Genomic DNA, 144,179 nt, shown 5'->3' on the forward strand with positions numbered 1-144,179 from the left:
CTCATTCCGAGATGTGTTTCACTTCCTCATCACCAGTGATGAAGTGTACACAAGATACCCCAATTTATACTGCCCCAGTTAGTACTACTCAAATCTAATTTCTTTAGTATTTTTAGTGAATATTTGAATACAGACCTCATAGATACTAAGGATGGCTATATATTATAGTTATAGCAATACTATGAATTAAAATGAAAGGGACCTTATATATAGAGTAATATTATGTTTATACACTTTTCAGAATTGATCTAAATGTGAAATACCTGTCACTGATTACAGCTGCCTCTTTTTTGTTCTTCCAGACTCTTAGATTGACCTAGATTTCAAAGGGTGGAACTGATTAAAAGAATATTTTATAGCATATACCAAAAGCTCAGAAACACTGGAAATTAAAAAACAAAATTCTGTTGAAATACAAGAAAAGAAGAGTAAGGCATTTCAAGTCTCTTACTTAAAATTCCTAGTTTTTGTGTTTTTTGATGTAGTTTATCATATTTAAAGTCTACAATACAGAAAAAAATCTGCTTTATACCAGAAATTTGCAAAACAAAGGGACAACTGTTTTTAACTCTGATGTACATACTTATGTGTGGGTTGACCTGCTGTTTCTTTTGCATTACTAGTAAATTAATGTGTTCAGGCTCAGTGATAAGCATCACTTGAGAGCAGACAGAGTAACAATTCTGTTAAAAGTATTAAAAGTGAGCAGTGACACACACACACACACAGGGAGCCTGCACAATACATACATGCACAGTACTGAAAACAAGAAACAGCCTCTGCAGCACATGTAGACACAGAGCAAGTATCCCTGTGATTTAAAACTTTAAATTTAGAATTTTAAATTAAAAAAAAAATTAATTTTAAACTGGAATTCTAAAATCAAATTGATGAGCGTATATTGGCGAGATTTTAAACAAAACTGACAGGCTGGTGTTTTAGATTTTTGGATTTTGTGCAGTGTGACAGCTACGTAGTGAAAACATACATCTGATGATGGCCAGTTACAGCCGAAACATATAGTGTAGAGGAAGAAAACACAAAGAACTACAACAAAATAAATCGTTGCATTCACGACGGCATTTGTATTATTACATATGGAAGTGTATAGTGCAACAGGATGCTTATATATAATATAGTTACTCAGAAGTATCTTCAAAGGACGTATAAAACTGTAAATAGCTTGCTTATTCTGATTCTGATACGAAATTCTCCCAGTATTCCTTGCTTCATTGATATAATAGCTGAGGATATTTCAGAATGATCTTCGAGGTACCAAGCTCACCAATTTAACACATGATACAAACTGCAGCAAGTTTTACAGACTTGAAAAAAAGGCAAAGCAGGTTAAAATTCACAGAACTGTAATGGTAAGATTATGTAACCGCTTGGTTTTAGGTGTAGACACCTAACACATTGCAGTACAGTACAGGTAGCAATGCTGCATTGTAAATGTAGACCTGTGTAGTAAGCAGCGATGGACTTATTCCATTGCCTTGAAACTTGTAATTTCACGAGAGGTGCTTCAGTAATATTTGATCACAGTTTTTTCCAATTTCTGAGGAATTATATTTTAACATTTCTAGTGTATAGCTTACAAAGGAGAGCTTGGAAGCAAGTTGGCATTCTATACTAATCCTTTCCATGCTGATTTCTTAAATAAAAATTTAATTACTCTTTTTGTGAACATGCTGATTAGCCTTCTGGTTCTATAAAAGAAAAAAAAAAAGTTTTCAATCAGTAGAGTGACTCTTAGCTCCTCAGGAAGGACTCTGCTGTTCTCAGTGGGTTGGTTTTGTACTTTTGTGGTAACTGATGATTCCCACTGTTGAAAAGTCACAGACTGAAGTGTTTTAGTTTATAATTTTTCAAGATGACAGCAAATATTTCATTAATTTAATATCTACTGTTAAATAAACATATTCCAAATCAGCAAGTGTCCCTAAATTTGAGACATTTTTGATGTTCAGATGGTTAATGTGAAGAAACTTTTAAGAAGCAAGCCATTACATCCAAGTCGTGAGGTCTGTCACAACTTAGATGTTTATAAAACCCACCTCCAGAAACTCACATTTTTTACAATTCCAACACCAAAATCCACAATAGATTTGACAACATCATAAACACCTGCATCTGTGTTCATATACTGAGACATGTCCACTTGTGCAATGTTCTTCAGTTCCACACTCTGCCTGTTCCACAGTTTAGGGTGGTAAGTGTCTGAATTTTGGAGACCATTGTAACTGTTCTTCCACAGCCAGTCAAGAAGGTACTCAGATTGGTGTCCATCTGGCCCTAAGAAAGTGATAGTATATGATTATGTTATACCAAGTCTGTTATTGTTTGATTCATTGATTCATAATTTGTGTGTGTGTGTGCATGTGTGCGTGCGCAGGCGTGCATGATTTAAGGATAATTGTATGTTGGGACAGATATGGGAAGGAAATGGTATTATCTAATATTTTGAAGTTCTAAACAAGCCTTCTGTGAACGGAGTTCATGGAGGTAGGCCTAGGCCCACTGGGGCTGTAGTACCAAGGGGGGGGGGGGAAAGCCTTCTACTGAGGCATCAGGAAAGTGGACTTGAAAGATGCTGAATCCAAAGCTCATAAATCAGAAGTGGGCATGTATGAAAAGAACCTCCATGTTGGAGAGCGTGAGAGTTTCATTGCACCAAAAGAGAAGTGTGTACACATATGATGTGTAGGTAATGTCTTTTATTCATGAAGATTAATTTGTCTGTAGTATTGTTTTCATATAATGGGTTCAAAAGAAGATAGTGAAAGTGAGAACTTGAGTGATTGTGATTGTGACCAGACAGTGGTGTACACAAAAATATTATAGAGGGATGTGACATCAGTAATCAACGAAAGGTGATAGAAACAATCCTTGATCGGGAAAGAGAGCATAATCATAAAGAGAAAAAGACCACCTACAAGAAATGAGGATTCTTTATGGGAGTAAAATCAAATAAGTCTCTTTTCAATAAGTATAATTATACCAAAGACTCTCTAATTCTTGTACATCAAAATATCAGAGGTCTTGGTGGCAAAATTGATGAATTGAAGTGTTCAGTAGTTAGAAATAATATAAATCCTCACTTAATATGCTTATCTGAGCATCTCATGTCTGACCAGAAATTATTATACAGTAATTTCCAGAACTATGTATTTGGAACAAAGTATGCCCGTACGACTTATCAGGGAAGAAGTGTTTGTATGTATATAAGATCAGATATAAAATTTACTGCTATAAATTTAGCACAGTTCTGTGATAAGAAGAACATAGGAATTTGTACACTTAAGATTTCTTTAACTAAAACTAACATGTCTATACTCTATATAGGTCACCTTGTGGGAATTTTGAGTACTTTGTAAATAAATTGTATAAAGTACTCAAATTACTCTGTGAACCTAAAATTCAATTTATTATATGTGGTAACTTTAACGTGAATTTTTTAGAAGAGTCAACATGTAAAACACAGCTATTAGTGCTGTTGCAATCATATAATACATTTCATACAGTACAGTTCCCAACTATAATAACTGACACCAAAAGCTCTGTTATTGGTAATATTTTTATAGATTAGGCAGGGATAAATTCATACAAAGTAATCTCTGTTGGTAGTGGACTATCTTACCACGATGATCAGTGTCTTGTACTAAAAAATATCAGTTTTCTGGAGAAGAAAAAAGTGCAGGGAATCACAAGAAGATTAGTAAATGGAGACTCAATTTCTTAATAAACTATCTAATGAAAAATGGGAAAATATATATAAACCTAATGATGTAAACGAAATAGTCAACTCATTTTTAAATAAGTATTTACTTGTCTATGAGTCATGCTTTCCAAAGCAAAATGTAACAAATAAACTCAAGGATAATGGCTGGATAACAGCTGGTATACGTACCTCCTGTAAATGGAAGGAATCTTTGTTCATCCTCTGTAGAAACAATTACAGCTATTTCTTTAAACCATACTATAAATCCTACTGCATTATATTAAGAAGAGTAATAAGAGAAGATGTGGTGTGCCTCAGAGATCGGGGTTGGGACCCTTACTCTTTAATATACATATAAATGATTTCCCCCTTGAAATAAGTAAAATATCGGAAGTTTTAAATAATTTTCCTGGGGAGTAAAGCTCGGCCAGTGCGTAAGGCTCAAAACCTTACTGCCATCTTTGAGCCGATTGTCTAGATAATGTGGGACCCTCAACGTCTCACAACCCTATGGACCTTCACAGCCTGGTACAGATGTGTAGATGTGAGAATAATAAAATGGATATTAAAGAATAGCATGGGAGTACATGGACTGGATTCATCTAGCTCAGAATGAGAACCAGAAATGAGCTCTTGTGAACCTGTAATGAACTTTTGTATGCCATGAAATGCTGTGAATTTCTTGACCAACTGAATAGCTGTTAGCTTCTCAAGATGGACTGCGCTTCATGGGGTTAGTGTAGGTTAAGTTATCCTTGTAACAGGCTGTGGAGGCCCGTATGGTTGTGAGACATCAAGGCTCCCACATTTTCTAGACAATTGGCTCACAGATGGTGGTGAGATTGTCAGCCTCACACACCCTTTATCCCCAGAAAGATTCCTGGTACTCATTTATGTCAGGGGCTGAGTCAACCCCAAGGTCATAGTGCAGCCAGAAGAATTAGGTCAATTGAAAAATCCATTAACCTCATCAGGAATTGAACCTTCGACCTTCTGGCTTGTAGTATAGTGCCTCAACCACTACCCCACTGCCTGCCGCAATAGGTGAGGAGTTTACAAACAAATTTGTCACCATTTATCGAAGAGATGGGAGGCCATTGCCAGATTCAGCCAACTTTTCATAACTTCGATTAAGAACTGAAAAATTTTGCTTGAATCCAGTATGCCCACATATGTCTCTTCAAAGCAAATAGCATAAATTTCGAATCAATGATAAGTTTCTGGATAACCTGGAACTCACCTGCATATGATAGGTTCTTTTTTCTTTTGGATTTTGTTCTTATCAAGATTAAACCATGTTGAAAAAATGAATTGTAACTACAGTTAAATTTGAGCTATCTGAGGTTCATGGTCTGGGTGTGGCCTAGCACTCCATTTTCTAATATCAGCATCTCTGACCTTATAACATGCACTTATGAGAACACTGTTAAATAAACAAGGAAACAAATAACAGCATCTGTAATAAGTAGCATAAGTGAATCCCATAAAGAACATAAATTTTCATACATATACAGAGTAACCCAAAAGTCAGTTAACCTAAAACATTCTTTTGTATTAATTTAATGGGAATGTTCAGATTTAAAGCTGCTAATCAAACTGTAGAACAGTATCACAGCATTATGAGTTTTGTGTTGAAGCTGGAGGATCTCATTTTTCTAAATTCAACAAGTAATAAAGAAATTTCTAATGTAGTTTTTAGTGTACATTTTACTAACCAGTTACCTGACTTTTAGGCCACCTTGTTCTGCACATTCATTTTCTGCATCTTCTTCAATTATTACTTATGCAGTTGTTACTTTGTCACTAATTGTCCATTTCTTTTTTATTCTCTTACTGCAAAACTCTCATAAAATTTATTCAAAACATAACATGAGATGGACGTGGGATTTGTTACAAAATTATGTTTGTTCACTGTGAATACCGACTAACACTTTGTTTTGGAATAGACATCTCCCTTTTGTGGGTAGCATTAAAGGGCTGCAATTACAATCTGTCTTGTCATACAATAACTTACATTTCTTGAAACTAAATGTTACATTTAGACAGTTTATATTTTTCACCAGCCTTTTTCAATGCATTGAATCTCTCTTTAGAAGGAGGAACTCGATGAATGAATGGGTAAAACAATGCACAGATGACTGGAATGTTTAGGATCACATTCTTTGTGTATCACAGATCACTTATAGCTAAGAAATTTAAATCTTAGCTTTTATTTTCTGTCATGCAGAACCATGGGACTTCATGGAACACACTGTGGAAATTCATGACTTACATGCTATAGTAAGTTTGTCTCCTTCTATTGCACTCTTTTGAGGTTGAATGTTTAGCGGGATGTCCAGTAGATCACAGTTCCTTTGATTTGTGGTGTGGTTGTAGCAAGTGTTGCAGCTAAGACAGGCAGAAATTTGAAATGAAATTCCTTCCACACAAACCTAAGATACCAATTTGTATTGTGTACCAAATATTACTAATGTGATCAAATCAAGCAGGATGATGTGGGTGCAGCATGTAGAGGACATGGTAGAATTGAAATATTGGTATAAAATTTCACTAGGGTCACCTGAGGGGAAGGGGGCACATGGGAAATCTAAATACAGTTGGTAAGATAATGTTAAGATGGGTCTTAATGATATACAATCTTGGGTATGGACAGGATTCATCTGGCTAAGGAATGGGGTCCATTGGTAGACTTTTATGAATGTGTTAATGAATATTCAGGTTACACAAAAGNGGGATCAGCAATGAACTGCTAGCACCTATAGCCTGATATTTTTCCTACTCTCACCTGCTATAGACTCTCTTTTCTGTTCCATCTCAGACATTATTATCTCATGACCTTTTTCTTCAAAAGAATTTTGCAGAAACCATACAATGAAATCGCCTTTGATTAAACTATATTTACACATACCGGCAGTGATCCCGCAACCATATGTATTTCAGTTTGAGAAACTGTGGCCAGGATGGGCTGCAGATTTCTAAATATGTTTGTTGGATATTCATATGACCTGTATAAATAATTAGAGGTTTATACTTAAGCACTGAATTATCAGATTAATTGTTAAGATGAGCATTAATTAAGTGCAGAAGTAGGACTGTAATAAATAAAGAATTGATTAGCCTGTTTGATTATCTTTTAATTTAGTGCAGAACTAGGACTGTAATAAGTAAAGAATTGATTAGCCTGTTTGATTATTTCTTTTTATGATAACTTTATTGCACCATATATAATATATCTGTATACCACTGATCTTTCAGAATCAAAAAGCAAAGCTTGACATGGGATATTTATGATCGTGATGTATTACATTCATAAATTATTAACTCAAGATTGGTCTTGCTCTCTGTTCCTCAGTTTGTATCTGTGTTGGAATATATAATTGTAATCTGGCTAGCAGAAGTATCATTCTTCCTGTGGGATATGGTCCCTTTCCTTATTATACCAGAATATATAGTAATTAAACATTCAAGAAGGCCGCGCCATAGCTCAAGTGGTTAGTCGCTGGCCCATGTTTGATCCTGGGTCTGGTTAAGTGGGATTTGTGGTGGACAAAGTGGTGCTGGGGCGGGTTTTCTCCAAGTACTTTGGTTTCCCCTGCCAATCTTCATTCCACCAAATTCTCCATTATCATAATCACCTGGGGCAGGTACAATAGGCCAATCAGTGGCCACCGTGCTGAGTGGACCCAGCTGGACTCCACCCCTCTAAGCGAAACATTAAAGAAGAAATAACACATATATACTGTATTCATTATTAATTAGTGTCTGGTCATCATGTATTTTCTTCCTAGTAAAAATGCAAAACAATTAAATTAAAACTTCTTGTGTCTGGTATGGGAACTATAATAATCTGTCATCACATATTGTTATACAACCTTATAGTCATCAGGCTAAGCATTCAACACTTTAATCAGTAACACATAGCATAATAGTCCATTAATACATTCACACACATGTTTTTGGCAAAGAAGGATGGATGTACGTGTATAATGATGGAAATGGACAAAAAATAGATGACTTCAGAAGAAATAAATATATCACACTATTGACCATAGAACTTAATTTTGAAGTTTACATTACATCTAAAGATAAGGTATCTATGAACTGCTTCCTGTACTAAAGATCATAATAATAATAATATACCCTCATCCACAGTGAAGTGTTTTTCATCACATTATTTCAGCACAGAAATCAGAAGAAATTAAAATATACATGTAATTAAATTAATTCTACAGATGTTTCATAGCATAGTTCAGAAGTTAATTTTTCTTCTATTTTACTAAATATTCACCATCTTGAACAAATTTTAAGATAAATGATTTATGTTTAAATAAGATATGTGTAAATAACACCATGTGTAATGTTTTGCTCAGTGTTCCTATTTTCAGAAACTCAAGTTTTGTTTTGAGCTTCATATAATGTACATCATATATGGGATTGATGTGAACAAAACTACATAAGCTCCAGAATTTTTATTGTAGATGCCAGTATGAAATTTGATAGAAGTTCGCAATGGTGTTATGTGTCATTAACCATTGACCTATATTATGTTCACTGTGTGTTGATGTGAGGCGTGTCCCATAGTCCTTAATCCTGCTGTGCCAGTGTAGTGAAGGTTGAGAAGATAGAGGTTTGTTTTCAGCCTTCATTAGCATGTGCCTCCAAATACCATGGGACAATTGTCTTTTCATCATGAGATCCTGTAATAACGGAGAAATAACATCTATGAGGAAAAATGGTTAAATTCTTAGGATAGAAGTATGTTTCTCCACAGACATTTCTATCTAACTGGCGCTCTACACAGTGCACTAATTCAAAAGATGGGCCTTCAATGACATGAAAGCTTCAGATCATGTAAAATGTTGATCATGTTCACTGGCTATTGTAGAAAAGTAATAAAATTTATGTTTCATATAAAGCAGGGAATATCATGACTAGCTAAGTAGTGAGTGTTAGGTTCTCATGTGGGTCAAACTGGCAACCTCTTTGATGCTCTTACTGAGAGTCCTTGCAGCCCAGTCCCTGATTTTCCCATGGCCAACCATGGTTTTTCAATGTCATAGAGGATAAAAAAACAACAATGGGAATGAGGGTTTGCATGAAATTAGTAATGATAATGGAGTAGTAAATTTTAGCACATCCAAAAATCTTATTGTCACAAGTACAATGTTCCCACATCGTAACATTCACAAATTTACTTGGACATCTCCTGATGGAAAGACACACAACTAATTTGACCTAATTTTGATAGAGTGGAAATGGCATTCAAGTATACCTGATATCTGATTGTTCAGGGCAGCAGATTGTGATACTGACCACTATCGGATGGTAGCAAAAGTTATGGAGAGATTGGCAGTGAGTAAAGAATCAATGCACAGAGTTCATATGGAGAGGTTCCATCACCAGAAATTAAACGAGGTAGAGGGTAAAGAGCAGTATTATGCTGAAATATCAAATAGGTTCACAGCTTTGGAAAACTTAGACACTGAGGTGGATATTATTAGAGCATGGGAAACTATTAGAGAGAATATAAAAATTTCAGCCAAAGCGAGTCTAGGTTATTATGAACTGAAGAAGCATAAGTCATGGATCAACAAAGTATGCTCAAAATTATTAGATCAAAGGAAACGAGCCAAAACCATTCAGTTCAGAACCTTTTGTCTTCTCCTCCGCTGTCTAAAAACATCAAAATTAGGATATACAAAACTATTAATTTTGCCTATGGTTTTATATGGGTATAAACCTGGTGTTTCACTTTAAGGGAGGAACATAGACCGAGGGTATTTGAGAACAGGGTACTGAGGAGAATATTTGGATCAAAGAAGGATGAAGTGACGGAAGGTTGGACGAAACTACATAATGAGGAGCTTCATAATTTGTACACTTCTCCAAGTATACTTATAATGATCAAGTCAAGGAGGATGAGATGGGCAGGGCATGTAGTACGGATGGGGGAGAAGGGGAATGCATATAGGATATTGGTGGGAAAGCCAGAAGGAAAGAGACCACTGGGAAGACCAAGGTGTAGGTGGGTGGACAATATTAAAATGGATCTTAAGAGACATTGGAAGGGATGGTATGGACTGCATTGATCTGGCTCAGGATAGGGACCATTGGAGGGCCCTTGTGAACACAGTAATGAGCCTTTGGGTTCCATAAAATGCTGGGAAATTCTTGAGTAACTGCACACTAGACGACTTCTCAAGAAGGGCTGAGCTCCAAGAATGAGAGTGAATGAGCTGAATTTTGGTTAGTTTGAGGCTCAAATGTATTTACAATACAGTATTTCTTTCATGATGAGTGTGAGCTGAACCTTCCTCCCAGCAGAAATTTAGTGGTGGTTACCTTCCTTGCCCTCCAATTAAAGCCTGTGCTTCTTAGAGAGTGGCGAGAAGAGAATTCTTCCCAGCCTGATTTCAGTTACTGCTATTACTTTGCAGTAACTGCCTTTTAAANTATTTGAAAGACTGAGAAATAAGTTGGAGAACAGTATGCAGATTGATAATGATGAAAACAATTTGGTGGGTCTAGGAAATCTATATTTAGCTTGCAGTTGGAATGACTATAGAACAAACACATACCTGTAAATTATATAATAAATATTGTTTCTAAGTAAACAAAAATATTATGATAATACGAATCTTTGATGTTGTGTGTGACAAATTCTGAATTTCTCCCAAGGAGGAAATAAATAAACGAATCTTAATGTTGTTGATGTGTTCTTGAAATCTTAGTAACAGCAAGGATCATTCAGAATTCAAAGAATGCATGTGGATATTCTGTGTATTCCGATGCTAGATGGTGTTCAGTAGCCAGGTTACATTCCAGCAGCATTACTTTCAGGGAAAGAGGTGGGCAGGAAAAGAAATTCTTCCCAACCTGATTTCAGTTACTGCTATTACTTTGCAGTAACTGCCTTTTAAAATTAGGAATTCCAGTTTTTAAAATGTCGTTCCATGCTGTTGAGTTCATCTTGCCAAGTATCTATGTCAGTCAGTGGACAAAACCTGGAATTACATTCGTGATGATGGACACTGTTTCATCATATACGCTATGATATTGATGTATTACGTTTATACGAATTAATTTCACATGGCACCGCGCCAGCCATGTATCAGGAACCTAATCTTTCAGGATGAAAAGCGGCTATTCATTGTGTCATAATAGCGCTGCATAAAAATGAATAAGCCCGCTTAGCAGCTCTTTTTAAAATCGCCAATCGAATGATAAAGTTGTTGAATTGTAAGGCATATGAATCTGAAAGTGACGCAGAATCTAAACTAAATTTTAAGGCTATTTAACGTTGCTGTTTCCACTACAAATATTTATTTAATATTCCATCAAGTGTGTTGGGAATGTGATCACGAGTAGTTAAGTGGACAAGGAATTGGAAATAAGTAGTTGCAGCCCACTTAAAGCACTCTCCTAGTATTCACCTGGAGAAACTGAGAAAAACAACAAAAACTTAAATCAGAATAATCCAACTCGCGGCTGAACAACGTACCAAGGACCTACCAAACACTAACATGAAGTTTCACCACGATGTTCGGTTGCTAGGCTGAAAATGGGTATATTTATGCGAGAATATGTATTAAGTTTGGTGTGTTCAGCAGACCTTTAATTACAGACGACATTGTTGTTACTGTTTTAACAACACTATGGGTAAGGCATGCAAACGCTCTATCGTCATCATAACTGTAATAAAGTGTCACTTTCTTTCGCCTTCCATTGTTCGATAAGATATATTCCTTGAAAGTCATTGCTACTGAGAGCGAGGCAATGAGGTCTGCATGTTGCAAGGTCCTCTAACCGCTGGAGGTACTTGCAAATGCGTATTTCATTCACTTGGGGTACTCGCGGGTTTATTTCGAAGCAACTGGGTACCTGAGAGAAACTCGATAACACCTCTGTAAACCAGAAATTGTTAAATGGTGTCAACTATTCTCACACTTCTTTGATGGAGTATCAAAATACATAACAATTTCGTCAGTAATAATTAATTTATTATATATAAAATTCTGTATAGTTTTCTCAAAGCGAACGACATATCTTAAATGGATTTTTGACTGGACTCCACTCCGTTTTTATATTGTCACTTGTCATTTTAGTAAGTGGAAGTAGTAAATATATGCTCTAGGGATCCAGAATTATATTTATGCTTGTACCTAAATCTTCACATACACATTGTTTGAGATTCTAATACAATATCTATAATAGGTCCATGCATAATATATTAAAAATGAATGAAGGGAGGTATTATTAATAAAATTATATCTTCATATTGTAGAGGACCACAGTTTGTCAGTTCTTCACTTGCTGTTGGTAGATTAAGTGTTCAGACTTTGGACAGACCTCATCCATAATCACTTCCCTTCATCGCCTCGAGTACACAGATGATACCAACTGCTTTGCCTGTTTTTATTTAAGAAGAGAGGAAGGGGAGATGTTCGAAACATAATCACGTGTTAAGCTCAAAGTTTCATGGTGACGACTGCTGCTTATTACTACCACATAGGTTTCAATCAAATTACTGTTAAATACAACCTCTTTATTATATCCGTCACAACACAACTAATATCAAGATCAGACTATTTTCGGCCCTGCTGTCTGATCTTGATATTAGTTGTGTTGTGACGGATGTAATAAAGAGGTTATATATTGTAACACAACAGGATGCATGAAATGAAAATTACTGTTAAATATCTATGGCTAATAAAACAAGTGTTAGCGAACGTGAGAACTTGATCTTTCAGATTTGAATTAAATTGTTATCAGGAACAATACACATTAGAAATGATGTGTCACTATAAGAATATTATTACCCGCAATTAAATCTCGGGGGATCAGCTGCGTCGATACAGAGCAAAAACTTATTGTTTCGGAGATTACACCACTTAATTCGGTCTTTGTGTAGATCGGAGATTTTAGGTTGTAATATTTTTTCTGCTTGAAAGAGCTAATCATAGATCCGTCTTATAGATTAACCTAAAGTTCGCAACGTTTCTTCGATAATTGTGAACCTTGACAAATTTCGTGCATACGCTTGTATTGACAAGGCCGACGCGAGAGCACAGGCAAACCTAGCGTCTTTCTGGGGCGTAGCCTTTTTAGAGGCGCCACATTTTACAGCATCTTCTTTGATTTTTGTTGAATGAGAATAACAACTGCTCTTTAGGTCATATCTTAACCACCAATTGGCAATCATCTAAATATGTTGTACAAGAGTCACGGCAACAATGTCTGTTTTCCTTACAGTGTCTGAAAATTTCTTGTTATTAATTGTAAATACCTTTTGAGAAATTTTAACTGATTTCTAACTGAAGAGGAATAATTCCTGTTACATTGAATTGCATTTATACTTTTAACCATCCTGGTCATAATATAGTATTTCATTTTTAGGACGATATGAAAGAAACATTCACAGATTTCGACACAAAAAATGGCACCATACTAAGTAAAATAATAAACAGAAAACTAATTGAAGTTATGCAACGTAATAGTAACATCGCACGCACTGATTTGAAGGAGGAGAATCCGGACGTTAAATAAACGGGACCTACAATATAAATAAATTAAATTAGATTCGAAATAACAGTTGACCGGTGTACACGTCTTTACAAGGTAAAAAATAAAGATATCAAGGATGAACTATAAAAATTCTTCAAGTGGATAAAAAATATCAGATTACAAAAAACGAAGGTTTCAGCACCTTGGTAGAATGCAAATAAAAGACTTAAAAATGCCTTTTAATATAAATTGAAAGGGAGAGATCTCGAGTGACCAAGAAAACGATGGAAGGTCATTGACCTAATCTATGAAACACATAAATGTATTCACACGATTAAATTATTGTTGAAGTCATATTATATCATATACAGTAGAGAAATGACGTTTTGGAACAAATTAATGGTTTTTGAACCGGTGCCATAATTTTTATAACATTAAAAGCAGACACGAAAATAGTTTATTTCGTCTGTCGCATTGCGATCCTAACGGGGGTACGAGGTAATGTTGTTTGAACGCATGACTGGAGCTCCTACCTTCTGCAAGAGTTTACCCACAGCTGAAATTTTGAATAAACAGAAGCAGCTACGGAGGTGAATGGCAGCTGATTCGACAGCTAACGTCACTCTGATTCAGGGAAAAATAAACATTTGTCGGTCAAATTTACGAGAGCTGCAAAATTACGCTCTTGCTGGCTACCATATTTCGCAATGTCTTATAAAAGTAAACCTACGTAATATATCAAACGGAAGCGAGAAGTTTTTCGTTTCGATGTAGTGTTTATATTCTGTGAAAGCTGAAAACATTGTATGAAGTGCAGTTAATATTTATCTCATGACCTGTGTAACAAAGTCTGGGAAGATTTTCTTTTGCAAAACAGAGCACTTATATAAGATTTGAGGCTTTCACGGCGGTGACTATGAAGAAAGCAGTCTTCTGGGATTTTGCACCGTGTACATATACACGGTGCAAAATCCCAGAAGACTGCTTTCTTCAGAGCACTTATAGTACGAGTATATACATATGTCTATAGACACTATACAAATTCAATAAAATCGTGTCTGGCAGTTCTAATCTGAAACTTTAGACAAACCACGCTTCTTATTCATATATTATGACGGCAATACATACACCTGCTTTAATTCACATATAATTTAACATCATATTTGAGTAAATTCTATCTGTATAAGCTTCCTGTTCATTTCAGGCGTGCTGAGCCACAAAACAATACGTCGATTGTGGTGTGTCATTAGTAGCCTCGATAGTTCTTGTGGGGGGAAGGAATGTCAGACTTAAAACTCCACTAGGAAATACCTTTCTTCGTTGCAATCGTTGAATAATGTACGTCTATATGTGTGTAACGGGTGGGCCATAAAATCGGGCACTCGCACTGCGACCTTCAATTTTCTATTGTGCTTCTCCTTTGGATTGACCCTTTATTAATCCTACACTTCACATGAAATGTAGGACTTTATATATGGGGGCATCATAAAAGTCACTTAGTTCCATGAAGAACTGACCCAGGTGACGAAATCTTAAGTAAGCTATGGCCTCACAATCACAAAGGATATGTGTGGCTGAGTGGACTTCTTGTAGGCACCTTTCACACGTTGGGTCATCTGTCAGTCCCAGTCTGAAAAGGTGTCTTTTAGGTGGCAGTGTCCAGTAAGTAATCCTACCGCCCATCTTAATTGATCTCTGTTTAATTTCAGCAGGTCCTTCGTTCTTCTGGTAGAGGGTCCTGATATAAAATCTTTTGCCTGTCTGAGTGCAATTGTGGATTCCCAGTATTTTTTTTTTCTATCTGTCCAGTCCCCGACAACTTTCTTCGCAACTCCAATTGAGATCAATATTAGGGTTAATTTCGCCGACCACACAACACGTTTTTATTATTGTCACACTACATGTTTCGACCTCAAAAGGTCATCCTCAGGTGGAAAACGAATATAATTGCGTGTGATTGTGCAACTGTGTTCGTACACCTGAGGATGACCTCTTGAGGTCGAAACATGTAATGTGACAATAATAAAAACGTGTTGTGTGGTCGGTGAAATTAACCCTAATATTGATTAAATACACAACAGGATGCAAGAAACAATTCCAATTGAGATGCCGCAAACTGGTTCAGGTCCTGTGAACGGCTGTTCAGGTCCTGTTCTTGCCAGCTGATCTGGGGTTTCATTCCCTGCAATACTCTCCTACTGAGATGCCGCAAGCTGGTTCAGGTCCTGTGAACGCCTGTTCAGGTCCTGTGAACGTCTGTTCGGGTCCTGTTCTTGCCAGCTGATCTGCGGTTTCATTCCCTACAATACTCTTCTACCGAGATGTCGCAAGCTGGTTAAGATCCTGTTCTTGCCAGTTGATCTGCCATTTAATTCCCAGCAACACCCTCATGACCTGGCACTCATATCAGCTGAACTGTGTTATGTCTGGCCAGTTGTGTAAGGGATTGGTGGCAATCCCAAACCAATTTTGAAGTGATTTTGTGTGTACCAAGTGCTTTGATTGCAGCTTGACGATCTGATAGAATATAGATATTCCTATTTTTATAGTTTCTATCTAAATTCTCAACTGCGCATACCTTAATGGCATACACTTCTGCCTGGAATACTGTTGTGTACTGACCAAGGCCGAAACTACGTTCCCGCCCTGTTCCATCTGTTTAATAAACATCTGATAATGTTTTAATCTGCCAGTCAAGACTGCTAACAGCTCCACTGATATGGTCGAAATCATAAATTTCTGAGAACAAATTTGCTTAATTAATGAAATGTGTATAATCATATACAAATAAACTCCCTCCACTCATTTCCTTCACTAATGGGACAGTGCTCATAAATCTGCTGTTGCTGTTATCTAAACACGCCTGAGTTAAATGTCTATTTACTATGACAGACCTCTAAAATTTACTCTTACTTCCAAATAATTCGTATATTTTTTTATTAAGGAATGACTTTCTCTGGAATTAGATAGCTTATATCAAAGACGATTCTTCTATCAACACTTTCAGTTTCCTGTTGATCCAGATGGGCATTTCTCAAGTTGCATATTTGACATTTCGAAAATATCACTGTCACTGTACCAATATTTAATACACATTATCTGAACATAAATCGAAATTTCATAACTTCAGTATCCTTGTGATTAAATGTAAAAGTAAAGGTATCCCTGTAACAGGACGTGAAGGCCCATAGGGTTCTGAGATGTTGAGGTTCCCACAATTGTTTAAAATATAACATCACTACAGTAAATAAAAACATGTTTTGGAAAGAAAGACTGAGGAAAACTACGAAAAGGTAACCTGACAAAAATTAAACCAGGTGGCTTTAGGCTGCATGTCTACAGCATTATCACTGCACCAGCTTACTTGATCAAGTAAAAAAGGAATAAATCATGAGGTACCTAGTATATAGTTTGTGGGGGGGGGGATTCAAGTCGTCACACAGAAACACGGTTTTAGAGCCTAGACGCTGACATCAGAAAGACATATTTTTTATCTTCTATTTACCGATACGCTATACACATCAGTGATTGGCTACTTTATGTAGAAATTGATAAGAGTATGCCACGTGTAGGTACTTTTTATATCTTGGTGCATCCAGTCTTTCCACAGTTATGATACGATTATACCGCAACAGGAACAGCTATTCGTAATTACATAAATTATATAAAGATTTCCATAGACCCGGAGTTAAGAATGAAAATAATTATATTTTCTCATAAAATATACAATTATATGAGTGTTATATTTAAAATAATACTGGTTTAATTAATATACTTACGTTCTATTCGACCGTGATCTTCTAATTGACGTACTCGATGAGGAGTTTTGTCGTATTATTATGAATTTTGACGCATGCGTACTCTGTGAAACCTAGTTGATGCTCTTTGAAGGCCGCATGTTGAGGCCAGATCACCACCCACAGTCCGCTGTGAGTGGTGTGCAGGAGTTACGTTTGTGTGTGTGTTATTAAAACGTCATGAGAAATAAACACAGGAATAGACGAAGTGTATTACCTACGAGCTGATAATTATACAGTTTGCTACTGTAAGCTATATTTATGTTACTAAATATTGTGAAGCAATAAGTTTTTGTGCTGGCTTCGAATCAGGTATTTCTCATCAGCTGATTCTCTGGCACTTGCCTGTCAGACCTTGACTCAGGACAATAGTTCAGACCAGCCAAGTCATCATGGACTGGTTTAGGAAGAGGAAGCGGAAAAGGTAGGTACTAGCTAAAAATAATACACTTGGATAATGCGAGGGGGTGTTTTATGATAACAATATGCGAGGAACCAAGCGGCAACCCAGATCCGAACATACACATCCTCAGAAAATATGACAGGAAAGTGCAGTTGTGATCTGAAGAAAGTTTTACGAAAGCATTTCTTTTATATCTCCTCAGATATTGCAGGATATTCGTGTTTATGGATGAGGGATTTATTCTTCATTAAAATGGACAAACTTTAGAAGTTCATAGTTTTATATTAGCTTTTTATTTTTTTATTATTATTACAAAGTGGGCCATGTGGCTTGTTCCCGTTTGGAATTAATCCAGAATTATGTGTCTTACGGATAGTTTATAGGACTCCTTAGACGGGGGATGAGCCCATCGCAAGAACGGTACCTACACAGTGCAACAAAAACACAGTAAAGACCCAGACATACATCCATGCCTCAAATGGAACCCGAACCCACGATCTTAGTGCATGAACAGCCAAAGTCGCTTCGTTCCCTAATGACACGGCACCTCTGATCCGACTTACAAGCCCGTTGACAAAACTAAAGCTTCGCAATTAAATTTTAATTTTAAATATTTTCAAATTCCATGCAGTAATTTTTAAGCAATTCATCCTATTCCGGGACAAAATTAGTAACAGAGACGATCTGGGCCTTCAGCCTTAAACCCAGACGCGGTGTCCAGACATTTTGCCACTAATCCAAAATATCTGACACAGCAGTTTAATAATCGCGAACTACATTAATACAAATCGAGGGCACGCGGTAGCGTAGTTGGCTGAGGCACTACAAGCCCTGAAGGTCGCGGGTTCAAGTCCCGATGAAGTCATTGGATTTTTTTCAATTGACCTAATCCTTCCAGTCGCACTATGGCCCTGGAGTTCACTCAGCCTCTAACAGAAATGAGTACCAGGAATTAATTAAATAATTTTCCTGGGAAGTAAAGCGCGGCCGGCGCGTAAGGCTGACAACCTTACCGCCATCTTTGAGCCGACTGTCTAGATAATGTGGGAACCGCAACGTTTCACAACCCTATGGGCCTTCACGGCCTGTTACAGGGATAGCTTTACTTTTTACATTAATACAAATAAGGTTTTGGAGGCTGGACTCTGTCTCAAAAAAAAAAACAGGATGACCGATAATATCCAGAAATTAATAATTTTACACTGATAAAAAACAAAATAAACTCCGTGATTTTAGTCCGCAAGCAACCTATACCGACCGAGCGACCGCCGCTTGTCGGCGAAGTTTAGTGCCAACTTTTGCGGATAGACGATGTCGCGTGGTCAGCGCAGTTAATTTCTGTTTTCTATACCGGAGTCGCTATTTCCTTGAAATAGCTCCTCAATTATCATCACGAGCCTGAGTGGATCCCGTTCCAGGCCCACTACTTCTCAGAAAATCTGGTAGAGCCGGGAATCGAACCCTGACCACTAGATCATAGAGGCAGTCAATTTTACACTAATACAATTTTTAATAGGGGATATGAAGACTGGTTTATGAACATCTGTAGTCTGTTTACGTCACTCCGTGACACGGTTCTCCTCTTTACACATCAATTGTTCACTTCAACATCAATGGACTCATTTCTGTTTCACAAGAATGCCGATACTTCAGGGTGGGTTCCGAAAGGTTGTTGACCAATGCGCTATTACGGTCTGTCGCTTTCTCCTATCTCTCACTTTGCTTGTTAGTCGTTGTACTAAGTTATCTTATTCTGATATGCCATGACAACACCAAGGTCATTCTTGTTTCACAGTCACGGCGTGAAGTTGGTAATGAAAGCGAATAGGCCAGTCCCGTACAAAATGCTCCCTCGGTTTGGATTCATCATTTCAGAATTTCAAATCTGCCCTGTCAAGAGGTTGAATTCGGGATCACTACATAACTTAACCACCGGTCACGGTAGCCAGGCGGTCTAAGGCATCAACTGTCTTCGCTCGCTTGGAAATCGGGATCGTGGGTTCGAATCCCAATCAGGGCATGGATGTTTAGTTTGTGTGTGTGCGTTTTTCTGTATTTGTGTACAGTTAGAGGCCTTGCAACGAGCTGATCACCCGCCCAAGGAGTCCTACCGAATATGTAAGATCTAGAAAAAACCGAAGTGAACGGAGAAGTTCATGGAGGTAGTCCTAGGCCCACTGGGGCTGTAGTGCCAAGGAAAAAAAAATAACATAACCGGTTTTGAGATTTAATTATAAATAATTCAGTCTGTGCTTGAAAATATGTTTACTGCTACAATTCAACTCAGTACAGGAATATACCGATTTCACACGGCGCTCTTATGTTCCCCGAAAAGGCGACGTAACGCGAAAGCATGTAAATCGGAGTTCTCTTCCCTCATGCTCAGTATTAAAATGTGGATTAGGCTGTACATTCCTGAGAGGATATTTTTCAGTCGTAGACTGTATCATTGTGAACTTCTTGGTTATTTAGAAGTTGACTAACATTCAAAAGTTCATAGGAAAGCCATTTAAATTTATAATTATAAAACCGCCTCTGTGGTCGAGTGGTCAGAGTCCTGGCTAAAGATCCAGAGGTCCCTTTTTCGATTCTCGGCGCTACCAGATTTTCTGAGAAATAGTGGCTCTGGAACGGGGTTCACTCAGCCTCGTGAGGATAATTGAGGAGCTCCCTGAATCCCAACATTTGCTTGGAGCGACTTTGAAAGCCATGAAGCACCTACGTCAGATTTGTCTGCCTCTGACCCCAGAATCGAATTCTGGAAGTCCCAAATACGAAACAAGAATATTAGCCATTCAACCATGAAGTTCGTTGAACTATATATATATATATATATCACGTGACTATAGACGGGGTTCTAATTGGTAAATCGATTTATTGACCGCTTACAAACTCACGACTCGTGATTACACTTTGCAGATCACTGACTCATACAGACTAGTATTCTCAGTCTATTACAGTCTCCATTAGCCGTTTCCTGGTAACGAATTTTAACACAGGAGCTACAACAGCCTCATTGAATTACGCACTCCAAATAATTTAAAAATAATTTGGCAGTATAACGGACACTAACCAAATTGGTTCTAAATTTTAACAAAGTTTTTTTAAACCACACTTGTAAACAGACTAATTATAATAATTTATAAATATTTTAATATATTCATGCATATCACTGTAGTTGTTAAAGAATCAGATTGTATATTCATGGCATTATGATGATACTGTATCTATGTATTGATGTTGACCAATGACATTGTAATAGTAGTTTCCGCTTGCATTGATATATCCTCTGAAGATGGCCTCTCAGACCGCAACATGTCAAGGATGAAAGATTAAAAAGGAGAGAAAGGAAAAACATTTTATCAGTCACACTGGATGGGTTGATAACCATTTATAACGTATGTAATGCCATGTAATGATAGAATTGGATCCGAAGCATTACATTTCAGCAGGTCATTCGTGAAGTATAATGAATTAAACCAAGGCGTATCCAAGGCGTATATAGGAGCCTGAATTAACTTATACAAGACACTTGTTTTCAAATTTTCTGAGACCAACTCCATAGATCACAGCACTCAACGAAAAGCTGATAGTCGCTTGGTTGTTTAAGAATTTTCCCGCCTTGTATGAAAGCCACAATTTCATTACCGTGTTCACAATATTTCGCTACTGGGCCCTCATCAGAGTCAGTTAATCAAGTCAGTTGCCTCACACATATTGCCCAGATATTCAGTTAAATATTGTCCACCTATCTACGTCTCTATATCCCAAGTAGACTCTTCCTTTCAGATTTCCCCATTAAAATTGGTTTCATCTCCCTAATAAACTGAAAGAAAAGTTCGAGTTTTGCGAAAATTTATGCTTGACAGCTTTCAAATATACTAGTGAAAATTACGTACAAAAGTAATTAATTAAGCATTACGCCATGAAGGCGCTTGGGGGAGTGAATGTATAGAGCCACATTTTTTTGACCTCGGCACTAGTTTGAGGTGAGTGGTCAGCTTCACGCTCCGACCCTCGGGGAAAGAACCCCCGGTACCCATTGGATATGAGATTGGGTGGGCCCCAGAGCCGGTCTGGATGAATTGGAGAAGAGAATATATTTTATCCTACCGGGAATCGAACTCCGACCCCTCGGTTGTCAACCTTGTAGCCAGTCGCTATACCGACTGCGCTATCCCAGCTCCCTACACATAGAAGTAGGACATAAAGTTTTATAATCGTTAATTTATAATATATCTGGTACTCTCCGTAAGTTCTGTAGATGGAAACATTTATATAATAATAAAGTAGGCATCAGAAATTCTTTTCTAGGCTCGTTGTTTATTCTCGCAATGGCTTTTAGCAAAATCTATAAAAAAGTTTATTTTATTTTCTGCAAAACGAGTTTCCAAAATGTTACATCACGTTGGTTATCCGGCATCATGAAATATCTTCACTTTGCTCAAGTTGAAACTTCTGAATAGTAACACGAAATGTCTTAGTTCAATAATTACGCTGCTCTTCAGTATCACGTGACCTAAATTTGTATGAATCCGGTTTAAAGAGTAACATTGTCTCCACACAATAATTTAATATGGATTCATTTCACCATCGCACTTCTTATGTGTCAAGAAATGTTTTATTAAATAACCATTAATTGATACATATTAAATTGGAATATACAATTAAAGCGTTCTGTACCTTAAGAGAATATGTTATAACACTATTTTGATGTGTCGCAATTTAACTGTTGCTCTCATCTTAATAAGAGTGTTGTCCAGTGTAACAAGTACGAGGTAATTTATTTTACTGCCTTTATATGTCTTGGCTCATATGGGTGATCTTCAGAGCATACATTAAGATGAAATGCTTTAAAATTACTTGCAAATCATCATCATCATCATCATCATCATCATCAGTAATCTGTCAAGACGACAGGTCCACAGTCTCTTCCAAAACAATTCCTCCACTTAATGCGATCTAGAGCTTTCTCCTTCAAATGACAGTATCCTCTTCTGTCCCCAAGGTCATCCAGCATCTTCTTACGTCTTCTTCTTCGTCTTCTTGTCACTTCTATCCGCCCCTCTATCTTTCCTTCGATAGCTTCTTTTAGAAGGCAGTTTCTGCGTAAAACATGACCAATCCAATTAGCCTTCCGTTTTCTTATTTCATGTAGGATATTCCTCTGCTCACTGACTCTAATTAACACTTCTTCATTTCTCACATAATCGGTCCAACTGATCTTCTCCATTCTTCTCCAACACCACATTTCGAAACTTTCCAGATGTTTCTCATCTACTGCCCTAAGTGTCCATGTTTCAGCCCCATACAGAGCTATGCTCCAAGTTAAATCATAACATATGATAATTTTGTCTAATGTTACACAATTACGTGTAGTTATAAAATATGAAATATGGCTTCTGTTGTTACACGTTATTTCAATTGTATTGTAGTATATACCAATGTTACTTATGGCTGCCAGTAGTTATACTGTTGTTTTTGGTGCATGTAGTCGCTATGTTCCATGCGTTGACTTGTGGCTGTACACGTGAATCTTCATGTTTGTAGATAGCACACAGGAAGATGAAATATGCGGAGATGAACTGTAGTAAGCATTCAGATGGTTTTATCAGGTCGTAAATTGTTCGTGAATGAAATCTTAATTTGTTCTTGTTCAAAAAATTTGAACATCTGCACATTTTCGAAGCTTTTATTAGATACCTATGGACATATTACGATTTAATGCTGCTCTTGGATGGGAGGAGTATTGATTTATTAATTGGAATATTCCTGAAATACAGTTTGTCTACCTTAATTACAAGAAACTAAAATTCAATGCAAAGGACCTGTGACATGAATTGTGGTGACAATCTCGTCAGGAATATTGCAAAACCTCCAGAGACATGTGTACTTACTTACTTATGGAGCTAAGCCCTTCTTGATGAGAAGCCAAATCTGCAGCTACTCAATAATTACCCAGCATTTTACGGAACCCGAAGGTCCATTACCGTGTTCACAAGAGCCCTCCACTGATCCCTATCCTGAGCCACATCAATCCAGTCCATACCATCCCATTCTGTCTCTCTAAGATCCATTTTAATATGTTCCACCCACCTACGCCTTGGTCTTCACTGTGGTCTCTTTCCTTCTGGGTTTCCCACAAATATACTATATGCATTCCTCTTCTTCCCATTCGTGCTACATGCGCTGCCCACCTCGTCCTTGATTTGATCATTTTATTATACTTGGAGAAGAGTACAAGATATGAAGCTCCTCATTATGCAGTTTTCTCCAACCTCCTGTCACTTCATCTTTCTTCGGTCCAAATATTCTTCTCAACACCCTGTTCTCAAACACCGTCAGTCTATGTTCCTCCCTTAATGTCAGAGACCAAGTTTCACACCCGTACAATTCTCTTTTCCCCCCTTCTCTTAAACTGTCTCTCTGAGTTTCATGCCTGCCTAGTCACAGCTTTGATGCGGGCTACAGACCTTTGACAGTCCAGTGAGTGTTTAATTCAGCGGAAATTGTGCAGATGTTTAAAGGAAACATCGAACAAATTATGAATCAAAGAAAACCTTCAGTTCTGTGACGCCATTAATAGATACGTAAATTAGAAAAGCGAAAAATATGTCCAGCGGTCTTAATTGAGCTGTCAGAGATAGTACTGTACAACCATGCTAAGACATGAATCTCGTCCACTTTTAAAGAAAACCCTGTGTTTAAATTATAATTTAACAGAACTGATTAAAAGGTTGTATCTGTAACTGTAGTTTACTGTAAGAAACTGTTATATGTACAGGGAACAACACCATGGTTCAAGTCCAAAACCTGGGCAATAGTACGTATTACGTTTAGCGGTGTTCAAGAATGCTCTCCGATATCGGTGTCCCAGGTGGAATTCGAACCCCCAACCGTGCGAGTCAAGTATAAAAGTACTGCTCTTAAACGATGATATTCACCATGGCAGACCAGCTTAATACTGATTCTTCTCCGTTAACTTTCCTGTTTTTAAATAATTTGTTTTTGTTAAGTCAAGAATGTCGGCGAAGAGTAATTCTGGGACATATTATTCAGTTCGAAAACTCTTACCTTTCTCACTGTTTTCCGAAACGATGACGATTAAAGTACACAAAACAACAGTTTTTACCATTCGCTTTGCTCTAAATTTGTTCGCAGAATTACTGGGTTTTTGGACTTTTTCCGTCGTCCGGAATTCTAGGAAATAGATAACACGACGTTTCGGAAACTGGATCTGTTTCCGTCTTCAGGTGAGGTAATGCGCTTCTTCTCTCTTTGTGAAAGTTAAGAAAAAGAACAAAATTACTGACAGACGAATTCAGAGCATACGAAATGTGAGTGAATCTGGCGTGGTTTCTCTACAGTGAGTATTATTTTGGAAAGATTTCGCAATCAACAGGGCCGCGCGCCTGTCTGTCTACAATGCCGACCTGTCGTCCAAGCGAATAAACAGTTCCACTCTCCGATTCGTTAATATTTACTACTTTTACCCCTCACTGAAATTATTGACAAATGCTAATTCAGTCTTAGCCCATATACTATACACTGTTTACTACACATAGTATGGTTTATGCTTCCACGAGGTTAAAATAACACCAGTGTATTTTTTAATATTTTATATATGTATTAGTGTCATGTAATCGAGGGTCTATGCATCTCCGTCTCTGTAGAGAGGAATCTTCGGAGAGTTAGTTAATTAAACCTCGCAGATTCGAGACAAGTCTATGTGAGATAGGCGCAAATCATTTGGCTGACGGAGATTCATGAAGTCGAGTTTGAGTTATGACCGGAACCTCAGATACTCGTACTAAACGCGAGCCAGAAGATGTAGCGGAATATCTGAATGTGGGTTGAACATTAGTCTTTTAAGAAAGCAGACTGCTTTTACCGGTTCTCACGGTCTCTTTGCTTGCAGATTCTTATATATTTTTTTCTTCTACCCTGAAGATGGAGGCGATACGTTCCTCCGAAACGTCGGTTAACACCACATATACACGGTGCCAAATCCCAGAAGACTGCTTTCTTCATAGTCACCGCCGTGAAAGCCTCAAATCTTACATTAGTCTTTTAACTTGTAAGTGAAGAACTAGGCAAAACAATTATGGTTAGGCTGTCTATAGAAATGGGTAAATTGAGATGCATCATCTTAGGAACTACAAAGAGAGTTTTGATGAAATAGTAGGTATACACTACAATTTATTAGATGATTCTAATTATAGCTGCAGTAGCGTAGTTGGTTGAGGCACTATGATACAGGCCGGAAGGTCGCGGCTTCAAGTCCCGATGAGGTCACTTTTTTTTTTCAATTGACCTAATCCTTCCAGCCGCATTATGGCCCTGGGGTTGACTCAGCGTCTAACAGAAATGAGTACCAGGAATTAATTAAATAATTTTCCTGGGGAGTAAAGCGCGGCTGGCGCGTAAGGCTGACAACCTTACAGCCATCTTTGAGCCGATTGTCTATATAATGTGGGAGCCTCAACGTCTCACAACCCTATGGGCCTTCATGGCCTGTTACAGGGATAGCTTTACTTTTTTTATCGATACAATATAACTCTTACTTTACATGAAACTAAGATCATTGGTAAACGAATTTCTTCTCGAAGAAAATAAATGAGCGCAAAGTATGAAATATAAATCCTAATAGATCTACATTTTTCTACAAACTTATGGTCTGTATTTGGCAAAATAGAGACAACGGTAATTTGTTTGATTGAAATATCCCGCGTTTAACGTATTTCTTTGAAACGACACATTTATATTCCCGACACAAGAACGTGAAGTTAACATGAGAAATAAGATTTCAAAACGTGAATTTTCAAAATACTTTTTTTTTTCCAGATGTAGTAGACCTGTATCTTTCCGCTCTTGTTTAGAATGTGCGATGTAGGTCGTTGATGAAACAGAATTTGATTGCACACATTTAAATATAGAGCGGAAACAAATATTTCATTTTATCTTTCATGTTACTGTCTGAACTTTTGACTATTAGGGCACTTGCTCTTTATATAAAAAGGTTTTAACAGTGCGAACATTTAGGCATTCTTGTAACATAATGATCCAAGAAACATTTTTAGAGTCTTAATTTAAGTTCGTTGTGTAACCGTCCAAACCTTTCAATACTCTTTAATGGACGCATGTTCCTTTTCAGCCATTTCAATAGAGTGACTGATTTATTAGGGAGACCCACCCATTAAGAAGTTGACATGATTTTCGCATTTAGACAGGAACAACTTATTCTGTTACCTGGACCTTGGATGACCGTTAGAGGGTCGAGGCAATTATGAAAAGGATATGTTTGTTGTCTGCCCTAAACTAAGACATAAGTGCTTTCACATGTAGGGTCCCGGGTTCAAAATCTCTGGATCTCTTCATTCTCAAAGTTAGTAATGTGATTGTCTTGTACTGATGGTATCATGATTTGGCAGTTAAAATCAGCCATTAGAGAGAATTCTTGTCTGGGAGAAAGGCCGTCGGTTCAAATCCTATACGGTAAGAAGTGACGCTCCCGGAGATAGAGTGGGCAGAAGCATTTGGTGTTCAGAATTCATCAGAGACAGACGTATCCGACTTGGCACTTAGAATTCACCAGAGGCAGACGTCATTTACCTGCTCTCTCTAAGTTTATCTAAATTTAACAGTATTTATTTAGCTCGATTAATCTTTGGCACATTACTCCCTACTCGCCAATAAAGTTATAGTTTGATTCTGAAATAAACAGTATTTGTGATTAAGCAGGAAATAGAGTATTTATTTGTATCAGTGGACTAGTTTTAAATGTGCAGTCTCCGCGTTGCCCCAGTTATTACCGTGGCACAACCCTGAGAAGAGTCAAAAGTGTTCTACCGAAGCGGGCAAACAAATAAATAAACATAAAGATAGATAGGCAACGGTCACGAGAAGTGGTGAACAACGGTTGTAAGAAGTGTTCAGGCCGTGTGCGGTTATAGTTGTTCTATGTGGTTGGTGCTTTCCTTGTTTTACCGGAGTAGAAACCTGTCGTTAAAAATGCATAAGCTAAGTTGTCCCTACATGAATACATGTGGAGGAATTAAGATACAGCTCAACACGTTCTTCCTCGGCACTAGATAAAGCTGAGTTGTCACCATTAATCCGCAGTCACTTCAACTCTGGAGAAAGAATCCGTACTCCTTGGTTAGGCAGCTGGCTAGGCCCCAGATCCTGTCTGGATGTGCTGACGAAAGTGTAAGTAGTCAGTACCCCAGTCATCCTGTCCGTCACTTAACTAAGCTGTCCGAGCTCTGCAGAGACGAATTAAAGAGGCTGTTCTTTACGTCTCCATTCTGTCATGACCCTTCTCCTAATTCAATTTACTTCAACTGAATTGTAGAACCTCAGTCAGTCGTAAGTAATTTATCTTTGTATTATTACACAAGCTGGACATGTTGGAGTACTGAAAGAAGGGTCAAGCATTTTAAAGCAGTGTCACTCTTCCATTTGGTTGGGTCAGCTGTCCTAATTCCCTGAGACTTGATCCTTATTGCTACAACGCTGTGGCAGACTTTCCCTCATCAGAACAATAGAAGATGGCGAATTCTCGACGAGCCATTGACTGCGGCAACGAGATTTAAGATTTCCATGGACTGCTAATCTTGATTTCTCGATTTCGAATGTTATTCCGGACATTGATATGTTTTCGCGTTTTGCGCTTGAAGAGATCTTGCAGTGTTAATTCCCCATCAAAGGATTCATATTACACAGTGAAAAGGTTTACTCTTCCCGAAATAATTCTTACTCAAATGGATAACTCGGCCTGCCCCCCCGCCATGGGGTATAGATGTCAGAGCGTGAAACTGAATACTCCCATCTATTTCTAAGTCTGAGAACATGTGGCACTTACCTATTCTCTTCATGGCATGGTGCCTAGGCCCAAGGGGAGATCTTTATATTTACCTTTAATTCAATTCATTTCGTGTTCATTTACGTGCAAACTTAACATCACAGAGGCCAATTACAAAGTTAGCACGAGTACGTGTATTAATAATTCAATTCAGTTCAATTCAGTTCTTTATTATTTATGTTCTGAGCCAACAGCCATAAGGCCAATTACAGACACAGCACAGTGTAGATATAAAAGTAGTTACATACTGGACAAACACAACATAAAGTCAAACACTAATTAAAGGTAAACATTGGAGGGGAAAAAATAGTAATAAATGCTTATGTTGTGATAAGTACCTTAGAATTTAAGCAGTTGTGACATTGTTATTGTTATTGTTATTATTATTTTTATTATTATTATGGCTCTACAGCCCATTGTTGGGCCTTATCCGCTTTTTCATTTTCTTGATCCTATACACAGTCGGTAGGACTCCTTGGCCGGGGGATCAGTCCGTCTCAAGGTCTCTACCTACATACAGAATAAATGCACACAGACATTCATGCCTCAAGAAGGATTCGAACCCACAATCCTAGTGTTCGAGCGAGCGAAGACAGTTCATGCCTCAGGCCGCGAGGCCACTGTGATCGGCAGTTGAGACATTACAACTCAAAAACTAGAAAAGGAAACAGCGGTAGTAATGTAATGAATACCACATCGTATCTCATGTCTACATTTTCCGAAAAGTTGTTTACAAAGCACGTTTTCCTGCTAGTATTTTAGATTTTGAAGAAAGCAGTCTTCTGGGATTTGGCACCGTGTATATGTGGTGTTAACCGACGTTTCGGAGGAACGTATATAAGAAATCCGCAAGCGAAGAGACCGTGAGAACCGGTAAAAGCAGACTTTTCTTATTTCTTATATTTTTCCTTCTACCCTGAAAATGGAGGCGATACGTTCCTCCGAAACGTCGGTTAACACCACATATACACGGTGCCAAATCCCAGAAGACTGCTTTTTCCATAGTCACCGCCGTGAAAGCCTCAAATCTTACATTTTAGATTTTGTTGTGAATATGAAACTCGATTAACAGTTTGAACATTACAAAACTCTGCGTTTTACCCACAGTATATTTACTTATTTCTTATGATTCTTATAATAAAATCGAATATTTCCCGAAACAGTATAAACCCGTAGGACTTTGTAATGGAGAAACTGCATGCGATCTGTGAGATTAGGAACTGAATTTTTAAATATTTTTATATATATTTCAGGCTTCAAAACAACATGTTAATTTTCTTCCTGTATTTGAAGTAAGCAGTCCGTGATTTTAAAAAACCATAGCTGAGATGGATCCAGATTCTAACTGGCACAGGATCGAGTTCAGTGACACGCTTTGATATTAGTTGCGTGGAGACTTCAGCTTCTGTGTAAGCGAAAATTAAGGCACAGTCACTATTCAGTTCTGAAGTATCAGTTGTTTAGCCAAATTTCTTTTTCTGTTTATTTTCTGTCATCATCTGATCTAGCCTCAAGGATTTAAGCCTCGGAAGGAATATCTCCGTCACGCGTCAGTCTCCTAAAGACTGGCGATGGTGGTCGTGACTGTCGTGACATTTCGTGCTGTTGTTAAATCATTTTCCGATTGTAATATGACTTGAACAAATTAAGAGGCGATTGAACTCGGGTAATGCTTGCTACCATTCAGTCCAGAACCTTTCGTCTTCTCATCTGCTGTACAAAATCGTAAAACTTAGAATATACAAAACTATAATTTTGCCCGTGGTTCTATATGAGTGCGAAACTAGGTCTCTGGTATTAAGTGAGGGACATAGACTGAGGGTGTTTGAGAACAAGGTGTTGAGGAGAATATTTGGACAGAAGAGAGATGAAGTGACGGGAGGTTGGAGAAAACTGCATAATGAGAAGCTTCATAACTTTTACTTTTCTCCAAGTATAATTTGAATGATGAAGCCAAGGAGGATTAGACGGGCGAGGCATGTAGCACGAATGGGAAGAAGAGGAATGCATATAGGATACTGCTGGGAAAGCTGCAAGGAAAGAGACCACTGGGAAGACCAAGGCATAGTTGGGTGGAAAATATTAAAATGGATCTTAGAGAGACAAAATGGGATGGTATGGACTGGATTGATGTGGTTCAGCATAGGGACCAGTGGAGGGCTCTTGTGAACACGATAATGAACCTTCGGGTTCCATAAAATGCTGGGTAATTATTGAGTAGCTGCAGATTTGGCTTCTCGTCAAGAAGGGCTTAGCTCCATGAGCTGAACTGATGGGCTGAACTTATGAGGAGAAATAAATTCATAGGCATAAACGTCGTTAATATTAGTCTCTAAACAGCAGTTATAAAGATAATTGAGACCTTCGAAAGTAGTGTAGGCCTATAATATTACATTTTTGAGATATGTTAAGAATTTATATGGTTCTAAAAGAACGGTTTCCTTCTGGGTAACACTGTCGTGTGTGTGCGCGCGCGCTCCTGTTCATGTGTATCTGTCTGGCCCCTTATTTACTTATTTTTGTCCATATGATAATTACCAAGGGTACGTTTTCTGAAAACCTGTATTATTAACAATACGTCACAGGAAGTTACTCAGCTTTTATTCTTTTCTACAATGTCATTGATACCAGCATGATGGCTATGTGGACGTAAGGGATTGACACAATTCAACGTATTTTGCGCTTCAGTTTTGTGAAGCGATTGATGTAAGAAGAATATGGAAATTATATTAGCCAACTTCCTTTACGAATATTTAAATTAACAACATGGCGATGGTGAGAAATATATCAGGCTTAATGGAAACTGATGAATCATTCCGGCTCTACATGTAATACTTGAATTCTGGCATGTTATATGAACATCAGATAATAATTGTGAGGCCTGTAAGGTTTAATCATTTGGAAAAATAAACGTACGATTCGAACGCTGAGTGCTTTTGACACCCTTTGTAAGTAACTATGTGATAGTTCCCGTTACATTGATTAAATAATGAGTTTAAAAATGTGGAGGAGAAAACGGAGTTCACGAATTTCTTGTAATGTAACATACAAGAGGCTTTTGAACAACGACGTTTTATAAACCTTTGTTTCCACACATTACAGGAAGACGGGAAAATGAACCTTGGACGAATTAACTCTGACGTAAGTCAGGGTAATACGAAATTTCCTGATCAGGCAGTCGAAGTTCAACTATATAACTAATTTCATGGAGCTAAGCCCTTCTTGTGCAGTTATTCAAGAAATTTGTAACATTTCATGGAACCTGTAGGTTCATGACCGTGTTCACAAGAGCCCTCAACTGTTCCTTATCCTGAGCCAGGTCAGTTCCATACCACCCATCCTATCTCTTTAAGACCCATTTTAATATTATCCACCCAATTGCGGCTTTGTCTTCCTAATGGTCTCTTTCCCTCTGGATTTCCCACAAATATTCTATATGCATTCCTCTTCTCCCCTATTCATGCTACATGTCCTGCCGATCTCATCCTCCTTGACTTGATCATTCTAATTATATTTGGAGAAGAGTACAAGTTATGAAGCTCCTCAATATGTAGTTTTCTCCAACCCCTGTCAGTTCATCTCTCTTCTGTCCAAATATTCTCAACACCCTGTTTTCAAACGCCCTTAGTCTGTGCTCCTCCCTTAACGTCAGAGACCAAGTTTCACGTCCATACAAAACCCAAAACAAAATTATAGTTCTGTATATTCTGATTTTTACGTTTTTAGACAGCAGATGAGAATACGAAAGGTTCTGGACTGAATGATAGCAAGCATTACCCGAATTCAGTCTCCTCCTAATTTTCTCCTGAATTAAACTTCGATTTGTTACTGTCGTTCCCAGAAATTCGAACTGTGCCACATTTTCAAAGGCTCTGTTAGCTATCTTTATGTTGTGATTTTGCCCTGCATTTTGGTGACGAGGAATTTTAACTATGGATTGATTTATTTATTCATAGTTTATTCAGGGACCCTTGGGTATGTTATTTGTTTATTTAACAACGCCGTGAGTAATTCAGAATATAGCGTTCAGTGATAATAGGAGATAATGAACAGTGGATTGGGAAGGATGTGGTTAATTTGAGGTGCTATCCAGGCATCTGCCTGAAGTTGCGGAAAACAATCACGAAACACCTCAGTTAAGATAGTCAATGTGAGATTCGAACCGGTCACCTCTTGAATACCGCTTGATCCAACTAGCTCGGTTCCTTGATGTGTTACATTCCATTCCATGGAGTGAGATAGGAGGAGCATCATGATTTTCGAGTGGGAAAGGATTAGGAAGGATGAGGTTGTAATCTGTTTCAATTCACCATCTACTCTGGAAAGACAAAGTTTAACCATGCGAAACTTAGTCCTCGACGGTGATCCGCAAGACAATGGAACCGGATTGTTCCAAATACAAAATTAAAGAGTTGCCTCTACATTAACCTGATTTGTAGCATAAGCAAACGTAATTACTTTATGATGAAAGTGTAACGTGAAAGCGGTGCCTTAGACCGGGCTTCAGTACATTTCCATCGAAACTACAGATACGGTGCGCAAGCGCGCCTGGAGTGTGAGTAGTTGCGCTTTCTGCAGAACATCTACATAGACTGATATAATTATAAAATAATAATAATAACAATTCACTTCATGGAGCAAAGTCATTCTTGGGAATACGACATTGTCTGAGTTGGTCAAGAGTTAATTTCCCACCTCTCAGAAGTTCCCACCATTCAAACTTATCCTGAGCCGGTTAAATCCAGTCAGCATCCTCATAGAAGATGAAGTTGACCCTGTGCTTATTTAATTAATCACTACTCCATGAAGACGTATGGGGAAGTAGATGCATAGGTCCACTCATTTTTTACCTCGGCACTTGCTGGAGGTGATTGGTCAGCTTCACGTGCTGGCCGCCTTACCCGCAGGGAAAGAACCCGCGGTATCCATTGGATAGGAGGCTGTGTAGGTCCAAGAACCGACCTGGACGACGAGGAGAGGAGAACAATTTTGCCTCTACCAGGACTCGAACTTCGACCCCTCGCCGTCCAGCCGTAGACAGTCTCTATACCGACCGCGCTATCCAGGCTCCTCAGCATCCTCATATCCTATTTATTTAAAATAAATTTTGATACTCTCCCATCTACTACTAGATCTCCTAAGAGGGCCCATTTATTCGGGTTTTCCGCCTGAAATTGTGTACACAGTATTCATCTGCTCTGTGTAGACTGTGTCTCGCTCGTCTCACTTTCCTTCACTTGATAACCGTAAAACATAGTATCCAGTTGCCCTTGTTGCAGAGACTGGAATAGGACGAGCATCCCTTCCTACCAAGCCGATCCCCAAAATCGGGTTCCAAAAGAGACCGATTATTCTAGTAGCACTATAATAATTTGAATCCGCTCATGTCGAAATAATTAATTAATTAATTAATGTTAATGTTGTATCGCAGACGATATAATTCTTCATAACCACGCTGTGAGAACCTCAAATCCACAGAACTGTACCTGCAAAACAGTCACAATACAATACAATAGTGTCACTTCTTTGTTTCGACCACTGTCGTCAGAGTTGTGGTGTGTTACCTATGGATGTCACGCTGTAGTGATTGTTTGAATCATCGAAGTGTGCAAGCTATGCCTACTAAATAATCAGTGCACTCTGACGTCACGTTTTTGTCTCTGACCACCTTTTCTAATGCTACGTTAAAGAGAATACAGGACAAGGCATCTCTTCACCTTAGGCGCCTCAATGTTCCAAAAGACATTTTTCGATAAAAAAAAATTTATATTTGATCCATTTTCTGGAGTACACTATCTGTATTGACCATAACAACAGCAGTCCTGTTGTCAGACCTTGTACATGAACATATCTTCTGTTCATGACCATAGTCATTAACAAAATAATTAGAAAACATAAAATGGTCTCATGTGGTGTTTTGTACCTTCTGTTTCATGTACTTCAGTGTTAGTGTGTTTTGCCCTAATATCATATTATTCTGCGCTTTGCTACTTCATGTGAATCATATGACCCTCACAATATACGTATGGTGTTCCATAATGTCGTGGTAGCTTAGTTAAATGACGGACTGGGATTTGATTTCTTGTATAGGGTGAAATTTTCTCTTCGCCATCACGATCAAGATCGGCTTTAGAGCCTAGCCCGCTTCCTGTCTAATTGTTAGAGTTCATTATTTGGAGGCATAAGGGGACAGAACTGGTCACTAACCTGCATTTAGTGCTGACATTGGAATTGCATTGAATTTTATGTTCATGCCTGTGCAAATTGTCACTGCATGATATTTCGTGACAGGGATCGTTAAGAATTTCAAAATATGTTCTTTCAAAAGTGAAACAGAATGCCTGTGATGCACAACTGAATCCCGTATTTTGCACAATTATTAATATTTTGGGCATTATTCGTCATCCTTCTTTATTTAAAACAACGTTTCTGAGACTGGTCTCTGCCTCCATCCTGTCTGTTGGGCCTAATAGATATTGGTAGTCCCAATTATCGGAATGTGTCCAGCTAAGCAGAATTTTATACCTGAGGACGGAGACAGAGTTCAGTCTCTGAAACGTCGTTTTAAATAAAAAAATACAGAGCAATGGATTCTGTCCACAAAGTCAATAACTTTATTAATACTCCCTCTTTACAAACATTTAGCTCTTACTCATATTTTGCATTTATTTTTCAGGCGGTGTATACCTGAAGAAACTGAAGGTTTGGAGACACCACAAGAAAAGAGAGAAAGAGTGGTCTGTATACGTATAATATACTTCACCATGTTTCTCATGTCTCTAGGCTTCAGCATTATTTTGACTGGAGTCTGGCCGTACTTAGACAAGGTGAGCAACTTTTCTATTGTTCAAGGGAACATTTAACTGAAGCAGTCCAACAAGGCAGAAAGAAATCTATTGAAAACGAATAAACTTTTGAAGATATTTCTTCTTAATGAATACTGTATATTTACTTTGTGTGCCATTCATTTTTATTTGAATTATCTGTTATTTTTTTCCAAATATTTGGGTACAAATCAAAATTACGTTCACAGAATCAAGAGACGATTAAATTCGGAAAATACTTGCTACCTTTAGTCTTAGATTATTTTTATCCCCTTGACTCCTACCTAGAAACCAAAAGGACTACAATTTTACCTGTTTTCCCATATGGGAGTGACATTTGGTGTCTCATCCTGAAGGAAATTATTAAATGGAAGTGTCTAAGAAAAGTTTACGGGGGAGAATAGCAGGACGAGAGAGAAACGAAGTAACATGCGGACAGTTTTTTTAGTTGCTTATTTAACGACGCTGTCAGTATTGATACTGTATAGTGTCAGATGTTAGGATGACTGATAGTTGATAAATTGGAAAGAATTTGGAAGGAAGCAGTCATGGTCTAATTTGTGGTACTGTCACGGCCTTTACTTTGAGGGACTAAGGGAAACCACAGAAATGCAGTTGGGATAACCGATCTCCTGACTTTGAACCAGTCACCTCCAAAATACAAGTCAGAAGCATCACTGTTGAACCAACTTGTCTGCTGATAGGTGGCTGAAGAAAAATTAATTGCCTAATAATGAAGTTCGTAATTTGTTCCATTCAACATTTATTATTAATATGAGGAAGTTTCTTTGCAGACTTGAAAGGATTCTGACAATAGTGTATGCTGTACAGATCTATTAGGCTTATTTTGGACTCTAACCATCATCTGGTATATATAAGACAAATAACCACAACGTTTCGGAGACTGGATCTGTCTCCACCCTTAGGTGGATGGGGCAGGATAGACCTACTCAGTTGTGTCCATTAGAAAGAGCTAGTCTCAATCACTAGACCACCTGAGGATGGAGGCAGATCCAGTCTCCGAAACGTTGTGGGTTTTGTCTTATATATACCAGATGATGGATAGAATCCAAAATAATCCTAATATTCCTGTAAAGTTTCTCTGTGTTATACCATATATTTGAAAATACTTATCTTTGATGTTGTTGTACACGTCACCATATTGTTGTTTCAGCTAGATCCAACTGCTGGGAAAGAGTTCATGGGTTATATTGTTGGAGCAAACCCTTTGGGACAGATGATTTTCTCCCCATTGGTTGGCTGGTGGGGAAATCGTCTGGGTTCCATCCGACTGCCCCTATTGTTCTCTTTGACTGTCTTCACTCTGTCCAGTGCCTGTTATTCAATGCTAGAGATATTTCCCATCTATCGAAAATATTGGATGCTTGGATCTCGATTCTTTGTTGGAGTAAGCTCAGGTTTGTATTTACTGTCTTCTATACTGACATTAACTTCACACACTGAAGTAATGTAACACAACTTAAATGTTCCATTACACTGGCCTACAGTGTCTTTGAAGTAGAAGAAATTTTCAGATTTGTGTATTGGGGTACAATGTTATATTGACTTACTGTGACATTTGTAGGACTGTAGTAGAACTACTTTCTCCTGGTACTTGAATGTGTTTAATTATCTTATGCCAGATTCTTATATACTCATCACCACAGTTTGACTAGTGTTCACTGATCACAGTGAATTATAACCTTTTGATTCTTTTAATGTGTTATAATTTGTTTGAAAATATTGTCACATGATAGAGTGTGACTCTAGACAGGCTTTGGATTGGTGATTGGATATCACATTGATACATGCTGTAATAGAGATGTCAGAAGTTGGAGGTTTGGTATTGGGAATTAAAGGAATGGAGAATCTGGTGCCAAAAAAACAGACACATCCTTATTTTAAAATACTCTTAGATAATTTTGTTTGTAAAATATAATTTTTAAATCTAGTTTATGTGGGATACTTAAATATATATTTTGGAAACTGAAATATGTGAATGGTTTTATGAAAGTAACAATACCATGTAGATGATTTTATCATTTTAAGGTATTAGCAGAAGTAAGACATAAAGTGATATTTGTATTAAGCATGGTTTCACAAAATGGACTTCTGTTTGTAATACACAATAAGGTAATTTGAGGATATTAGTTTTAAACGTTTCTAGATGGTTATATTAATGGCCTAAAGTGATGTAAATTTGTTTATCAAAGCATGTTGCTGTAAGACTGTACATTTTACTGAATAAAAGTTTTGTGTAGTAAAAGACTTACAAAACTCTGTTTTGTTCCTTGCTTTGAATGCAGTTATGCTAACTGAACATATATGAATTCACTTTCCTTGGGAATGAGCCTCATTTAAATAGTAGCTGCATCTTATTACACAAATTAAAAAAAGCACCATGATATTGATGAAATTGTTGGCCTTTTATTATAAAATTTCTCCTGCCTTAACTGTGTTATGTGTATATTTCACATCATAAATATTTTTGGCTAGGTTTATTCAAGCTATAAATGATTTCCATATCACGTTCCTGCTACCACCAAGTAAGTGGATCTAAAGAACATACATTTTGCATATTCTATTCTCATAACTCTGTTAATTATGAGACAGGGTGGATGACTTGCTTTCTGCATCATAGGTTACATAGCATCAGACGAGAAAATAATCATGAGTGTTCAATAGGTAATGACTTTCAAGAATCTGGTCATGGCCTGTTTGAAGATACTATTCTGCCATTTGCATTGAGTGTTTAGGGAAAGTATGAAATACATCAATCAGGCAGTAACCCTGCCAAGATTCGAACTGGTACTTCCTAAAGGAAAATTTCGGACCTCTATCACTACGTTGACCCCCTTGGTGTGGTTGATTCATAAATACATATAGCTTTAGGTTATAGACCGGTATTCGTAATATCTCAATTGTGTTCAGTGACACGTATCTAAGTATACAGCTTCACGATTATATCTCCAAACGTATGTTGAAAGTCCTTTGTGAAGTCCTAAGTCTTTTCCTGGCTACTTAAGTGAATGCCCAAGAATTACCTTGTACCCTGCAACAAAGTGACCAGTGGAGTCTACCATCTGTCACAAAGAGAGGGTAGGATGGGGTACTCTTGCACAGAAGGGTTCAAGTCTGAGAGAGACAATCTGATTCAATTACATTCTGTTTTGGTTTGTTTCATTAATTTATATTCAAATTTAAAGGATTATAGATTTATTCATGATAAAATACAAATACTGCAACATCATATGCATAAATCGGGAAGAAAATAGGTTAGATAAATGTATAAAGTTTATAGCAAAGATTACAACCTACTTTATCACTGTGCAGATGCAATGATTGGGTAGACTATATAAGGTATTTTATACAGAGTGTGAGCATATTTCACAACATAGAAACCAGCTGAGTGGCTAGTGGCTTCTGAAGAAGGGCTCTGTTCCATTGAGTCAGTCAATGAACATAATTATGAGTTGTTGTTTTAAGTGAATGATATCCACTCTTCTTGAATGAGTAATCAATTTTATTTCAGCCAGCATTGCAGTTTGCCGTTCCTATTTGTCTGCAGCCACAACACTCAAGGAGAGAACTGGTGCAGTGTCTATGGTATCTCTGGCACAGGTACTGGGGTTTGTTGTTGGTCCAGGTGAGATGATGCAGCATTTGTTTTAATATTTCTGTTACAGGCACTGGTTCATCATCATGGATGACAGGGGCTATTGAATATGAAAAATGTGGATGATTAATTCTGATGTTGCTATATCAGTTATATTAAAAGAGGAACACAGACTGAGGGTGATTGAGAACAGGGTGCTGAGGAGAATATTCGGGCCAAGGAAAGATGAAGTGACAGGAGAGTGGAGAAAACTGCATAATGAGGAGCTTCATAACTTGTACTCTTCGCCAAGTATAATTAGAATGATCAAGTTAAGGAAGATGAGGTTGGCAGGTCATGTAGCATGAATGGGGGAGCAGAGGAATGTGTATAGGAAATTGGTGGGAAAGCCAGAAGGAAAGAGACCTCTAGAGAGACCAAGATATAGGTGGATGGATAAAATTAAAATAGATCTTAGAAAGACAGAATTGGGTGAAATGGATCTGGATTGATCTGGTTCAAGAAAGGGAACAGTGGAGGGCTCTTTTGAACATGGCAATGAACCTCCAGGTTCCACAAAACACTGGAAATTTCTTGAGTAGCTGCACAATTGTTAGCTTATCAAGAAGGGTTCATCTCCTTGAAGTTAGTTAGTTGGTTAGTATTTCAATTAAAATGTAATGTCTACAAAATGAAAATGTATCCACATTTCCAAATGCTTATGTATTAATTATACCCTGTGCTATTACAAATTGACAGATATAATACAGAACCAATTTTAACCCTTATTACTGAATTTTATAATTATAAGGACTATTGTTAAGATGAGGCACTGAAACTTTTTTAAAGATTTGTAGGCCTAGTTACACAAAATCAGTGAAAGTTTTATTTTTGAATATTTTTTCATAAATACATATTTGCAGTCTTTAGGTAATGTTCAATAGTAAGAATGCTTTATTCAACAGAATGTACCATTTTTACTAACCATATGCTGTCATTTTATGAAGTGCAATTTGTTTTATTACGTTCATTACAACTGTGAGTATTTACAGATTACACTTGACAATGGTAATGGTCAGATCTTTCAGCACAGGGTTTACACAGTAGAAAATTAAAATTTAATTAGGAACAAAAGGAATTTCTGCTACTGAATATTATTCTGTTTTCTTATCCTTCTTGTATAGAATTAGGTTTACCTGTATTTTAGATGATCATGGCTATACAAATTGGTTTACTACTGATGTAAAATATCAAGTTTCTCTTCCAATAATTTCATTTCCAGACCTGTTAAAACTGTAGTTCAAATTGTAATTTTATGTTCTAACATAAATCTTATAGCGTCTGGTTTGCAGGAAGAAAATTTAAAAGAAAAATAGTATATGGGCTCTGATTATGTATCTCATTTCATATTTCCTGCCTGGATTCATTTTTGCTTAACTACTGTGAACGATGTAACCCCAATATAATATATATCATCATTATTTTAAATATTAAGCCGACTGAGACCTGTTATGAATATACAAAAGAGAATCCTTCCATTGTTTCAGAGGTCTTCCATTATATATTTTTTTTATTTTTGGTTGATATTTTGAAATCTCTCTAGAATCCTGCGAAGTCACACTGCTGCTCATCCTGTCAACACAATCTTTCAAGTTCCTTTGTACTCTTGCATAAATTCTATTATTTGAGGAATTTGTAGCTCATTCATAATTCCTTTTTCTTTTATGATTTGAGAGGAGTCATTTCCTAGTCCTCCTCATTAAACACATTTTTACTCACACAGATCTTCTCTTAAGATTTCTAGTTCATTCCTATTTATGCAGTACTTTGAGAGCAATTATCCCACAAATTATTTGCTAGCCAGAGATTGTTAGACAGTTAAACCTCTGGTTCTATATGCCAGCATTTGTTCCAGAACTGATGTAAGAGTTATCCTTCTGCAACTTTGACATCAATGTCTTCAGTGAAAACAGGATATGCCATGTGAAGATGAGACTGATGATTATGAGAGACTATAGGAAATGTATCCTACCCCTTACACCCCTGTAAAATACCTAATGTATCACATATTTAATTTATTTGCAGGACTTCAAGCAGCAGTAACTCCATTAGGTGACAAAGGTGTACCACTTATTCCTGGAATACTCACATTCAATATGTACACTGCAACTGGATGGATTAATGTGTTATTAGGTGTCTTTAATTGTATTCTGTTCTTGCCTTCTATCTTCCATGAAAGACGAATTGCAGCTAGGGAAGCAATGATGCTCCATGGAATGGAATCAGGTACATTGTTCCAAACTACATATATATTGTAAGTTGAGATGTATATGTACAGCATACATGCAATACGTGAATTTTTGTAAGTTATTAATTATTTTAAAACACATAAGTATAGCAAATGTAACAGTGTAATTCATATATAAACTGTATGGCAGGGAACATAGTGAGAATAGTTCAGTATAATTGAAGCGCATTTTTCTTGGTGCATCCTTGCAAGCTTTTTGCAGCTTCTCAGCATCTAATCCATGTGCCTATATAAGAGTCCACAGCTCACTGTTGTACCAGTAATATCTTAGTAGTTTTCTCTTTGTGTTTTATGTGTATCCATACCTCCCAAAAGAAAGTTTAGTAATGTTAACAATGTAAGAGAAACTGTTACAAGAGAAGAGACATTAATAATTCATTAAAGCGGTAGATATATGTATTTACCACAGTTAATCAACTTACTCACGAATTTTGGTATTCATTATCACCTCAGCAATGCATTTTGTCATGAATATGCAGGTATGCCTGCATTCTATTTGACCATTAATAATGGGATTATTTATTGTTATTTTCGAAATTACATAAAATATGACTTATTTATTTAATCATCTACACTTTCTAATATTTGTTGCTAACAATTTTCTTATCTTTTACTCACATATTACTCACTTTCATATGCAGAATGTATTTAGTCTCACTTTACTGCAAGAACGGTAATTTCTCAAACACAAATTTTCACAAATAAAATACATAGTAGAGCAAGGATCAAAATAAAATATATTTCTTCTTATAATACTAAAAAGTCGGTAGTATCACCCTCTCTGATCAATAGTACCTGCATGTCAATAATGTTAACATATGAAGTGAAAGCAATGCTAGATCTTATGTGAATAAATACAAGGTAAAGTCAAGACTGGTTCAGTTGTTCACATAGCTTCCTGTTCAATGGGTATGAGGGGTTAAAGCTGCTGGGGTGTGAGACTGATAACTCACCACCATCTAGGGCTGAAGTCAAGAATAGTGGAGCTATATCTTCACTCCCCCATAGGTCTTCATGCCATGGTGCTCAATTAATTAAGCACAGGGACAACTTTACTTTTACCTTTTTCACCAAGTCCTGAAGATATTTGGGGGAGTGGAGATGCAGCTCTTTACATACTTAACACTGGCTGCTTTACCCTTGGGTAAAGAACCTCTGGTACTCATTCAATTGGAGGCTGGATGGGCCTCAGAACCACTCTAGATGTGGTGGCCAAAAATAAAATCCCCAACCCTACCACAGATCAAACCATTGTTATCCAGCTCATAGACTCATCTCCATACTGACTGAACTATCTGATGCTTTTTTTTATTAGTTTATAGTAGAAACTCTTCCACATGTCACATATTCTCCAATCTTCTATTTATTTTAAACATTCCAACCAGAACTTTTGAGGTGTAACAAATTGTGACAGCCCAATCGCCAGTTTAAACTCTGTTTTACACATGTGGAATCTGTTTATAACAAACTCTTCGTGGAACTGAAGAGTTTTGTCTTCATGGACATACACAATGTAGTCTGGTGAAAGTAAACATCTTGACTTTCGCCAGACTTCATGGGCGTAATATCCGAGAAGATAGAACTTTTCATAACCACTGCTGTGAGAACCTCAGTTTCTTCTTCTTGGAATTATTTGGATGATGAATGAAATACTGGGACAGTACAAGTACAAGTAAATAAACCTTTGCATGGTTGGAAGATGCTTCTTGTCATAGCATGTTTTATGAATTACTCTTCTATTTCGCTTTATTTATGGAAATTTAAATCATGTTAACTGGTCCGTATAACAAGAAAGAAGTATGGAATGTGTGGAAACCGAATTGCTTATAAAATTTTTGCACAAAATGTACAAAGTGAATGCATAATAGGGCAGCTGTATTTGTCTGATTCATCATCCATTAACATATGTGTGTTCTTTTTTTTAAATTTCAGCTTTTCAGAAAAAATCTTATGCTAGAAATACAGGGTGTCCCAGGAGGAATGGACCAAACTTCGGGAGGGTGTTCCTTATGTTAAAGTATGCCGATATAACCCAAGACACCTATGTCCAAAGTTGAACGGTTACAGAGATAATGGCCAGAGAAGTGTCAAATTTTGACCGGCGTTGCACACTTGTTGATTACAAAATACACATTAAAACTGGCAGGAATATGTGGATTCTGTAATGTTAATAATGTACGTAAGATCAAACTAACTTGTGAGTGACACGAAGCCATAAAATTGAAGTACAAAATACTCGCTCGCCATGTCATAATTGTCCTTAGGGTTTCCAAGCACTATACATGACACATGACTGGCAAGCGCTGACGTAATGTGCTGACTGTGCGTTCTGATATAAGCCAACTACATAAGCACGGCTAGGGTGAATCATCACACTCAAGGACAAACATAGATAAGGCCTCTCAGCTGAGAGGTACAATGCGTGAAACTGCCAGAAGACCACACTTTCCTTGGGCCATTATCTCCGTAACCGTTCAACTTTGGACATAGGTGTTTTGGGTTATATTGGCATACTTTAACATAAGGAACACCCTCCTGAAGTTTGGTCCATTCCTCCTGGGACACTCTGTATACAGTAAAAGATGAAAGGGAAAATTCACATTAATTTTTACTANGGCTGTTAAAGCAACGCCAAAATACCTTGGTAGATTTTTTTAATACAGTTCAAATCTCCATTTGCAATTATCTTCAATTATACAAGCAAAATTAAAATTTTCATTTAAGTGTTTTAGTTTTTGCAACTGTATTTCATGATGTTGACAGAGAAAGCATCCATATACCAGAAGAAGACTGGGCTTTTCATGTATGAAACAAAATTTGAAATATTATGGTGGGTATTTGTATTTAATGAATACAGAAGAAAATCATGTCCCTGACAGTGCAGAATTTTTACTGCTGATTAGTTTTGTTAGGTTTGTTTCATAATAAATGAACATGAAATCAATGAGGAATTCAGAATTGCAATGAATGTATTTCCACAATGCTTTAACTTCAGAATAAAGTAAAACTACATGTATTTCTATTCATGTATGTAATAGAGACCAATTTTGGTTGATATCTGCCAAAAGATTTGTAATTATATGTTCCATGTTTTAGTGAGACATTTGTAACTTTAGTATATTTATTCCTCTTTTGCAGAAGAAGAAACCTGGAAGCAGGTCCATCCTGATTACATCTCCACCTGGACCCTAATATGTGCTTTTTTTGTGCTGGTGTTCAATTTTGTTCTCCTTGAAACGTAAATACTTATTTGCCACAGAAATGCTTCACTGTAATTAACATGTACTCTATTGTTTTGAATATCCTTGATATACAAATTTATAAGGCTGAGACAAATCCCAATACTACTAAGGATCTTACTTAAGGCATTGAAATATTAGGTGTTTTAACATAGCCAAAGAGCTGATGTTCTTGATGTCACTTGCCAGATGAAAATGAATCAATATTAGAAATGTCATCTTTCACAATAATTTTTTCCCACTACCACTACAATGGAACGGACTGTTTACATCACTTCAAAGATGGTTCAGCACCATATTTCAAGGCATACAAATTATTTTCAGGAGCATATTTGTCTTGTGCATCTAGCAGAGTTAACCATCTCTGCTCTGCTCTTAGCAACTTAAATATGAAACAAAAAAGTAGTCACAACAAATTACCATAGATTGCAAAACTTGTATGCTAAGGGTTATAATAAACAATGAATTCCATAATGTCCCAATTAATCTATGTGGTACATAATAGGATCAATGCCATGCTCTGTTAATATATCATACAAGCATTTTAAAAAGATACATGGACAGAAAAGATCAATAACTGACTCATACCTCTATATGATAAAAAATGTAGAAAATAAAATAAATAATTCTCTTTGGGGGGAATAGAGGAAAAATGTGTAGAAAATTATGGAATTTGTTATTTTCTGATTAGTCTGCTGTAGAGAAAAATTAAAAATCCTTTGCTGAAACCCAAAATTGTGGCTATTTGTGCATATCCTGAATGACACACAAGAGTGGACCCTCTCCTGAGCTAGATGCTTGCAGACCATGCCCTCAGATCCTATTTCTTTAAGATCCATTTTGATGTCATCCTCCTACCAAAGCATAGACCTTCCAGATGTTCTCTTCCCGATAGATTTTTCAATTTAGTTCTTGTATTCCTTCTCAATTTCTCTCATGCCTTCTACATGCCCAATTCACCTCATCCTCCTTGATTTGATTGTCCTAATATTTGATGATGCCTATAAATTATGAAGTTTCTCATTATGCAGTTCTTTTTATTCTCATGGTATTTCCTTTCTCTCAAGTCCATATGTACTCCTCATCAGGTTTTCAAACAACTTTCATCTGTGTTCTTCTCTTAGGATGGTTTCATACCCCTAAACAGGTATATTAGAGTCTTGTATAATTCAATCAATATGTTTTTAGGTTGGAGACAGGATGGCAAAAAAATTGAATTGAATGGTATGGAGTATTCCCAAAATACATCTCTTTTTAACTTCACCAGGGAAGAAACTGTTGATTTGTTACTGGCATTCCCAAGGATTTGAAATTTTAATACAATGTTAAAAGATTTATTAATTACATTTGTTTTATGTTGATTGTCTAAAGGTTTGTGACAATGGTTGGTTCATTATATAAATGCTATATAAGACATGTCCATTGTCTGAATTACATATTATATACACAACATTTGGGAAACTGAACCCAATTTCATCATAATGTGTAAAGTGGAAAGGAACCTACTCAGATAGGACTGTTAGAAAGAGCTAGTCTAGACCATTGGTTGCATATTTATTTTGTGATCTTATCCTGCATATTACCAATGAGACAAAATAGTGTCTGATATTATTTTAATAACTGATTTTTTGTTTTTGCAGTACCTTGCTATGCACCTGTATCATGATTTTTATTATGGGCATTAAAAATTTTCTTTTATTTATTATTTTTCAGTTTGGGTACATCTCTCACTATGGATCAGTTTGCATGGACAAAGGCTGACGCACTGTATTACATGGGTATTTTGATGTCAGTTGGAGCTGTGGTTGCTTGTGTAGCATTTGTAGTGATTGGTCCTTTGTGCAAGAGGTAAGATTCTCATAATACATTTAATGCTGCAGGTTTCTGCCTACAAGGTTGTGCTGGTAGTGAAGAAAGAACTGCAGCTGTTACAGGGATAGCTTTACTTACTTTATGGGAAACTGTAACCAATAACAAAGAATACTAAAAGATCCATGGATAATGCATAAAACAGTTAATCCATGTGCAGATAACCAAGAGTTTACTGTATACAGTTTTCATAATAGTTCAGATCATCAGTCATTTACATTTTTAAACAATAGAAATTGTTACTTTTCCATGTAGGTACAAATAAAAAAGTATTCAGCATAGAAATTATTAAGAACCGAAACATACTGAAACAGTCCTGTAGGCACTGTGTTTTAGTAAAAATTCTATTGTGGAATTATTCTTATTATTTCAGGTTTCAAGAAAGAAAAGTTCTTATGTGGGGTGGATTCTTGTTTATGGTAATTGGGGGAGCATTATATTTCCCATGGGGAAGTGAGCCACCCATCATTGCAGAAGAAATCATGGGTATGTCTTAAAGACCGGTTATAGTTAATAAACCAGTTTTATCCTTATATATATCCTTTTATNTTTCAACATGGCCTGGTTTTAACTGACTTTCTGTTCAAATCAGTAGTGCTACACTGTGTACATGTTACAGATATACTGCTAAGGTAAGGCATGACCTTTTTAATTTTCTGAACATTACAGTGAAAAATAATCTTCATGTGTAAATGAACTCCATTGTCAGGTATTAAACATACCAATATGGGAGTTAAGAAACAAGTTCCATAATTGGCTCAATACTTTAGAAACTCCTACAGGTTCATATTAATTCTAAATCTTGTCAGCTGAGGACTATAGGAGTTGAAATGAAAGCATAATATGTTGTAGCGTGTAGACCCATTACCATGAAATAATGAAACAACAGCTGCTGCTAGGCAACAGATTCTTAATAAGCAGATATATATAGCCATTATTGAGTAAAACCTTCACAAACAAACATGTTCCCATGGAAATAATTGGAGTACAACAATGAACGGTGTTTTCTACACAGTCCATGCCAAGATGTTATAACAGAGATGGGTTTGGAAATTAGTCTGGTTAAGAGAGTTGTGAGGGAGTCTGTAAAGAGAAGACTTGGTTGGTGCATTTGAGAGCCATTGTGCAAAGAAGTGAGTACAGAAGCTGAAGAATCTCTACTGTTAGAAGCTGTTACTAGGTAACAACTGGTGAATATAGAGCAGACTGAAAAACATAGTGTGTGCTGTAGTGATTTGTAAAATATGGAGATCACTAATGTTTAAATGTAATCACGAGTTGTTTGTTAAAGTGGTCAATAAATCCAATCTCAAATTCAAACCCCATCTATAGTTACAATATCTACAGTGAGAATATGAATTGGAGGAGTACCTGTATCAAGGGGCAGTGAGAGGATGAGAATATCAAATATTAGATTCATAGTTTCATGTAGGGTGGGATTAAAGTACACAGTTAAAATATTTTAATCCTCTCCTTAGGTCTGTATATAAACTTTACAGCAGGAGAGATTTTGTCTGCTATTCACTTGTGTCAGGTCTCTGGAGCTCCCATTCCTTTCCTCATTTTTCTTACTCTATTACATTATAGTAGTTACTTCTTTTGTATTTCATTTATGATGTAGGATAGCTAAATAAATATAGTGACTGGTTATGTGTTGAATGACTGGGATTCAATTCCCGGCAAGGGTTTCTCTCTTTGCCGGCATATCCACATTAATACTGGGGCAGATGGAGTCTCATATGGTGTGAATATTGGAAGCCCTTTCCTGGAAATAAAGTAACCAGAATGTGAAACAGGCCACTCACCTCCATCTAGTGCCAAGGTTATAAATGTGTGGATCTATTCTCTACTCTTCCAAATAACTTCTTTATATGGAGCTTAATTAAGCATAGGAATGAACTTATGCATTATTTACATAATGGAACAGTATCTTTTGTATGTAATGTTGAAGAAGCTGTACTCTAAACCATTTTCATGTGGTTGTTTCTCTGCCTGTATTAGAGGATTCTCTTAGTTCCACTCCCATGAAGATACTTAAGAAGCACAGTACCATCATTAAAATGATATCCTTGCTTCTTTTAAACTATTGTTATTCCTTCTGAATTTAACCCACATTTCTAATTTATTTTCAGTTACTCAGGTGAATGAAACATATGGCAACAGAAACAATGCTGTTAACGAAACTGAAATTGTAGGCTGTCCTTCAGTTCAGAAGTGGTGTTACTACATTCCAGCAATGACTGTAACTCAGTTTCTCCTAGGTTATGCCTTTATAGCTATTGGTTATCCAATTGGGGTAACACTTATCCAGACAATCTTCTCCAAGGTACTTGGACCCCGGCCACAGGTGAGTAGCCATGGATGAATGGTAATAATAAATGCAGAGGAAAGGAAAAACCTTATTTATTCCAAGCAGAAATGGAAGTTCTGAGCAAGATCTGTAAAGTGAAATGGCTATAAATAATGAACTAATATTAAGTTGTACTTCCTTTGTATTGTATGTACAGTAGTTCTCACAGATATTTTTTCAAATTTTGTCTGAAATCAGTTTTATCTGCCTTAACTTCTTTACTACTATCTACAATTCTTCCCAGGTCAGAGCCATGTAGTTCCTTTGTATGGCAAAAAATAGAACTGATAAAGATGTACAATTTCACATACGTTATTATGGCCATTATACACTTCATTTAAAAAGCAACCACCTAATACAATACATAATTTAATTAACATGATTAATTTACCCTCCATGTTCCAGCCATTAGGCTATCTTCAGGTGTGGCCAATCAAATTATTAAAAGACAAAGAAATTTCATTGTTACATTACCAATCTTTTAAAAGAATTAAAACCACAGATATAATATCCATATCTAAAACATTAAAACACAATATGATAATTTATGATTTGAGTACAGATATCAAAGCAGTCAGTTCTTCTATACAACTTTCATCCTCTAATTGTTGGTATGCATTCAGTCTAACACAACAGGGCATAGACCTACTATTATAAGGCTGGGCAGAATGATACCATATAACAGCCTTGCCAAATGACAGAACTGTACATTTACTTCTTTTGTCTTTGTTTCCTTGGTCAGCTACAAATGCTGTCTGATCCAAGGATGAATCTAATGTGTGTAACTGCAGTAGGATTTACAGCAGAAGACTTTCTCTATAGCCTGTTGAACCATGCCAAAGATTAGCTGAGTCAACAAGCATTTGATGAATGTATCCTTGTTAGACCTCTGGCAGGAGTTGAAATTTCTTTCTTTTATGGTTTATTTTATGAAGCTGTCAGTATCTCAGATTATATAGCATTTTAGGTTAAGTTGACTGGAGAATAATCAATTGGAATGGATTTGGAAGCAGTTGGGCCTCATTAATGTATTATTCTGGAATTAACCGGGTGGGACTGAAGAAAACCATGAGAAACCTGTCAGGATATCTCGTCTCCAAGCCAAGATTCGAGCCAAAGCCTTCCAAATACAAGTCTGAAGCAATATGGCTATATAAACCAGCTTGGTCCCTTTCCTCCTGAATTTAGGTGGGTACCTAATAATCAGGTCTTGATGGAATTTTTTGGCCAATTTCCACCATAGTTTGCATACAGAATTAAGGGGCCTAAGCAAGATGCAATGTTTGATTCACATTATACCATCTCTCTCCATATTTCAGTTATTACTGCTAAATTACTGTTCAGTAAAGTAAAGTAAATTTACTATGTTTTTGCATTTCAGGGTGTGTGGATGGGGCTAATGACAGGAGCAGGATGTCTGTCACGTTTTATGGGGCCAGTATTTGTCAGTTTCATTTATACTCGTTATGGTACCATATGGACTTTCAGCATTACCACAGTAATGATGATTATAACCATGGTGTGGCTTCAACTAGTAGAAAAGCGACTGGTGCCACCTGATCTGCCACCTGCTCCACTGCCTCCTATTGAACTTCAAGTCTGTTCTTCTGAAGCAATTAATGGAAAATCCAGCATGGAGGAATATACACATCTGCAGGAAAAACCTGACACAAATTACAGTTAACAACTACATAAATCTTAACTTCATCTTCAAGCAAATAACTATGGGACAGATGAAAAGAAATATATGATGCTATGCAAGATGTCTGTCATATCTGACATGCCAAAAAACTTGTGATTCTTTTTAAATATACAATAGTATTATTATTGTTGTTTCTATCATAATTTTTATACAGCAAGAAATAAATACTAAATTAAGATGATAAAGGAGATTGTATAGAAGTACAAGTTAGTTTAAGTTTTCTTTTAATGAACAGATCTCATAGCAGGGCTACAGTAGCTTACAGCACATTACTAAGCCCTACAAATTCTGCTATGCGCAAGTCACACATGGAACAATATGACAATCAAGCACTTCTGCTGAATGACTGATATCAAGATTTACATACAATAATATTAACACTTTGATACTTTTGAGAAAAAGTTTCAATTATATGTTATTATAGCCATGAATTGATAGACTTACAGAAGACATGGTAAAGAACAGCAACTTCACAGGAATTCTAACTGGAGTATTTCCAAACAAAAGTGTGGAGTTCACTGTAAATGTATTACAATGGCTAAGATTACCTCTGTCCTGCTCTACATCTCAATTATAAGTGTTGGTTGTGCTGACAGTGAAGGCTGTGTTGAATCACTGTTTGTGATTTCCTTCATTTGTACTCTCTGTACCTTGTTTTAAATGTAGAAATATATAGCATTCTACAAAGTAAACTTTGTTAATTTGAAAAGAAATCTGATAAATTTTCTTTAGAAATATAATTTATTTTAATAACGTGGAGAAATTTTGGTACTACAATTTACATTAATTTTTTATAAGTTCATCATTTTCATGTGTACTGATTACAGTATTAGAAGTCTATACAAGGTCTTTTAATATTCTGTATGAAGCAAATGAAGAAAATTTTGTTTATATGATTTTGTCTTCATAACTCTATTGACAACGATAATAAAATACCACATTTAAACCTCTGTATCTTCTGAATTTTATAAAGTAAACATTTTGTGATTGCCATAAATTTACATTTTATATGGAGAAATGAACATGAATCTGGATCAGTCAGATTATTGATGCTTGTTATTATACTTGCCAAATTATTTTCAAATGTAACACATATATACCAGCATCATTTGCAGTGCTAGCCTTTGAGGCATAGATGGAGACACATTCACACTATGCAAAAGGAAAATATACAAAATGATTAATGAACAACACCAGTTATGGTATGGTCAAAAACAATATCATTGTAGACTAACATCTTTGTGGAGCACTCTTCAAGAAATTCCTCTTTCTATGGAACTCTGCATGCTTGGCATTACTGTGTTACAAAGAACCCAACACTGGTCCTTATCCTGAGCCAGATAAGTCCAGTCCACACCCTCAGTCTTGTTTAACATTTATTTTAAATAATATACTTTCATTGGCACACTTAAGTCTCAAGTCGGATCTTTCCCTTCAGGATTCTGATTAAATTTTTTTTATATATTTCTCATTTCCTCCATGCATGATGCATACCCTTCCATCTCATATTCCTTGATTTTATCACCTTACCAAATTTTGTTGGCTTTTATAATAGAACAGGAACCGCCACTAGATACATTTTATTCACAGAACTCAAGGATCCTAGGGAACACAGTTTGGTAATCACTGGTCTATACTAAAATGAAAAAGTTCCATTTCCAACACACAAACTTCATATCTTCTACAACAGACAGAGAAAACTGACCACATTTCCATACTTTGTTGCCATATTTTATTCACTTCACTTATACAGCACAGTTTAAAACTATTTCTTAAAATGTTATCAAGTATACATTGGTTGTAAATACAATAGCACCAAAATCACCTTGCACTACTTCAATAAAAGGACCCAGTTCACCCAAATATTACAGACAGCAAAAACACTACCTGTAAATATATATTCCATTTGTGATTGAGGAGAAATTACTCGAAACTTTTCTTCAAAATAGATTTCACCCAATACAGCATATTTGCATCTGATTCTACAAAAGTATTTATGGTGGTAGATCATTTAAAAACTGTACAAAATTTAATAAGGAGTCTTGCATAATAAAAGGAAGTTATCTAAAATTGATAAAAAAATAGGGCCCACATATATATAGGCATTAATACACATCCTGCTTGCAGTGTCATAAACAAGACATATGTAACCAGTGCATAAATTAAATACATCAGATTTATATATGTTTATGAAGACTGTATTGAAAATAAAACATACAATTTATTAAGTCTTAACTTCAACGTTTCAGTTTATCAGCCAACCAAACTTTAAAGTATCTCTACCACAACTTTTACAGTTTCCATGTTAAATTCACTTAGGTGACTGTCGTATATTGCAAATCAAGAAGGATTTTATAAAAATCCAATACAATTAAAATTAATTAATATGGGACATGGAACACTAAAATCCATACAAATTATGCCAAAAGCAGTTATATGACTTTTGTGGTCTGTATGAGCTCTTGATAACTTAAATATATTTTGGAATATCATAGGAATGTCATCTACAAGTCAACCATTAGAAAATAGTGTTTTAAATGAAAAACAAAATTTTGGCATTATCAGTTACAAGTGACAGAAATCTGCCTAAATATATAGTTAAAGACATAATATGTGAAGAACTGAGAAAGTTGTGTAATGAAAACTTTATATATGTATTGTTTGTAGGTAACACCACTACCATTTCCATTGTTAGCAGTATTTTCTATGGCTGAGGGCAATACACAACATAGTTCACTGTGCTTGTGTTTGCACTGGCCACAAAATGACCATGTTACAACACTGCCAGATAGAGATTACAAATCCTCCCTCATTCTCCTGATTGCCAATGTTATGAGCAAATACTCGTTATGAATTTAAGTTTAAACTTAGACATAAGAAGTCTAAAGCTTACAGATCAATTGAAATGAGATAACTTAGATCACCTTAAGAATTCAGATCACATAACATGTTTCTGTTTACCAAATAATGTATTTGGAATAAAATGTAATGAAAATCAACTTAACAGAAACCTGCAATGATGTATGAAAATAGTTAAAATAATTTTACTACTTAAAATTATGATATACTTCCCTAACCAACCATGCTATAGGCACAATGAATATTACATATATTTAAGAATAATGTATAAATGAAATTAATTTAACACACACATAAACAGATGGCCAAAAACTAGGTATGCCGCTTATGACTGACTTAACATCTCTTTATATACGACACAGAATTATGGTACAGTTAATCCCCAGAAAGTTTGCCAAAAGTAGTGATGAGTTTGAACACCCATAGGACTAGCTTTCCTGTAATTCCATGCCATGTTTAAAGTACTATTAAATAATCAAAAGATCCTACTTTTGGGCCAGTCTATGTTTTCACAAGATATTATAATACAGAAAGAGGAGAAAAATGGAAACAAATGGAATGAGGAAAATCAAATGCATAAACTACAATTTACATTAATTAAAGCCTATATGTATAAAATATAATACAAGTGAATGACTTGCATGTCAATATTATCTTCACAACAGATCATATTTTGGTATTTTTATACGGTGAGTCCAGCTATTTATTCACTTTTCATTAACTGCTATACTGTAGGTCCGGCTTGGAAACACACAATTCAGTTTGATAATGTATGTTAATAGGCATGCAATTCAATGCATTCTTGGAGTATGGATTGTTAGAGAAAGTTCTCAATAGCAAACAAGAATATCTATACTCAGAGAACATTAAATACCCAAACACAAAACAGAAATTTAAAATATGAAAATGTAATTTGGAACAGGTGGAAAATTTTAGAAAACATTAAGACCACAAAAGGTAAAGGTAAAGTTGTCCCTGTGCTTAACTAATTAAGCACTACGCCATGAAGGCATATAGGGGAGAGGATGTATAGATCCACGTTTTCTTGATCTCGGCAGTAGTTTGAGGTGAGTGGTGAGCTTCATGCCCCGGTTGTTTTACCCCCGGGGAAACAACCCCCCATACCCATTGAATAGGATGCTGGTTGGGCCCCAGAACTGCTCTGGAAGTGCACTATCTATTAAAAATCAAATACAGTTGGGACCCATACATATCCAGTGTGAAGCCCTTTATAAGTGTCCTTGTGTTCTCCTCAACCTTGCCTCTGAAAGGCCATACCATACATACTGTAGGTACATTACAAACACAATTCACATACCCACATTCAACTCCACACCGTGTAGGACTTCAGTGACCTCTGCAGATGAAACAGAATTATTTAAAGCCTCTTTTAATTACTTCCTAGTTTCTTGAAGGAAAAATGTAACAAAGGCAACAGTAAAAACCTTCAATATGTGTGTCCTACTATTCCAGGAATTATGTAATACTTATGTATTAACAGCTTTACGTTTGTTAACTGCTAGTACTGCAGTGCTGTAGGGCACATTACTTTGTATTTGAGCATAATATCTGCATTAATGAGATGTGGTTATATAAAAGAGAAAAATTTGGGCCAGTCAAAAACGATGTGCTGAAGCACCAGTCTTTTAGAATGTACACAAACCTGAACTGTCTTGAAGTTCAACAAATTAGGCACTGTTACAAAATATTTATCTGTAAATGAAGACTACTAGCATATACTGCTTCAGATCTGTAGACTGTGATTGCCATCTTGCAGCTGAGTCTTCTAATTCACCAGTGCCAACAAAACCTTCTTGTAATCACCAGAAGTGTCACCCTGAGAAAGATTTTTTAACATCATTAAATTAATTCTTAACTCATGACTAATATAAAAAATTAAATTAAACTTTTATGAGGAAACTAGTGATATACAGAACTCATAAAACAAAACAGAGCACACTTTTTAACAGTTACTGCTATACTACACATTTCACCCAAAGCAATAATCGAAACCTTCCAAAGCCTGTGGACTGGCACTAAAAAGATGTACAAACCTGAAGTAAATATGACACACATAAAAAGGCACAATAGTTTAAGCCCAATGGCAAAAAAGCTGCTGCCACATAAAATCTCTTGCATATATTTTTCATACTTAAAATAAAGTACTTTACTTTTATGACTTCTGCAACAAAATTTATCATTTGGAAATAACTGGTTTCAACTTACAGATATAAAACTGTTGAGTGTCTTCCCATACTTCTCTTCAAATGCCTTCTTGATATCACCCAAATCAATCTCAGAGCGTGACACAATGATGCGGATCAATGTTTTGTCCTTGGTGCCTACGCCAGCCATGCTGTCATGGAGACGCTCAGCAAAGAATCCAACTTTGCTCTTAACACATTTCACTGCAGACAAGAAATGTTTATATGAAAATACTCTTTGATTCTTCAGTTAATTCATGAAATTGTATCAACTGTAGAAGATATGAATGTCAGTGATGAAGTACTGCTGCTTTAAATGACGGGACTTGTGAGGTCTTCTAACCAAACTTTTTTTTCTCCAAATATACTATATGTCTCATTCATCTTGCACTTCTCAATTTCATTACTCTAAAAACAGATGAAAAATACAAATTATTAACCAAGTTTCTCAATCCCTTCATCGTTAAATCTTGACTGGCTCCAAACATTCTTCTGAGCTTATCGTTCTCAAATACAAACTACTCTACATTGTTTTTCTCAGAAGTAGAGGCCAATTTAACACCCACATAAAACATGAAAATCATAGTTTTATATATTCTGAAACAACTGTTACTCTAAATATTATATACTGAGCAAGTTTGCTCAAGTGGTAACATTTCTGACTTGTATTCAGGAGATACTTGGTTTGAATATCAGCTGAAACAATGCCTATCCTAGGGAGGTTTGTGGGTTTCCTCAGTCCCTCCAAGCAAATGCCAGGTCAGCATCATAAATTAAGCCATGACAACTAGCTCTACATTATTAAAAATTCATTATTCACTAAAATCCAATCATTCAATGCTTTATAGTTTCAGTAATGACATCAAATAAATTACATATTATAATGTCACATGTTTGCAATCCAGAAGGAAACGCTAGAACAAACCGTTGCATAGGACAATGTGACAATAATTACCTATAGCAAGTAATCCCTTTTCAATGCTTCCTGAAAACTCTTTCTTGATTGCTACTTCAATATCATGACCTGTCTGTTGTTCGTACTCCACGAACGTCTGACGGAGCTGCTGATAGCTCCTTGTCACTAGCACAGAATTGAAGACAGATTCATCTGTGCCCCATTGTTTTTTCTCCCCTAAAATCATACATTACAGAAACACATTTCTTTATATTTCTGGATATTCACTGTGGCTATATAACACAGAAATAACAAACCAAAAATATACATAATCTATTGGATCAAATTTTCAACATAATTATTTAATCAAATTATGTATTATGTGCCTTTTCTTGCAAGTCTCGAAAACGTGGCTTGTGTTCATCAAGTATAGGAGCATACAGAGGTATCAAGGAGATAGAGTTAAGTCATATAACACCAATCTTGACCTTCCTGAGATTATGATGGAGAGAGCAGACAAAGATACACGGGAGATAGACTGAGGTCATTTAATATCAATTTTGACCCTCCTGAGGATATGATGAAGAGAATGGCAGGGTAAAGGAAGAAATAAGAAACAATTTCTCCAACACTGTTCTTTACACCAAACACCAATCAGGAATAGAATAGGTTTTAAACTTGGATTCATTTGGATATTGTCTATGCATATTTGCAACAGCAATAATAAAACATAATCATGTTGTATATGAAGAACTTCTATGATTTTATATTCTAGCACAAAGATTGGAGCCTGAAACAGTAATTATTTAACAAATTACTTGAATAACTTCAGTGACTTATTCATATGTAAACACATTTTACTTTATTTCACATACCAACAATTTCAAACCATAAGAAATCAAGTAAGATAAAAGGTAAATTTATGCAAGTGAATGTGGTGTTACATGTTTTGCAATAAGCTTTTGAACATGTACATATCAGCAGACATGGTATGCCATCTGACCTAACATACTATACCGGAGTACAATAATGTCAATTTACCTGCAGCTATTAATGCTTGTACATCAGCTCTTGCGGCTGATGGGTCCACAGTCTGGGTTTCATCTCTATTAGCCTGCAAAGATACAATGCTATAGAATTTCCACACTCATTTACACATACAAAGTGCAGATCAAAACAGATAAGACAGGGTCAGTAATTTCATAACATGTTTTCTGTTTGCCTCAGTATTTTCAATGGTCAAGAATAACACTGATACCACTCTTATACTTGATAATGAAAGCTTGTTCCGTCCTCCTTTAGTCATTATATTTCCTGGTGAATTCTCTCTTCAGCAGTATATGCATATACCTATGATTCTACAATTCTCAGGCTATGTAACCAAGGCTTCTAATAATTGAATTACTTACCATGCATAAAGAGACCAAAAGTCTCTTGAAATGGCCAGAGGTGTCACCTTTCAAATCACTCTCTAATGATTTCCCATACACTGAAAGAAAAAACTGTACTTCAAAATACAATCAAGTACCTCAAAATTTTGGATTATGATGACAAACTTGATAAACATGGAAATTCCATCAAAGAACTACTTCTCCAAATATCAAACACACAATAAACATATACTTTACAAACTCCTTCAGAGTGATAATTATGAGAGCAAATGTGGGGTACAGTGTGATATAGTTCATTTGCATAGATTATTTCTAAAGCTAAATACTGTTTTTTTCTGGTGTTTTGCTGTTAAGTATGAAGGATTCTGATAACATGATGTTCATGCTAAATTTTATGAAAATCTATTCATCAGAGCAAAAGTAAACTTGGGGACAGACTCACACACATACCACAGCATATACATCCTCAAAGAATAAAGAAAATAGTCTAAAAATGGACAACTTTTATATAGAAATACCAGTAAACAAATGTCACCTGAAATTTGTTGTGTGAAAGTTGTACGAAGGATCTTAAAAGTTTCTGCACTTTCATATTTTTGAAGAAAATGGAAAGAGCAGGAAGGGTGGGGATGGGTATTGTGGGGTGTCTTGTGACTAGTTGGCAAGGCAAGCCTGTTGACCTTGGAATAAGGAGGAGCAGTGATCTGTGATGCATTTTTTTGTGGGCAGAATGTGTACCAGGTGGACAAATTCATCAGCACATGTGTGCTCAGTATGGGGAAAATGCTCTCTCCTGTAGAGTCGTGTATGAGTGGACTGAAATGTTTAAATATGGCCGTATGAGTGTGACTGACACAGAGTACTCAGGTCATCCAACCATAGCCACAACCACACAGAATGAAAAAAACAGCTAGGGAACTGCTTCTTCAAGACAGAAGAGTGATGGTCAACAAAACTGCAAAACAACTGATATCAGCATTGGGTCTACCTATTCTGTGGTGTATGATAATCTTCAGTTCCATGAAGTGTACACCAGGTGGATATCTTAGGAAGTGATTTAGACATTTGTTCCCGCCACCTGGCTCATTGTTGAGAAGGTGATGACTTTCTGCAACAGATCATCACAGGTGATGAAACCAGGGTTCACCACTATCAACCAGAAACCAAGCAGAAGAGCATGCAATGGAAGCATCCATCTTCTCCTGTTGCAAAGAAATTCCAAGATGCAACCATCGGTAGGCAAGTTGATGTTATCATCTACTGGGATTCTCAAGGGCCTATTCTTGAGACCAACCTGGGATGTGGAACCTATTGTGAAATGATTCAGAGAGGGCTGAAGCCTTCAATCTGCTCTAAAAGAAGAGAGACACTGTCAGAGGGCATCCTGTTGTTGCACAACAATGCCATTCCCCATACTGCAGCCCCCACACATTGAAAATCCTCAGGAAATTGAAGTGCGAAGTCATGAACTATCCAGCTCACAGTCCAGATTTGGCATCATCTGATTTTCACCTTTCTGGACCGCTTACAAAACTCTAGGAGGGAAAAGATTTCAATGTGACAAGGATGTAATGAACACTGGCTACATGTGTAGCCTTTCTATTATGATGACATTTATAAGTGGGTAGGATGCTGGGAAAAATGTGTTGAAAAGCAGGGTAACTGTGTAGAAAAATGATGTATTTTCAAAATTGTGTTAACTGACCTAGCAAAAATATGCAAGATTTAAGACATTCACAGTGACAAAAGTAGGAGAGTCCGATATGGTTATAACTACATGCCCATTGAAAATTTTGGTAACTGGCCTCCCACCCCAAAAATTATGTTGAGATTTACATCATTCTTGGGCTGTGAGCAATATTAGATTATTGGGATAAAAAATTTCATCCTTGGTACTGTTAATTAATCCTATGAAAGACCAAGGTCTGTCTATTTTGATAAGTAAGCCATGCTTCCTGAACAACTATGTTATATTAATATATCGGTGACTTAATAACTGTCCACAGTTACATCGTACTGATGGGTACGTACTTGCAGTTTTAGTTGGCACCATTGAAGATAGGTTGGCTGTTGGTGCTCCCTTCACCCAGTGGTCTCAATGAATTATGTCTTGGATTCAGGGTTAAATTGGACTTTGTATATGGATTGCATAGTGGGTAATGGAATGTTGTGATTTGTGGATGTAGGTATGATATTAGGGTCTGGTTAATATACCTCCCCCTTCCCCTTGTTGTATGACACAAACAACACTCGCTATCAAATATGTTAATGACAAAAAAAATTAAGGCTTTTAAACTTTATATGCAGTTTCACACAAACAAGCACTCAATATTTATAAGTGAACCCAAGGTGACCTGAATTAATTTTGGGATAGGTTCTTTTGAAACTCTGCTCCTACACACACAATTTTTCTTTGGGTGCACACACTACAAAGTTTCTTAAATAACCCCAGCAGTGGTCCAGCTGAACTATGATAAGGTGAAAGGTCCCCTGCTGGCACATTAAAATACATCTTGATTGGACAAAGGGAGGGGATTAGGTATGTTCAGTGCACATGCTAACACTTGCAAATGCACCCCCCCCCCNCCACCCTGAATGCAGACAGGCTGGTGCCTGTCAATTCAATGGTACAGTGGCATCCAAGATGTGAACTCAGGCTTTCATTAGACAAGTTGAACATTACTCACACTTTTCATAAAATGCTGATATCGTGCGAATACCATAGTTGCTGAGTGTGCACAGTATCTCAATGATGGCCTCTTCATCTGTTCCAGCTCCACTGACTGCATCATGAAGTTCCTTTGCATAGAACTGGGGCAGTGGTGTCATGAGTGCTACAATTACATCTTCAAATTTTCCTCCAAGTTCACTTTTAAGTTCTTTGACAAGGTCCTATAAAATTAAAATTGTAATTTTGTATTCATTCAACATAATATCAGTCCAGAATAAACCAATTAGATACACCTTTGAGCACTGCACCAATTTCAGTGACAAATATAACTTTAAATGTTTGAGGATATGAAATTAATGCTTTAAATTTATGTTACAAATCTTTCCTGAAAGTTCACAGTCCACAAACCTGAAGGAGGCCATAATTCAGTTGGGGCAGAAGAATTTTAACTAAATCTGAAATGCCAAATCATTTTTACACTCATTAAAACGTGTATGCAAAGAGTGCCTAGAAAAGCCTGAACAGGTACATTATGTTGGACAGATTTTCAGTTCACATTTGTGCCATGTTGGTCTTCATTATTTGATGTACTTCCCTGCTTCTATGAAATATGCAGAATAACAGTGAAAATTAGCTCTAAATGTAATAATACTCTGATGCTAATTTTTACACACAAGACTTTCATTATCCCGGTAGTATGCAAAAGCAGGTCATACAGATACCTCTTTCATAAAAAAATTAAGAATCTCATGCAAAGTGTTCAAGGTTATGTTATTTTATGTTGTTTATATATGTCAGTATTTCTGAGGTTCACATTTTACACAAAAAAAGAGCATTGTTTGCACAAATGAAGTATAACCTTGGTTCAACTCTACCTTTCCATACAGAGTTTTGAAGGCATCTGAAATTTCCAGCCTTTGCACTATTCCTCTTTTAGACAAAACATCAATAATGGCTTGCTCATCTGTACCAAATCCTTTCATAGCCTTCCGGAGGGTTGCCGCATCAGCATTAGCGTCAAAAGGCTCTGCAGGATACACAGTAGGAGTACACTGAAAGTGAAGTAATTCAAACCTGTCAGTTTTAATTTAAAATGCAATATAATATCATATAATACTGCTACCTGTATACAATTACAATTTATGATTATCTGAATGAGGAATTCTGTAATACTGGCTACTGATAAGCAGATATATAGACTAAGTTATATTTCTAATAAGTTTGTACCATAGTCACTCATGTATTTCAATAACAATATGGATGGACATGTCCTCTATCAATGTATTTTGATCTACAGGATACAACAATAATGAATCAATGAAACCAAATATTCTAATCATGAATAAAAAGTACCTTGAATGGGTAGTATTGTTGAGAGCTCATAGTGATCTGCAATCACACAACCTAAAACATAAAGACAAGAACTGTGATTAAACATGCTAAAATAGTTTCTTCACATTGCAACCAAGTGCCAGGTCAGAGATGAAGATCCGAACTTTAAAACTGAAAGGTATGGTAATGTGTTGCCTGGTCAGGGCTCTCACACATCTATGGGGTCATTGATAGATGAATATAAGGTGCAATGGTGGGCTGATGAATAGCAGGGGAAATCGAAGAAACATTTACAGAAAAACTTGCTTCAGTGCTACTCTGTCCATCATGAATCTCTTTTGCAGTCATCCAAGACTGAACCTAAAGCTCTACAGTAAAAAGCCAGTGTAACTTCGGTTATGGCATGGCCTGCCAAACACAGTGATATAAAAGTGAAATGAAACATCAACAAAATACTCTAGTAGAACAAATACTATGTCATGATAAGCACTTGTGGCTGGTGCAGACTATTTCTGCCTTGCTGCCATGAAGAACACTGTCTTCTGTTCAGGTGTGATTCAGAATAACTCTAATTCACAATCATGTGAATCATAGTCTTCAGATGAGTCATAAAAGCCTGAAGTTATGACAGGCACAGTGAAGGAGATAACAGTGGCATCATGGTATGTTAAAATACTGCAACTAGTCATACACTCACTCATCTTTCAATTAACTCTATGAAACCAAGTCCTTAACAAGCTAATACAGCAATACCTCACATAGTCTGGGTAATCAGTTCCGCCAATATCCCGGACTGCTTGAAACTGGACTAATCGAGGAACTAAATACATACAAAAAATGATAATTGGTTCAAAAAAAAATCTTGGTTTTTCAATAAATAAAACGTGATTAATAAATTCAAATGTCTTTATTAGAAATAATTAAAAAAAATAATGTTTTTTGCAATTCATTTTTTATTCTCTAAGAATTGCAATATTGATGTCTGCACATTTTTCTTCTTTGGCCTTTTCACTTCATACATTTCTTTGTAGCAACGAATTGCACTGTTTATCGTTCGGCGAATTGTAAGGCTACATTCAATATTGGGATCAATTTCCATAATATGTTCTGACAAGGTTTAAACTATTCCAATAATTTTTTATAGTTGTTCAGCTGTTAATTCTCATGCAGGTACTTCAACACAGTCGTCGTTGTCTAATTTGTCCTCCCGTTCTTCGTAAGCCCGTTGTTCATCAATGTTAATAAGTGTTTCATTATCTAGTTCATTAGTGTTCGATTTGATGCACTCAATTACGTTGACAGAATCTAACTCATTGAAACCAACTTGCTGTCCAATTTCCACTGTTATTAGTGACTTCAGCAAAATGAGTTTCAAAACCAATGAAATCATTTGCACAACGTGGTATGATACTTGTATGTTTCCATACTGCCTCATATTGCTTGTCGTTAAGTCATGCCATGCTTCGCCTATATTTCTGATAATGTTTCTGATGTTGTAGCTCTTCCAAAATTCCATTAAAGTAGTGCTCTCCCCACCTCCTCCAGCGATAGCTGTCAGAGCTCAAGAACGAACGACCCGAGCATAGGTACATACACACACAATGGGGAACCCCAGAAAAAATTGAAATATGTATCGTATCGCATAACTTTAAAACCACATAGAAATAAACCGCACAAAAAGATACTACACTGTATCAAGGGGAAAAAACCGATTATTTATGTATTAAAATAATTTTGTGTAGTATTTTTTAGAATTTATTTTTATTTTGCTCAATTAAAATTTAGTTTTGCTTTGAAATTTTCAAACTGGACTATAGTGAATCTGGACTGGTCGAAGTAGGACTATGCAAGGTATTGCCTTACTTGCTCAGCTGGTCAATAAATTCCTCCCTTTCATGAAACCCCAAAAGAGTCCACACAGGTCCCTATCCTGAATTCAGTCCACACACTCCCATCCCAGTTCTTCAAAATCCATTTTAATATATTCCTACCATCTACATCTAGGTCTTCCAAGTAGTCTCTTTCCTTCAGATTTTCCTATGAAGATTTTACGTGCATTTTTCATCATCTCCAGCATGCACAGCACATGACCAACCCATCTTATGTCCCTCAATTTGATCAAACACTTCTTTGACTTAAGGACTCCTGTTAACAACACTTTTCTCTAGTCTTGCCTAATTTCCCTTAATAATTATGTTACTGCTTACAAGACAAATTTTCATGAAAATTGGTTGAACAATTCATAAACAATCTTGCGGGTATATATGTAGACAGATATGGTAAGATCATTTTGCAAAATACATATCTGCAGTGCTCTGCAGGGGACTATACTGGCCATTTTTCTTTTATAACTTTTATATGCTTTGAATTTTCATAAAACATTAGGATTTGCAAAGCCACATGCACAATTGTTGTACCTTAAAACATTGAAGTTCGTACTGTTACATCACAATACGCCTTCACAAATTTGGAAAACAGGCTGAATTAACAATGAGGCCTGATATGGCCCTGCAACACTTTCAGACTGGTTTGCAGTAAAATGTATTTATACATAACCTGATATAATTTATAATTAATGTAAAATAAAGTTAAGAAAAAACATTTCTTAAATTCATATTAACTTTGTTTTCTCCATATATGAATGGGAGACAGGAATTAAACATTTATGACTTGACACTGTTACAGATGTGTGCCCTGTAGAGTTTATCCATGCTGCTGTGGCTCACCAAATAAAAACGTCCACCCCTGGCCTACTAGGCTTATAACAACGTTCATTACAAAATAAAGCAGTTCAAAAGAAAACTGGTTTAAATCTGTCATTTAACTACACAATTCATCCTTCTATTCTCATGAACATGTGAAGGATAGTAAGTATAACAGCCATGAAATAATATTAAGGCAGATATTTAAGATGACATCCCAGAAAAATAAATCTCAGTGTACTAAATATTCCAGAACACTACGCAATTCCCTTTTTTGTATGTCAGTATGTCAGGTTTTCTTGCAACCTGAAGCTACTCATATATTTACTAAATACTAAATATAGTCAGTATAGCAACTGGCTACAGGCTGCACGACCAAGGAGTCAGAGTTCGAGTTCCAGTGGGGGTAAGAAATGCCACTTCTTCATGTCATCACCACTGGCTCAGGGGTCCACCCAACCTACTATCCAATGGGTACCGGAGGCTCTTTCCCCAGGGATAAAGTGGCAAGGGCATGAAACTGACCTCTCACCTCCAGCTAGTGCTGAGGTCAAGAAAATGTGCATCTATACATCCACTCCCCCATATGCTTACATGGCGTAGTGCTTAATTAGTTAAGCACAGACAACTTTACCTTTACATAAGAAATGTGACAGATATTAAGGCGACTCAGCTCTGGGAACCCTATATGTATGTCTGTATGTGAGAGAGAGAGAGAGTACTATCAGCCTGTGCCACAGAAAATGTGAATGTTATCAAAGATGGGGCTTTTTATTGAAAAAAAACTGTCGGTGCTTGTCGAACTTTTATAGAAATCTACACTGGCTAAATAAACTAAAATAGTGTTAAAGAGGGCGTAGCCCCTTTACTTTCGAAACTGCCTCCTACATAACATTCTGTGCTTGCTGTTAGGCCATTAAAATGCATATGTATATTGTGATAACTACGTCACATTTTACGTACCTCATAAAAACTAAAATGATGGGGCAGGCAAGAACACACCAAACACCTATGACAATGTCACTGCCTAACAGCTGCTACCTGCTGAGCCGACGATGACCGATGACGACTATTAGGACCGATTAAGACACACCCACCAAGCCCACCAAGGCGAATAACGAAGATAACGAATTTGTGAAGGCAACACTAGGTGGCAGAGGGGGCAGAGAAAGTTAAAAAAAAAATTGTATATTCACTTAGTAATCCGTGATTTCCACAATGAACGTGCGTAGAGAAGGTAGTAATGATATGTACTAATTATGTAAAAATTGATTACATTTTCAGCCTACTAAATTAATGGTATGCAAGCTCACAATTCAGCCAAACGACAGTTACTCAACCATCGGGTGCAGAGGGCAGGAGTGAACTTAACACGGTAGCATTGTCGATTTTTATTAATCTCTGAACATTTTTACATACTGTGAGCAGGAATCACGTGTAAGATGGCACTGATTTACAAATAATCGACAATAAGATGTGAATCCTTTAAATATGTCGTGTAAGCTTGCATATATGTGGGTAATCCATCAGTTCCAAAACGATGAAAATTAATGTCACTTTGAAATCTGAATTAATAGTTCAAGTGGTCGTGGTACCGAGTCCAGCCGTCCCTTCTTCCATCAGATGTACTGTACATGCTCATCTGCGGAACGTTTTCATCTATGTAGGACATCACACAACAGCACAGTCCTGTCCCGTAGTTATGTAGTAATCTGCTCTCGTCCGTGAACAATAATCTGTGGTTGCAAATATGTTACGTTAGTAATCCGTGGTTAGGATTAGTCATTAGTGAAATCATGGGAAGGTGATTGAGGTAGGAAAGTTGTTGATGGAAGAAATGACGTTTTCCAGTTATCGGTAATAATGGCTTCGTGTTCCGAGGGAAGCAGAAGACCAAGAGGACCATGTGCATGGTGTGTCAATGCTGTAAAATGGATTCCAGTGATATTTATTGTGACTATTATAATATGGTCTTACTATGCTTATGTGATTCAGTTATGCTCACGTAAGTACAGACTTTTTGTATGGTTCATTCGTATGAGTTATAATTTAAGTGTTTAATAGTGCGTCTGATGTGTAGATTTTGCAAATTATTTATTCCAAGTTTTTTACATCAGTAGCATATTGACGTCTCTATTTCGGTCTGCTTAGTTGCAACGAAAATAGTTCTTGTTGAAGGGAGCATGTTTTAGAATTCATATTATGAAAATTTGTTTAAAATTGGGAGCCGGAAGTGTTTATGTTTTCGGCAACAGTGTGGCAGGAATTGAGACTTCGCCCCAGATAATGATGTTATAGCTACCATTAATCACTTACGGAGTTTTTGTGTTACAGCAGGTCCATCCCTTTGAGTGATATAGGTGGGGATTCTATATTTTCATAAATTGGGCACATGCTGTAATAATCTGAACAAATGATGTATGAAGGTTAATGATAGCTGATTAATAACGTAATCTATAGGGAGATGGTCTTATTCTTGCCCTGATAAAGCGCCATTGGCCCATTTGTGCTGATAGAGCACAAGATGCACCATATGCCCATTTCCTGAAAATTCGCATATTCAGCGCTGTCAGTGTTGCCTTAGGAAATGTTATTCATGACATTTCTTGAGTGTAACAATTCAGCAGAAAGCGTGCTCGAAACCCACGTTACGACAATTGTAGATCAGAGTGCTGTTAAAGATGCTGTTTAGAATTTGAGGGTCAAAGTTGCTAAACGCATACAGATGATTGGGAGACATAAATTTAGGAAACCTTCTTGATTTTGAACTAAGCCAATGAGGAATGTTTGAAGGATGAAACTTGTCCAGAGGTTGGATCTCTGAGGATACCTTTATCCCAGGCGAGTTCAGTTGCAAGGGAATACTCTAGTTTTAACCTTTGAATTGTACAGATGCAACCCTGCGTCACTCTGTCTAGTTCTAAATTATAAAACTTAAACACTTTTGGCACCAGTCAAAGTTACTTTGCTTAACAGAGTCGAGTTAGCAAAGCAATTGAAATGTACAAATAGTTAAAGAGTAACTTTATCATTAAAACTGATTCACCAGTTAAGATTACTAGCAGGCTTAATGCGAGTGTATCCACCATTTCACTCTTTAATAAGTAATAATTTTTAAGGGCAAACTGTCTTGTGGTCTGAATAGTATCCTGCCTGCCTGCAGCAGTCAGTGGCCCTGTGAAGAACTACTGCTGTTAGAGCCCAATGTGTGGCATTGAGCTGAGCGTCAATACTCCACTATGTCAGCAGCCCTTGATATGACATGGCACCTTGGCTTACTATATAAATTACCTGAATTAAAATTTTCTGTCAGTTTAATCAAACTTATTAGCTTTTTTCTTTTTCAGAGAAAAGTCAAAGTCTTGGTCAAAGGTGAAATGTCTACACAAAGGGATATACAAGCAGGGTTGCCACAAGGTTCTGCCCTTTTCCCCCACAGTGTACTAGAGGATCGTACTGAAAGTCATGAGCAACAATTTTTTGTAAAGTAACATGCTTTATTATTGACAAACCAAATACACCACCTCAATGTACAGACCTTTCTTTATTTTTCCACATAATCGCCACTTCTTTGTACACATTTCTGCCAGTGTTCTGGGAGTTTGAAAATTCTGTTCCAGCCATCCGAAGACTCTGATGCACTGCTTTCTGAATTGCCTCCCTTGTCTCAAAACTTGTCCACACAGCTAATTCTTCACAAATCCGAAAAGATGGTAGGCGGAGGGTGCCAGATCAGGGCTATAGGAGGGGTGTGGAAGAACTTCCCACCCCATCTTTGCAATTGCTTCCAATGAGGCAAGGGGCGTGGAAGCGAGCGTTGTCATGTAGGATGATGATGTTTCGTCCCAGACGTTTATCGCGCAATGCACGATGGAGCTTGTGCAGCGTCTGGACATAACAAGCAGCATTGATGGTTTGCCCAGGTTCCAGGAATTCGGCCAGAATAAACCCCTCTGCCTCCCAGAACACTGTATCCATCACCTTCGCAGGTGATGTCACTGCCTTTGCCTTCTTTTTTGATGGAGAATGCAAATGGTGCCATTCCATACTCTGCCGTTTCGTTTCAGGCTCGAAATGGTGAAACCAGCTTTCGTCACCTGTCACAATACAGAGCAAAAAATCATCGCCTTCGTGTCGATATCTCTGCAGCAGTTCTGAGGTGATGGCTTTTCGCTGACCTTTGTGGTCTTCGGTCAATAACCGCGGGACCCAACGAGCACAAACTTTCCTATATAGCCCAAGCTTTCAATCATCTCATGTACTGCACTGTGCCCTATTCCAAGTTTTCGGGCTCTTGTGTCCACAGTCACACGCCTGTCATCTTGAATGATCTCATCCACTCTTTCTTTATTGCGTTCGGTTGAGGCTGTTCGAGGACGACCGCGCCAAGGCTCATCTTCGATGCTGGTGTTCCCATCTTTAAAGTGTTGCACCCATCTTCAAATACTGCTCGCACCCATGCACACACTTCCATAAGCACGCTGAAGTCTCTGGTGAATTTCTGCAGCCGGGATTTCCTCTTTCACAAGAAATTCAATGACAGCACACTTGCGAAATGACATCGTTGTTGGCCATTTTGTTAGGAGTGATACCGGTCACATGATGCAAGCTATTGATGTCACAAAACACTCAAGGTTAACACAACAGCTGGTTCCACCTACCACCATACTCTCTTTCATCTGCTATTCCCAGGTTGCATGCAAAAAAAGTTGCTCAAGACTTTCGGTACGACCTACGTATATATACATAGGTTGGATAAAAAGTAGTGGCAATGCCTCTATAGTTCTGAAATGACTTTATTACCTGAGGTAAACACACTTACATTCCTTCAATATAATTGCCCCCCCCCATGTGTACCACTTTCTGCCAAATTTGTGAAAGGTATCGTACACCATCAGTGCATCCACTTCTGTTGATGTCCAGCAGTGACCACCTTAAAGCACACATAACCTCTTATCTTGTGTTGTAACGTAACCATTGCAGTGGTTCTTTCATTTTGGCAAAGATTTCATAATCGCACGGACTCATATAGGGTGAGTATGGTGGATGTTGCAGTATCTCCCATCGCCAGTGACAAAGGAGATCCTTTACAGTGTCAGCAGTATGAGCCCTTGCATTGTCATGAAGGATGATGTGGTTCGTTGCCAACAAGTGTCATTGCTTTCTCCTGAGTACTGGATGAAGATGATTACACAGGAAATTGCAGTAGTAGGCAGCGTTTACTGTCTATTTTGAGGTACAGCGTGGTGCAGTATCACTCCATCAGTGTCATATGCCTCAATGAACATTGCCATCACATTACTCTGTGTAGGGCACACTTTCTTTGGACGAGGAGAGCCAGGATGCTTCCATTCATTTGATTGTCACTTCAAGTGCGGTCTGTATGAGTGAGCCCAAGTTTCGTCCAGAGTGACGATCCTTCCAAGGAAGTCGTCACGTTCCTTCTGGTACCGGTCCAACAAGTCCTGTGCAATTGCATAACGTTGCCATTGTTGCACCTCAAACATTGTATTGGGTATCCAATGCACTGCAGTTTTGCCGTATTCAAGAATATTGTGCGGAATGTGGAGCACGGTTATGTGACATACGCCTACCTCAGCAGCTGACTCCCATGCAGTCCGTCGACGATCGACATCCAGCAAAGAAGCAAGAAGCTGAATTGTGTGGTTGTCAACATGGGGTCGTCCTGAACGACGGCTGTCCTGAATGGCATCCCTTCCTTCACAGAACAATTTCACTCATTGTGCCACTGTGCGATATGGCAAAGCAGCATCACCACATGCTTTTTGCAGTCCCTGATAACAGTTTAGTGCACTATAACCTTGTGAAACTTCAATTTTTAACCAGGAGCGTTGTTCTTGTTTCGTAAACATGTTCTTAGGCCGTGTAAGTTTTGAGGTTTTCACGGCGATGACAATGAAGAAAGTTGTCTTCTGGGTTTAGGCACCGTGTATTCTTCGTTTTGGCCGACGTTTCGGAGGAACGTAGCGCCTCCATCTTCAGAGCAGTGAATAGCTGCGGAGAGCAGTAGCTGTTCTTCATGTTCTTAGGCCGCTTGAACTGGGCTCCTGCACTTTAAGATGATGCACAATGCAACTCAATGAAATACAACCAGAGCTACTCACTGCACTACTTCAACTGAACTTCTGCTGTCAGTTACAGACGGCGCTAGTGCCACCTGATGCACGTCTTTCATGTTACAGCAGTGTTGCCACTACTTTTTATCCAACCGTTGTATATAGATAAATGATACTCCCCAAACACTTGGTGTCTATCTAGGTCTCTTTGCTGATGACACCTGTATGTTTAGGTGGCACGTGGTAGCATAGTTGGTTGAGACACTGTGCTACAAGCCGGAAGGTCATGGGTTTGAGTCCCAATGAGGTGGATTTTTTCAGTTTACTTAATCCAGCCGCACTGTGGCCCTAGGGTCGACTCAGCTTCTGACAGAAATGAGTATCAGGAATCTTCATGGGGGTGAAGGGTGGCTGGCATGTAAGGCTGGCAACCTTACCACCATCTGTGAGCAGATTGTCTAGAGAAAGTATGGGAGCCTCGACATCACACAACCTGTACAGCCTGTTACAAGGATAGCCTTACCTTTTACCTGTATATATATTCAACAGACCGCAAAGAGGGTTATGTTCTCAGAAAGCTGCAGTGAGGTTTCAGTCAACAACTGTTGTATTTTGTTGATACATTATTGTGCCTGAGAATTGCACCAACCATTTTATATATTTGTTATTCTAAGTGTTGAAAAATGTTTTAATTTCAGTCTATTATTCTCATTCTTTCTTTTTCAGTGACTGTGACAAACAATGTAGAAAGAGGTGAGTAATTCTCCCTGTTCATATAATACTCAGTACAAGTCTATTATGCTTTGAGGTATGCAGGGTTAAGTCATGTGCTCAGAAAAAAAAAGTTTTGTTCTGTTTTATTGTTACATTACTGAGGAATATTCCAAAGTTTTCAACCAGTTTACAATATTGGAACATTAAAAAGATTGTTATGGAGTCACATGAATCATGCCTTGAATATTAAGGATTTCTCTAAGTTAAATTTTTAAGGAATTTGACCTTACTTTCACAGAGAATGTTATAGTAATAATTCCACTAATAATTTAGATATTATGCCCCTGAGACCCTTTATGTTTGAGCTTGTGTGTGCGTGCATGGGGACATACATCAGAGGGTAATTTTTGGCTATTTATAATCCCATATTTTAGTAACCTGGGTCATAAGATACCTAGAAATTATTGTCCCATATATCTACAGGACATATTTTTATATCTAGTTTCTGGATTTCATATGAGGCAAAGTCTTGAGAAGGATTGCAAGAAATAAGGGATTGGTTGCATGGAAGAAAGGGAAGGTAAAGTACTATAACTAAGGCCTATACATGCCCTGCAATCCGTATCTCTTAAGTGACCCAACCAAATCCACTGTGCATTCTGTTGAGAACTGTTGCTACTTTTACTTTACTTTACATACAAGTACACTTTAGACATAAATGTCTTAGGGGCATGATATATTTAGTGAGGCTTTTTCTGAGGCAAGTTATGTTGCATATTTTTGGTGAGCCTAGCTGTACATAAAGTCATATTTTTGTAGTATATTGTGTTTTTATGTATGCATACTCTCAGCAGACATTCTTTTCATGTGCTTCAGATTAAGACAAGAATTAAAAGTTCAGAAATTAATAATATAACCATATATTAAATGTTCAGTGAATTATTTATGTAGGATCAGTCTGCATTTTCTCATTCTTGACATTGTTTTCAGTTCCCACTTCCAGAACTCTGCATGAGGGAACATATTATTGCTATCATGCATTACATTTTTCAATTTATGAAAGTTTAAACAGTTTTTATATTTTAAATTGTACTTACTTTATACAGTATGAAGAGGAGAAAATGGGGCATAACTGAATATTTAACTATGCAACATAAATCAGTAGTCATGCAACTGCAATTAGTAAAAGTGATATACATTTGATATGTTTATTTTTCATGCAATTGTGCTTTGGTTTGGAACAACATGTGTGCATTTATGTGATTTCTCAGAGACATGTATTTGTGTAGGTGTGGCAGCAGCAAAAAAAAAGGATTTGATCTGTTATGTGGAAACCCACACTGATGATCCCCAATAACACACAAACTTAAATTGATACAAGTAAAGAGGTTGGTCTAGAAGTAAACACTGAGAGAACTAAGTATATGTAGCTGTCTCATCACCAAAATGCAGTGCAAAATCATAATATAAAGATAAGAACAGATGTTTTGAAAATGTGGCACAATTCAGATATTTGGGAACAATGATAACCAGGGCCCAGATTTTGATGACCTGAAAATATTTAAAAAATGACCAAAAAATCCAGAAAAATGGCCTAAAATATGACCCAAAAATGTAATATGCAGGGCCCGGATTTTGATGACCTGAAAATATTAAAAAAAACGACCTATAAAATGACTGAAAAAATCCAGAAAAATGACCTAAAGGAGAAAAGAAAGAACACTTCGCTTCCATGTTATTCACATTTCAGAAAACATATGAAGAAAAATCCCCTAAAATGGCCAAAAATGACATGAAATACCCTTAAAAGTCCAAAAATTTATAAAAAAATTACCCCCCAAATGAAAAAATGACCTTAAACCTAAAAATGTAAAAAAAATGACAAAAAATTACCTATAAAATTTACATTTCTGTAACCAGCAGCTCATATCCGAGATTTATATATTTAAGAGCATCACATAGGATACAAGGGGGAAAAAAGGTGACATGTCATCAAAATCCGGGCCCTGATGATAACAGATCGAAACCTGATTCAGGAGGAAATTAAGAGGAGATTGAACTTGGGTAATGCTTGCTACCATTCAGTCCAGAACCTTTTGTCTTCTCTTGTGCTGTCGAAAAACATAACAATTAGAATATACAAGACTATAATTTTGCCTGTGGTTCTGTATGGGTGTGAAACTTGGTCTCTGACATTAAGGGGGGAATATAGACTGAGTGTGTTTGAGAACAGGGTGTTGAGCTGAATATTTGGACTGAAGAGAGATGAAGTGACAGGAGGTTGGAGAAAACTGCATAATGAAGAGCTTCATAACTTGTACTCTTCTCCAAGTATAATTAGAATGATCAAGTCAAGGAGGATGAGGTGGGCAGGGCATGTAGCATGAATGGGGGAGATGAATGCATATAGGATATTGGTGAGAACGCCAGAAGGAAAGAGACCACTGGGAAGACCAAGGTGTAGGTGGGTGGGCAATATTAAAATGTATCTTAAAGAGATAGGATGGGATGGTATTGATTGGATTGATATGGCTCAGGATAGGGACCAGTGGAGGGCTCTTGTGAACACGGTAATGAACCTTTGGGTTCCGTAAAATGCTGGGAAATTCTTGAGTAGCTGCAGAATTAGCAGCTCCTCCAGAAGGGCTCAGCTCCATGAGTAAGTATGTAACTAAGAGTAAGTGGCAGCAGCAGTGTATGAGATAGCAATAGTATGTTTCTCAAGAACTTAGTGAGGCAGTTCATGAATATTTACTTCTCCTGTCTTACAGCTTCGTTTAGTGTTACATTTTTGGATGTGAACTTCAGAGTCATGAAACTATGAGCAATGCATGTTAATTAGAGCATGAGATTCTGGTTTCGGCAAGCTGTATAACCTGTCCTAATGACACCGTGACTTGGCGTACCTATTAAGGTGTCGTGCCAAGGAACCATAAGACAATACATGGGAATTGGAGCAACAGTGTTTAATTTAATTGTTCAGGAAATGATTTGTGCAACATTATTTGTAACACCGGCCTACAATCTGAACTCTCATAGCATAAGCTGATTGTATACTAATATGTTTTTTACTCAAGTTTTACAATCTTACTCCTGAAATGACAGATTCCTTGTGAGGTCTTCAGACTTGAAGGCGTGGCCTCAAACTTCCTGAAGCTTAAGGGCATGTGGCACGAGATTTGTTCATGCACCCAGACATTGAGAATATTTTCAGTTTTAGCAATGAATGTGTCATGCTTTTATATGACTGTAGATAACAAAGGAGAAGCTTTCTTTACTGCCTCAAGAATCCTGAATTTTTCCTTCAGGACAGTAGCCACAGAAAAGATGATAACATCTTCATCACTTTAGCTGTCACATATAGTACAGTGTTTGGCACAAGATTATGTCAGCTCTGTCCAGAGTGAACTCTGCATTTAGAGGGGAAGTGGCTTGTGATGTATTTTCAGGTCATACTTATCTTATCTTACATTTTTTGCAGTTCTGTACCTCATAGGATATCACATCCTGTTTGCAGTTTTTATGTGGGCATATTGGCAAACAATTTTCACAGAAATTGGCAGAGTTCCTGTGAAGGTAAGTAATTTTCTGAATTACTTATAATTATTTCACTGTGTCTGGTGTTTTTCCCATTCCTATTGATGCTTCTGTACTTTCATTGGCATGTTGTGTAATAAAATAATGTAGAACAGGAAATGTACAAAATAACTGTCATCCGACAAGGTTGTAATATAAAACCTTAGAATTTGTGGATCTTCCATTGTTGCAGTTAATGGTGTTCAGGTTATCTCTGTGGGAGTAAAGGGCTTGTCAGAAGTCTCATTTTCAGTTCATATTTGTTTTTAAGTTGTGGTTTAGCATATTTCTTCAGAGGAAGGTAATTTAGAAGCATGAAGTGTAAGATTTGAGGTTTTCACGGTGGTGACTATGAAGAAAACAGTCTTCTGGGATGTAGATATTGTGATAATCAACATTTCGGAGGAACGTATCTCCTCAGTCTTCAGGGTAGAAGAAAATCTGCGAGTGAGGAACCAGCGTGAGCAGGCGCTAACATCCACCCTAAAGATGGAGGCAATACATTCCTCTAAAACTTCCGTTAACACAATATTTCATGGTGCCACATGCCAGAAGACTGCTTTGTTCATAGAAACATGAAATTTGTGATTGTTTGACAGAATGTGCCTATGTATCATTTTGTTGTCTTCATAAATCAAGAATGAATCTTGAAATTTTATTACTTTTCTGCCATTGAGAAAATTACTTCTGTAATAAATGAAGAAGTTATGAATTTTCATCAGTTATGGTTTTTAATAGATGTTTCCTTCATGGTATTGTATGACTGGGAAGCATTTTCTTATCATTCCAATTTTTATCTATGGTCTAATATGTCCCACTGTCTTAATTTAACATACCTTGTCATTGTGAAGAAACCTTTTTCAGTCCACATTCACATTTTTAAAACACAAACCATTTTAAAAAGTGTGGAGTTTGTTATATCAGTGACTGAAACCATTTGCTAATGTAAAATATCATTTTGGAAGCTCTGAACTTCTTTGTGTGTGCTGTTATGCAAATATTTACACTGGGGCATAGAGGAATCATTGATTATGGGCGTAATTAAGCAATATTATATATAAATTATTAATTAATGATTTTAGTTATTAACCATCTGTTGAACATACAGTCAAATTAAGATGATCACAGAGGGAATAGGATAATAGTGAGCAGCTTGTATGCAGCATGGGAAAAGAGAGCTTGTGGAAGAGGACAGTTTAATTTGTAATGTTACTGTTGATGTGAGAGGGGCACGTGGTAGCGTAGTTGGTTGAGGCTCTATGCCACAAGCTGGAAGGTCGTGGGATCGAATCCTGAGGAGGTCATTGGATTTTTTTTTTCAATTTACATAATCCTTTCAGCTGCACTATGGCCCTGGGGTTGACTCAGCCTCTAACAGAAATGAGTACCAGGAATATTCCTGGAATGTTCTTGGGGGTAAAGGGCGGCCAGCATGTAAGGCTGACAGCGTTACTGCCATGTGTGAGCCAGTTGTCTAGAAAATGTGGGAACCTCAACATCTCACAACCCTATGGGCCTCCACTGCCTGTTACAGGGATACCTTTACCTTTTTTACTGTTGATGTGAGTAAAATATGAGCAAAAATGTAATGCCACCTGAGAAGGAAACTTCAGACAAATCAAATTGTGGATTGATATGTGTGATCATTGGTGGGATTCAAATGAATAATTTTTGCATATATATAATTTGTGACAGTTCAAAATGCCGAAAGCAGAATTGGAGAAGTTCGAGCAAGCTGAGAATGAAGAGGCTCAGAGGCAGATTTTAGAGCGATTTGCACAGGATCTTCCAATTACAAATCGTACTGTCACTGGAGGTGAGTGGGAGAGCTCAGCATGTATACTTTTAGTGTCAGATGTCTGTTGTATGATTGTGGAACTGTTTAAAAAAGATATAGGTAATGATCAAGAGTTCTGTTTATGTAAGATTTCAAATATATCAAAATTAGAGTGCCTGGTTTGCTGTTCAGTCATTTCTTGTCGTTCAGTAATGGCATTACAGATACACTAAGCAAGTCTCAAGAAGCTGAAAATAGTTACATTGGAGCACCTTTAGATATGATTTTACCTTCAAAAAGTCCTGCTCAATAACAAATTGTGATCCTTTATTGCATCCAGAAATAGGTCATACATGAGAAGATCAAATACATGACACCACCTTAAGGATATGCTTAAGAAAGCACTGACCACAGCGGTTACTGCCATCACCAGGACCAAAAATGATCCTACAACTGCCACCAGTAGCACAGTTCATGACTTGGTTTCTGGTGAAAATGACTACTGGCAGTTGTGAACATTTACCATACACATGTAGTCCGCTTTCTTTTGCTGTGACATTATGTGTTATATAGATTATCTTGTATTTTCTTGTAATTTTTTAACATCTCTTCTGGTCCATCTAGCGAACTGCTGGTATTCAAAATCATCTATCCAGAATGGTTTGTTTCTTGACCTTTCTGGGTATAGGATGCTCCGCTGTAGGTTAAAACTCAGCAGCCACCATTTTGACATTTATAAAACTTTGTTACTAAATATTTTCAGAAGTTGTGAGACTGCATACAATTGTGTTCACAGTGCAGTTGTATAGCTAGGAAATTGTCTCAGCTATATTTCATTTGTTTGTAGTCTGATAAATTTTTGCAGGGTCTAATAGCTGGCTGGCACATAAGGCTGACAACCTCACTGCCATCTGTTAACCGATTGTCTAGAGAAAATGTGGGAGCCTTGACGTCTCACAACCCTTTTGGCTGTCACGGCCTGTTGCAGGGATAGCTTTACTTTACTTTCTGATAGGTTGCCAATGAGAATGATAATCTTGTGGTGTCATGTTCGTGTGTCTGCACTTCGAAAAACATTTCAGATGATATATACTTTTCATGAAGCTTATTAAGAAAAGCACGTCTTGTGGGATGTGTTACTGTATAGAAGTCAGTGACATTTGAGAGGAATGTACTACCTCCATTTTTAGGGCTGAAGATATGTTAAACAAGCAAGAAGTAGCAAGCTAAGTGAGCTGTACGTAGAAAACATGGTTAGGTATAGGTCTGTTTAGAAGCCCAGAGATAACCAGTAGGAACAAGGAGAGGAAAAAGAAACCTGACATTAAAAACACCCATATTTGTGAAGTGGAGGTGGTTGGAAAGTTGTCCTATCTTTTAAATATCTTTACAGGAAGGAATCATGTGGATTAATTTGGGGAAAACAGTGTGACCATAAACCATAACTTACAACACTGTGTTCATGGTTTCCAAGGAATATTTTGCAGTATGCGCAGCGGTAGAATCCTATTGGAAATGTGCATTTCAGCTGTCAGTAACCTGATAAGGGCTTCGATATCTGTCTAACATATCTATGAAAATAAAGTTTCTGCATAAAACAAGAGGGCCAGTTAGTCAGAGTGACTAGTCATATCTATCACAATTAATTTTCTGCATAAAAGACAGGGCCAGTTATTCACCTGACACCAGCTTTTACATCGTGGAGTGAAATTTCATATATAAAATTTTGGTTTTCTGTGCCCTGTTGTCTTTCACTTTGTATATGATGTCGCTTCAAACGAAACCAAGCCTCATATGAAAAAGATATGTACTTGTTATCAAGTTTGCTGTCGTGAACTGACTGGACTAGTTACAGAAATTAATTCTGGCTCCTGAATTGTGCAACTTCAAAGACTGCCAACTATGATTTTGTAAAGTTGTAGTTTATGTAACTTTGTAGTGGTTTTGGCAGTCCTTTTTGTTGTCCTCATTTGTGTGTAAGGCCCTTAAGAGATAAGGTGAATGTTGAAACTGAGCTCTAGCTTTATCCTACTTGCCTTTTGGTAATACTTGAATCAGGGTTGTCACCTTATCAGGGTAGTTAAAAAATGAAACACACCCTCTGTGTAACATAAGTTGTAAGTATTCATAAAGTAGAAAATGCTTGTTGACAGTGTTTGTGTCACTTGCAGAGACTGTCTAATGAGAGTTACATTTGTCATATGTGATCCTGTTGAATGTGGCTTGTTCTAGCAATTCGATACTGTGAAAAATGTCAGCATGTTAAACCAGACCGAGCACATCATTGCAGTGTGTGTGGAGAATGTGTTCTCAAAATGGACCATCATTGCCCTTGGGTCAACAATTGTGTAGCATTTACAAATTATAAATTCTTCGTTCTGTTTCTGGGATATGCTCTCCTGTACTGCCTCTTCATAGCATTTACAACACTGTCATATTTCATAAGTTTTTGGAAGGTAAGTTGTAATTAAAAGTAATGATGCTGATTGATAAAATTACCAGATTTATATGTTGTGAGAGGAAATATGCTTATTTGCTTAGTTCATGACTTGGTTTTTATTGATTTCCAAGCTGTATTTCAGTAGTTTACCTGTCTGAGTGGGGGTACATGGTAGCGTAGTTGGTTGAGGCATTATGCTACAAGCTGGAAGGTCATGGGTTCAATTCCCAATGACATAATTGGATTTTTCAGTTGACCTAATCCTTTCAGCTACAATAGGGCCCTTGGATTGACTCAGCCTCTAACAGAACTGAGTACCAAAAATCTTCCTTGGGCTAAAGGGCTGCCGGCATGTAAGGCAGGCAATTTGACCACCATATGTGAGCCGACTACCTAAAAAATGTGGGAACCTTGATGTCTCACAGCCCAATGGGCCTCCATGACCTGTTTCAGGGATAGATTTACGTTTTCTTTCCCCCCCTATATCTTACTTGTCACCAGTAAGGATGTGAAGATGGAAGTTTGGGGATCTATGGCATTGGAAGCTGTTACCAGACAATGACTGGTGAAGTCACAGCAGATGCGAAGACATAGTGCATTTTGTAGTGAATTGCTGAGTGTGTGAATTATTGATAGTGCTATAGTTGTAGTTATAATCTGTAAGCGTTCGGTAAATCCATTTACCAACCCAAACCTGGTATGTAGTCACTCATACACGTGACAGTATCAGATGGCTTTTATATTAAAAGGTGCTAACTCATTTTTTTTTTCTTAATTTCAGGGTGACCTGCAAGGGATTGGTCGCTTCCACATTCTTTTTCTGTTCTTCGTTGCAGTCATGTTTGCAGTTAGTCTTGTCTCTCTGTTCTGCTACCATTGTTATCTTGTACTCCGAAATAGGTCAACATTAGGTAACATACCTTAACTTATTGTTTCATACTTACAGTTATATTTGAACATGTTCATATATTTGATTTAATGGCAGTGGCATTTAACAGTGAACTGAAAAATAATTTTAATAATGTTGTATGAAATCAGTTCCTTTAAAATCAGATTCTTCAGTTCATAGTTTGCTGCTTGAATTTAATCTTATAGCTTGGCCTGTTCACAAACATTTACATTTAAATTTTAGCAGATAAAATATTTTTATCCAGGCAGGGCTGAAGCCAACAGCCTTTGTTCACTAAGCAGACTCCCTGATCACCTAAGTACATCAATTCCATGTTGTACATAACTTGTACATATATCAGATATATGTGATGTTATGTTTAGTAAGGTGGGAAAGTACCACACAGGTGTCACTTTTAACACTTTGCGGACCGGCGATTTAAATATTTAAATCACCCTGGGGACCAACATTTTTATACCTACTACCCTAACTTGTGCACTGTTCACTTTAAAAATTAAAATAAAATCTCCTAATTAATTTTATGAACTGAAATATTTGGAGAACACTTACCAATGCTGCTAGAAGTGCTTAAGTGTGTGATATTTCTGGAAACACTCTTCTTTATGAAGTGGCGTTACACACTTGCAAATGTAGACAGTCATAGTCCTTTTTTTTTGAACTGTGCAAACATGGCATTGCCTAGAAGAATGCTTCCCCTTGGAATGTTCACTCCTCACAGTTTTCACGAGGGTATGTTTCCGCATATCACCCGAGAGTCACCCAGGGGTGTCGACATGAGGCCTGTGTGGGGTGTGATTTGATGGGCTAGGCTGCACTAAGTCTGTCTGAATCTGATACTTTCGCCACCATCTGGTCTGTAGCCCAAGCCTTTGCCACATTCATCAGAAATGCTTTGTATTTCAATTTTGAATGAGGTTTTAGATTTTTTTTAGATTTTTTGCTGTCCCCGCAATGTTATTACCTGCATTATCGTCGAAGCTACTGTCAGTTTTACAGTCTGTGGCCACAATTCTTTGTTCTCCCCTTTCACTGCCGCTCTCTGAGTCACCATTACTATGCGTCTCACAGACAAGCCAGGTCAGCTAGGTCATCAGAGGAGAATTTGTCCTTGAACCGTTCTCCCCACTACTTACTGGCTGATACACACAGCTTGAAGAAGGCAAAGCATTTTCCTTTATAGTCGGTTAAGTAAACATCGAGGTCAAGTTACTGATGGCTGACTAAACATTCCAGAGTCTTATCATGCATCTGCAGGCGGTTGCGTGCAATGAAGGTGGGAGATGAGCGATGTATAGCATGTTGCAACTTATCGTGTCAGAAAAGGGCCAATTGGCCCCTCCGGTCCTGGATGTGTTAAGATCAAGTCTGGTGTTTATAAACTCTGTCTTCTTACTTAATGGAAACCTCAGTGCTGGATAGTTTCAATACTGACAGCATCGTTAAATAACCAACTTTAAAAATATAGAAGTTATATATAATGTATAAATATTTGGTTTAGCTACGTAATTCTAGATCAAGTGTCCTGGAGAAACTTAACTGAAATACTGAGGTCCTGATATAGTGCCACATTTGTCTGTCTGTTTAAAGTTCAAACATTAATATTGTCATCACTAACTGCCTTCTTGTTATGAAACTTGGAATGGATGTGCCATTAGAAGACACAAAAAGAACTTGGATTTCGCCCCCCCCCCCAATTTCTTGACACTAGTTTCGTAACGAAATTAGCATTATTCAATGTAGGTTCTTGAAGTTTTGTGCTGAATTGTTTCAGATTGCTTTAGACGTGTAAGAGAATGCTCTGATGATCTACATGCCTTACTTTGTTGTACTGGGAAGTAAAAGAAAAATTGAATAGTAATTTAAGAAAAGAACAGTGCTGCACATGGCTTACTTATGACCAGTCTTAGTTAATGATCTTCTCATGTCAAAAAAATCAATACTTCTCCAGCAAAGGATGCCAGTCTAGTAATAATGAAAATGGAATAATTTAAAACATGCAAATAAATGCATAAACATAATATTTCCTTATTTTATAAGAGATATTGTTTAGGTTACTGCGTTTTTAAAGCAAGAAAATTAAACTTTAAAATAAAATGATGTAAACAAAAATACTATGAAGTAAGAGTTCTTTCTGGGACCTTTTTTATCAAAGTAGAACGTTTTGCGCAGTTTCTTCATGTAAAATATGTTTTGTCTTAATTGGATTATATGAGTCTATTTTTTCATTTAATCCTGAAATACATTACTTAATAGTAAAAGTGAGTAAAGATATCCCTGTAACAGGCCGTGGAGGCCCATAAGGTTGTGAGATGTTGAGGCTCCAACATTTTCTAGACAGTCGGCTCACAGATGGCAGTGAGGTTGTCAGCCTTACGCGCCGACTGTCCTTTACCCCCAAGAATATTCCTGGTACTCATTTTTGTTAGAGGCTGAGTCGACCCCAGGGCCATAGTGCGGCTGGAGGGGTTAGGTCAATTGATAAAAAATCCACCTCGTCGGAATAAAATCCTGCAAGCTTCTGTCTTGTAGCATAGTGCCTCAACCAACTACCCTACCGCACACCCCTAAGTACTTAATAGTACTTTTGTATATCCATGTAAGCTGAATTGCAGAATTAAATTTGATCCACATAGAACACTTAATCTTAGCTCAAAAAGCCTGTATTGTGAGGCTTGGTTTTCTGTGGGTAGTAAACAATATGGGCATGTTCATTTTTAAGGAAACTATGGTAGAGGGTAGTAGTGGGAATGGGACAAGAACTTGCAGAAGTTGTAGGCAGAATGTTAGCATAGGAGGACTTAAACATAAGACAATGAAAGAAAGATCTGTCTAAAAATTTCAGTGGTACAAAATCTGGTCATCAGCAAATTGTCTTAATTCATGTCATTTATTAATTATCTTTACTCAATTTTTTACTAGTATACTTCAGATAATTAAATATTAATGTTTCATTCCTCTATTCGTAATAGCACTTAGTTTAATGATAATGGAATTATTATTACTGTTATAATTATCACTTATTTGTTTGTTTACTTTTACTTTTATTCATTATTATTTCTTCCAGTTATTTAACTGTAATTTGTATTTGACTTTTAATAAGTTTGTATATAATGTAATTCAGTCATCTACACTGTGCTGAGTCTGTAATTGGCCTTGCGGCTGTTGACTCGGCACATTAATAATAAAGAATTGAATTGATTGAATTGAATTGAATAAGTATAAGCAGCTTTCATAATTTGTAATTGAAATATAATGCTGTCCAGAAGTGTTCCTACTAATATGTCATTATTTTGAAAAAGAATACCCTGTTGATATTAGGACGAGGCCATGCATTAGGCAAGTTATACAGTGGCTTCTTGCAGTGAAGGTCAAGATTTGGTCTCTTGTGGGATATATGGTGGTTGTTTTCTCCTGCAGACATTATTCTACCAGTATTATGTACAGTAATCAGCATTTTATCTGATGCTTGACCATCAACCTTGTTATTGCAGAGTTTTGTCTGTGATTCGGATTATGGAAGCTACAGTTATTTGAAATTATAAGGCTTTAACACTATATCATAATCTTTTTCAGAGGCCTTCAGGGCACCCATATTTCGTACTGGTGCAGATAAAGATGGGTTTAGTTTAGGGAAGTACAACAATTTCCAAGAAGTCTTTGGAGATGATAGAAAAACATGGTTTTTACCTATTTTTACAAGGTAAGTGGGATATGTATATATTTTTTTTTAAGTTAATATGTTGCTGTCACCAGAATTTATATTAGTATTGTAGGGTTAGATTTTACAGTATGATTTTAGCTTAGCCAGTGAATATACTGTGAAGCATTTGATGGTAAATAATCAGCATAAGTAATTCATATTGATTAAGGGTTATTTGCAGCATAATAAATGATGTGCATGGTGTGTTTTTGTTTTGTAAAGAAAGTAAGTGTTCTCCATATTTTCTGCCTTGCATAAATTTTCGTTCATAAGGTGGACGTTATTTAGAACACTGAGTTCGTGAAGTCAGAAGATCAAGATTTCAGCAACAATCTCATTGTATGGTTAATTGTCATGAGACATTGTAACTTTTGCTTGTAGTTTGTAACAGTATTAAAAGGTAAAGTTGTCCCTGTACTTAACTAATTAAGCACTAGGCCATGAAGACGTATGGGGGAGTTTGATTCAAATTCTAGTGATGCTGTGTAGGGTGGATTATTACAATGTGGATATTTGTGGCATTTTCCTTCTTATGGAGGAGCAATACTAGGCTAAGAATTATATTAACTGGTACAAACTTATACACTCACTTTCCCATTTTATGGGGCAGAATCCCAGTGAAGCATATAGTCATTCACAAGACCAAGAAGTTCCTTGCCTCCTGTAGAAACTGAAGGTTTCTTATCTTGTTCACAATAATCTGCATTTTGACTCTCTTCAGAACCAGTTGGATTTGCTGGACAGCCTTATTACTTTACGATCCGTTTAATTATTGTCCTCTCATTTATGCCTGTTGTGTCTCACATGTGTTTGTTTCTTTTATATTAAAGGTATGCATTTTTCATCTCCCCTGTTAATGGTACCCACCTCATCCTCCTTGGTTTTATCACCCAAATAATATTTCGTGAAGAGTAAAAATTGAGAAGCTCCTCATATAAGCTTAACTTTATTCATTCTGGCCCATCACACTAGTAAACTAAATTATGGAAGAATTGAGGCATTGTACCTCAAAACACAGCAAAATGGAAACAGCAATACATCACATCGATACAGAACCATAACAAGCTGTGAGGAGGGCTCCAAATAATACCCCAGTGTTCTGTTTTAACAGAAGAGGCACAAGGACACAGACCATGTTGGTTCAAGATTTTAATATTAGACATCAGTAAGATTTTAATGAAAATAATTGTTAATAACTTATATCAAACTTTTATGTATGTATTATGAACTTTGTAATAGTAGTTCCCAAATATGTTGATATTATGCCTTCTGAAGATTGTCAGCTGACCGAAACATGTAAAGGCAATAAATATCTACAAATTGAATCACACTGACTTTGTCAACAGTTATTCTATAATTTACTTCTGATATAATTTTTGTTTTTCTCCTTTACTTCAACTTTCTTAGGTCCAAATTTTCTCAGCCCAAACATCCTCAGTGTATGTTTTTCTCTTAGTGTGAGAAACTGGCTTTTGCTATTATAATTTAAGTCAGGTTTTAGTTAATAAGTAATTTACATTGCTCATAATTGAACTAGGTCAGTGAATATGTTTCTGTGAAAATGAGTGAGATATGACAGAATAGTTGTCACAGTGACAGTCCAGTGAATGCATAGAAAGATACATGTTCTGTTCATGTTATATACATTTAAAGTGAGATGGCAGCACATTCAAGAAGTGCAGATTGTGTTATTTGTTAGATTAGTTTGAAATATTTAAACTGTTAGCAGGTTACTGTTGATGTGAACATTATTCTGTTTGCGTCATAATTCATATGCTGTTTATTCAGATGTTGTTTTATGCAAGGAATTGCACACAGTAATCACTCCTAGTGATTTAAAATTACTGGCATTAAAAAAGTGAATGATTTACTGTTGGTTGAAAACCCATAGATGTGTGGTATAAGACAGATTAATATTAACTAGACAAGTCGTTCTTTTCCATGTTCTTATAACTACCACAGTGGCACATTAAATTCCTCCGGACAATTAAATTTGTCATTGAGTCATTTAATTTTATAATTTTTGCTGCATTTTAAAAAGCAGTATCTCAATCATGTGTTGTTGTAAAATTATNTGTATGCATGAGTCATTCACATTCAGTATACACGTTCTTGACGGGCACCTGGTATTTTTATAATGAAACACGATCATAATAGTTGGCTGACAAATCTGTCTAGTGACACTGTGTATGCCTCATTGATAAACAGAGTTTCTTATTGCCGCGTGGGCTTAAAGATTATACTCCCTTTGCAAGCTCAAGGTTAGTATGGATGAATGAACTGAACAGTTTTTCAAAACATCACTGCAAAATCGCTGTCTTTTTTACAGACTATGAAATTATCACTAAAATGTTTATACCACCAGAAGCATTGCTTCAACCCAAGTGGCAGATACTGTGAATACCTTATAATTATGTAGTTGTCAATACCAGCCTGTCTGTAGATGTCTGTAGGCGTTATTGCCACTACAATACACAGTACTATATGACGTCTATAGACATCATAACCACTTGATTGGTTAGTTACTACCATTGTAAGGTTTCTTCCAGTACCACCAATCAAAAGTGTAGGGCATTGTATGATTGAAGAATTCATCAACTGCACTGTTAAAATGTGAATTCTAATGCTCTTTTCTCATAGTTACGGTTCTCACCATCCTGTGGCCGGAGCTGTGATGAAATCAGTGATATTGCATACACATATCCAGAATCGTTTTTTTACATGGTGCCATAAACAAGTTCCTTGATGCATCAGATAATACACATACATCAGTATGTATGTGTTTTATAACACATAGAAGGGCATGCTTTTATAATTGAGCCAGAATAGTAATTACATCAAAGAATGGGGTTTTTTGATTTCCAGAATGTTGAAGAGCATTATTCAGGGAAAGCTGCAGTAGTTATTGGAGTCTGGGGACAGAGAGTGTGAATAATTCTAAGACTAGTATTGATGGAAGGAAATTTGGTGGAAAGTGGATCAGGATTGTTGAATTCCTCATGTTCTCATCTGCACAATTGATTAATAAGTTATTTAACAATAACAATCAGATGGCATCTATAGAGATGCAAGGAAATTAAGTCTGGTGAATTGGGTGGAATATTATTGTGTTCTTTTCCAAGGTTTTGCTTGATAGGAGTAAGGAAATCATAAATAATTGCAATCAGAACAATTTATTAATTGGGTAAGATTCAAACAGTATAGTCAAACTCGTGGTGAGCATCCCTGTTCAACTATTCTGACCTTGAATGAAAACTAGTATGTATGTAGTAATGTCTCAAATTTTGCTTTCATCTTATATCAGTCAGTACTTTTCTCCTGTCTTTTTTGTTCATATTCAAGCATTATCAATGCTAGCATTTAAGTTAATCATAATTTTAATGAACAATCTCATTTCAGAAGTACATGTAATACCAGTAAATTTACATATCTTATTGGGAGATTTTTAATAAAATATTTGTATTTATCATTGATCATGATGTCCCACGGCAAGGATCTCCAACTGTATATCTGTGGGCACGTTGGTTCCCCTTGAAGGGTTTCAGGTTCCTGTATGAAGTTCAAAATATTTAACAGTAATTCCTTTATTTTTCACATGGTGATTTATGCACTGTGAACAGGATCTCTATCCTTTGCCAAGAAGTTCAACATTTTTAGATTATGTTCATGTGTTAGGTGTAAATGTTGACATTTTCTAAGATAATCAGTTAAGTTCTCATTAGATATGTTTTTGAGTAGAGTATGCCAAATTTATGTTTTGGAAAATGGCTTGATCAGAAGAGAAGGCATTCATGTAATAGTTTTACTAAGATTTTACATTCTAGAAGATATGAAGTTGAAATACAAGTGTTTGTATATAATTAAGAGAAATACGTGGTGGTATCAAAAAGTTCCCGAAATTTGAATTTTGCATTCAAATGGTTATGAGTACATTGAAATACCGCTAGGTGTCTCCGCACACACCCTTCTTGCATCAGTATGGCAAGCAGCATCAAGTTGCATGGTTGGGTTTATTGTTGGTGAACGTATTTCCATTGTTGTGGTTCCATGATGCAGTTTTGCGATGGCTGACCTGAGAGAGCAGCATGTCTGTATAAAGTCTTGTTTTAAACTTGGGAAAACTGCTGCAGAAACGCACCAAAGGTTGAACAGGCTTTTGGTGACAACAGTTTAGGTCAGACACAAACATATGACTGGTATAAGAATTTAAAAAATGGCCGAACATCAACTGATGATGATGATCGTTCGGGGCGGCTGTCAACTGGCACCACACCGGAATATGTCGTGAAAGTTAGGGATCTGATTCTGCAAGATCGTAGAATGACCATCCAAGACCTCTGTAACACCTTGGGACTAAGTTATGGTACATGTCAATGAATTTTGTCAGAGGAACTGAACGTGAGGAGGGTTGCGTAGAAGTTTGTGCCACGACTGCTGCAAAATGAAGAGAAGCAGCATCACTTGGAAGTCTGCAGGGAACATCAACAACAGCTTCAAGAGGATCTAAACTTTCTTTCGAAGGTTGTCACTGGTGACAAAAGTTGGGTTTATGGCTACGACCCTGAAAGTAAGCAGTAATCGTCACAATGAAAGAGCCCTTCCTCACCTCGGCCAAAAAAAGCTCGACAAGTCAAGAGCAACATTAAGTCCATGTTGATATATTTTTCAATATTGACAGGACTGTTCATAAGTAGTTCATCCCTCCTGGTCAGACAGTCAATAAAGAGTTCTATCGCGATGTTCTAATACGTTTGAGGGAGGACATGAGGAGAAAACGTTCAGAGAAGTGGTGCATGAACGACTGGGTACTCCACCATGACAACGCACGACCGCTTACAGCTTACATTGTGCAGGAATTTTTGGCTAAAAACAAAATGGCACTTGTTCCCCACCCACCGTACTCACCAGACGTAGCTCCGTGCGATTTTTTCTATTCCCCAAAATTAAAATCAAGTTGGAAGGGTGAAGATTTGATACAGTTGAGGAAATTCCTGTGGAAACGCAGACGGTACTGGACACCCTAACAAAGAAGGACTTCCAGGATGCATTTCAAAAGTGGCAGAAACCCTGGGATCGGTGTATGCGCTCCCAAGTGGACCACTTTGAAGGTGATGGTGCAGAATAAGATCCAGGTAAGATGTAATAGTTTTTATTAATATTGTCATGTGTTTGGGTAGGTCACATGACAAGTAACTTCACACCATATTGGATATAGCGAATTTATTGCACATTCGCTCTCCACACTTATACAGTTCACAGTTATACAATCTTAATCTTATACAATTCACTATCTCAATTGCTGTTCAACTGCATCTCGGCGAATCCATTCAGCTGTCTCCGGCGGCAGCTACATTTCAACTGACTCCTTAGGCAGTGCAGTTCTCTGATAAACCCTCAGCCAGACAAGGGAAAGCACCTCGGTTCCCTGTTGCCATGTCGCCTGTTTACAGGTGTTGCTGGGCAACGCTGTCTAGAGTTGTTTCCTGCTGTGCAGTAACCGCGGCATCCCCCGCCACATCACCGCGGCCATGGTTGCCTGACACAGCCGCTCCTCTGCCATATCACCGTGGGGGAGGGGGGCAGAGTGTTGACTGGCCTGTTACCGTAGTAGCAACAGCGCTCTGATGCCACCACATCACCGCTGGCAGGAGAGGGGATGTCCTCCATAGCGCAATGCATCACAATATATTTCGGGAACTTTTGGATAGCACCACGTAGTCCAATAATCGTGTGGTACAGTGCAACCCACATTTTATATGTCTTTTTAAAGCAGTTGATTAGAACTCTAAACTAAAGAAAACATAACATGGAGGTAATTTATTTCTGAGATAATTGGCTTTGGATCATTACAATTTAATGTTCAGTGAAGGAAAGCATATCAGGGAATGTTAGATGGGGATCCCACTGTATTTGCTGAAATCGCTTTGCAAAAATTCTATTAAACAACAAATTTTGTATTTAATTATCAGTATGTAGTGCCCGATACAGGATTGGAAACATGATTCTGTACTCTTGGTGTGACTTGTTTTGCAAAAGCTTCTTGAATTACGACCTTATGGGATGGTATTCATCATGACATGCAAGGTCTGACAGTTAATAACAGGCTGATGTTTCTGTGTGGCAGTTATATCATTGGTGAGTTTGTTATGCTGGATAGCTTATTTTATAGTTTCAGTAAATGTTTTATTAGTACAGTGCTCTGGTTATTGAATTGTCAGAACAGACTATCAAGATTAACATTTTAATGAAACAGGAGTAGAATGTCACTGATGTTTGCAAAAACTTACAGCGAGTTCATGACGTGGAAAATTTGGTACAGTACAGATTTTTATATAGGTTAAGCAGTTTCAAGATAGAAGAAAAGTTGTGAAAGGTGATGAAAATTTCAACTGTCTGACAACTTGAAAAAAGAGCCACATGTGTTAAATATGAGTGAAAAAGAAATAAATGATTCACTTCTTGTAAGATAGAAGAATTTTTTTTTTTGTTCAGAAATCTGAACATTAAGAAAATGTGTGCTAACATGGTTTCATTGTCAGTGTCAAGCAAAAATATGGAAATACATGTGGGGCTCTCTCTTGTCATCGATGTGTGTGTAGTCTTGTCATTACTCCGATGACAACCCACTTCTTCGGAACAGTTTGTTGGCCCTGAAAAGGACCGTGGCTGCTGACATGATTTGACGGTGAGGTAGCGCGGCGCGCGCCGGTAAGGAGAAAGGCTAGTTGCGGTGAGTGGCCTGGCCGCATGCGGCCGTGGCTGGAGGTTGCTTGGTTGCCGTGCGGCAGCGTGAATTGGAGGCTGCTTGATCGCAGTGCGGCAGCTGCTGNTGGTAAAAATAATGTGTATTATTGTGACTTCTGATATGATCCAGAAACAAAATGTCAAAAGCTCCACTGGAAAGGTTATGAATTTCTGAGTATGTAAAAAGCAGGAATGTTAAAACTAGAGGTGAAATTTATATATATCAGAGGAATTATGCACAATGAATATGTCTTCTCAAAGCAGTTAATCAAACTTTCAAACTAAAAGTTTGGAGTGTCTTCAGCAGTGTAGTTATTGAGAAGGACTAAATCTTTTGATGGACAAGTGAATTTTACACTGTAATAATATACCTTCCCCTACAGCAATTTCTGTGAAGTGATTTTTGGTCATACTCGCATGATTTGCCCACGTGTTTTTTCCTGAAACTAAATATATCCTTAAACTCTCTCATTTTGAATCATTTGAAGACATTCAGAGTAATGTGATGACCACTGAAAGGATTTTTTTAAAGTTATTTCCAGTAAGGTTTCAAGGCTTGGTTAAGATATTGAAAACTGTGTATATATAGTTGGAAGGCAACAACACTAGCTAAAGTTTAGTTACAGTATTGTGTTTATACAGAATGTGTCTAATTATTTGTCAATCATGCACTGTAAGCAAATAAAGAAAGAACAGTATTTAACATTTCTGATGGGGAAACAGGAAATGAGTATTAAGAAATCAAATATAGGACAACAAATGAAGGTGTGATTAATGTATGTTATCTAGATTTCCTGGATTTTTTAATATGGCAATTTTATATAATGTGAGTAAAGTATTGATGCATGTTTGGAACATGATGAATTTCATTCCTTTAATTGTAAAAGAAATTCCCATATTTCTTTCATACTTTGTGATTAATATGTATAACTGTATAATCAAATATGATTCATATTTTATGAAAGTAAAGGAACATGTGATGGAGCGTGTACCAGAATGAACAAATTTTCTCTCAAGGATAAGAGAGAAATTAAAGTTCCATGTGCATGGAAACATGTTGAATTTTTTTAGCTGGTCCTGTGTGTTGTTTGCCATTTATCCTTTCGGTTTATAAGAAGTTTAAGCAGATGAAACTTCTTTGTAATTGGTTTTCTTGAAATGTTTGTGCTGTTTAAATGATCATTATTGGCAGTTGTGGTTCATGAGGGAAGACGTATGGAACCCATTTAACATGGGAATTGTTTTCTAAAAAAAAAAATTGTTTCTCAATCTAATTAGTGAAGAATAAACAAAAGTGATTTTCCACTCTGCTCTGTGTCTAACTTTTTAGTTGTAAGAGAACAGTGAATTGTGAAATTTGTATTACATGAATCTGAGGTATGAACACAAGATGTTCAAGTTCTGTTCATTAGTTGTAATTGATGCTTTAATTTACTTTGATAGTTTGTACTTTGTTAAGAAGTAATATTTTAATCAGTGGGTAACTGCGATTAGTGTGCAGGGTGGATACAAAGTCTGCCTCAATCTCATTTCCTCAGTTCCTTTTTCTATATTTCATATGTGAGATCATTATTTCGGTATGTCCTTTAATGTTATTTGTCCGTGTTGTTTCCTGTAAGTTCAAACTGAGGTATGTTCATAACATTATTCAGTGAAACCCCCATGTAAAGTTTCTTTGGATAGCAGTGGCTTGAAACATTAAACTGAGGAAAATCTTGAATGGAGGAAATTAACACCAAGATCATTGAAATTGAGCAGTAAATGAAGAAAAACTTTAAATCAAGATACATTAAATGCAGGTTCCACTGCATGTTGCATCCTTGAATTTACTTAGCAGGTACACCGTGATCTTCGTGCATTGTTACCTGTGATTATCTGACAGTAAGCTGTACTATCTCTCTGTTGTTGTTCTGGTGCCATGTTGAGTCTGTCTTGTCTGTACTGTTATTGAATGAAAGAAGCCTTCATCTGTGGAGTACTGTTGTAACAATGTAAGATCTGCAATGAAGTATAGAAATATGAGTAAATCTGAAGTCATACTGCACTTTTAGAGAAGAATTTGGATTCTTATAGAATAAAATGCACCTATTTGCTAAATCCAGAAACCATAATTATTGCCAGAATTGTGTTAGCAAAGAAAGCTGGTGAAACTTATTTGCTAAGGGCATGGTTCTTCAACTTGGTATGTATATATAACAAAAACTTTGACATAATATGCTTTTTCTTTTTCAGAGACATTCACGTTATAAACACTGAATATGCACACTATAAATGCAAAGCATATGGCCTTTTTCTTCTTGGAACTTGTTTTTATAATGTTTTTTTTTCTCCTGTGACTGTTTTTCTTTTATGTTTGCTTGCTTACATTGCACATAAATAGAAATAAAGCCTTTTCTACACTTCTTAGCATTTGGTCTGCTATCTGTTATCGGTTTGTGCACAGTGTTACAGAACACATTTAAGAATATGTCATGTATAAGTAGACCATGCTTTATGATAAATATAAAACAAAAAATTTGTACACTTCAAGAAAATCAACAGGATATTGGTTACATATTCATTGCATGTGTTTTGCAAATTTGAACTGAATTTTTTTTTGTTCCACACACACTTGAGAACATTTCCAGTGATGTTAAGAATTTCTCTAATGCTGATTTTAAATAGAATGTAGGTTTTCGGAATTATAATGAGCACTGTAGCAAAAAGAAAGAATGGTGCATGTGTCCTTGTAGAAATGAATGATTTTCCTTCAGACTGGAATTAGTTACAGCTAACCTTAACCCTTTGACGTGGTCATTTAAATTCCGCGGCCGCGTCTCCTGCGGTAATATATTCAGCCGGCCATTTAAATTTTGCTCGAAAATGATTTATTCATCATTGTTCTTAAATTCTATGAGATAGGAACATGAAACTTTTACTAAAATGATCTAAAAAGGTGGTTTTATAACCTTACCTTATAATATGAGCAGCCGGTATCTCGGCAATGGAAGCAGTTTGTTTAGAATTTGAGCACAAGGATCAGAACTGTAATATGTCCATTTGGTGGTATGGGAACTACATGCAATGTTCAGGATCTGCACAAAATTTGTGGAAATGTTACTTGCTTTTTAAAATGTAATGTCTCTTAAATTTATAATTTATGTGTGTCTCATATTCCAGATATCGGAAATGAAGTGAAAATTAGAGTAAATGTGGTGTGCACATACCAGCTTTGAAAGTACTCCTCCATGATATCTTAAACAGTATTTATCAGCTGTTAAGAACATTCACTCATAAAATTATGCAACTAACACTAATAACTAAACCATTTATTAACACCAGTAACAGATCCTGTCATTGGGACCAATCTTTAATTATTTCAGTTAATTTAACATTTTACAGCCTAGTTCTTTAATATGTGTATCTGTATTATCCTCCCATCTTCACATCCAAATGACTTTCTTTCAAGAATTCCAAAGTCAGAATTGTTTAATGGTAAGTTTTCTTACCCGAGCTACTTGCCCAGCTTGTCACAGCGTAACTACTCAGCACCAGATATTGTTATCATTTTCCTTTTGTACATTTTCTCAAAATTAATAGATTTTTCTTATTTGGCAACCAATATACAGCTTCAGGGAGAGTAGTGTTCTGAAAAAAGTATAAATTCTAACATGATTGTTAATCCTTTAGCATACTCACATGTTAACAGTAAAAGACTTTGTGGAGTTTCAGTGTGATATGTGTGTGTTACAAGTGGAATGGTCATATAATTTATAAGATCTTGACCGTGTAATTTACTGACATAAGAATACACCGAAAACAAATATTAATAGCTAACAAAATTTGGCATTCCTTGCTCAACCTTTTCTTACTGTAAATTGGGCCGCGCCATAGCTCAAGCAGTTAGTCACTGGCTTCCCACTGCGGCGGCCCAAGGTTCAGTCCCGGGTCTGGTCAAGTGCAATTTGTGGTGGACAAAGTGGCACTGGTGCAGGTTTTCTCCATGTACTTCGGTTCCCCTGCCAATCTTCATTCCACCAATTGCTCCACAATCACCTTCACCTATCATCTGTGGCTGGTACAATAGGCCAGAAGTGGCCACAGTACAAGGGACTTAGTCCCACCCCACTAGAAATAAAAAAAATACTGTAAATTGTAATCAAATAGTTCCCAACATTTTATGGGAGGCAAAGGTTCATTACTGTGTTCACAATAGCCTCATACCATAATGTATGGTCATAATAAATTAGTGATTTCATAATGAAATAATGATATTGCTGATTTATTATGACAGTAGATTCCTGCTGATAGGAAAAGAAATTGATATCCAAAGTTTGAAGATTATATTACATGTATTTCTGTTATTTACTACCATGACACCACATACTGATCACTACATACACTGATAGGTTGTCATGCAATGAACAGTGGTAGCTGTGGAGTGCTTTATATACTGTGAAATAATAATAGGTTATTGTTGCCTGGTGGCCAAACCCAGGATGGACAAAGAGGAAGTAGGAGAGGTGACCTAGGAAGTATGTTCAACAATTGTATGCAGTAAGGGAATTCCAGTACTTTTACATATTTCAATATGATTTTCAACTTAAAATTAGTATGTTTGTTAAAAGTTCTGCCTTCTGGGATATAATGCCATGTAAGCTATTGAAAAGTCAGCCAACATTTTAGAGGAATCTGTTGCCTCTGAAATGTTAGTTGACTTTTGGTGGACTGTATGGTGTTATATCCCAGGAGATAGGAATCTTCTTAGTCACTGGTGTGAGAGCCTTAGGTCCTAAACAGCTCTTAATTAATGTCCTAAATGCAAACTTATTTCTGCCTTCAAGTAATTGCTCATTATTTTAAGTACCAGGAAAGAGTACTTGAAATGCATGGTCTACTTACTGTTTCTATTCAATTGGGATGTTAGAGAACCATAACTGTAGTGATTCTGATTTTAAATGTACTTATGTACATGGGAGCTTGTTGATTATTGTAGTATACTTGACTTCATATCTTATATGAAGCAGAAACAAATTTAAAGTTTATTGCCTGACTTGCATTTTTGGATGTATTGTCATGAATGTGCATTAGAAAATATGTTGCATAATTTGCATTATTCACTGCAGACTGAAATAAAATACAAAAATTGTCCCGTTCTGTTTTATGACCTTTGTTTTTGTATGGAGTTCCATAAAGTATTGTCATGTGATAGAATTATTTTAGATGGGGTTTTGATTGGTAGTTGATTTTATTTGACTCTTTGATACAGCATGTGAATACACTTTACATTTCACTATTGCACACACACTAGTGTGCACAGTCTGTTACAGTCTCCACTAGCTGTTTCTTGGTAGCAGCTTCCAACAGGAGATGTCCCTTCCTCTGGGTTCCTGAACTGGCCCCAGCCTCAACTGCCAGCTTCTAACAGCAGCAGCTTACAACAACTGAACTGTAGCAGTCCTCTAACTCACAAACTCACCAACCAACACTTGTCCTGCTTATCACATCTCAGCACGGACTGCACAGAAAACATGATTCCTCTGTTGCTGTCTATGGGCTCTTCCCTAGTAATGGCCTTGGTCTAGCTGTTTGTTTCGCAGACATTGCCTGGTGATGGGTCTACATGCCGCAATATTTTTATAACCATGAATTTTCTTCACTGTAATATATATTTTTGAGATGCTTATAGAGCATCTTCATTGAAACAAGCTATGTAAGAGATCTGAATATAACTATGGTTCTATTTTATCCCTGGCAAAAGTTCTTAAAAAAGTTAATTAAATGTAGCTAACTCCATGGTACTGTTGTCCTTCCTTAGGCACCTCTATTCATTCTGTTGGTTTTGAGGAATTCCTGCTTTATGTGGATGATGAAATTCTGTTACCATGTCCACATAAGCCAGTTGAATTCAGTCCACATGCTCACACCCTGTTTTCTAAAGATCATTGCACTAATAAGCACTGTGCTACAAGCTAGACAGTCATAGGTTCGATTCCTGATGGATTCTTCAGTTGAACTAATCCTTCCAGCTGCACCATGGCCCTTGGGTTGACTCAGCTTCTAATAGAAATAAGTACCAGGAATATTCCTGGGGGCAAAGGGCAGCCAGCAAGTAGGGCTGACCACCTAACTGTCATCTGTAATCGTCTAGAAAATGTGGAAGTCATTCCTGGCCAGCTACCATCTCACAATTGAACTAAGCTCTCTGCTTTATGCTCTTTATAATCCCTTGGCATGGAACAGCAGAAAAAACAGCTTTTCTATTGTGTGCTTGTATGTTGCAGGTATTATCTAGTAGTGGTTGCTATTCACAAAGTCAGCACTTAGCAGTGGATCTATACACCACAATACATAGGTCTTCCATGTGGTCCTCTCCCTTCAGATTCTTCAACTAAGAAAAAAAACTATTTTTCTACCTTTCCCATGATCTGATTTGGTCACCCTAATAGTGAAGAAGATGAACTGAGGCTTCTGATTAGGGAGTTTTCTCCATTGTACTATTACGTCCTCTCTCTTAGATATGAATATTGGCCTAACCACTTTGTTCTCAGACATCAGCAGTCTGTGTTCTTGTAATTACATTATTATAAGTGATGAAACTGCTGATGAAAAAAATGGTAATGTTACTGTGTCTTCATGAATGTGGCACGTGGTTTCTCATTGGGGATGTGAATCGTACACATTTAGCAGGAGTAAGATTATTATTATTATTACAGTCATATCCTCTATTTTTATATGCTAAGTCAACAGCTGCAGGAGTTATTTTCAGATTATAGCGCACTCAAACAAAAAATGAAGCAAAACAGTACAGAGGCATGGAATGTACACAGATATGTAAGGTATTCTGCTATGTAGTATATGCAGGACAAGCATAACTTCATAATAACACAGAATGTCACAAAGTATTATAACTACCAGTTAGCTGGATTGATCAAAAGACTGACATTAGGAAATAATTGTCAAATATACCGATGATGTTACATATTTCATTTGTGACAAAAGCTCAGCAAACAGAAAGACATCATTATGTGAAAAAAAGTATAAAATGCCTTAAAAAGTCTTCTGTTCCTGACTGAACTGTGATGCCAGCAGTTTCTAAAAGCAAAGGGACATGTAATACACAATGATAAAATGATAACAGTAATAATGATAATTGTGTTTTGTTCTGAATATCATAGTTGATGAATAGTACACATTTTATTTTAGTGTGCTAATATGGAGTTTGTTGAACGTAACTAAAGTTGAACACTACTGTCTTCTGAGGTGTGATGCCATGTCATCTGGTAGATCATTAAGAGTGTTTTTGGAGGAATGTCTTGCCTTAGTTTCCACTCTTCTGCCCTTCAGATGAGGTGGCAGATACCGCCAAAATATTGGTATCTACCAGATTACATAGGATCACATCCAAGAAGGCAGTACTCTTCACAGTTATGCCATGAGAGAAGTTAAATTAAGACTATTTCAATATGAAACGGGCGAATAAAAGGGTATTATGGATTGCCTTATTAAATGTTATCATTGTAAAAGTTGTTAAGGAGGAGTCTGTTATGTTTGTTTATGTTTTCTTTTTAATTTCAGTTTTGGAATGTTTTGTGAAGTAGTTAAATGTGTTGGTTTGGAAAATTAGTTGGTGATTACAGTGGAGTCTCTGTATGTTGTTGTTTTAATATATTGTACATTGTTTTGGAGTTAAATAAAATTACATGGAAAATAGTGAATATATAGTAGCATTTGTTATGATTGTAATTTATTCTGTATGCATTCTTTGCTCTTTGATTACAGTCATATACAAATATAAGGCATTATTATGAAGCCAGTTTCCATATTTTTGTTTTGTTTTGTGTAGAATTATCAGGCACTGAAGATTATTACTAAGAATTATACACTGTGTTGAAATCTCAAGTTACCTTTACTTGAGTCTCACATAGTTGAGAAAATACATTTGCTGGCTGACCACCACAACTTTTGCATTCATTAATAATGATATCTGTATATATCTGCATTAGAAGAGATATTAATGTTAAAGATTCATATCTAATTTGCAGTGCTGACCAGGAAAATTTAAAATCATTCCTCCTTATCCTCATAAGTTATATTTAACACGTAATAATTGCGAGTAAAGTTACATTTAGTATTATTGTACAGCTGTCAGTGCACGAAATTCATAATAGATTACCAACTTTATATATACTCGTATATCATTTGTTTTATTATATACATTGCTACATGTTTCAATTTAGATGGATCATCATCAGGCCATTTTTCATGAAATGTGCTATTTGTTATTGAATTGTATTTATATGTATCTCTAATGTGGATATCTGTTAGCAATCATTAATATGAATTTCATATTCATGAAAAATTGCCTGTTGATGATCCAGCTGGATCGAAACATGTAGCAGTGTGCATAATAAAATGAATGATAATGAAGTAACATTGGTTATTTATTATGAATTTGTTATGTTGATGGTTGTGTAATAATATTATGTATAATACACAGCAGGATGCAAACAATAAAGATAAAGTTACATTGTTCATAATGAAACTTTATAGATCAAAATTTATTAATTATGTAAATTTCCCACCAATAGTGGAACATTCTGCTCCTTCCACTAGTATTTCATCATACTCCATGATGCAACATGTACGCATCAGTTGGTAACTGGAGAGTCTTACTTCTGTTCTAGTTTGGGGGATGGTTTGGTTTTCCCAGTTCGGGCCCAGCACCAACCCAGCTCATACAACTCCATGGGCAGTACACAGACCAGGTCAGATAGTTTCCTGCTCTGCCTGCTTGGGTAGTTCTGTTGCACTGTGTAGTAAACTTTTTGCCTGTTGCTTTGTATGCCTGCTTGTGTGTCTGCATGGACTGCATGATATCTTACAAAAACATCACTCTTCAGTACGATATGCCACATGTTTAACTTACAAGGATAACCTCATTGTTTTTCATTTTTGTACAGTAATGGAATGTAATATTTGATTATTTGATTCACAGTTAAGTATTGCAGACCATGAATTGAACAATACATGATATGCTGGAAACTGACAAGTTGGCAGAAGTGAAAAGATTATATTTGGCCTTAATTGAGAGAGATGATTATGTTCAGTGACTTTCAGTGTTCCAGATCATAGATTAAATCTTGACATTCATGTGAAGGCAAAACTTCAGGCTTGCCTATTTGTCTTTTTCCAGCATATTGTCACATGTTGGGTATGTCACGTGACAAATAACTTCACATGGGTCTTGGATTTAGCGAATCTTTATTGGACGCTCACACTTACACACCATACAATTATTATCACTTGCAATATCACTTGACTTCTGGCCCAATACTCAATACTCCAATGCAATGTCTCAACTATCCTTGGCTGTGGTTGGATCTCAACTGTCTCTGGCAGCGGCTATCGCAAGATTTTCTCCTCTCAGTACTCCAATACTCAATACTCAGTATTCTGCTCGAGGCCATGCCCTGTATATAAGGCGGACGCGGACTTAATAGAGGGCACCCCGTGCCAAGGTTCAGTCTCACGTGTTCAGCCATCCGTTGCTTCGGGAACTCTCTTTATAAATTACACCGGTAACGTGTTCCGTCTCGTCCGATGTTACTCAACGACAATTCGTTGCTACAATTTGTTGCTGCGTTAACTACCCAATTTCCACATATTAGTTGCTGTGGAAGTGTCCGTTCTGATTGTAGTGGTTGTTGCGGTGATGGACCTAAGGTAACGCATCACAATATATACACACGATTCCAAGGAGTGTTAACATGTTAATATCCACATACTATATGGTTTACATTCAAGTGCAGATATGACCCAGTGGTAAAGTTTATTATGATAATGTTAAGAATACTAGTTGGAACATTGGGAATAGTATTGTACCTTAATGCAGACTCCAGAACAATTTTCCATTGTCTTTTTCAGGCCTATAAATGCCCATCACTGTATGCATTGTATGGTTTTTTTTAAAGCTCCATAATATGCTTTGCCACTTTGTGTGTGTGTGTACCTTCAACTTTAAATTATTCCAACAAGAATTTAAAAGAAGACAGTTTGATTCAATTTACAGCACTCATGTTCTGTACAAGAACTTTATGTCTGTATATTGAAAATATAATATATATCTTACTCCATTCTGCCATTCTCTTCTACTGTTTATTAGTGAAACATTCACATTGTATGTTCCAGTTTAAGTGTTGGTTGTCACCTTAAGGCTAAAAAATTAAAACTACATCAGGTTGAATAATTCTATAAATGTCTGTTTTAGTAGTATTCTGCGAGATTGGAAATAATACTGGGCTTAATGATAACGTCAGGCTGTCCTGGAAGAATACCAGAGGTTCTTAAATTTTCTATGTTGAGCTTACACAGATTTTGAAGTTCTCAAAATGTTAGTTTATCTGCTACCAGCAATTATGAACAAAAGATGTATTAATACTTGCCGATTGTGTATTAATAATTTTTTAATTTTGTTTTGTTCAGTCATCTAGTGTATGTAGTCTTAGAATCTGCATCTCAGATATGGACTGACTTTTTTGTAGCATTAAGATGTCATAGTTACTTGAATTTTTTAATGAACTGAAAAATTCCAATTATGTATTTTGCTGATTTCAAATGTTCTTAAAAGTGTTTCTGTAATTCAGAAGTATAATATAGGATAATACTACTCTATAATAGTAGTTTAGTAAATAAATGGATGACAGTGATGATGTGTATGAAACTTTGACTTTTATATAAGAAATCTTCATCGCTTTTAAGCCAATTCACCAGTGAACTGATACCATTCTTATAGCAGGATGATGGCTGATGCTGAGAGAATGCCCTGAAGCATATAGTAGGTTGTCCACTTATTTACTGAACAGCTTTTGTACTTGTCTGTTGGGTTGAAAATTCCTGAAATGTTATAGCTCTTTGAGTTTTAAAATCATACAGATGTAGGTCATCTGCCCCTTTGTGGTAACTGCTTCCCACCAAGTTGTTGTTTGACTGGCCTGTAGATGTAGTAGCATGTTTGATAGTGGACATAATTAACGTTGACATGGATATACTGTGATAATAATTGAAAATTATTGAAGCAGCTAGTAGATTGGCAGATTGTATGTCTGTGTGCATGGTTATGGTGTATAATGTAGTGCAAAGAAGTGACATCTAAAATATGTTTAGTATGGATATTGATCCCTATTTATGAGAGGAGTTGAAAAGTAATGAGACTATTCACATTACTTCCTGTGTGAGGACTCCTGAGGCTTGGGCACTTTCTTTTTTGAAATATTGCCCTTCACATGCTTTATGTTTTGCAGTGTTCTACCCACTTCGCAAACACCTGCAGTAGGTCATATCTAAACATCTTGCATGGAGTAGTGGCAGTGGCTTCTTTCACTTCAGTTCAGTGCTCAATTTCTGCTCACATAGCTCATGTTTAAGCATTAGATATGCCTAAAAATCGCACGGAACAAGGTCTGGACTAGAGGGTGGGTCTTCTACAGGTGTTCCACGTATGTCTGTTAGCATGCCCACCATCATGTGCAGTATGCAGTTTTTCATTGTCTTGCAGCAGAAATCATCTTTTCATTAAGAACTGTAATGCTTTTTGTTTTCAGAATAACATTCTGTAAAATAGTTTTAAATATATTTGCATAGTAATCCTATCCTTCATCATTTCATCTTTATTATTATCGACATCTGTGACAGCAATGCTTGGTCTCCTGCTTTAAATCAGCCACTCTTATTTCCACCTTTAAAATGCTTCCAACATCAGAACACTGTAGCTCAGCACATCACTTATGTACCATATGCATTCTATGACATTTCTGTCTCTTCACGCTTTTTCTGAGCTTCACATAAAGTTCTGTCACACATCTCTAGCATATGAAATAATGTTCTGGTCCACCATTGCAAAACAGTTTTCTTACAAGAGCTTGTGTAAACACATGCTATGGAAAGTGACGACCTTTGCACTAACAGCTAAACACACTTGAAACAGCAGTGCATGCACAGTCTCAGTCAAGGCCACCGAAGATGAGCAGTGTTACCAGGCTCATTACTTTTCAGGCTCCCCTCATATTGTGCAGTGTATGTAATAGTTATAATGCTACTGCACATTTTAAGTATTGTTTTGCGCTATTAGTATTAACAGTGCGCTTTCTCAGCTGGTGTGCACTGGTGTGAATACCATCAGGCTATCGATATGTACTGGCAATTTTGTCAGAAGTCACATCTATCAGTGCATTATATGTTTCAACCTTTCATTTAATTTTTACATTTTTTAATTAGATTACTGAAGACATGTTCTTAGGAAAAAAGTGTAATTTGTTGTCATATTAATGTCAGCATATTGTGTTAATATTATGTTGCAGTTAAAGTTACAAATGTTAGAAGTTATTTCTGGTTACATAGGTACCATGTTGATTTAATCATGTAGTTGTGATAAATAGTGTTGTACAAATATGAACATGAACTTGTATGCAAAACAAAGTAATTGATGTTAATAGATTAATGAAGAAATATATGGGTTGAATTTATGAGTGGAACGTCTGTTTTCGGTACCAGTAACATGGAGTTGGTTTTATTCACATTTAGCTTGAGTTGAGGCAAGCCTTCAGGAACAGGATGGATTAAATGTAGTCAGTACTTGATTCTGTGTAGAGGGCTTTTTTATTTTTGAATGGTTCTTACCATTCAGTCGGAAAATCCTGTAAATACTTCTGCTATGTAGGAACCTAAAGATTAAAATATATAAAACAGTAAATTTACCTGTTGTTTTGTGTGGGTGTGAAACTAGGTCCTTGATTCTAAAGGAAAAATGTAGATTGAGAATGTCTGATAACTGGGTGCTCAGGAGAATATTCAGATATATGGAAGAGGAAATGACTGGGGGATGGAGAAAACTATCTAATAAGCAGCTTCATAATTTGTACTCTTTACCAGATGTATTAGGGCAGTGAAATCAAGGAGGATGAAATGGCCACATGTAGTGTGAATTCAAGAGATGAGAAATGTGTACACAATTTTAGATACAGAACCTGAAGGGAAGAGAATACATTGGAGACCCAGTCATAGATTGGAGAATAATATTAAAATGGATCTCAACAAATAAATGACTCTCAGTTTCTTGGGAATTTTGCCTTATGGAGTTAGGAAGTTTTATTTAATGAAAGTTCTGACTGTCTTTTAAATGAATGTATGTTCTGGCAAGTGATAGACACTCGGTGAAAGATATACTAAGTTTAAAGAATTGGCTCCGCATTGTATCATTGTACCATTACTCACCTTGAGTGGTTTGCAAGTAATGATCTTGTTCATTAGTTTGCATTTGGGAGGTGGCATTTGATAGGTCAGATGTATGTGGGGCCATATGTATTGCATATTGTGTATGAACATTAATATATATAAACATCCCCCAGAATTATAGATTATATATCAGTGTTGTTTTCCATATCTGTAAGATATATTTTAATGTAAACATATCCTGCATATAAAATGAACAAATTAAATTAGAAAATATGTTTGTAGTTGGTAATATTCAAAAGGAATATCCAGAAATATGAAGGATTAATTACCTTTCCATCCAAATGGCTTGTGTAGAAAATGCATGTTATATAACTAACCATTGGAAATTTGTCGCTATTGGAGCCCATGCATGGCAGTTCATATATGACTGTTTTAATATTAGTTCAGCCCCAGGACAAGTGATCCAATTGTATAACTTACAAATTTGTAATGCTGTTTGGTGTGAGATTCCGTTTATTTGTGCTATGACTTCCTGCTNCAGCAACAAACAACTCTAGTCAGTTGGAACATGGTGGATCACATGATTTAGCAGCTATGTACAGACATTCATGAGAATTCAGTTTGTTTTGTGGTTACAACAAATTTTTCTTTGTCAACAAATTTGGTGATGTGTTGTTAGAATAATCGCAATTAAACTTAGTGAGTAGAGCTCAAGTCTTTGTGTGAGTTGATTGAAGCTATAGGGAAATGTGTTATAGATGATGAAATATTCAGCCTTCTAACAGCTTAAAGAAGTGATCCAAGAAAGTCTGTGCTAAAGAGGTACTGAAACATTGCTGTGGGAGCAAGAGACGAGGAGAGGAGAAATTGACTTGGACCTTTCAGTAAGACTATAGGAAGAACCCAGCCATTCAGAAAAAAATTATTGGCTGGTGATGAGGCTGAAGTCTTCCAGTATGACCCAAAAACAAAATGCATAAAGACCCCCACAGCTGGAAAGCCATTCTTGAAAAACATAGGAAGTTCAGATGTCAAGATCGAAGGTCAAAACTATCTCCTTTTTTGATATCAAAATAAGTATCCCTTAAGAAATTGTACCTTCAAACAACGGTCATTGAAAGATTCTGCCTTCTAGTTTTTTAATGTTTAGGGTGGAGTGTTCATCAAAAAAAGTCAAATATTTGTCATGGCAAGTGAATTTTGCATAATGACTGCTCTGTCACATACTGAACTTCACTTTTCAGAAGAAGAAAATGTAATTTAGTAATGTTTTGAACTCATATGTCATTGTATGAATGAATGAAAAGTATTGTGTGTAGAGAGCTTTTGCTCGATGCTTTTAATAAGGAGAATTTTGTGATGCACTTTCCTCATTTTTAACATTTGTTGATTTTTTCCTCCGTTCTATAGCACCACAGAAATGCCATTGTTGGAATGTGCTTTGCAAAGTGTGTATATCACATACCAGACACAGTTACGGGCCCTTATTAGAAAAGCTTGTGTGAGAAGTGAAACAGTTACAGAGTATTTAGCAATATTGTATCTAAATTCTGAATTTACTATTTAGCATTCCTAGACTTTGGTGTTTGTGATCCACTGTTGAGCACTGCTTGTACACAGTGAACCACGAATAATAAAAAATTCCATAGTCAAACTGTAGAGGTAATTTATATAGTGTTGCTACTGTTCTGGGTTTTTTAGGACAAAATTTGTCTGGTTATTTCATTCTCAGATCTTCGTAAACAACCACAGATGTGAAATATATTGGCATATAAATTGTCTTGCTTGTGATGACTGCTCAGAACCAAATGCCTGTTATTGTAAGATAATGTTATGCATTGTTCATTTCATTATTCCTGCAGGTGTTAGGGGACTGTAGTTTCTGACACCGTCAGTATTCTTCTAGAGTGCAAAGTTTGTGCATTATTGGGAGTGTAATTTGTATTCGATTTACCATCAGATGCTTCGCATTGTTGATCTGTTGATGTCTGACATGAGCCATTTATAATGTATGTGTACTGTAGAAAATAATTCAGAAGTTGATTAATTTGAGAGATCCTGTAAAAGGGTGTTAAATAATTTTGAGTATAATTGATTTTTGAGATTGTAAGTTTGTGTATAATGTTATTGTTTTCTTAAAGATGAAGAGATACTACAGTAGGAGTATTTTGAGTTTTTTTCACCTTACAATTTTGTATGGTTTCTACATAAATTGAAGGTATAAAATAATCGAAACATTTATCTAAGAGAAAGCTTTCTGAAGTCTTACAGCCATCAATCAATTAAGAAGATTACCTGTAAAAGTGAAAATTGTGACTTAGTTCTCACACATATTATATAGTTGGTTGGCTGCAAATAGATTATCTAATTTGCACATTAATCTTGGGTATGGTACCCAAAATATTGAAGAAATTATTGTTTTCATAGTCCTGTCTCATCACTTTAGGTATTTGAGTGTTTCATTTCAGAAAACTTTGAACTACTCTGATATTCCCCTTTAAACTAAACTTTCTATTTTATGGTATTTAAGAATATGTCGTACATCAGATAGGTATATGATTATTACATATCAGCCGGTTCTTAACAGCTGATTTTTGTAACTTTGTGGCAGAGTTGCCCAGTCTGTAGTCAGGTTCAGCAACAGCGTGTGTAAGCAGTATTCTGTGTAAACATAAAATTTTACAGTGCTTCATGCCACTTTTGCTTGTGTGGAAACATGATGATGGGCTCTCTTGAACAGGACCTCTGTAGAGGTATGTGGATGAAGGAAAACAATATTAAATGCCTTAAAGAAGCGTACGTTGTTAGGTGCAGCATACAAAATAACAATGGCATTGGGTGTGATGATGCCAGATACCATAAATTTATAAGAGACATATGTAGGTATTTCCAAAAAATGAGGAACATGATTAAGAAACAATTTTTGCTTCTGAATTAGTGACCATTTTGAAGCGTGTGAAGGGTTGTGAGTGTGTCAAAATTGGGAGCAATACATTGTTTGAAGCTGATGATACAGGCCATGGTTATAAGGTACTGATTGACAGGGTGAGGCAGTTGAAGAGCATTAATTTGAAAATGAATTGTATTGCTCACTGAAGAGAAATCAGATGAAATTGGTTCTAGGTTTGAACATTCTCCTTCATAATCTCTCAGACATGGTGTACAGGAGACTAGGGTTTCAAGTTTCAAATTTATCCAATTTCTGAAAAAGAACTTCAGCACTGAGATAGAAATTAGGCTATGGGCTTGAAGACTGAGGAATTGTAGTTCAGTCATTGGCAGGTACAAAACATTTCTCTTTTTCCCACAGCAATCAGACTTCCTCACCAGCCCACTGACCCTCCCATCGCACAGATTCTGGTGTTAAAGTAGCCAGTGCATGAAGCTCACCACTCATCTTGATCCGGAAAAAACTATAGCTCCATTTCCCTATATATCTTCTTGAGAACCCATGGAGTTTTGATATTTCATTTCTTCCATTGCATCATATTTAGTGTGTTAAATATGATCTCTTGTTGTAGAAGTGTCAGAGTTAGCATTAAGCATAAGGTCTTCAGTAGAGCTGTGGAGGCTTAGTCAGTGTGTTAAACTGTAGGTTTTAGCTCACATTTTCTTCTTTATCTGTTTGTTCTTGCGATTGTATTACCACAGAAGTGTATATAATATGCATCCTACTGTAGTAAATTTATCCATAACCTTCCTTTTCATATTTCCTGAAATTATGTTGTTTTTTTAGTACTTTTTGAATAAGAGATACCAGTGTGCTGTACTGGTGTATGCCGCTAGAAAATTCCTGTGTATGTATAAGGCTGAGGATGAGGAACACCACTTCATGGGAAGCTTTCATTCCCCCCCCCAGGAGTGACTTAAGGCAAAAAATTGTGCACGTCTTTCATGGTATTCATTATTGAATGTGTATTATAATGGACTGGATGGTCTCTTATCCTTCAGTTGTAATTCAGAGCATGAATGTTGATTCTGATAGTTGGTCTGTGAATGTGGTGATTGGCAAACACAAGCGAGTGGTGTCTTTATTCCAGTCTTGGTGATGGTGTGACATTCCCTCAGCGCTGTGTGGATGAAGATACAGACACACTGCTTGGTACACGGCAGCGTTGGGTGGAGGAAGCTGAACTAGATTCCCCCCCTTTCTCATCCCATCACTCAGGTATGGAACGGCCCTAGGCAGCTGGCTGTACTTGAGATTGCTGATGAGCAGTATAGCAATGTTTCACCATGCTTTGAACAAATATTTGCATGTTTGAAGACTGCAGTGTTATAGCATGCAGTTATTTCTATTAATACCCATATTGTATAAATCTCTGTGTCTGTTTCATTTATTGCACAAGACTGTGTTTAATGCCCATGTCAGTCTATATTGTCTCTAAATTATAGAATATCTAGCACATAGTTGTGTATTCTCCACAACAGAGGAAGTAAGATGCATCTCAATTTGATATGCATTATGTAGGGTCTGGCAAGGAAACCTGATGGATTGTAAATTAGTACAGTGGAGCCAATTTTTATTTCTTTTACTTATTTTGTCATAACACATAACAATGTATGCCATTTTATGTGTATAACTGCCAGCTCATTTTGTCTTGAAAATTATGCCCTCCAGATGCTTACCATCTCTTCATACACGTTCTTGCAGCCTCATCTTGAAGTTGTTCAATGAGCATCTTACCATGTATTACTGCGATTTTATGTTCAATCACAACTTTCAGTTCATGAACTTTACGTGGTCTGTTGATGAATACCTTCGTTTTGAGGTAACCCCAAAGGAAATAATCACATACACTCAAGTCAGGTGACTGAGCAGCCCATGGAAGATCACTGCAATAAAGAATTGACATACCCTGGAAACATTTCTCGCACAACTGCCATAAAAGTCATGGAAGTTCCTGCAGTATGAGTGGTGGCCCCGTCTTGTTGAAACCACATGGTTTGTTGATTAATTCCACGTATGTTAATTTCTGGCGCGAGGTTATTATGCAGCATGTGAACATAGTGACCAGAGTTTACCGTCACAGCGTGTCCATCGTCCACAAGAAATATGGGCCTATCTCACTGAAGCTTCCCACACAGCACCAGACTTTCACACTTTCAGACTGAAGAGGGCATTCCTGAAGCTTACGTGGATTTTGCGTCTGACAAATAACGGAAGTTCTATTTGTTAACACACCCAGATAAGTGGAAGTGTACCTTGGTACTCATGCCAATGGCCGCATCATCTGCCACAATTTCAAGCATGTTTTGTGCAAAAGTAACATGGTTTGCCCAATCACATTGATGCACCTCTTGCACAACCATCATCTTGTATGGATGAAAATGCAAATCTAGGTGCAATATTCGTCTCACCCTCCGACCTGAAATGCCTAATGTAATGGCATGCTTCCTTGCAGAACAACGGGGAATAGTCACTACTGCCCACCTAAGAGTCTCAACATTCTCAGGTGTTCAGACAGTTCATGCACCTCCAGGCGGTTTCTTCTTTAGTGCTGAGCCAGTCGATCTGAAGTTTGCAATCCACAACAAATTCGTGTTCCTACTGGGAACTTTACCATGATGACCCACATTGAAGCGCACGTGGAAATGTCACTGAGTCACGGTAACAGAGTCACCAGTTTTAAAAAACGTCTCAGCAGCAAAAGCACAATATTTCATGGTCCACTGTTCCATGTCTACTGAAATGGCGTACTTTGAGCTGTTGAAGGTCAGTGAGCCCTCTCTTCCCACTCCACCATTGCACAAACTAGTGCCAACTTAAAAACGTCAGGTTTCCCTGCCGGACCCTGTATGATTATATAGTTTTAATTAATTAAATATAATTAGTAGAAGCGTGTGACAGGACTTTAATCAGTGAGATGGGTGATAAAAATTTAGGTTTAAATAAATGCATTATTAAACAGGTTATGTGTACGTGGAGTAGAGACATACAGTGTCAGAAATTTTTGCTCTAGCCTTACCATGTCTGGGATTACATATTATAAAGCTGGCAACATTTTAATTTCAATTTATGCCCTTCATAATACTTCTTACAAAGAAAGTAATTCTGGTAAGAAAAGCAAATCATACATTTTATATAAAATCCATGGTTGCATTTGCAGTGTATGTTGACAGTGATGGATAATGAATACTATGAAATATCTTGGTGTTATGTTGCATAATATTAAAAAGATAGTCATTGTTTAGATAAGTATGTGGATTCTGTTTTGTAGAACATGAAATCATATTTAATTTTGTATTATATGTTTCATATTTTTCTAGTTCTTTGCATTTTATTGTGTGTAATAAAGACTGCTGTAGAATTTGTAATATTGCGCTTCAATTTTTGAATCAAATTGTTCTTACTACAGGCAGGTTATTTGACAGTTGATCCAGGGCTTCTTTCTCTTATGGACACTCATGTCATTGATTGCCACCTTTAGTACTTAGTATGTAGTACAAGTGACATCAGAGTGTGAAGTTACTGGCTTACTGACAGTGTCTGTTTTTCATACTTTTCAAAATTAATTTATCTGTATAAAAAACAGTCCATTATCCTCTTTACAGTCAGTGTGCACCAAACACCACCTTTTATATCATGGAGTGGAACTTCATAATTACAGTGCAGATATTCTGTATTTTATTGTCAATTATCTTGTGTTAACATGTCCATTTCAAATGAAACCACTTGGGATAGGGCTTGCTGTTGTAAACTGTTTGAAGGTGCCATTCACAGAAGTAATGGATAACAAGGTTGAGAGGTAATGCACAACTGTGGTTTTGTAAAACTGTAATTTAAATAATTTTGTTGTGGTTCTCACAAGATTCCTTACATGTTAGACATGGATCAGTGTTCTATACAGCATAAAGTGTTATATATGAATCTTCTGTGAGGTGTAAGTCTGCTAGAAAGTGTATGAGAAAACAGAAACGTATTCAGAGTCTTGTCAGTAAAGAACAACAACTGGAATTTTAATAGACAGGAAATCAAAGGAGCAAAGCAGAATATTATTGTAAGATAAGTCCGCAAACATCTTATGCATTTACTTAAGAAACAGGAGACCCAAAAAGACTGTGAGTGCAAAATTATTGAAACTATAACCTTCCAGAACCTGTTCATGCACTTTCTGCAGCCATGTGATCCAGTAAGGAATTCTTTTTTTTTTGTTTTTTTGGATATAAAGCTGTGTAGTCCATTGAAAGTCAGCCAACATTTTTGAGGAATATTTCACCTCCATCTTCAGGGTTGAAGAATAAACCAAGCAAGAGAGAGCATGAAGCAGGTAGCAGGCGACACATTCCTCCTAAATGTCAGTTGATTTTCAGTGGACTGCATGGCCTTATATCCCAGAAGATAGAACTCTTCACAACCACTGCTGTGAGAACCTTAAATCCTACGTGTGATCTAGTAATTTCTGTAACTTGTGTCATTATTCATATTACAATGGCAGACTTCATTCCATGCTAACATATATTTTTGGATGCAGTTTAGTTTTGTAGGAATGGACATGACATGGACATTCAAAACAACAGATAATGAAGTACAAGGTATCCATATGTTATACATGAAGTTCACTCCATGATGCAAATATTGTTTAGTGTGCTGTAGTGCAAGTCAATATTGGGTCCAGTGTTTTATGCAGATAAATGCAGTTAAATCTGGGAGTTAATGAAGGTAAATATTGCAAGCAAGTAACCTTCATTTTACAATCTTACTGCAATGTCACTAACATTGCAGCTGATTGAGTAGGAAAGGTGGCAGCTGATGCATTTATTGTGCATAGCAAAAATGTCATGACTGGAACAGCCTCTAAGTATCCTTGTAGCTATAATTTCATTCCTGAGTTTTGATTATGTTTTGAAGATAATATATTTCCTTTTTGTTGTACTTAATTACTACAAGCACTTGATTGGGTTACCAGCTAAGGTCAGCGATAATCTTAGGTGTTCATTTTAATGTCTGATTTAGATCACATGTTGAATATTTGTTGGCTTCTGTAGGTAACATGTGAGACCTCAGTTTTTCAGGTACTCTTAAGAAATGTTTATTAATATTTATGTGACATTAAAACTAATTACTTGTTTAAGTAAATAATTCACGAAGTGGTAGGAACTGACTATTAATAGAAATTATTTTTGTTTATAATATAAGGAGTATGAAAGTGAGTTAGCAGTTTTAAAAATACATAACTTAATGTGTAGACTTTAGCTTCTTCTCACATGTATTCTTCATGTTGGTTCTTATACAATCTTGTAACAGTAATCAGGGAAAAGAGTATGTTTTATGTTAGCTGCAATATGTGTATATACACATGGATATCTGTTACGTATTGTATCGGTTCAGGCTCTGGCTTCCACTTACCACTATATTTATATATTACTTTTCATAATGCATGGTGAATTAAATTTGGTTTAAGGTAAATCAGGTATATTATATGCTGAACAATACAGCAGTAAGAGGTATGTGTTTAATTGTGATATCATGAGAGAAGCAACTGTTGAAGAATATGGACTTCATCAAAAATCTCTTTTTTGTTTATTTACATCACTGATTGTCATATCACCACCTTCAGCATTTGTCAGTAGGATGTGAAGAATTCATAGCTTTATACAGCAGCTTCTCTGAATGTAGTTATAACAGAAAGACATCATTTCACCAGTTGTTTCTGATTTTGTCCATATTGAGTAGTTGTTTGTAAAGCCTTTGTAAATGTTTGTGGGTTTGAACATAGGGTCTTGTCTTCCCAAGTCTGTGTTTTCATAATATAAAACTACAGGATTTCCTGAAAGAATTTTTCTTTTCCAGTTTTTATTTGGTAAGGATCATTGTGTCAAGGTGGAACTTACATTATAGGATGCAGAAAAGTGTGAAGTGCTTCTCTCTCTCTCTCTCTCTCTCTCAACCCCCCCCCCCATAGGGGTCTGCAACAATGGATTGATAAGTTACTGTGTAGTATACCACATTTGAATGATATGCTGTATTTCTGACAGTTCTCTCTATGAACAATGGTTGATGTGTTGTAGACACAAACAAAATACCTTCTTTTTTTTTCACTCATATCCAGTATGATTCTTAACGTGTGAACACTTGTTACAAGAACAAAAATTAACCTAAAAACTCATCCGATTCATCATCCCAGTAGATTTATCGAAAGACGCTGAAGGAGGTAAATTGCACATTATATCTTCATCAGGAAGCAAGCATCCTCATCAAGGACAAAGTTATTTGACGTAGTAATATTCTTCAAGTATTGAACATAATGTGTGATGCTGGCTGAAACCACTTGTGCAATAAAGTGACTTGTCTTCTTCTTACTAGTGCACAGAATCAAAAGAAAATCTTTTCAGTATCTTAACATTAAAATTATTTCTGCACAGATACTTGGGTGAATTGTGTACTGTTGTCATTCTTGTTTTATAAATGTTACATGGTTGGTATGGTTGAAAATGTTGTCTGTTCTAAACAGATTGATAGTTGCTGAAAAATTCTGCAACCATGGTTTTCCTAAAGATAGCAGATCTAGACATACTTGTAGGCTGTGGCTCGTATAGTGCTGATTCTCATCTGTACTTGCAGAACATACAAAACAAACCTTGTCCTGCAGTTTTATGTTTCTCACACTGTGGAACAGATTTTTTGTTCAATTTAGTCAACTGGTAAGCTGATTTATGCTTATCTGCTCCAGTGATTCCATACTGAAATTCTGCAGACATCAGCATTACGGAAAGTAGAGTAGGGTAAAAGATGCCTGTTTTGTGTATCGTTCTTCCCTCTAGGCAGTACTGAGGTATGTAAATGCACTACAGTCATGCCTGCACATGTTTAGGCTATGTGATTTTTGGTACAGGGATGACTTGATGTCTTAGTGAACCAGCTTTTTTGAGCGTCAGATGACTAATGATACATAATGCATTAAGGACATACATAAGAGAATGTTTGTAGACAATCATTTTTAGTACTGTTTCCTAAACATATGACCGCCTCTGTGGTCTAGTGGTCAGAATTCCTGACTACAGATCCAGAGGTCCTGAGTTCGATTTCCGGCGCTCTCAGATTTTCGGAGAAGTAGTGGGTCTGGAATCGGGGTCCGCTTAGCCCCATGAGGGTAATTGAGGAGCTATTTGAAGGAAATAGCGGCTCCGGTCTAGAAATCTGAGATTAATGGCTGTGGGGATCTGTTGTGCTTACCATGTGATACCCTCTAATAGCAAAAGTTGGAACTAACTTCGCCGACAAGTGACAGTCACTTGGTCGGTATAATTTGCTTGCAGACTGCAGTCCATAGAGTTTTTTCCTAAGCATATAAATTATTTTATCAGTTTTACTCTTTCTAGTATGGCCTGAACTTCATATTTTTACACTGTGTAAGGAAAGATGTGTTGAATGACTCGTTATTACAGTATTTTCAAAGCCAGTACACAAGTATTTAGTGCATTTGCAAGTAGGGAGTTCTCATAGATTCAGAAGCCAATAAACATTACAAGTTCAAACCAGATTTGGATGTTTACAGAGAGCAGGAAGAATTTATTTCATATGGCTTAAGGTTTCCTGTTTAGTGTTGGGTCACATAATCTCTTTAAAAATATGAATATAATGTCAGTATATTCTGCTTAAAGATTTAGGTTATTTTTTTTTTTATTAAAATTATGATTGTCCTCTTTTATGATTAGATTTGTGTTGATTTTTTTTATGTTTCTGTCATTTCTTTCAGCAGTTAAGACATGTTTATACTGTTGTCAAATGTATGGATTTAGGACAGATCGTAATACTGTCCTAGTTGATTTTTTTTTTTTTGGAGAACAGCTATATTGTTGTTTATACCAGTTTTACATCCTTAAGCAAAGGAAAGATGTATATATTTGACTACTAGAAAAAACTCATGGTGTTGACAGTCATTTCAGATCTCCAGAGCATATCTTATTTCAGATGTGTAAGGACAGATTTCTACTGTTGGGCTCATGTGAGTGCTTTATTACTGAATATGATACAACTAAGCATTTTGTGTTTCTTTTCATGCCTTGCTGACTCTCATTTTCATGTTTTTGAAGCAAGATTACCAATGCTTGTATTTGATTTTTGACAACAGTTTTAACTCCAATTCTAAAAAATTTTCAAATTACTGAATATATACCACTGAGTGTGTAAGTCTGCTAGTTTAGCTTGATAAAGATTGAAAATGTTAACAAAAATGAATGTTTAAAACATTGTGAGACAAAATAAGAGTGATACCCAAACCCTGGAGGACATTATTGTTTATTGGTTTGTTCTCAGTGTGTCAGGTTGATATTTTTGCCATGAGGATGATTTAAGATGTGGCAGTAACTGTCTTGATTTGTAAGGTTCAAAATTTGAAGTGTTGTTATTTGTATATGATGTGTTTATAAAGATAATTAAATCCATGTTCTTGAAGCATTTCATGTTGTAATGTTTGGAAACACTATTCATTTGAAATAAACAGTAATTCTTTTCCAAAATAAACTTGTTGGCCATGGGTTAGGTTGAAAGTTGCAGCAATTCTGGAAGCAACAAATATGTTAGAATTTCATGTTTTTGTTCTTAATTTTATTGCCCAGGAACCAGGACAGGTATTGCCTGATAATTGAGGAACACAACTGAATACTATTGTTTATATACAATAACTACAACATATTAAGGTAATTTTTAATGATTGCTGCTTTATAATTAATTTCCAAGTTTATTGTGAACTGAACAGCCAGAAACAAAGTGTATTACATTGTAATATGGCTGCTTCTATGACAGTAATGTTTAATTATGCATACCTGTTGGGAGGGAAGGGGAAGGAGTGAATGTTATTAGCATTTGGTTGTTCATTAGTAGTTCAGAAAGTGGCCAGTGGTCATTCAGAAGTGTTTGATAAATTTGTGTTGTAATTTTTCACTTATTATTTCTTGGTTATGAGGATGATGCTCTGTCAGTGTGATTCAAATGTATATTTGATCATGCTGGCATACATATTCATAATTTAATGGCTGTTGTATTTAACCAACAGTTAAAGTCCAAGGGGGTGCTACTTTAGTGAGTGTTGCACAGTTCTTTCTTTAATAAAATACTGCTGCTTGCTAACTTGGCAATACTGCACGTCTTCATGATTTCTTAACATAGAGTGGACTATATTTCATGTTGTATGTTTTAAGATTAGCTGTGTGCCATGGGTCATCCTTCAATGATTGTAAGTTCTCAGTTCTTCTTGAAACACCTAAACCATTTAGATGCTAATATGTGCCATGATCTATCATGCTGGCTGCCCTGATCATATCAAGGTTGTGATTGTACACAAAACTTATTGTTCCCATGCTCTTCAGAATGTGATATCTTGTTACAGTGAATTCCAAAACTGACAAAATTTGCCAAACCAGATAGGCTCTGGTACCTATCACACTCACAGAACACTGAGTGCTGTAAAGAATCACACAAGTACTGTAGTGACTCTTGAAGAAATTCATATTTTTTCTTTTACCATGAATACAGTTGCTTTATTTTGCTAAAGGTGGTTAAGAAGATGAGAAACGGCATATATGTGTCATTCCAGTGCTTCTGATGCTGGTCTGGGTATGTAAGGTACAGTTACAGTTTATCTAATGAAACTTCCTAAATGACAAAACACTCCACTGATTGAAAGAATCATGAAGGATTTATTCCCAGAATTTTTACAGATTGCTGTTGTAACAAAATTATGCTATGCTTGGCATGTCATTTTAATGGATTATTCTGCAGATATATGAGTGAACAGTACACAGATGCATGCACTTTTTTATATGTATAATCAGCAGTTTCATTATGTTTGTGTTTATACATAATTTCACTTGCTTAGCTTGCGATAATAAGTTGTCCATGTTATGGGCCACAACTCCCCTAACAAGAAGACCTCTCCAAAATAAGAGCCTTATGTGTTCAGTACAGTATTAATATATTAAGTGGACTTTCCATGCATCCATTCCCCCATACACCTTCATGGCATAATGCTTAATTAGTTAAGCACAGGGGCAACTTTACCTTTTATTTCCATACATTATCTAGCTTTCCTTGTAGATAGGACATTCATAGAAGACTATATGAAAATTTTATTCTATGTAACATTTCTAGGTGTATCAGTCATGATTCTTGTTATTGATTTTTGTGTGATTGAGACCTTGTATTTATGAAGTATTTAGTACATGAAGGCAGCTCTTAACAAAATATGGATAATGTTAACTTCAAGGAGCACACATGCCCATTTTAACACAGTTTTGTTCAGCTACATCATGTTCTGTGAAGTTATCATATATTATTTTGTTGCTTCTTAGTGTTTAATTGGAATTGGCTGTTGGGCATGTTACTAATTATTAGGACTTCATAACAGAAATAACCTGAGTGCATCACTGGTGAAATTGAATAAAATCATTTCTTGGTAGACGCACGTTGTGCATACTTTTCATGTTTCATGTACAATAAAAGTGGCTTACATTCTACCATGTGTGCTTTTCTTATTACTTTGGCATTTGCACTTCACGCCCTTGTAAAACAATTTTAAACACTTCAGACAATTTTAATACTTATTAATAATATCTGTTGTCTGTATGTGTTCCGTTTTGTGCGGCATGAGTTCAACAAATGTTACATATGCTAAGTTTATGTGTTGTGATATATGCTGCAAAGATATCTGTACACATATTTTGTTGCACACTCATGCATTTTTCTGTCATGTCAGTGAGTAAATTGCTATATGAAGTTTGCTGTATAATAAACTATGAAAGATATGGAAAAACTGAATTAGAGAAGAGAATTAGACCATTAATGTAATTTGTTTATAAATATTCATAGAAAGTAAAAGACATTTTCAACTGTGTTTGTATGTTTGCTGAGCCTTCCATCTGAATGTTGCAGTGGAATGGTCATTACTGCTGCTTTATGTTCAGGAGGTTCTGGGTCCAAATCTCAAGCCAGATGCCAGTTGTGTCAATGTTTCTTGTGCTTTTACTCAGTCCTTCCAGGCCATTGTAGATAATGCTTTAAAGGAGGTCATGACTACTTCCTACTGCATCCTTTAAAACTCACCATTCACAGATATGTGTGCCATTCAGTACAGAAGCTCGAAGAGCGTCATTAAATAAACCAATGATCAGTCACGCAATCTGATTTGCTAATACTATTTATACTGCTTGAAATGAATTTGCTGTCATGGAATTAATGTTGTGATAGGTATGTAGAACGAATTTATGAGTATGTCTTGTCTGAAGACTATTCACAGTATGTGAAACTGATAGTTTGGCACTGGCTGATCTCCTACTTATTTTCTAAGTAATTTCTTACATGTAACAGGCAGTAACAGTGAAGTTAATGTTACTTAATGAAATGTGACACAATATTTAAGAGTATTTTTTTGGGCTTGTCCATTGTCCTAATTCTACATAGAAAACCTCAACTCTTGGGAAATGTGTTCTATTTTCATATTTAAGATATGAGAGCAGTGCAAAAGAAAACAGAGCAGGAATTTCGTTGCATACTGTCCACCTGAAAATGGAAGTAGAACCCATTTACAAATTACTCAATTGCACAGATATTTGTTTTAAATCTGTGTTAGTGATTTTTAAGTGAACAGTGTATTTGTTGGAAGATCTATATTTTGTTATTGCACTGAATGTACTGTAGCTTAGATAGTCTATATGTAATTATGCAGATCACTGGAACCAGTAATGTGAATGTGTTCTAATGGTATGTCCCCAGAAACCTCATGTTTATGTCTTGGTCAAAGATTATCATTTTGAAAACATTACATGCAGTTGGCAAACATCTCTTCCTTGTTATGTGCACGTGTGCCCACATAACCATGAAATAGCTAGCAGGTATGCCCATTCTCCACTTAAGTTCTTAAAATAAATTGTATTGGAATTATTAGTTTGCTTCATTATTGCAGTCTTAAAATATACATTCCTGTTGACTAAAGTAAGAAGTTACTGGAATCTTATGGCTATCACTTTTCCTTTCATCTGTGCATCATTTTCTGAGTTATGAAAAAATGTTGACAGTAACCATTCCCTAATGTCTCTTCTTTTCCCACGTTAGCGAAAGGGAATATATTTTCATTAAACTGTCTTAATACATAAAACATTTATTTATTTTAGCATAGATTACTTAGTTTTGTATGTTGCAGTACCTAATCAGCATACACTCCATAGGAGTACAGCACAACACAGAGTAGTACACAAAATACTCAACATTTCCTAATACTATAGGTTCTCAAACTGTGGGTTGAGACCTACTTTATTGGGGGTTGTATTCTTCTAATTTTTTTGCGCTCTCATTCTCAGCTCTTATCAAGTGATTAATTTTAACTCGTAGGTGAATTATTTAAACATTTTTAGAGTCAGTGTACTATTTTCTTGGAAATAATAATTTTGTAATACTTAGAATGATCAAGTCAACATGTAGCACGAATGGGGAGACGAGGAATGCGTATAGGATATTAGTGGGAAAGCCAGAAGGAAAGAGACTACAGGGAAGACCAAGGCATAGGTGGGTGGACAATATTAGAATGGATCTTAGAGAGATAGGATGGGATGGATTGGATAGATCTGGCTCAGGTTAGGGACCGCTGGAGGGCTCTTGTGAACACAATAAAGAACCTTCAGGTTCCATAAAATGCTGGGAAATTCTTGAGTAGCTGCAGAATTGGTGGCTCCTCCAGAAGGGCTCAGCTCCATGAGTAAGTAGGTAACATAATGTATAAAGAAAATTGTGAGAAAATATTTCTTCAAAGTGATGTTTTTTTTTTAAGTTTATAACTAGTAAGAGCAATAAAAAGCCCTCAGTTTTTTCATATTTCGTTCCTTACTGGAAAATAGCATTCTCTTGATAGACACATCTGAACATTTGTTAGAAACTGCCTTGTAAAGTTGCAACATAATTAATCAGTTATGTGTCATATGTCACCACTTTAAAACCAGGAACACATAAGTAAAATAATTTAAAATTTTCATTATGAAATTACTTAAAATGTGGCATCTGACATTGTTGTGCCAGAATTAAACCATGGAATGTGATCTGCATATGAATAACCAAAATTCTTGGTAAATAATAATCTCTTCTAGTATGCACCACAGTCTTAGGAAATGCTTAATATTTAAATTTATCTGCATGCATGAGATCTAATAATTGACTTTACAGTAATACTGTGTCATATTTCAACATATTAAAGTAAGAAATAAAGCTTTCAGATTTTGATTGAATATGTAATTCCAAGGCAATGTTGAGTGACTGTTGTTGCAGCACTGTTGACGGCTTCTCATGGAACCAGAGTACGGGACCCAGCGCCGGTTTAGTGGTTCGAGTAGAAAGTCCGTGAAATGGCAAGTAATGTGATTAAGCATCAGTTTATTGATACACATAGTTTGTTTACTTGTTCTCTTTTTGGAACCGATCTCTTTGAGCCTTTAGGTTATATGCCATTATGAACAGAAGAAGGGCATGTGACTTGACTGCAGATGTAATATATTGGTGCATATTGTCAGTAAAACAAATTTAATATGTGTTACATAATATAATAGTGATCTTATTCTGAATAAGCTTCACTGTTGGCATGGCAGTAGAATTTTTTTTCAGAACAGACAATTTTGATGCAAGCTCCAACACTACTCTCAGGGGGAGTGTTTGCTGTGGTAAAGGTGCATTTGCATAATATGGCAGTCATTGAAGAGTTGCTTCTAAAGACACCAGCTTACTACATAGTTATATGCTAATTGCATCTGTGAGTAATAAAGCACTATGTGTTATTCTTGCCTATAGATTATGATAAAGTGACTTGATTATCTTATGGTCAGAATCTTTATCTTGTGTGAAACCATAAAAGAAGTGATCCTTGACTCTTGTACTTTCTAAATCCACATTGTTTTTATTTAGAAAATACACAGAAAACTTCAAAAATAGAAAGGTGAAAGTGAATGTATATGGATATATATATATAAGATTGGTAATTTTTTTTTCTCAAAAGAATATTTTGCATATGTGACCTCCAAAAGAGAGTATAAATGTATATTTTAAAAGAAACGTCCATTGTTTCTAAATAATAATAAAGATTCTTCATATGCAGTAATTAGAAGCACTTGAAGGGAGAGTGATCTATTGCACTACCTTGCAACAGGTATCCATGTGAAGTAACCACATTATTATAATGGATTAGTGTAAATGTGTTAATGAGGGTTAATGGGGCAACACCAGTTCTGAGAGGTATGGAAGTTACAGGTATTGATTTAGGTAGTGTTCCAAGTGTTATGTTATTTGATATATGCTAGTGCTCATAGTTGATGGGTTATACAGAACTTTCAGAACAAAGTTGTTATCTTCTTTATGATGACATGTGACAATAGGAAATTCTTGGCCACTTAAGCACTTCAGTAAAAGGATTCATGATTCTCTAAATGTTACTCATTACATCACATTTATGTTTGGCAGTTGTGTGTTGTGTAGCTTTAGGAGCTGGGATAGTGTAGTCATTATAGAAACTGGCTATGGGTTGGATGACCGAGGGGTCAGAGTTTTAGTCCCAGTAGAGTCAAGAATTTTTTCCACGTTGTTTAGACCAGCTCTGGGGTCCACCCAACCTCCTATCCAATGGGTACCCAGGGTTCTTTCCCCAGGGGGAGGGGTGTAAAGCGGCCTGAGCCTGAAGCTGAACACTCACTTCCAGCTAGTGCTTAGGTCAAGAAAATGTAGATATATACATCCACTCCCCCATACACCTTCGTGGTGTAGTGCTTAATTAGTTAAGCACAGGGACACCTTTACCTTAACCTTTACCTATTGTGTAGCTTTACTATACCTCAGGCAGATGGTGGCTTTTCACCGCAGAGTGTTGGGTTCAATCCCTGGTGACTTTGTCCAAGATTCATGGTAGATAAAGTGACACAGTAGCAAGTTTTTTGTTCTAGTTTCTTCAGTTTCTTTCTGCTGATCATCATTCACTTATTGCTTAGTTGCTCGTCTATCACAGTCCCCTCATAGGTGTAATAGCCCTGACCAGACAGCACATCATTGCATCCTCATCATTGAAGCTCGAGTCTTTGTCTCTTTGACTTAATACTTGGTTGTTCACAGAGTACAGAAGTTAAGCTCACTGTGGTATATTTGATATGCCCAAAGTTTAGGGAGCAGGCCTTGCCTTGAGATTGATTTTTATTTACTTTCATTTTGGAGATTTTACACAATGATATATCATAAATATAATGAAGATATTAAAAAAATATAGAATAACTATTCAGTACAATAATAAGAGACTAAAGCCTGAAAATCAAACCCTGAAGCTGCTGTGTAAAAATGAACTGAAGGATAGAAGATGCCAGGGACATTCCACAAAAAAGATTGCAACGAAATTTTTAATCCATATAAACGGAACAGGCCAGGGGCTGCTTAATGTCTGCTTAATCCATGAAGTTGGGGACAGTGATGATGTAAGTGTCAGCAATAAGTATCACACCTCGTACACTTTGTACACTAGACTTTACGCTGATCATTTGACTGCCCCAATGTATTGTGTAATATAAGACAGTGGGAGAACCTTTGTAATTGAGATGTAAAAGAGTCCATATTTTCAGACAGTATGTCACTTCAGTAGATGGAAGCCCAAATTTGAATTCTTGACCTCGCTTGTTTGTTGTATTTAACAATGCTTATTCATGTCTACTTAATTTAGAGACTGTCTAGACTGATTTGCTCATAAATCCTCCACTCACCTTACATGACTGCTTCAGAATGAAAACTTGCAGTGCTTAAAATCCATGAAGCTCCAGCAGTTGCAATAAAATATTCAGTTACAAAGCTAATCTCCTACAGGACAAGAAAATAAAGCAGAATATCATTAATGTTCCTTGATATAATGTGTTCTGTCATTAACATTCAGTTTCAATGATCTCAGGTCAATAAATCTGATGTTAAATTACCTCCATTTTTTATTTTTCTCAGTTGAAGTGCTGAAATCCACCAGTCCTCAAAAAAAAAGAAAATCTTAAATAGTATTTTTACTGTAGTATGGACAAAAATCCATTAAATTGAACATTACTGTGTACTTTCCTGATTTATGTCTTCCTTAGGCACATTGAAATAGGCAGTTCACACTTTTAATTGCTGAATTGAATTGAACTGAATTTATTTACATTCTATAAATCGTAAGCACCTAAGCTGAACAGCACTTAAAAGAAGTAGAAGAATTACTTGTTCCATTATATAATGATTGCACATTCCTTCCACATCTTTAATATTTTACTGCCCATTGGTAGTCATATATGCTGTCATGACAACTATAATTGATGATGGAGTGCAGTGAGTGAAGAAATAATTTTATGTCTTCTTGTCTGTGTTTCCTGTGACTTCTTCTTTGTTGTCAATTTGTATAAATTTCCTATTTGCTATATATATGTAAACTGGTTGTGCGTCGGTGTGTTCATTTTGTATTCATGTATTATTTTTTACCAAAATATGTGAAGTTTGATCATGAAGGTTCCAGAATGAGACCTCTAAACAAGAACAGTTTTTATCATGTTTTTAAGTTTTTATTCAATAGCGTTGTGTTGTCACATTTTGTTTTTACTGAATCAGTGTCTTCAAAATGTTGTCTTTTTATGCCATATTTTACTATGGAAATAAGAAAACATCTTGTGAAATTAAGTATGTGTTGCTATTATCCACTAACTGCTGCACACAGAGATTTGCATATGCTGAAGTATAGTCATGATTTAGAATGTAACATCCAAATTTTCAGTCAAAAACTGAGTTCATATGAGTTTGGTGTATTCCCACAGTTTTTGTGACTTCTCTAGTAGTGTGGTACATATTTTCCCTGTCAGCTCACGAACATTTGTCACAGAAAGTTTTGTGTCATTGTGAGGAAAGACCAGAGCAAGAACATCATCACTGTGTATCTCCCATTATAGTTTAGAAACATTTCACTTTTCAGCATGTCATGTATTCTGGAAACTGTTTCTTCCAGTTTAAATAAAATTGTCTGCATATATACTGTTCATTTAACATTGGCCATTGCAAATTCTGATGCTAATCACTGACATGTTTTTATTTTTCCTATTCAGAATAGTCAGCTGAATAAATATGAATCTGTGTTTTGATTTCAGGAAGATTTGTAAATACTCTACTTAATTTTGCAAATACGTGTTTTCAAATGTTTGCTACAAGTGTCAGCCTAGGAACTCTATGATTTGTATTGAGAACTGAGTGGACGCGAATTTTAATAAAACAGAATGGGCTAAAATGATGTCATATGTCCATTTTCTTGTGTCTTCTGTTTTAATTTAATAAACTATGGTATGTTATTTTTTAATATGGCTCTTTTGAGTATTTGTTAGATATGACATGCTTGATCAGTGCCTCCATCACGGTTCATTTGTATTAACCAAATTTAAGAGAGATTATATTTACTATACACAAAAGAAAGTCAATAACAGATCGTATTTTCTTCAGCTGTTCAGGATTTTATGGGTAGAAAATTTTTCAAGGACCTGTAAGAAACAGCATAATTGAGTCCTTGACCTTTTGTGCGATTTTGGCAAGTCGTGGCTGCCATTGTGCTCAGTTGTAAACTGTTGCAACTGTATTAATTAAAATGTATATACAGAACAGTTACCAACACTACAGAGCTCAGGGATCATTGCATCTCTTGATTATCAACTTAAATGGAGAGTTATTAGTAATTACATCGCTTACATTTGAAAGTAGGCAAATCAGTACTTTTGAAAACATAGATAAGTTGTATGTGTACAACAGAAATAATCACAAAGTAGTTTCAGGTGTGAAAATAATTATACTGCATGAACAAAACAAATGACTTTTTTTCTTCTCCTTATTTGAAAGTGGCCCAAGGAAATCAAAGCTACTGTTACCTGGCTGTTGCAAAAGGGAGAGAATGATATTTTTGTCTTCTTGTAAATGTGAATGTTCAAATTTTGTACACCTGTATTAATGTATGTGTAGGATTTCAAAATTAGCTTGTACTTGTTTGCCAGTGAAATTTGCCATGCACCATCTCAAATTGTATTTTTGGATGTACCTTCACTAGTTTTAATCTGTACCATTTTATTCATTTGTTGTGATTAAATTTCCAAACTTCCCTTGCCTAAGAAGAAAGTCGTCTTCTGGGTTTTGGTGCTGTGCATTCCTCGTTTTGGCCAAAACGAAGAATACATGGCGCCAAAACCCAGAAGACTTTCTTCATAGTCATCACCGTGAAAACCACAAAAAACTCTCTTGCCTAAATTTATTAACTTAAATTGTTTAATTTTATTGTGGTCATCTGTAGTGTTACCAGTTTATGTGTACTAAAAGTATGCCTGTGGCTGTCTGTACATCATTTGAGTTCAGGACTCTGCAGAGAATATTTAGAAACAAGATAAATAAATGTTAAAGACTGCAGTTTATTGAAAATAAACATACATGTTGAACATTCCATTGCATGGTAACTTAGATGTATAATGACCATATTTTTTCACAATCACAGACAGTATTCCAGATTAAATGATTTGCAGGCTAATTACTACATGGCTATCTTGTTGCATGTTTTACTGAAGGTGTGGTATATTTGTTCACCATCCCTGCTGTGTTGAATATGAATAAAGTTAATTTTGGCCTACTAGTGGCATTGTGAAATAATGCATGAAGTAATGTGCAAAGTGCATTCAGTCTGACCTGATACTGAGACACTTTCTATAGAATGTGTATGCTCTGTCACCTATGACAGTTTCGTCTTCCACTGTGAGTTCTTTTTAAAGTGCAGTTTTAAGTACTTTGTAACATAAGAGATCATGGAAATTTAGTAACTGAAAAATCTACATGAAGGTTCAAATTGCTTTGTTGCTGGATTTTTGTGGTCTGCCACACAGCATAAATGGGAGGAGCTTTAGGAATTTGAGACTTGCAGATGTCTTTCTCTCAGATATAAAATACTGTGTCTCTTCAATATTAGCTTTGTGATTTATGTTGTGGAGCGCCTGAGATAAAATTTATTTTTATTTCATAATACTTATTGGAGTTTTATTTGGTAAGGTATATAGAATGACCAAATTATTGTAGTGCATGCTCTCAATTGAGGAAGTGGTGCCAGTTCTACTGTTGGTGCCCTGTGGTGAAGTTGTTTGAATTCAGACTGAAAATTATACTATTCATGTGTTAAAATAATTTAATTTTGAAGATGATGTTCTATAAATCAATGAAAGCTTGCATGATTTTGCAAAAATAATGCTTTGAATCATGATGTTAGTCGTTCTTGCATAGAATTTTTTCAGTGCCTGTATTCAGTTAATGGCAAGGTCGCATAATTCAAATATTATGAATGCCAGTAATAAATCAAAATTATATTCCTGAAGAGAGTAAGAGCGGATTAAATTTGGGGAATGCTTGCTAACTGTAGAATCTACCACCTTCTTGGCTCATATCAAGAAACCTAAAGGAAAGCTATGGTTTTACCAGAAGAGTGGTCTCTTCTGGGATATAACGCCATGTAGTCTGTTGAAAGCCAACCGACATTTCGGAGGAATATATCGCTTCCATCTTCAGGGCCAAAGAAAAAGCTGAGCAAGAAACCAGCGTGAAAGCAGGTGGGAAGCAGGGTCACTTTCCTTGCCACTTGCTTTCATGCTCGTGTGTTGCTCAGCTTATTCTTTGACTCTGAAGATTGGGGCGATATGTTCCTTGGACTTGGTTGGCTTTCAACGGACTACACAGCGTGGTATCCCAGAACATACTACTACTCATAACCACCGCTGTGAGAATCTCAAGGGAAGATCATAGATTGAATGTGACTGAAAATGAGGTGCTGAGAAGAATGTTTGAACCTAAGAAGGAAATCACAGGAGGAGGATGAAAATTGTAGAGTGAAGAGCCTCATAATTTGTACTGTTGAACAGATATTAGTGGGATCAAATCAAAGATAATGGAATGATTGGGGTATGTACGTGCATAATGGAAGTGAGATCCTCATACAGAATATTAATCAGAAACCTGAAGGAAGAGACCACTTAGGAGACCTAGGTGTAGATAGAAGGATAAGGATCATAAATGGAACAAGAGAAAGAGGATGTGGACTGAATTCAGCTGATCGAGTACAGAATCTAGCAGTGAGTTCTTGTGAACACAGCAGTGAGCGTGTGGGCTCCATAAAAGGTGGGAAAATGTTTTGGCCATCTAAATGACTTTCAGTATTTCAAGAAGGATTCTTTTCCATGGAGCAGTGCTGTTGATGTTGCATACTTAGGTTTGAAAGCAGTATAATTGCTCAAGGTTGAGAATCAATTCCAGAGGGTTGATGAATGTACAATTTCTGTTATCCCAACTTTTTAAAGAATGTTCGTGAATGAACCTGATGACAAAGTAGTGATGAAGTGGTCAACTGATTAACTTAGTATTAAACTGATGGTGCATATGTGGAGAAATTGTATAAGCATGAAGTTTGCTCTGTTCATTATGCCCTACTGTAAAGAGTCTTAAAAAGATTAATAATAAGGAATATTATAATGATTAACTGAGATCTCGTCATAATGTTACACTGTTGAATCTTGGATGAAATTTTGATCTCTTTCAGTGGTTTATGGTCTTAAAATTATTTTTCCTCTGAGGTACAATTACTGTGATTATCAAGTGGGATTATATGCAGTATATTGTATATACTGCTTGGATATATCTATTGATTATGCAGTAAATGGTCCAATGTAAATTTGAATATAAACACTTCTGCTTCTGTAGACATTACTTCACTGTATAAAATAAAAGATGATGTTGGAATTGTGTATTTGAATTTATTTGTAAACTTTTTATTTCTAATTTGTTGGCTTATACAGCTGTGAAATTTGTAAAGATGTATGGAATAAATAAAATGGTGATTCTTGTATTATTTATATTTATTTTTTCTAATTCGTTTTTTACTTGATGCCTGTGCCAACATCAGAATCCTTATTGTAATGTCGCCTTGACCTTCCTCATAATCTTTACTGTAGGATTATAATTTCCTTCTATATTTGACAAATTGTCCTTACGTGGTCTCATCCATCTCTCTCTTATTGTAATATCTTCAGCAGTATTATTCACTTTAAATATCATTGACATTTTTTTTTAAATGGAAAGTGTGGGGTTACCATTATACAAGCAAATGTTTTTATTATTCCAGTCACAACATGTTTCCATCTAAATGGGCCATCATAAGGTGATTCATGAGAAATATACAAATGATGACAGAATTAATATAAAACTACAATTGCTTGTTTTAAAATTAATTTACTTTAAAATAAAAGAAAACTGCTTAATTTCTTCTGTGCTCAGAAACCTGATGCAAACTCTTTGTAGGTGTTTCTGTACAGCAAATAGTTTGTTCTCAGTCTATCAAACTTCTTGCCCTGCCATTTAATTACACTGCATATTGATGATAAACTAATTTGATCTGGATGTAGCTGAAGATGGCGTCCCAAGCTTAGAGCATTTTGTGTGTGTGTATGTGAAGCACAGGTACTAAAAGTGAGCACTACAACATTTTTAGTACTTCTGAACTGTTGGATAGACATAAATCATTTTGCTCTTGTAATAGAAACTTTTACAAGGTGTGTTTAATATATTTAAGTGCAGTTGTTTTTAAAATGAATTGAGATCCTTTAATAACAGATTTTGGTGATACATTACAATTATTTGTGTAGTCTGTTTTGTCTTATTCTAACATCCTTCAGAACTATGAATTAATGGATGTCTTAAAGAATTTTTTTGTATATTTACCATAAGCAAACAAGAAACCACAAAAAGAGATAAATTCATATATTCTTAGGCTGAGGGCATTGCTATATGTTTACACCCATTTAGTGGCTCTGGGGGGAATGGGAGCAGGGTGAAAATATGGCATGTGAGACAGAACTGCAATCTTATCTTTCTCCTTCCAAACAGAACATTGGCACCTACTACTGCTACTACTACTACTACAGAACATTGGCACCTACTACTACTACTACTACTACTACTACTACTACTACTACTACTATGACCACTACTACTACTACTACTGTTACTTCAAAATAATAAGGGGCACATGGTAGCATAATTGGCTTAGGCACTATGCTACAAGCTGGAAGGTCACAGGTTCAAGTCCCAATGAGGTGGATTTCTTTTCTCAATTTACCTAATCCTTCCAGCTGCACTATGGCCCTGGAGTCGACTCAGCCTCTAATAGGAATGAGTACCAGGAATCTTCCTGGAACATAAAGGTTGGCCAGTGCGTAAGGCTGACAACCTTACTGCCATCTGTGAGCTGATTGTCTAGAGAAAATGTGGGAGCCTCGACTTCCCACAACCCAGTGGGCTTTTACGGCCTGTTACAGGGACAGCTTTCTTTACTACTAAAATAATAAGAACAGCAGCAAGAATTACGTGTCTGCCCCAAGAAAGCTTTGTAGTGTATAGGGTTTGAATTTTAATACATTGGTGGAATATGAAAAGGAAAGTTATAAGAAAAAGTCTTAATAATTGTTGAATACCACAAATTCTGTAATTTTTGACACAAAGAAAATTAGGATATCCCAGTCTTATTCAATACAGAGGCTGGCCTAGGGGATGTTCTGCAACATAACTTGTGGTTTTGTTATAGGGCTCCTCAGTTTACTGCTGCTACATATTCAAGTCCACATTTTTCTGCTGGGCTAACTGTGAAAGTGACAATTGTAGGTTGTTTGAAGTTCTTAGAACTTTTTATTATACTTGGGAAAGCAGCCTATGATACAAAAATATTGTCATGCGACAAATAACTTCATGTAGCCTTCAGATTCAACCATTATTTATTGAACTCATTCATCCACACTTTCTTAGAGTCAGGAATAGAGTTACTATCACTTGCAGTATCACAATTACTGCTTCCACTGTATCTCAGCAAATACTAGACTGCCTTTGATGGCGACACTCTTCAGACGCCAACTTATACTGAATACTCACTCTCGTACTCAGTACTCATACTCAGTCCTCAATTATCGCTGAATAGTGTTCCTGCTCCTTATATAGGCTTGGCATGGACCACATAGAGAACACATTGCTGCTCGGCAGCAGATATCAGGTGTGTGTACCTACACATTGCCTAGCAATAGACTCCCTACTGTTGCGTGACGTCACAGCCTAGCGAGGAGGGGTGCTTACCGAGCGTTGTTACACAATGAACACTCATTGCTATGGCTATTCCTACATAACGGTCTCAACAATTTCCATTGTTTTGTTGCTCAGTGATGGACGACATAACACATCACAATATTACTATACTTTGTGGCTGGTATGTTTCTCATATGTGTGCCACGGTATTCCCAGCCTTTATTCAATCCTAAAGTTTGTAACCATTTTGGATTTGAAGATCACACAGTGGTGACCATGAAGAGTAATATCTTGTAGAATGTAATGCCATTTAGTTCGGTAGCTCACTGGCATTTTGTAGAACATATTACTTCCATCTTCAGAATTGAAGAGAATAAGACAAGTAGCCAGCAAGACGTAGCTACTTGCTGCAGTAGGATGAAGTTTGGACTGTATATTCTTCCGAAACGTCTATGAAGTTATACCAGACTACATGGGGTTACATATCACAAGATAATACTTTAATAAGTGTGTTAACAGAAGCCCTTCAAGATCTTATTGTAAGCCAGCCAAATCAAGTTTTTATTCTCACAACTGGTTTTAATACAGCATTCATAAATATACGTACATGTGCATTTCCTGAGTGCGAGACAAGCAATCAGGTTGACCATATTTTGATAGGAGACAGTATTCAGGTGCACTTGATGTCTGATCTTTCAGGGGAGTGGACCGTGATGCCGATCACTGTCCAGTGGTGGCTAAGTTAGGGAGAGACTGGCAGTAGGTAAATGAACAATGCAAAAATTTGATGTAGAGAAACTAAGTAAGATATGAGGTAAAGAACAGTATCAGGTTAAAATCTCAGATACGTTTCAACCTTTGGAAAATGTAGGTGATGATGTGGATATCAGTAGAGCTTTGGAAAATATTAGAATATTTAAAATTCAACCGACATTATTATGAATTTAAAAAACTTAAGCCATGGTTTGAAGAAGTGTATTCAAAACTATTAGATCAAATGAAATGAGCCAATTTAATTTAATTATAAAAATTTTAATCGATTTTATTTTATTTTACCTTGAAAAGAGAACTACAACTTGTGATTTTAACACGGACTAAGACAGTGTAGCAGTTTAAACATAATTTAATAAAATATTTGTAATTTGATTTGTTTCATTCTGGTCTGTCACACTAACAATTACAAAGAATAAACTCCATCCAGTGTGACTATTTAAGTTTTACTACTTGAAAACTTGGAAGATAAAATAAATACCTAAAGAAAAACACATAAACTCTAATTGATGCTAGTAAGGGAGTTCGTTTAGAGTTAAACACAGAGAAAACTAATTATATGTTGCTGTCTGATCACCAGAATGCAGGGCAAAATCATATAATAAAAATCGCCAAAAATGCTTTGAAAACGTGGCACAGTTCAAATATTTGATTAAGCCAAAATTTGATTCATGAGGAAATTGAGAGGAGATTCAATTTGGCTAATACTTGCTACAATTCAGTCCAGAAATTTTTGTCTTCTTTTCTGCTGTCTAAAATCGTAAAAATTAGAATATACAAAAGTATAATTTTTCCTGTGGTTCTGTATGGGTCTGAAACTTTATCTCTGATATTAAGGGAAGACCATAGACTTAGGGTGTTTGAGAAAAAGGTGCTGAGGATATTTTCACTGAAGAGAGATGAAGTGACAGGAGGTTGGAGGAAACTACATAATGAGGAGCTTCATAACTTGCACTATTCGCCTAGTACAATTAGAATGACCAAGTGAAGAAGGATGAGACAGGCAGGGTATGTAACACGAATGGGGAGAAGACTACTTTATATAGGACATTTGTGGGAAAGCCAGAAAGAAATAGATTAATAGGAAGACCAAGACGTAGGTGGGCTTATAATATTAAAATCGATTATTAGAGATTAGGATGGGGTGGTATGGACTGGATTTATCTGGCTCAGGATAAGACCTTCAGGCTCTGCAGAATGTTGGGAGATCCTTGAGTAGCTGAGAAACTGGTAGTTTCTCAAAAAGGACTCAGCTCCATTCAGTTTGTCAGTTCTTTTTAATTGTGAGAAAAAAATGTAAATAGAAAAGAGGCAATGCCCGTCCGGCCTTCTGTAGCACATTCCAACAAACATCTTATTCTATAATAGCAGTGGCCCCACAGTTGTTAATATAGATCTTGACTTAAATCTGTGTGTATACTGTAAATAATCGGTACAATTACTTCTTTTACTTTTCTTACATATCTATTTTATATAAATATAGGAATGTTGTTTATGAAGTAACAGACGCCTTGCAGAAATCTTTTTTCTTCTAGCCTTAAGAGCTCCGTAACTGATTTTGGGAAATAGTTTTTGCTGTTCTCTGACAAGATGTCCATCATTGTTGCCCTTTGGTCCTCATACTGTTTACAGCCCCAGAAGATATGTTCCTCCGTTTGCAGCCCATCACCACATTTGCATTCGGCGATGGACACAATGTTGAATCTGTTTAGGCTTACTTTAAGACTGGTGTGGCCCACTCTCATGGATTATTGACACAAAGGCGCGGTGGTACATTTTTATCTGTCGAAACCATGGAGACAAGCCATTCCTGTAGTGCCTTTCAAAGTAGCTTTCTCCTCTGTCCCGTTTGGTGTTTTGACAAAAACTGTGAAGTTCTTTGCCTTTCTTTTTCCACTGGGTTTTAAGATCTGCTAGTGGTAATAGTAACTGACTATCTCTGCCTTCTTTGATTGCTTGCTTTGCCTCCAAGACGACCCTTCATTAGCTTCAACTGCGCAGTGCCCCGGGATCCAGTAAAATTAGATTTTTCTTTTCTCGCGATTCCAGTCTCTCTGTTTTATCTATTAGCATGTGTGTAATGTGCAATGTGTTGCTTATACCTTACTAATGCCTTTTTAACACGCTTGCCGAGTCCGAGAAAATCATGAAGTTTTGCTCCGATTCTATTTTTTCAATGATATCTAGTGTTTCGGCAATTGCTAATGCTTCCACCGTGAATATGGACGCTATCTTAGATTTCCTGAATTTCATGCTATGACCATCTTTTATATCTATCGATGCGAATCCTACGAATGGTTTGTCCTCCATTTTTGAGCCGTCCGAAGCGATACATTTGCTGGTTCTCATTCTTTCTTGGAAAATCTTGTTTAATTCCTTTATTTGTCTTCCCTCATCGAAAGATACCCTGGCCTCGTAGAAGAGGCTTCCGTATGTGTAGTCGAAGGCCGGGGGACAGTTCCCTGATTGGATTAAATGACCGAGAGGGTTTTTTTTCCCCTTGGCACTACAGCCCCAGTGGGCCTAGGCCTACCTCCATGAACTTCTCCGTTCACTTCGGTTTTTCTAGATCTTACACATACGGTAGGACTCCTTAGGCGGGTGATCAGCTCGTCGCAAGGTCTCTACCTGTACACAGAAAAACGCACACAAACATCCATGCCCTCAGTGGGATTCGAACCCACGATCACGGTTTCCAAGCGAGCGACCACAGTACATGCCTTAGACCGCTCGGCTACCGTGACCGGCGGCCATCTACGCATAGCTTTCTTAGATTGTTCTTTGATTTAATTTGTTATTCCGTACGAACAACTGTTACTCCGGTACGCTCCGGTATTCATGATGTTCATGATCTTCTAGCAGTTGGAAAGAATAGCACGAGATAGAGCTTCGGTTCGTAATTGACTGCTGTTGTGTAATTCCAGGGTACAGTGAGGTAATTTCAAATATTAATTCAGTAGCTTCGTTGTAAAATGTACCGTAATTTAAAAATGAAAACAAAACACTGTAAAAATCACACCGACAACGATACAGGTCAAGCGTTCGATTTATCATACAATTAATCACTATCGATACGATACTATAAGGCGTAATTGCATTGGGCCACTGCAGCAATAATATTAATAAGATAAAATGAAAATAACGTGCTTATGTACGTGAAATGTATTAACGTGATGAATTTGAAGTGACCTATGTTAATTTCGATCAATTAATTTTGCGCATGTGGTTTTGTTTATTGAAATGTTTCGCGTTCGTGTGCGCTCAGGTTACGGTGAATTTAAGTGAGGTGCTTAAGAAAATAGAGGAATATGAATACCGTCTCATCATTCTTGTCGCCGAGAACTTCTGCATTAATCGCGTATCAAGTAAGTACGTTATGCCTCTCCTTTGTGGTTAGCCAACTTTTTTAGGGTATCGCAGGAACCTCGTTTTTGTCAGTGAAAGAAAATAATCAGGTCATTGTAGCATACTTAATATTTGACCTCAGATGCTCCGAATTTGTTTGTACGTGCTAAACTATTTTTTTTCTGCTGAGTAATGTTCAGAATATGGGTTGAGTCTTCTTAATAAGATGCTGTTTTCTAGTAATTAATATAAGCCATAGCCCACATAATGGTAATAATCTGTCCTCATGTAGCAGTTTCTTATATTTATGATTTAGCTGTAATAACAATGGTGAGGTGAAGCTAAAGTTGATTCTGAAGGTTCTGATGATGGTGTATAACACTCAGGATTATGGTTGTTTCAACTTTCTCCCTCATCAGGCATTCTAAAGGACACACACAGTGTGTGAGAAACTGGACCTGTTTCCATCCTCAGATGAGTGTTAAATCCAGTAGAAAGTGCGAACATCAGTCATTGGAGATGAACTGTTTTTAATGGACCCAACACTTTCTCTCCCTGTCACCTCTGACCCAAGGACAGATACAGTTTCCAAAACAGTGTGGTCTTTAAAATGCCATTTAAACTACGAAAGGTAGGCCTGACCATCTGTTACGAATATATTCCTTAGTTCTGCTGCTGCTGCAATATGAGTTTATGAAAGGTAAGGTTGGCCCTGTGCTTAACTAATTAAGCACTGCACCATGAATATATATGGGGAGTGGATGTATAAACCTATGTTTTCTTGAACTCAGCACTGGTTGTAGGTGAGTCATCAGCTTCACTCTTTGGTCACTTTACTCCTGGGGAAAGAGCCCCTTGTACCCATTGGAGTATGAATTTATACACATACCCTTGTTAAATTGTTTCAGAGATGCAAGGAGAGACCTTTATCAACCAGCAATTTTTAAGGGTAGCTCAATAAACCAGATGTATTTTTACATTTGAAATCTGACCCATGGATCTTTCTGCATTGCACGTCATGTTTCCCTGTTATACTTAGCTATATTTTATGCAAATACAATGTAGCCAGTGTAGATAAATTAATCGACAAAACTTAAATCTAACATACCTTCCCCAAGAAAAAATGTCAGAAAGTGCTTTTCTTGTTACACAGTATATGCAGCACTCAATTTAGAAAGTAATCCATACAGACCCCAGAAATGTAGTAAGATTGATTTTGTAATATAAGCAATTGTGTACCATTTGAGGTAATATTCCGAATGTCGGTTTTCCTAGTCTTTATTTTATTATTATTATTACTATTATTATTATTATTTAGGGAGGGTGGGTTTTCCCATGCATCGTGACCAGTTTGATGTGTTGTGCTTCCCTCTATGATATTCTACCAGTCTCTTTACCCTACCGATAAATGGTGCGTACCATCAGTCCCGCTGAGCAAGCAGTTTCGGCCACTTGCTTAGCGGTGTCTATAATGCTTCCCCCATCTATCAGAGGCCTTAGAGACTATTGTTGGGCGGGAAACATCCTGGAATTTGGCTCAGTGATCCCCTTTGGGGATATGAGGTTCTTTTACGTGCCGTAAAATTACAACACGGGACACACAGCTAAAGTCCCTCCTGGAGGACTTGTTCCCTGAATTTTTCTGCCCTTAAAAATTTGATGACCTCCGCCGGGTATTTGAACCCGTGTACCACGAGTCATGAGGTGGGAACGTTACCTCTAGACTACGGAGGCCGCTTTAGTCTTTATTTTATTACTGGTGAAAGTATGAAGAACATGTTCAGGTTATGGCCAATTAATGGCCATGATATGAACAAGAAGCATCAGAAATTATTCTCATGTAATAAAAAAGAAATATTGTAAAATATGTGCGACCTCAGGCAGCTGTTTGGTTCCCCGTGAGCTGCTGCACTCACTCTGAGTGTAAGTGGAGTTTCTGGACTAAATTAATATTAACACTTTGCACATTTGCTTTATATACGTAACATTACAGAAAAATTATTCACACCATTACACAGCATTTATTATATAACTTCATCAGACTCTAGCATCTTTCCCACCCCACTGGCCTGAGCTATATCGATGTCAGTTGATGTGGTATTTATGGTGAACAAAGTGGCACTGGGGCTGGTTTTCTCCAAGTACTGCAGTTTCCCATGCAAAATCTCATGCTGTTAACTGCTCCACATTCATTAAATCATCCTGTTGCTGCTGTATAACCTCAATACTGATAGTGTCATTCGTTAAACAAAGAACAAAAAAGAGTACAGCATGTTTATACTCATTTAAAGTCATGGTAAATGCAAAGTGATTCATAGTTTCAGTCTAACTTTGAGAGATAACATAGGGGAGGAAGAAGGAAATATGCACTTTTTCTGGTGGTTTACATACATTTTTCAGATAGTATTGTTATTGTACCCTCTTCTATGGCCATGTGTTGGGATTGATCATCTCATTATGATGAATGGGGACTGGTTCTTTTCTGACTTAATGAATTTCTCACATTCTCTAATTCCTTGGAGCAGAGCCCTCAAAAAGAAGACAGAATTTCACAATTTCTAGATAGAAGCAGTCCCCACCCTCACACCCAATTTCTTTTATGATCCACTTTAATATTATACTGTCATCAATGACTTTTTAGCTCTAACAGAATATTTCTGAAACTAAAGTACTCAGAGAGAACCAGTGCCACTTTGTAAGATTTGAGGTTTTCACCGGTTCTCACGGTCTCTTTGCCTGCGGATTTCTTATATTTTTCCTTCTACCCTGAAGATGGAGGTGATACGTTCCTCTGAAACGTCGGTTAACACCACATATACACGGTGCCAAATCCCAGAAGACTACTTTCTTCAGTGCCACTTTGTCCACCACTTACCCCACATGACCTCACGTGGGTTTGAACTTATGCCACTGCGTGGGAAGCTGGCAACTAACCATCTGAGCTATGGCATGGCAACTTGTGCTGGACCACATGTCATGCCAGATTTGAGACATCTGACTTGTTCCTGTGCGGTTAAGAAAGCCTCATTATTAAGGAAACAAGAAATAGCCAGTGGCATGATTTATGCAGATAGATACTGAACTCAGCCATGAAGAATTAAACTTATTTGATCAGGTATCTGGACCCACTTGGTTAGCTGAACACTGCAGGGTATCTCAAGAAGAATGTAACATAACATTTTAATGGCCTTTGTAGTGAGTAGTTATAACACTGACATATCTTTATGTTCATCATCAGTATAATTGCCATTATTATTATCTCTGGCTGAATTACATGGTGGTAGTGATTATGCAGCTATTATGCTATTCTAGCATTGTTGTTCAGCTGTAATACATTGACTGAGGACAGCGTCATCGAACTGTTCAGAGTGGTGGTCCCTGGAAGCAACAGTGTAACCTGGCTGGAAATAGGCTGGCTAAGGTGGTGTGAGCTACTGTGCAGATGCATGAGGGTGTATGTAGAACAGTTCTTGGGATACAAGGCAACTTCCCATTGTATATGGTTCCACACATACATGTGTGCACTCATGCACATTCCACATGCAGAACTCTGTGGGAGGTTACAGGCTTTCCCCAGCTTCTACAGCTGTCTGGCTCCACAGCAGTTGGATGAACTTAACCCAGGACCCCTTCAATGGAGCACCCTGGATCCTTTCTCCCTGCATTGGAGGGGTCAGCTGCTGTGTTTTCTGCTTTTGTGGAGAATCAACCAAAATGTCCCACGGGCTCTGGGAGTCAATTGAGAGTGAGGCTGAAAGAGGTCTCTTGTTGGGGGTGAGCAATCTGGCCATGAAGTGGAAGAATCAGACTGGATCACAGAAGAAGCAGGACAAGAAGAGGAGTGCTGTCCAAAAGGAAACTGAGGGCTCAGCTGGAAGCTTGATTGTGAACCCAACTGGGACCGGTGGTGGTGGCTCGGCTGTCAATATATGACAGAGTGGCTAGAGATAATCCACCATCAGCAATCAAAGAGATGAACAGCCCAAGAGTCTGAATTTTGTATGTAGTGTCATGATGAAGTTCTTTCTCTTTGTAATGTGGGTTTGTTCTTCTTTTGTATTGATGTTTTCATCCTACTACTGAATGTTGATCCTGTTTTGAGGTTCTGTATGGACTCATAGGAGAAGCAGGAAGAAATACATGTAGAATTGCAACAATAATTATACCTGAATAATAACTCATGACATATAAAACAAACATTAACAACAAATCCCAGAAGACATCATCAGCCTCTGACATATGACAAGCCTCATAGAAACCCACATCGTATTGTTACATGTACACCCACTGCTAGGCAACGTGTTGGTAAACAAGTTCCCGCGGAGACAGATTCTTAGTAAACAGTCCATTGCTAGGTAATGCAACAATAGATGAGGCTGTCTTCTATGTGGTCTGTTCCAAGCAACAGTAGAATGACGGTTATGCAATACATTTCTAAGCAATGGCTGGATAAACACATTTCCATGCATCGGACCATGCTATGAAAGCGGTGACGTCATCAGCAATAGAGATGATGCAATTTCTTTATTAAGACCATCACAAAACCACTGTATTAAGGTCAGTGCCAATTTTGGCTCCGCTACATGTTTCGGCTACCAAAAGCCATCATCAGGAAAATACATGGCCAACATACGAGCATATACACCATTGAACTGCAGTACTAGTAAAATTGGATACAATAATATTAATTATATTAAAATCTTTGGCATAAAAGTACAATAAATTAGACTATATAAAACGAAACTTATAGTATAAAACAAGATTAAAATTCTTCAATTGATGCTTTACATCATCGAGTCAATCAGTTTTTGTGATTTTGTTGTGCAGGCAATATAACTGACCCACTCAGTGAGGCTTCTAGCCCCACAAGTTGGTCGGCACTTATAACTGTCCTCTTAGTTGCCTCCACTTTCATCCGCCGCTCCCTCGTCATCTGGTTCAGGGTAGGGTGTGGGATTACTCTGAATTTGAATTTGTATGGGCGCCAGTGGACTTTCGTGCAATCCACGAATTTGGAACGGGGAAAACAAAGCGGGGGAGGACGTGGATAAACGGGCGTTTAGGGTTTCGGCTGCTCAGACGGTAGGACAAGATTCTGCCTCAGGGCGACTTCTGGGCCTTGCACAAGGAGGTAGAGAACACTTAAACACGCACCTCACCAACTCTGTTGCTCTTTATTGTAGATGTGAACTAGAATTATATATAACAAGGCTGTAGCACTTTTGAATTTGTGTACCGGACTCGGCCAACACCGATTTAACGTCCGGGAGGTTACTCCTGTTACTCCCTTTAGACGACTCACTCCTGTTACTCCATTTTGATGACTGACTGCTCTGGAGAGGCAGAAGACCTGACGGAAAGGGGGAACGCCCGGTTTCCTCTCCTTTGAAATTTTGCTGATTGGCTGAACTTAAAATTTGGGTGTTACTCTCATTTACATTCAGCCAATCCCTAACGAGGTCCATGTAAATTTGGGCCTAAGTACAAGACGGTCCCCCTGACAGTTCTCAAATAAATGAAGGTACACTAAGATCGCTCGGTACGCCTCTCCGAAAATTATTGCGACTGGTATCTGTCAAGTCTCAAATTTTCAAAGACTCGCACCGCCGAAGTTAAGCATTGAAATTTTCAGAAAACGCAGCGGTATACTTCCTGCTCCGTTCTGGGTTTTCCAGTGACCTGCAGCTTACTTGTCCCTCAGAAAGATCAGATGTCGTCCTTGGCGTCTGCTGGTGCTGGGGTCAATTCTGTATCATCTATTGTTAACAGTAATACAGTTCGTTTACTTGTAGTACATTGTAATTAAGAATGTAAATCATCAACACTGCTGAGGTTCCTGCATGGTGCGGTTACAGCAACAAGCGGAAGTCATACAAAATCATGAGAATTAACATGTTCGCGGTACAGGACAAGGTGAAGTCAGACACAGAAAATATAAGAGACTTAAACTTGGCAGTGTTCAAGCTTATGACCGTTCAAATGACTAAGTTGTCATTGTAGCATAAGATATGTAAGTTAGGCATGATGTGCTCTGTAAAAGCCTGTACTGACAGGGGACTTGTGTGTAGTGCAAAAAGAATAATTTTCAATAGCATGTTATATGTGCGAAATATACACTTGAAGAAAGGCCAAGTTTATTCATAAGAGACAAACCCATCTTCTCGTGAGAGAGGATGTTACATAAAGGACTTTGACTTTGTTGAAGGGCAGTTACGAGTCAATTAATTGTATGCTGGAGGAGTGAGCCCAGAAGAACTTTTAGTCCCGAGTATTTTTAGAGTGATTGGAGACGAAGTAGTAAGAAGACTTCATTTTGAGTTGAAGTGCTAACCAGATGAAACTGGGACCCGAAACGAAACATCAAGAGAAGATGGACGCCAGGATAGCGGACATGAATGATGGTCGTAAAGAGTGGACGGTATACCAAGAAGCGACGGAGGCCAATCGAGAGAAGATGGAGCCAAATCCAGGAGAAAAGGAGGCCATAGTGGAGCGGCAGGAGATTGCTAACAAAGAGCAATCAATTTGCTACCTGAGGGCATGCCGAGAATAGACGCTGTCCTGCCAAGTAAGGACGGAGAGGCGTGTCTAGACAGTAAGGACCCAAATCCGGAAGACATTAAATCTGAAGTGGAATTAACGGCCGTGGGGATTCGTTGCGCTGACCACGCGGCACCCTCTATCCGCTAAAGTTGGCACTAACTTCGACAACAAGTGGTGGTCGCCCAGTCGGTATAGTTCGCTTGCGGACTAAAGCCACGGAGTTTTTGTTTTTGGAACATTGGGAGGCCCCTAAGGAAGATGCCGTAAAGAAACCGGTCAAAGGACGAAAGAAGCAGCATAGGGACCGGAAGCTAGCTGTAGGGCGACGTGGAGAGCGAAAGGAACGGACCGATCTAAAGAGTGAACTCCGAAGCGTGTAACTTTTTATGCAAACTGAAGCTACTTTCACTCTTTCAAAAATATGATATAACCGACTTATACGTATGTTTCCTTTTCCCCAGTTAGTATAAATTCTGCAGAGTTTTGCAAATTTTAGGTAGTCTCTCAAGTGATCGGTAATATTCTCAAGAAGATATAAGCCGTATAGTGAGATTTATACTGGTATTCGTGCAGCAGTATTCTCTGACTCTTATGATGATAAGACGACAGTGGCGCAGTTGTGAGGACAATGGACTATGTATGACCATCACAGAAAGTTGCATGTTCGTGCATGCTTCTGTTGAACAAAGACGCTAAGAGAGGTGACCGCACATGAAGATACGATCAGTAACGACTGAGTAGTGACTAACGGGTATACGGTGTACGTCAAAGACAGGCTCTGTGATGTTTTTAATTTAATAGTGAAGTGAATGAAGGTTTGTACAGTCGGGTGCACTGAGTACCTATGTGAGCATGCAACATAAGTCAGTAAGTAATGGTATCCCTGTAACAGGCCGTGAAGGCCCATAGAGTTGTGAGATGTTGAGGTTCCCACATTTTCTAGACAATCGGCACATAGATGGCTACAAGGTTGTCAGCCCTACGCGCCGGCCCCCCTTTTCCCCCAAGAATATTCCAAGAATGTTCCTAGTACTCATTTCTGTTAAAGGCTGAGTCGACCCCAGGGCCATAGTGCGGCTGGAAGGATTAGGTCAATTGAAAAAAAATTCAATCACCTCATCGGGATTTGAACCCGCGACTTTCCGGCTTGTAGCATAGTGCCTCAACCAACTACGCTACCGCGTACCCCATAATAGAAGCAAGTATCGATGCTTTTGTTATATTGGTTACGAGCTGGACGGACGTGATTCGATTGCCGCCCCTAGACTCGTATTCTCCTCATCGCCAGCGCTTTCAAACCAGCTGTGGCTTCTCCCAGCCATCTATCGTATGTTTTCTTGACGGGAAGATTAGCACAGGGCCCAAGCATCCTGCGACTCAGTGGGTAATGAAGGTCCTTTTGTCACGGGTGAAAATGACAAAGAGTTTGACCGATCTTTCACCTTCATGTAGGCCTATTGCCGCGGTTAATAGTGTTTGTCGCATTACTGATCCTCTTTCCTGTAGTTTCATGCCACGGCGCTATAAGCAGAAGGACAATTGTACTTTAAATCACCATCGGAGTGGTAAAAATCGTGCTTCGATTTTTTTTTTTTTTACATTTCGGTTTTGTGGCGTTTAATGGTATTATTTGAGATAGTTAATTGTCCTAATTGCTACATGCTCTTGTTGCTCACAATCTGTTTACTTTTCCTGGCTGCGGCTTGTGAAGGGGATGCTTCCGTCACGGAGTGTAGGGAGGAATGCCTATCGTCATAACGAAATAACACAGCCGAAGATTAGATGTAATGTCTCTTGTCAGCGATTTATCAGCGTTGTGTTGTCACTCAAGTTTCCCTCCCGTGTATTCTGATCTATTTGCTATTAATTACCGAACTTTTGAAAGTGAAATAAGAACCACAGATATGTTGAAATATATGCAATAATTGATTGTGTCTGTGTGTAATTCAGGTGTGAATGCTAATGCTCTTACTACCACTACCACTACTGCTAATGATCTTACTACTACTACCACAACTACTGCTAATGCTTACTACCACTACTACTACCACCACTACTGCTAATGCTTACTACTACCACCACTACCACTACTGCTAATGCTCTTGTTACTACTACCACTACTGCTAATGATCTTACTACTACTACCACCACTACTGCTAATGATCTTACTACTACTACCACCACTACTGCTAATGCTTACTACTACTGCTGTTAATGATCTTACTACTACTACCACCACTACTGCTAATGCTTACTACCACTACTGCTAATGATCTTACTACTACTACCACCACCACTACTGCTAATGCTTACTACTACCACCACTACTGCTAATGCTCTTGTTACTACTACCACTACTGCTAATGATCTTACTACTACTACCACTGCTGCTGCTAATGATCTTACTACTACTACCTAATGATCTTACAACTACTACCACCACTACTGCTAATGCTTACTACTGCTGCTGCTAATGATCTTACTACTACCACCACCACTACTGCCAATGATCTTACTACTACTACCACCACTACTGCTAATGCTTACTACTGCTGCTGCTAATGATCTTACTACTACTACCACCACTACTGCTAATGCTTACTACTACCACAACTACCACTACTGCTAATACTCTCACTCTTACTCAACAACTACAAACGAGTATAATGCATTTACATTTGCAAGGAGTGAACCGATTTCCTACACGAGTAGGATTTGATGATATAACATGTTACGGAAAAGCTTGGATTGCTAAGACACGAACTAAATTGCAATCTGTTGCTGGATTATACAGTAAATTTACATTAGGAACACAGGATTTATAGAACTGGAAGTACAACTATGTGCAGAGCAAAGTAACGTTTGTGAGTTCTCCCCCGAACTTCTTGTTCTTTCTGTTGCACATTAACATGTCGTACCGTATCTGTCTCCTCATTTTAAAGCACCGATCATTTCAGTCAGTACATTTTAGTTACACTGTTATTCGCGGTGACATTTAGGTTCATAACTTGTATGTTACCCATGCGTACGTACTGCCCTGTCACCATTTCGCTAGATACAAACTGCTGTGTGCAGAAAATCACTGAAAACAAGAGCAACATGTTTGCACAAATCGAGTACGTACTTCAACCCTGCCAGTTTCGTGATTTACGTAGTGTAAATGTGCATTAAGAGCTGTATGAGAAATGATGTTTAATTCATTGCTACTCTAGACATCACTCAGAAGAGCTCTGTAATTGTACTCTTCACCACATCCCACTGGGATGATGAATAAAGCGGGACGAGAAGAACAGAACTTGTTACGCTCATGTGGGAGATGAGAAATGCATACCAAATTTTAATCAGAAAACATGAAGGCACAATCTACTTGGCAGACCTAAAGTAGACGTAGATGGGAAGGTAGTATCAGAATTTATATATATTGGAGAGCGGGTGTGAGGGTATGGACTGGATTCAACTGGCTCACGATAATTTCAGTGTTGGATTTTTTTTTGTGAGCACGGTATTTAGTTTTCGGGTTATATAGGGCTACATAGCGGTGAATTTCTTGACCAGATGAATGACAATCAACTTTTCAATTCATGCCTAGTCTTGTATAACCCAGGCCCTAGACCTTCCCTGTCCAACGCGGCGCCCTCCGTAACCACATATAATTGAGCCGATTTTTAATATTAATTCAAATTGTAAGACAAGAGACATTTTTGAACGTCTGGGTACTGTTAAATATTTTCGAAAAAATTTATTATTATTATTATTATTATTATTATTATTATTATTATTATTAGTAGTAGTAGTAGTAGTAGTAGTAGTAGTAGTAGTAGTAGTGTGGTGACGCCCGCACCTCCATAGGCATCAGTGAATTGTGTCCGAGTACATAAGAAAGTTGGACAGCACTGCCCTAGACCATAGACGACTAATTCGTTCAAAATTTATTACAGATACACGCACATGCACAGGGCATCAACGCCTTGTCTTTCTCACGAAACAAGAAAAGCTGGCTAGAAACCATAAGACAACAACTAGACAAAATATGTCTTATATATTGCCT

General features: G+C 36.9%; 6 protein-coding genes and 1 long non-coding RNA gene across 19 annotated transcripts in view; 3 read left to right on the forward strand and 4 right to left on the reverse strand.

Annotated features, from left to right (window-relative positions):
• The window catches only part of LOC111873736 (trimethyllysine dioxygenase, mitochondrial), a 5,591-nt gene extending 3,129 nt beyond the window's left edge, over window positions 1-2,462 (reverse strand). Inside the window, exon 1 of one of the 2 annotated variants that reach the window (XM_023868678.2) lies at window positions 2,128-2,462. In XM_023868678.2, the coding sequence (XP_023724446.1) occupies window positions 2,128-2,133 (6 nt within the window). In that variant the 5' untranslated portion in view covers window positions 2,134-2,462. Of the gene's footprint in view, window positions 1-2,071 lie in introns of both variants that reach the window. The other variant, XM_023868677.2, reaches the window with a different exon arrangement.
• Window positions 2,463-5,298: 2,836 nt separating this feature from the next.
• LOC111873737 lies at window positions 5,299-17,099 on the reverse strand. 2 transcript variants are annotated; one of them, XR_002844425.2, is made up of 4 exons: window positions 12,541-12,719; window positions 8,259-8,418; window positions 6,630-6,726; window positions 5,299-6,109 (listed from the first exon to the last, which is right to left on the reverse strand). It is a non-coding gene; the product is annotated as an uncharacterized LOC111873737 (long non-coding RNA). The 2 variants fall into 2 exon arrangements; XR_002844424.2 differs by lacking the exon at window positions 12,541-12,719 and adding an exon at window positions 17,005-17,099 and having other exon boundaries at window positions 5,874-6,109.
• A 44-nt stretch (window positions 17,100-17,143) lies between these two features.
• LOC111873734 (major facilitator superfamily domain-containing protein 8) lies at window positions 17,144-53,640 on the forward strand. Of its 2 annotated transcripts, XR_002844423.2 has the most exons (11): window positions 17,144-17,446; window positions 34,966-35,116; window positions 36,288-36,531; window positions 38,646-38,759; window positions 40,794-40,994; window positions 44,155-44,254; window positions 45,969-46,103; window positions 46,498-46,610; window positions 48,257-48,471; window positions 49,442-49,662; window positions 49,856-49,938. XR_002844423.2 is itself a non-coding variant. In XM_023868674.2 (10 exons), the coding sequence occupies exons 1-10, from the start codon at window positions 17,415-17,417 to the stop codon at window positions 50,156-50,158; spliced, it is 1,608 nt and encodes a 535-aa protein (XP_023724442.1). In that variant the 5' UTR covers window positions 17,145-17,414; the 3' UTR covers window positions 50,159-53,640. The 2 variants fall into 2 exon arrangements, 1 of the variants encoding a protein (XP_023724442.1); XM_023868674.2 differs by lacking the exon at window positions 49,442-49,662 and having other exon boundaries at window positions 17,145-17,446; window positions 49,856-53,640.
• A 479-nt stretch (window positions 53,641-54,119) lies between these two features.
• Window positions 54,120-65,372, reverse strand: LOC111873774 (annexin B9). Of its 2 annotated transcripts, none has more exons than XM_023868722.2 (9): window positions 65,194-65,372; window positions 61,550-61,600; window positions 61,072-61,248; window positions 60,213-60,417; window positions 57,544-57,623; window positions 57,176-57,248; window positions 56,195-56,371; window positions 55,262-55,443; window positions 54,120-54,872 (listed from the first exon to the last, which is right to left on the reverse strand). In XM_023868722.2, the coding sequence occupies exons 2-9, from the start codon at window positions 61,577-61,579 to the stop codon at window positions 54,822-54,824; spliced, it is 975 nt and encodes a 324-aa protein (XP_023724490.1). In that variant the 5' UTR covers window positions 61,580-61,600; window positions 65,194-65,372; the 3' UTR covers window positions 54,120-54,821. The 2 variants fall into 2 exon arrangements, with proteins under 2 accessions (XP_023724490.1, XP_023724491.1); XM_023868723.2 differs by lacking the exon at window positions 65,194-65,372 and adding an exon at window positions 62,019-62,041.
• Window positions 65,373-65,873: 501 nt separating this feature from the next.
• Window positions 65,874-120,710, forward strand: LOC111873738 (palmitoyltransferase ZDHHC2). 6 transcript variants are annotated; one of them, XM_023868679.2, is made up of 10 exons: window positions 65,874-66,235; window positions 71,034-71,060; window positions 74,503-74,597; window positions 76,293-76,413; window positions 78,607-78,830; window positions 79,596-79,725; window positions 83,298-83,424; window positions 98,835-98,915; window positions 107,421-107,548; window positions 119,636-120,710. In XM_023868679.2, exons 1-10 carry the CDS (start codon window positions 66,094-66,096, stop codon window positions 119,686-119,688), a joined length of 1,128 nt encoding a protein of 375 aa, XP_023724447.1. In that variant the 5' UTR covers window positions 65,874-66,093; the 3' UTR covers window positions 119,689-120,710. The 6 variants fall into 6 exon arrangements, with proteins under 6 accessions (XP_023724447.1, XP_023724448.1, XP_023724450.1 ...); XM_023868680.2 differs by lacking the exon at window positions 98,835-98,915 and having other exon boundaries at window positions 65,876-66,235; XM_023868681.2 differs by lacking the exon at window positions 107,421-107,548 and having other exon boundaries at window positions 65,886-66,235.
• Window positions 120,711-133,021: 12,311 nt separating this feature from the next.
• LOC111873758 (facilitated trehalose transporter Tret1) overlaps window positions 133,022-144,179 on the forward strand; it is a 186,858-nt gene continuing 175,700 nt past the window's right edge. Inside the window, exons 1-2 of one of the 4 annotated variants that reach the window (XM_033755195.1) lie at window positions 133,023-133,178; window positions 133,509-133,608. The gene's annotated coding sequence lies outside the window, so the exon portion shown is untranslated. Of the gene's footprint in view, window positions 133,609-140,790; window positions 140,947-144,179 lie in introns of those variants that run through there. The other 3 variants (XM_033755201.1, XM_033755199.1, XM_033755196.1) reach the window with 3 other exon arrangements.
• Window positions 136,393-144,179, reverse strand: part of LOC111873746 (ionotropic receptor 75a) — a 28,812-nt gene continuing 21,025 nt past the window's right edge. The window contains exon 10 of the mRNA XM_023868691.2: window positions 136,393-136,593. Within this exon, the coding sequence (XP_023724459.2) occupies window positions 136,563-136,593 (31 nt within the window). The 3' untranslated portion in view covers window positions 136,393-136,562. The remainder of the gene's footprint in view (window positions 136,594-144,179) is intronic.

This window comes from Cryptotermes secundus, unplaced genomic scaffold (assembly GCF_002891405.2).
Source record: "Cryptotermes secundus unplaced genomic scaffold, Csec_1.0 scaffold142, whole genome shotgun sequence".
In the NCBI taxonomy this organism is placed as follows: domain Eukaryota; kingdom Metazoa; phylum Arthropoda; class Insecta; order Blattodea; family Kalotermitidae; genus Cryptotermes; species Cryptotermes secundus.

Excerpts from the sequence above, each read along its gene's own strand:
- LOC111873734 (XM_023868674.2), top strand. The coding sequence starts at position 17,415 with ATGGACTGGTTTAGGAAGAGGAAGCGGAAAAG. Across the intron at positions 36,532-38,645 it reads CTTTGTTGGAGTAAGCTCAG|CCAGCATTGCAGTTTGCCGT; the intron begins GTTTGTATTTAC and ends ATTTTATTTCAG. Across the intron at positions 44,255-45,968 it reads AATTTTGTTCTCCTTGAAAC|TTTGGGTACATCTCTCACTA; the intron begins GTAAATACTTAT and ends ATTATTTTTCAG.
- LOC111873738 (XM_023868679.2), top strand. The coding sequence starts at position 66,094 with ATGGCTTCGTGTTCCGAGGGAAGCAGAAGACCAAGAGGACCATGTGCA. Across the intron at positions 66,236-71,033 it reads TGTGATTCAGTTATGCTCAC|TGACTGTGACAAACAATGTA; the intron begins GTAAGTACAGAC and ends TTTCTTTTTCAG. Across the intron at positions 74,598-76,292 it reads TTGGCAGAGTTCCTGTGAAG|TTCAAAATGCCGAAAGCAGA; the intron begins GTAAGTAATTTT and ends AATTTGTGACAG.
- LOC111873774 (XM_023868722.2), bottom strand. The coding sequence starts at position 61,579 with ATGAGCTCTCAACAATACTACCCATTCAAG. Across the intron at positions 61,249-61,549 it reads AACAATACTACCCATTCAAG|TGTACTCCTACTGTGTATCC; the intron begins GTACTTTTTATT and ends CTTCACTTTCAG. Across the intron at positions 57,624-60,212 it reads ATCAGCATTTTATGAAAAGT|TGTATGGGAAATCATTAGAG; the intron begins GTGAGTAATGTT and ends TTTTTCTTTCAG.